Raw genomic sequence first — 121,078 nt, 5'->3', positions numbered from 1 at the left:
GGGCTTCTGCTACGAACGGGATCGGGGCTGTGAGGCTTTTGTGTACAGGAATGGCGTGATCTGAGTTGTGTCTTAACACCTGTGCTGAGATCAGGGAGACTGGTTCGCAGGCTACTAGGACGATTCAGTCGACAATGGGCTGGACCACGGTTAATAGTTGCATGGTGAAAAGTGGCTGTCCTGGGATGCATTCTGAAGGTAAGACCAATGGGCTTGTAGCGAGGTTTGTGTCCGCAAGCTGGCCTATGTTTTCAGGACACATTTGCAACTTGGGATTCGTGTGATAGATTAAAAGCAGATGTGATTCCTGCAGTAAGAGATATCAGATGTCATGTCTGACAATAAAATACAAGAAATACAAAAGTACATTAAGAACATTAGAAGTACAGTCCCCAAACCAGTTAAGAATTTGTACACAAGTAAATCCAGAAATGAACAAATTTGTTTAGTCATCTACTTTTATTTTTCTTTCTTCTTTTTAATACCACACAGGGTTAACGCAACCAGACGTTCCTACATATTTATAGAAGTTGCTCTCCAATGAGTTCCTCTAACTCTAGGTAACAGCTCGCTGAAGTGCACATAACACAATTTTTCACATATTTAGCCTATTATGGCACTGTCAAAGGATGGGAAGAAACACACGTAGGTTTGCTCCCCAATCTGTTGAATAAATGAGTGAAATGCAGAAAAGAGTTAGAGACTCCGAGGGCTGATAAAGCCTTCAAAGGTCGAGCGGGTCTTACGTGATGGCCACTGAGGATGTAGACAAAGGCTGGTCCAGACGAGAACCAGAGCTCGTTAGCAGGCCATTGCCATGTGTGTGTCTTAAGTCTCGTGATGTGAGTTAAAGCATGTGGTGGGTCCAGGAGAATGCTTAAATAAACTTGCAATTGTTCAAGCTATAATATTTCTTTCTGTGACTTACGGTATCTTGAATTAAACAAATCACGAAATCAAGCAAATTATGTTATCACACAATCCACTGAGAGAATCCACAACTATTGATCTGGTTGTTTACTGTCATCTTGTCAAAACTTAATAGCATTTATTTAATAAGGGAATGATGCCTGTAATATCAAAATATTACAATCATCCATTGGTTTGTATCTTTATTTGTTGGGCTTGATTTTCGTGGTAGTGTCTACAGGCTGTTGACTACTCTTAAATGTTAGATGACAATTCCTGTTATGAGGGCAGATTTAAGTAATAGTCCCTTAAAGAATGTCACAAGCTCAGCAGTCATACTTTAAAAGAGAGTGATTCCTAAGTTATTTCAAATTAATTAGCTTGATTTTGGGACACTCCTGCATTCTTTACTGTGCGTTAATGTAATCAATTTCAGATAAAAATAAAATTCACTTTCTAAGAGAAATTTTTTTATGACAGTTTAAAATAACTTAAAATAGCAGAGTATCATAAAGTACAGATTAAGGGTCACAGCTCTTTAGAATAATGGGAAACAGATAATTGGTTTGTAATAAACTTGGCGTTATGTCAACACAGAAGCCACGTATCAGAGCCACCGCTGATGCACGATGCCAGGAACGCAAACAGTGACTAGAGTTCTCGTGCCCCTCTTCATCTTAAGCTCTAGCACGTGGGAAAACCTGCCACACTGCCCCTGCTAACGGTATAAAGAAATTCCTATTACTTAATTTTCCTCTAGAATGTCAAATTCAGGATCTAAAATTTCTTCAAATATGAAAGAGCCAAATGGGAACTAGAAACAGGAGCGTGGGCTTTGAGGTCAGACGGTTCTTCCCTTGGGTTTGACCTGAGAGTCATCTCTCAGGCTCCATGCGTCTATTATGAAAGATGAGACCCAAATGAAGAAGTGGCCTGGGATGTCATTAGAAATCACGCCATCGGTGTGAATGAGCTTCCGGAGGCATGGTTTTTATGGGAAGTGAAAAGAATGAGAGAGAGGTCTCAGCATAGCCAAGGGGACTCAGAGACTGAGAGTGACGGATGGGAGAGAAAGCTGTAACCCGAGGACCTGCATGGCTGACCTGAGAACGTTTTTACAAATGGAGGGTCGGCTAGGTGAAACCTAAAAAGGGAAGGCCAGGAACGAGAACTTGCTGCTGTTTCCACCTTCCAAGCGAAGAGACCAGCTGACTCTCCAGCACCCTCGGCGACGACCACCTCAGGCTGTTGTGATGGCACCGAGGTCATCCAGCCAAACTTTCTGTGTCCTTGTCCTCTAAGCAGCCTTCCAACGACAGCCTGGGTGCTACCTAGACTGTCCTACAGAAACTGGGGTCTGCTTGGCAGACAGAATCCTCATTGTAAATGAATAAAGTGGAATTTTATAAATCAAGACACTAAGATATGCCTTTTTATTACCTAGTCAAAGGGAATAAATTCAAGTGTTGGTAATGATGTTAGATTAGCAATAAAAATTTAAAAAACTTACAATGCGCATATTCTTTGACCTAGTAAATCCCACTTCTAAGACTTAATCCTAAGAAAATAATTGGAAAAGTGGGCAAAGATGAACATACAAGCATACTGAGTTTAGCATTTTTAAATGTTTTGTTTTAATTAAAATTACAAATATTCTAAAAATGTCTAATCTAATTCTGACAAGGGATTGGTGAAATAAATAACAGTTTAGCCACATAATGGTACAATGGACTACTGCTGTCCAGGCCGGATTACGCTGTAGGTAAAACGCACGTGCGCATACCCCTACCTCAGGGGACTAACACAGTGGACTTACTTTTCCCTCATGCGAAGTCCACTGCAGGTCCACAGGATGGCTTGATGTCCCACTTCACTACCAACATGTGCTTCGTGACCTCCATGGAAGAAACAGTTGTGGCTGAGCCTCTCGCCTGCAATTAATTAATGCTTCTGCCCGAAAGTCACTGGCTAGAACAAGTCACATGGCCTGCCCTAACCTCGAAGGGCCAGAGACCGGCAATCCTGGTCCGTGTGCGCGAGGACATGCAGGGCTAAGCACAAATGCAACGTGGAGTTCTATTTTCTGACATGGCAAACCCATCAAGTGGGGAAACAAAGCATGGCCCCATTAAAACTATATCCCTTAAGTGTGTGTTATATATGTATACACGCATTTTAAAAGACACTGGAAACATGGCGTTAAGTTTAACAGCATTTTCCCTGGGTGGCAGGACAGGGGGTTTAAAAAAAATCATCTGGCCTCCTGGAGTCTCATTTTTCGGTGAAATTTCTATGCATACTTATATAATTAAATGTGTTTTCTCTTAAAAAAAAAAAAGAACAATAAAAAGAAAAATCTTTTTATACTTTTTGGTATTGTCTTTTTATTTTCCTTTCCTTTTTATTATAATAAAAAACATTCTTTTGATGATGAGAGAAAACAAAGCTGTATCTTTTTAAAAATAGCCTGGTAAACTGCCATTCTGATTTCTAGATCAACTTATGAGTTAAGCTCAGGAAGCACTTCCCCTAGGTCAGAACCACCCCGTGTTTATTGACAAAACAGCTGCTGAGGTGGAGACAGGACCGGATCACGGTGTACCTTTGCAGTTCGGCGCACTCCCAGAACCTTGGCATCCTGAGCGACCTGACGCCGGGGCTTCACAAACTCCAGAAGAGAAAACACCCACTTTCCTTACATGAAACACTCGTTCCACACTAGCACATTAAGGCAGGTGGTGTGGGGAAGACATGTGCTTTCAAGTCAGACGAACAGACAGACAGGATCTTTCCTCTCGGTTTTCTCGGCTGTAAGTGAGGACCATGATGCCTGGCAGAGGTATTGCTAGGATTGGATAATGTAACATAGGTAGAGCACCCAGCACACAGAGGATGCTAAACACGTGGTGGCTACTATTACTGCCCCGTGTCCAGAGCAAACACAACAAAAGCTAAATTAAGCAACAGAGTAAACAAGCGAGGAACATTTTATTATATGCATATTCTCAAAAACAAAACAAAACAAAACAAAACACAAAAACAGAACCCACATATAGGAGAAAAGGACATATTCTAGCTCTCTGGGAGAGGCAGGGCACCGTATCTTATAGAAACACAATCAGTACTAAGATAAATAAATGTACTAATCAATATTGCCCTGCTTCTCCAGTCAAAAAAGGCTATAGAGAAAAACACTTTACTGTATTCTAATATAAATTTGTTGCACAATTAAACTTCAACTTGCTCAAAGAGTTACTGTATAATAAACTGCAGAAAATAGAGTTGGCATTCAACAATCTGCTCACAATTAACAAGTAAGCAATAGACACTGGAATAAATATAGCATGTATTACTTATTTGTTAAATCTCACATTTATAATGAGCAGATGGTTTACCATTAATAGTAAGTGACTGGTTTCTTACATTTTAAGACACCAGATCCAGTAACAGAAGTAGAAAGCAATTTAAAGAAAAATGATTTTAAAAAATATCTCCTTGGTCTGAGCCAGTATAATGTTTATTACATGTAAGCCGGTTTCAACAGTTTAAAAACGTGGAAGCTAGCAAACTGAATTCTTTAGTGGGAGAGCGGAGTGGCACATCCTAAAGCAATATATCTCGTTTATATCCTCACGCAGCAGGACTGAACTAGGGCATAGCAAATGGAGATGTACAATGAGATAAATGATGTGGCTACTAATGCTACAGGGGTATTTCTATCATTTGTACTAAAAAAGGGCAATTTAAAAACATGTTTAAAAGGAAAGAAATGTCATTTTCTTATCCCATACTTACTAGATCTAAACACAAGGATCTTCTCTAACGTTCTGTACTTTTTAATTCCTATTTGTAAAAATTAGCGTAAATATTCAGGAATGGAAAAACCAGCAACTGTTACTTAAAGAACTATTTTAAATGACCCGTCTGAGAGTAATGCAGTCAAAATAAGGCAATGACTACGGCCTAGCTATACTTTCCTTATGTGCCCAGTCGGTAAAATTGAGAAAATAATTTTTGCCCACTTCTATAAAAAATTATTACCCCCTTTGCTACCTAGTGTGTGACAGAGACAAGACAAGCCTGCCATGTGTGTTTGCAAACAGGTAAATGATAACAGGCTCGGATGGAGCGAAAACTACACCGAAACATTTTCCTTGCCTTTTCCAGACGCCACACTCCCAACAAGTCATTTCCTCCTCGATTTATATTCACTCAACCCCTAGGAGGCACTGCAACAACCTTACAGTCTCTACGGAACCCTGGGGTTTTTCATTAAAAGATTTTTAAAGTAAAAATGTTTGAAGGCTATGGCATATTCTTGGCAGCTGTGATGTTCTGCTCAGTCTATCACAGGGATTAAAAAAAAATTCACATTTTACAGAATAAAGGAAAACAAAACCACAGTTCGGCACTCTTCCATGTGGCAAGGAACTGATCGTATTCTATTTTCCTTTTAGGACTCTGTAAAATCCCCAAGAGAGCACCTTTGTGTGGGCTGAACCAGTAACTGAACTCAAGCTGACATTCGACACTGCCATTTAAGTTACCATTGCTCGATTTTTCTTCCAGACTATGTTAGTAATGCACATTTTCCAAAAAGCACAGAAATTCTTAAAGGAAACATCTTTTTCGGGTGATATGACACAAAAATTATAAGGAGTGACAAAAGCCTTGTCTTATTTCTCAAGGCAAGTCAACTTTTAATGCAGATCATTCTAAAACAGGATGTGACTGACCTCCCCTTCCTTATTATGTGTGTCACTTGGCCATTAAGATATCTTAGTTTCATTGCCTGTAAAACGCTATAGTCCCTCTTGGCTATTGTTAAAAAAACAGATTTAGTCCTTAGTTGTGTCATATCAAATGACCATGTGGTCTTGATATGACCCCAATACAGTAATGCAGTAGTGAGTTTTCATCACTATCCATTATTAAGACTAACAAAAATACTGTTGCTATTTTTAAATTTGTCCTTAAAACAAGTAGGCCTCTCTCCACTCCCTTACACAGTCCTAAAGCAATAGATATATGTACTAGTTGTTAAAAATAATCAAACAAATAAATATTTGAATATTAAAAGTATGTTCTTCACCCCCACCTCTTCTCCATCCTGGTACTAAGTGGCCAAAACCCTTTAAAACACAATGTGTCACAACAGATTGTGCAAGTCATTGTGAAAGTGATTCACCCGTTGGGAATTACTGTGCAGGACCTGGCTAATGATCGCTGCTCTGGGGTACCCACTTCCTTCTGTGAGACAGTAATAATATTAGTTAGCCTATAAGTCAACATAATTTAAAAAGCTTTGGAGTTCCTGTCGGAGGGGTATATTAAACTGCCGCAGTATCACGGGGGCTCATCTTGGACCCAGAAATACAATGTGTTGGTCAGGACGGGGCTGTTCCATGGAACGGACTGGTCATTCCCCGTCGCACTCACGCTGGGAGCTGGGTTTCCCCTTAGTCATTACTAACCTCAACGGGAAGAAGTCAGGCGGCTCGTGTGACTCCTGGGGCAACAGCACCATAAAAACGTTTGTCTTTAGAACACATGTGGGGGGTTAGGAAGAATGTGGGCTGTCTTTGACTACACAGAAATGTCACAAGTCACAGCAACCGTGAGGGTCACCCATGGCAAACTGACCAGCAGAAAAGAAGCAAGTGAAGCGGGCCAGACACTAGGTGCAGGCAATGGCGCTACCTGAAGAGGACAGGTGTCTTTGAGAAGTTTGTCAATAGCTAAGTATAAAGCACAGTCGCATCCTACCAGTACGTAAGGGGAGACCCCTGGGTTCTTAAGTTCCTACTGCACCCCTCGAGAAAGAGAGAACGAGGCGTCCTGCCCCCCATCCCTGCTCCGACGGCAGGGAGCACGCGGAGAGCCAGCGGGTCTCGGGGGAGGCGTCTGTGAACTGCGACCGCTTTAACAAAGTTCTAGGCGTTAACAGTCAACGTTTCATCTCTAAAACTCCCACTAGGATAAGTTTGGAGGACACGTTCGCTCGCTGTCCACGGGAAGTGTCGCTGAAGGAGTTCCGTTCCTCCTGGAACCACTAGAGAGGGTCCTTCTCCACATCAGTCGCTCCACAGGTAGTTCTGCAAATGCCCAAAACACGTCTTTCCGCTTTTTCCTTTTGAAAAATGTTGCTCTGTGCTTAAGTGGCTCCTGCTGGTCCCCGTGACAGGGGCTGTGGCGCCACAGGGAAGGGCTGCCGTGGGGAAGGTGCAGGCCTCGCCAGCGCCCGGATCAGTGTGGAGAGAACCCGGTGGCCAGACTGCAGCCCACCACAGGCGTCATGTCCCAGATCTGCAAGAAACAAGATGCGGGAAGGTGGCACTGGTCACCCGGGCTACGCGGAAGCCAGCCCTGAGACAGACAGCGGGCGACCTGGCCACGGCTCAAAAGAGCCCATTCTCCTCTTTCACTGTGAAACCTCCTCAAAATCACAGTGATCAAACTACAAGTTCACAAAAACATGAAGGAAGATTTTAAGTAGTATCTTGATACTCGAGAGTTACATTATAATGTTTTACTATAAACTGATTTTGTTTTTTTTTAAAAAAGCCCACTAGGTAAGAGCCCATTTTTTTAAATTATGAAATAAATTATGTCAGTTTCACAGCCGAAGAGTGGTACTAAGTACACGACAGTTACTTTTGGTTTCTGTTGTTAGCAGCCCAGGGACTGAACGAAAAAATGTGTGGTCACTTCTTGCAAGGGGGAAGTCCTCTGCACAGGATGCGAGAAGCGTTAACATGCGAACGAGTGACCAGAGCGAGGGGTCAGCTAAGGCCCCACCAGCCGAGGAGCTGGAACCCTGGGCTACATCAGCCAGACAGTGACGGGGGGTGCCAGGTCCTGACGGACAAGGCAAAGGGAAATGCCACGGCGGTGAGCAAGGCCCAGGGGAGGTGAATCATAAGCATGCGGTTTGTTATTCAGAGTTTTCTTTTTTCTTTTTTTTCACTTTTTCTTTTTTTGCAGACAGAAAGGTTTATTAAAGTTAGATGATGCACCAAGTGTTCCTCAGAGTTTTCACCTGGTTATACCATAGGATGCTCATAAAGACGGAAGGCAAGCCTGCCAATCAGAGGGCGAGACTGGACTCGAAATGTCTTACACCCACTACAGCGAGAAGAAGGAGCGATCTACACGGAGATGCTAATTGAGACAGTTAAGCAGGTTACCTTCACAACTCGATCGGTCCCACAGGTCACCATCAGTCCCCTAGCAACGTCCATGGACATGTGGGAAATGTTATGTTTTCCTTCATGAAAGGTTGCTAGAGAAGTTCGACTAACGAAGAGAAAAGAGACGATTTAAAACGCCCGACTGTACCTAGAGCTAAGACATGTTTCTTAGCAGCATATACATGGCTGACCCCTGAACAACACTGGTTTGGATCCAATTTTATGCAAGTTTTTTTCATTAAATATGTGCAGCACTGTATTTTCTCTTCCTTATGACTTTCTTAATGACATTTTTTTCTCTAGCTTACTTAATTTTAAGAATACAGTACCTAATACATATGACATACAAAGTGTGTGCTGACTATGTTATCAGTAAGGCTTCCAGTCAACAGTAGGCTATTAGTAGGTTGTGGGGAAGTCAAATGTTATAGTCGAATTTTTGACTGCACAGAGGCTGGCACCCTTAACCACCCCCCTCCCCCCCGTTCAAGGGTCAGCTATACGTATAGTTAAGTGTCAAAATTTGCTCCCAAAAATGCGGCTATAGTTTTGAAAACTAGCTTTATAATTAAAGGATGAAGAAAGCATGACAAGTTGCAAGACTGTTTTATAAAACTTTTTTTTTTTTTTTTTTTTTTAGTGGAAAGGTCATAAAAACAGGAACCCTTTGCACAGAAGAGGAACTGCACTGCGTGAGACCATGCGGCGTGGGCCAAACATCCACAAGAAGGCTGCAGGCTTCGCCCGAACCCCTCTGGCGTCGGGGGAGCAGCGCTCCCCTGCAGCGCTGGCCCTCGCCCTGCTCCGAAGCCCACAGCCTTAGCCTCCGTCGCCAGCTCACCGACCGACACCAATGGTGCCGATCAGCTTTCCAACTCGGGCCTCTGCCTGGGTTTGCCCATCTACTACTTTCAAAGATGATTCCGAGGGAAGGAAGAGGAAATGATGGTTCTGCTCTGATGGATCTGCCTGAGTCAGGACAGAGTGAGAAGCAGACAGATCTCTCTTATGTACAAATAGCTATTTAAGAACAGATTGCTAGATCTGATTTTGGTGGAAGAAAAAATGTTGGTATCTAGATGTTTTCCCAGTAATTGAATTTCCATGCATATGTGAGCCCGAGTTGGAGCAAGGGATGCTTTTGGAGGGAGCCAGCTCAGCCACTGCACCAGTGTGCACGTGGCCTTGACCCTGCAGAGCACCGAGTGGCATGGGCTCAAGACAGCGCACTTGGCTGCCGGGCTGGTCCAACCGACGTCATCCTTGCAGTGTTTCAGGGAATTTTGTCTTAAGTCATGAAGCTAGGACGGAACCTTTCTTTAGAAGTCATTTATGAAATCGGGAAGAGACGGCAGGACACCCGTGCTGTTTCTCGGGCGCACTCTTCCCATTTCGGGTGCACAGTAAGACAGGGGTGCGCAAACACTCACTCCTCCTCTTTGATGGAGTCGTAACAGGAATCGCACATCCGGACCTGGAACTCGAAGCCCATGACGGGGTAGCTTGAGCGCTTGCTGCTGCACTTCCCACAGACGGCCTGCCCGCATTTCCTGCAGTGATGCTTCCGGACCACGGGAAGGAGGAAAGAGAGGGGGTTAACTTCGCTTTAATGCACATGGTTTCCCTTGCCTTGAATGAGTCACCCCGTTTCAACGCAGCAATGAGCACACAAAAGGTAGACAATTTCAACATTCGTCATGGATTTACAAACAACATCACTTCACTGGTCAAGTACAGCTCTTTGTTGATTCATGTTCTCTATCGTGATGTCACAACAAACATTAAAACCAACTTTAGGTTCAACCAGAAGCCTAAACTAGAGATTTGGGGAAGGAAAAATTTATTCATTCCTATGTCAAAGAAAAATTTTGAAATAAAGTTTTACATGTAACATACCCTCACTAAGAAACAAATATCCATAACCAAATGTTGTACTATTTATTTTAGTCTTTCAAACTGTGACGCTGGAAATAAGGTTCAAGAACATTCCAAAGCAGTCCACTTATTATTACTTATTTTAACATATTCTTTTGCCATTAAAAGTTTAGTGGCCTATTCGTTTCCTCTCTCTCCTATTAACTCATAGGAGAAAAATTCATTTCTTTGTGCTTCCTTTAGAAGTAGGAATGAGTTCGCCCATCAATTACAACCCACTCATTATCAACAGACATGCATCATGAGAACCAGGCTAATGAGAGAATTCAGGTGCTACTTCAGAGCACTAGCTTGAGTGCTAAAATACTCCAGCATCACCTACCAGTCTGTTAGACCTTGTTGGAGAATACCTTTGTAAGTAAAATCAAAGAAAGTTTATCAACATACACAAACTTAAGGCCAATCCTTCCTAGAGGTATAACCCGTAATCAAAGGAATAAAATCAGCATTCTTTTTTACTCACCTGCACAAATTCATATTCAACCTGAGTGAGTGGCTACCTTCAAGGCTGCTATAGAAATATATATATTTTTTGTAGAACTTTAGTATTATGTGAATACCTAGTGATAAGAGCATCTTTGAAATCTACAGGCTATTTGGGACATGTTTCTTTAATTTATAAAATAAAAAATATTCCTGGTGTACTTATATAGTACAATTTATAAATCATCTAAAATTCTTAGTGTCAGAGTATTCCAGGGAGGAATAAATCATTACTTTCTGTCTGTGAAAGCACAGGACTTGTAATTATATGTCCTAATTTATTCTAAGTTTGTGCTTAGCTAGTAGAAACACTTCAATAAGTAACAGTCTTAAACTGAAAGATCTGTATCTATTCACAGACAGACTCTCTGGTCTTCTACACTTCCCAGCTCTCCCAGCGTGGGGCGAGCAACGGAACGGTTAGGTAACAGTCTCCCTGGCCCCAGGGAAGGTCTTGCTGATCATTAGTCACACGATGATAGTTATCAAAAAAAGCAGGAATGAACGGCAGTTGTAAGGAAAAGTGATGCCAAACAAAACGGGAGATTAATTACACCAATAACCACATACGTGATTAACACGGTGTGAGTCACTGCTGGCTACTTACCTGTCGCAAACCCAGTGTCTTCGTGTCCCACATCTGCTTTATGTTCCAGAAAAAAGGCTGCTCGCATTTCTGACACGAATCGCTCTCTAACCACTGAGGAGCCTGGGGGAAGGGGAGGGCAGAGCCAACATCAGTGCACCTGTACACCGACACCCATGTTTCGGGAATTATTCAGCGGTTCTAGACCTAGTTGGGGTTAGCTTTTTTTTTTTTTTTTAATTCCTCCATATATTATTGCCGTTGCCATATTCAGTACTGTTTGTGTTCTGAGTAATCTTTATAATTTTAGTAATGTTTATACTAAACATTACTAAAATGGAGTGGAATTGTTCGAGTTTTAATCAATAGATTAAGAGGTAGTAATTCAATTTTCACTGTGAACTCTTAGAGTTGTCTTTCTTTCTTTTTTATGCTTTAAATCTATATCCAGTTGAGTAAAAGCCTATTCCTTACAGAATCTGGTGAACTACCACTTGGGAACTCTTGTGAGGTTACAACACAACAAGAGAATTCTGGGTGGGCATCGTCGTCTCAGACAGATTTGCCACCGCCTGCCTCCCAGCTCTCCCCAGTGAGGGCCCATGCAACTGGCCCGGAGACCTCATTCTAGCAGTGAACTCTCTGTACTTTAATTCTTTATGCACATTTCTCCTCCCACCATTCACCTATGGGATTCTTCCCCCACCCCCCACCACTAACCTTTGAGTTACTCATTGGTCTTATTCACCTCTATAGCCTGTCACAGAGTAGGTTCTCAATGAATTTTGGTTAAAACAGGGAAGCTGAAGTCTCAAAATTACTTTCTTGAAAACTCAGAAAATATTTCTCTAAACAAAACATTACAAATTGTACTTGATTACGAGATGAACCTGTCAAAAGCCTATTTAACCTCAATCACTTGTTATTGTATACTTATTATATATGGGGAATAAAAATAGTAGAAAATACAAATTTCTGCAAAATTAAACCAAATGAAGATTATAAAGTAATTAATCTTTTCTTGAAATTGAAAGCTAACACTCAAGGAAAATATATCTGATAAGAGGGAACGATAATAGGAGAATCGCAGAGACCGAATTACACTGACCCTTATAAAATATGTGGCGAAGATGGTAAACTTTACAGAGATCCAAAAGGGAACTCTGGTGGTCTAAAGCAGGGGTCGCCATCTGCCGGGCCACAGACCGGGTACCGGTCCATGGCCTGTTAGGAACCAGGCCGCACAGCAGGAGGTGAGCGGCGGGCCAGAGAGCAAAGCTTCATCTGTATTTGCGGCCGCTCCCCAACGCTAGCATCAATGCCTCAGCTCCACCTCAGATCGTCAGGTGTTAGATTCTTGTAGGAGCACCGGTCCCTGGTGCCAAAAAGGTTGGGGACCACTGGATTAAAGGATGAGTGCCCCTCATTCTTTGTTTCCTTTTGCATCAAAACTATTGTCTTTCTTTCTTAGTATTTTAGGTATGTCACTAGAACTAAGTCTCCATATGACAGCCATTACAAAGGTCTCTGTTTTGAGGAGGACACTCACAAATAAAATGAAATGGGCTGACACAGAAGTGAGGTTTCTTTAAATGACTGGGGCAATGTTGGAGATGCGAAGGGAGGACCGCAAGAGAGATGGAGACGTGTGCCCCCGTGAGGAAGAGCACTGTCGCGACGTGGGGTTCTTCCTTACTTCTGTGATCGATGGGGGAGAGAGGGTGGTCTGGGAACACTGCCTGTGAGGACGTCCCTGAGGGACACAGATGACAAGGCAGGTCCTGCTGCTAACAGCATGGGGGTGTTTAATTGCAGGGGGGAGGAAAGCGGGTACCACTGCCTAGTCTTAGGTCTGCGACACATGCCAGCGTAACTGCTACCGTACCACATGTAAGGGGAAAAGTCATGTGGAACAAAAAACAGTGTGAAATGTATTGACGGCAGCAATATTCACGCCTTAGTACACACCTCATAAGGCTGTGAGGACTAAATGAGCTGACACTGTAAAATGTTTGCATAGTGCCTGCTATAGGGGCAGCGTGGTCAGCAAGGGTCAGTGTGCCGAAGGTTTTCCAGGCCTATTCCACTTCATTTTCATCACAATCATAGGAGATACAGAGCAACATCATCCCCATTTTACAGGGAAAGAAACGGCTCGGGGACCGAAGCAACTGTCCAGGGTGCGTTAGTGGACGGAGACCCACGGGTCCAATCAGCGTCTCTACGCTTGTCCACTGCACTCCACGCAGACTCTGTAAAGAGGTCCTAACCATTCCGACATGTGAGAGTCTCTAAACGTGGTCCTGCGGAATGACGACCAATACAACTGTGTCCGCTCTCAGGGAGCGTAATTCCATCTGGGAGTTAGCAGAGAATATTACTTTGCTGAGCTGGAGGGCAGAGGGGCACATGGAAGGAATATGCTTAAAAAACTTGAGACAACAAACTAAAAACCAAAATCAGAAATAAACAGGCTTTTTTTTTGCGGACATTTTAATTAAGAAATACCCATAAGTTTGTTTCTTTTAATAGGATTTAAGTGTTATGCTGAAACTATGATGACTCATCCTGTCATGCGCCTATTCTTTAAGGAGACTTGTGTTTTGTGCGGAGAAGAGCAAAGGAGAACATTAGTCGAGTATTCTCACTGCTTCAATCTTTTCTACATCTAGTTGTATCTGCCTGACCCAGGCAAAGATGATGCAGCAAGAATCCTCCTGCACTGCTAATCTACTTTGCACTAATGTATAAAACACCATCCATTCTGCCATCGACCACCTTAAAATAACATTCTCTTTTTAAGAGGATTCATCCTAATTATCGTTACCTGTTCATTTGGGTTTCGTGCCTACGACCCCACAGAAACTCCTCTACTTATGATCTGGCAGAGAGGTGAGCCTGCTGCCCACCTCCGAGTGTGGTGCCGACAGCCACAGCGGGTTGGACACGCTCCAGTCCCATCTCCAGGGGATGCAGAAACTGGAGGCAAGCATTGCGGGGCTAGAGGATCTGGGGTTCATCCTCTCTGCCCTTGCCTAAGGAAGTCCTACAGATTGTGCAAAACTCTAACTCAGAGTAGTCAAAATCTTATAGATTATAGGCTGCTTACTTTGCACTAATATTCATTCAGCTAATGGGGAAAAAACACTACTAAATATGATGCATCTTTTTGGCGCGAAGTGCTTTCCCACCAACGCTGCCAGCCATCGAGACAGACGAGCTAGTAGAGCAAAATATGTTCTAGGCTGGCACGCATGCGGTTTGAGGTAATCTTCCAAAAATGACTAAAAAGAAGGGAACCGCCCACACAGGAAGCACCTTGAACGACAGAACTGTCTTTTCTTTCCCCTCATGTACAAACACTGCTTCTACTTTCTAACTTTTTTTTTCTAAGAGGACTTACCAAGGATAAGAAGAGTGGATTGAAATCTCAAGTTGTTAAACCCTTGTAAGAGCCACTAACAGCCACTGGGCCCCAAAGGTCCCCTCCCTCCTGAGCTCCCCACTCCCTCAGAGTAAGACTGAAACAAGACAGGCCAAGAGTCCAGAGAGCAGGACGGTCTACTAGCTGTTCTTGATGTATGGAACTATCAGTTGGTAAATACAAAACAAAGTTCAATAACTCTTTCCAGAGAAAATAAGACACATTCTGTACTATTAAGTCACTGTTACATATGTTTAATAACAAATTACTCTAAGGCCTATTAAAAGATTTTAGAAAATTCAAAAACTAATTAACCAGTAACATGTAATCAAGATTTTCTCTATTTGACTTATCTGACAAAGTCACTAAAAAACTAGCAACCAGTAGTTCTCCATATTATGGAGTGCATTTTATTATTTATAGGGTAGTATAGTTCCTTCACCAGATTACGAGCATCTTGCAGCCAAAAATATTTGTGTAGAGAACATGGTAGATGTAAGACTGGACATGAGTAATGTCACTATTTTTTAAAAAGCAGGTTAAACGCCCATTTTTGTGGCGTGCAGGTTGGTTCAGCTGGAGTCAGACTCACGAGCAATCAGAGGCGGCACGGGGCAGACGTGCAGGGGCCCGGGCGACGGCGCGTCCGCTGCAAAGGGGCACCGCGCGCTGCCCTGCGCGTCGAGCTGGCTGTGTGACGCCAGGCGCCCCGGCGCTGCCAGGCGACGCAACACCGACAGGCCGTTTCTGATGTGATTCGCTCAGTTTCCGATCTACGGCCACCGCGCAGGTGTTCAGTAAATGTTTCTGAAGCTAAACACTCAGCGTTTCCTATCTCATACTTTCAGATCTTCTCTGGAATCAGCTCTTTTGCTATCTACGACACAGGCTGTCAATGCCATTTGGAAAAGAGAGATAACACCCATGCGAGCGAAGACGAGAGTGGAAATTCTGACTGGAAATCATCTGACAACATCTATAAAAAGCCTTCGGAGTGTATACACACCCTCGGCCCAAAGGGTCTATTTTCAGAAATTTGTCTGAAATAAATAACTGAATAATCACACGATGACAAGGTCAAGAATGTTCACTACGCTATTATTGAAAATAGGAAAAATAGGCAGATTGTGTGGATGAGTAGAGTGGCTGTCTAAAGGGCGGAAAGGACCTTGGAAGTCATGTCATTCAGCCATTTCACTTTATGGAAGAGGGAACGGAGACTCGGGGGAATTGAGGCACTCGTCTAAACCAGGGCCCACAACTAGTTAGCAGCCCGAATAAGTCAGAGCTCAGATCTCCTGAAAAGAAGACTGCTGACATGGACTCAGCGAAACAGAACTCCGTGGGAAATCGAGGCAGAGAACGGAGACATATTTTTCCAGAAAACGCCAGGCGCCTAGCTACGTCCCGGTGCCGGCCACTGGCGCGCCTCTCAGTTTGCGTACCAGGTGTGCTGTGGGACCACGCGGTGCAGGCCGCTCCCTGGCTGTGCTGGAGCCTGTCCCCACTGTCCCCTCGGTGTACTTCTCCAGGCTGAAAATCAGCCTAAATGCTAACTGCTTGTCACTGTGGAAACGCAAATGAGCAGAGGACCGTTTGTACCGCGGTCGGCGTTACGGCGGCCAGGGCGGAAGGCCAAGCCAGCGCTTGGGGCCGTCTCCTGGCCAGCCTTGCCTCGCTCCTTCTCTTACCTCCTCTCTGCTAACGTCCATGTTCCACACCGCAATCCCACCATCCGACGAACAGGAGACGAGCTGCCTCGTGAGCTGAAGGTAACACAGTGACTGCACCCGGTCACTGCAAGCGACACACACGACAGTCACTTGTCTCAGGGTGGAAGCCAGCAACCGTCTTCATTTAGCCTCAACTCTCTTTCCTGGTTAGAATCGGCCACTGGTATTTTATGGTCTTTGGTATGGCAGTATGGATTCTAGCATAAACTACCTGACAGTCTATAACTTACTGCACAGAATAATAGTTTCTAGGAAGTAAACACTACTTTTAAGTCAGTCATTTAGAGCTGCAGTCCGAGATGAGATGATATTAGAGTTTTCTAGACCAATCGCCATGGTTCCCATTTCAGGTGTACAAGATTCACCTGCCTGTCAGAAACAAGGAACAAAGGAGGCCTAACTACCCCCTCCCCGGCACACAGTCCTAAGAGTGAGTAATTGCACACTACAGAGGCTGCTGGTACACACGCACACTCACGCCCATGCACACTGGCGGGGGGAAGAGATCGGCCCCTCCCTGACGCTCCTCTGGGTGTCCCGTGACGGAGTCTCCTGACCTGCAGGCTTGTGTGGACAGCCCTTCCTTGGCTGCTTTCCAGTCTGATGCTGCTTATGGTGACTGGGGACAGCCTAACCAACAAGGAGGAAAGGCTTCCTTTTTCTTTTGAGACTAAGTGGCAAGAGCCTGAGTATTACAATGTCATAGCTCACAAATACGACTATGTCAAATCACACATTACTTTGCAATGAAACATCTTTGAATTTAAGAAAATGAGTTAGGCATCCAGTCCGAGGTTGGCTCAGTAGCACATTACACGCAATCTTCCGCGGTCAAAGTCCGCACCTGGGGTCCCTGACCCACGTCAGCCTTAAGCAGACGTTTCCATGGTGTGACTCACTGGAAACGCGGACGTGCTCCTTGACTAAGAAGACCCTATGCTTTTTTTCCCCTTTCGCTACAGAACACCAGGCACTCAGGACTAACAGAAAAAGAGTCAAAAGTAGACTCGTCAAATGGCAGTCTCCAAAATACTAACGTCTCCCTTGCCTCGCCCAAACTCAGATTCCTCCCCCCCCCGCCCCCGTGACCAGTCACGCACTGATGGCCCTGGAGCAAGAGTGTGCGGCCTTTCCTTCCGCCGATGTCCCACATGATGATGCTGTTGTCAGAGGCTCCTGAAAAGAGCAGCCGTTGGATGGGGTCCCACCAGAGGCAGGCGATACTACCTGGGGGTGAGAGAGAGACAGGGGCGGGGTGTTAACTATAACCGCACATTGGGACACCCACATTTGACAGCTGAAGACTGAACTGGCACCAGCTGAGTTTCAGTAAAACTGTATCTTTGTTGTACAAAGGCCCATTCAAGGCTTTATCACGAGTCACAGAGAAGACACTGCACATTCATCAACCAGAGTTGCAGGGTTAGGATGTTCAGCTGTACGTCAAACTGAATGCAAAGATGTTTAAAGAAATTTTTCCTTGTTTTGTATCATAAAACTATAAACAGCTATACATGAAGAGTTTCTAAAAGCTTTTGAAGAAGAAAATAGCTGTTAATATTTAATGAGAAAATGCAGTTAAGATTACTTTGGTCACTTTATATAAGATAAAAATCTAGCTTATTCCAGGTCTCTGGGACCTTGCAGGTGGTTTCACCCCAAGATGACTATGTTTAGGAAAATTAAATTGTGTTTCAAAAAAAAAAAAAAAAATTTGTAGGTGCACCACACAATTATGCCAGAGAATTTAGGTAAAAATCCAAACCTTATATTTTGTACTCTATATTGGCTAAACTTATCAAATTTGATACCCTTGGGAAATCTTTCTCTTTACAGATTTCTCTTCCAACAGATCTCTTCATTGTTCCATTGATTGCTGCTTGTCTATAAAAAATTATTAATTAACCTAATAAAATTGAACCAGTCACACAAGCTGGTAATATTTTTGGTGGTAAATAGAAAATGCATGAAGCCATATTCAAAAGCAAACAACAGAACTAGTCTCTCACAGAAACAACAAAAGTGAATAGAAAAGTATTTTGCAAAACTGGCTTCAGGGATAATTTTGCATGAATCCTGGTCTTGTTTAATCCTGTGGCTCATGCACTACAGCTAGAGGCCTCAAGGCAGATAAACACGGTCCTTCTCTAGGAACACGATTCAGTGGTCACCAGGACCAACTGTCCTCAGCACCCAGGAAAAGACGGAAGGACCTGGGTCATGAGACCATTAGTTACAAATGGAAAGTGGTGTCTTCAAGGGCTGTGCTTTCTTGCCGAAATCTATTTTAACTTACTGTTCTTCCTTTTTCTCTTTTTCTCTACAAGGTCCCTGATCTGATAGACTAGATTTCACCTAAACGGTTTATCTAGAAAGCATAGAGAACATTTAACTTGTTAAACTTAAAATGTTGTTTTCATAAAAGTCTATGATTATTTCAACAAATCCCCAATTCTTCAGTCTAAACCAGATGGCCACCAAGTTTCTCATTTGTTACCCAATACACCAGTTGAGTTTTAAAATCCTTCCACAGAGACTCCCCAGCTCAGTGCCCTGAAGAAATAATGAGATGCCACCCGGTCATTCTCTTCCCTCGGTCCCTACCCTGGGAGGCTTCTCAAGCTGAGGCTGAACCGAACCGGACGTTTCTCCTAATCGTATTGATCCACGTGGCCTTGTTCAGCACCCTTGAAACTAACCAATTAAAAAATAATAACATCCTTCTGAAGGCTGTACCATCTACAGGAAAATTTAAAGGCCTTCTGAATATAAATGAAAAAGGTAAACAAATTCGAACGCAATCTAAAAGAGACATTGACAAGACAAACCCCACCCGAATGCCCTAAGTTTTCACTCTGTTTGAATCTAAATCCCCCATCTCGCCAATCGAATTGAAATCTGCCAGATCATAAGGAGCTGACCATTCACGAAACCACAGAGCTGAGAACTACATTTGGATGCCCAAACTAGGTGGAAAACCCGTGGGTGATCACACAGCCTACCTTCATGTCCTTTGAGGGTCGTGATGACGGAACAGGTGTTCTGTTCAAGCTTTAGCAGGGTGATCTGTCCAGAATAATCGCCAACAAAAGCATACTGGGTATCAAAATCATATCTGTGGAGAAGCAGTCAAGGACCTAAATCCATCTTAAATTAGAAAATGTGCACTTTAACCCGTTTCCCGTTTGCCCCAAGCACATTCGCCAGCAATGCTTGTGGCTGCAACGTTTTCCCTGAGATAACGCATGAATTACGGTACTAACCTCACCCCAAAAGTCTGCCATGAAATATCTCGCTTTTATTATTACTTTCGAATCACTCTAGTATATCGATAGTTTTTGGAAACAAATGACATCATTCTATTTACATCATTCTGTTTTAAGTAGTAGTATTTCCATTGACAAAATATGGTCATTCTCGATTGCTGAAAATGTCAAGTCCTAGGAAACGCAGCATTCCTGTGTGTGATGTGACCATTGTTCTGGAACAGTTGTTAGCTGAAGATTCATTTAAATCCGATATATGTACACATTTCTGTTACATTAGGACTAGAGAAAAGTTCTGTTTAGCAGTAACTCCTAGAAGAGTTCTTATATTTTATTTTTACAATGAAAACTAGATTTGTTTCAGTCTCAAAGAGCATGTTTATGTAAAATTAAATTCGCACTGGCAGCAAGCCGTACTTTTTCTAAACAGGAAATGCGTTAAAGAGAATACATGTAAACCTGTGAAACTGTGGAAAGGAAACTCCGAACTAAAAATTATATAATAGATAAATACTGAAGAAAAAATTGTAAGCTGGAGTTACTACAAAAATTAATATTCATTTGTTCGACAAGAATTCACTGAGTACTTCTTACTATCCTAGAACTTGGCAATAAAAAAGATAAAAGCTGATAGAAAAGACATGAGAACAAGTAGTTATAATCAAATAATAATAAAGTGCAAAAAAGTAAAATACTCGATAATGAAAAAGGCAAGAAAAAACAGAACAAAATGATTATTTATGAAATATATCTGGAAATAATATTAAACTGACAGCACATATGGACACGAACCCATCTTTCTTTTGGCCTAGAGGATTTAGCTTGAAGTAAAAAGTATGGTTTACTTTAAATTGCTGTGAAAAGTTTCATTCTAATCATCCAAAAGACCCTTATTTGGGGCAGTAGTAAATTTCAATTTTTAAAAAATATATTAACTATTGCTAACAACTTATTACTTTCTCAGTCACTTTTTAACCAGAGAAATCTGTGGCAAATCATAACAGCATAATCACTATTTTAATTCTAAAACACAGGTCAGAGAGACCACCACAGGCTGGGCCACGGTGACCGATTCTGCGCCATCTTCGCTGATCCCTATGAAAAGCCTAAGACCTAACGGAAACCATTCCTTAGGACGTGATACATCGGAGTATTTTCTCTTGTTTTATTCTACAGCGTATGGTACAATTTAAAAGCTTATTTTATATATCTCATGCTATGCATTCATTTGTAGTAAGCATTGTCATAAAGGCTTTCAATGGAAAAAATTTTTTACTACAGCAGATGCCCACCCAACTCTGAAAGAGAAACCACTGCAGGGCATTTGCCTGTTGCTGACAGCCTTGATCTTGCCATCATTAAGATACGCAGCTACCACAGACAGACTTAAGCAAGGGTGAGCTCTATATGAAACCAATTCTATTTAGCAGTAGAAAGTTTTTAAAGCAGCAATTTCTTAACATTTGGGGGGATGCTGAGGCACCTCTGAGAGTATTATAAGGATTATGACCCTCTCCACACACAAAAAACTAGCAAACTCATTGGAGCCCAGTTATAAACTCCAGGATCATAACCCTTATTATAGTCTCTTGCAGTGTCTGCAAATAATCAATTACTAGAAGATCAACTACTTTTTCTTTTTTTATACAGTCTTTTCTTTCACTCTGAAATATAATGACAGAAGGTTGCATTAATAAGGTTTAGGTTTTCTAAGATTTTGTATTAAAAATGTCATTTAGTAATTATTTTCAATAAACCAATTCTATACCAAGAAAAGTAGATACAGAAATTCTTGGATTTTACGTGAAATATACAGGAACCATTCAGTCTTTGAATCTCAATTAACTATTTACGATCAGATTCAAAACTAACTATATAGGGACAAGGATGCACAGGGCAGGCGAAGGGCCGGCCCTTGGAAGGATACTGTAAACACGAAGCCCAGGACGTGAAGAAGTGCCTCCCGAGCAGGTCCCCGCTCCGGGTGCACATCCAGCTGACACACTTGTCGTGGCCGGTGCTGACCATCCACTCTGTGGCCAAGCTAAAGATAATCGCAGACACCCGGTTCTGATGCGCTGTAGGAACAGAAAGGGAAAGTCTGCGACCTTCAGGAAGAACCGTGACCTTCAGAATCAGGTCCCGTGGGGTAAGAACTGAGGCTGAGTTTCTCAACCTGGGCGGCCTGGAGACACACGGTGTGCACAACCGTATCGTGGAAATGCCTGCCCCTGTGAACAGTTTCAGATAATCCGCCCTACCCCAAATAGGGAACATTACTTTGCTCTAAGAAAACCCTTTGCCACCAATGACTTCCATACAGAAAGTGGTAGTCTCTTCTTAAAACAGCAAATTTTTTATTGTCTATAACTTTAGTGTTTTGACCCTTTAGAAAATACTGGCATTGTAAACAAGTGCAACAGCAATTTTCTGAAATTAAAAAATAGTGTAAGCATTTTGTTTCTGGAATAATTTGTGTGTAACTTTTTATTATTTATAAAGACAAAATATTTGCAAAGTTCTGTATTCCAAAATAATAGCTGACAATGAGGAAAGTATTCTACCTATGACCTAACTTGTGGAATATTTGTGTTTACAGGTCGACTATGAGCCACAATGGGGCAGTGATCTGTCTATATCTGGTACGGGTCCTTGCATGCAAGCTGAGATAAATGCCTGGCCTGATGAATGAAGTCAGAGGCTAGACAGAGAAGCCTCCTTGCTCTCTAAGACCTTGCTCTCAGCTGTACAGGCAGCTTCAGAAAAATTAAGGAATTCTTTCTTATAAATTAACCGTAAGACACTACAACTCCCTGGGAATATGAGCAAATTCATGAACGGACACTCATCTATGATGACAAAGGGTTAACATTAAATAAAGCTTAAATCATTTTTAGCTTGAGAACTATTATGACTATTAAACTGGCAAAACCCCCCACAAAAACTACTATTATAAAGACTCAAAGAGCAGGCACTCTCAACCACTACTCAGAGTTGTAAAATTTATACTATTGTGGGAAGGTGTTTGCAAAATAAATCTAGAGCATTAAAAAACTTTTTAACATTTGACCCAGTTTACTCCACTATTATGAATCTGTCTTAAATAGATGTAGAGTCAGAGTAACAGTCAAGACACACACACATAAACATATATATGAAATGCACATACATACATATATGCACACACACACACACATATACATTATGTCTTAGTGTGTGCTATCAAAAAATGGGAGCAGTACACATGTTCAAAAATAGAAGAATAGAGAAGTCTGATACGTGCACCCAACGAAATAGTATACAAAATTTTAAATGTTAATAAGTGGGAAAAGGATGGTAAGTAACTCCAAAGAGGTAAGAGCCTCTCATATAACCGGGGTAACAAAACTAAAAAGGTAATGTGCAAACCTAATTTGTATGAAAAAATGCGGCGATGTACTAGTTTTGTGTATGCAAGTCTATGTATATATCTGCAAGTGGGTGTGTATTGTAATTACCTGGGTAGGTCTTGATAAAGTTCATTTTATTAAAATCTTCGGAAACGTGAAATTCCTAAAAGTAAGCATATGCAACAAGAAAAACAATTATGGTTTTAAAAATAACAGGAACTTAACTTTCAAAACAAAGTAAAATACAAAAGTTGCTATCACCAGACTCAGGACTCCAGATTAGCTATACAACAACAATAACGTGGGATTGTTTCTTTCATCAGACCTGTCCTCGGGCCACCTTTTCCTTTGGGGACCAGAGAGCATAAAGAAAAACCAGCATTTCTGTCTACTTCTTCCTCCACAAGCGAGCGCTTTGAATTCCCTCTCCTTCTAACTGCAAAGGAGGCATCTTGTTAATTTTCCTGTCTTGGCTACACCAAAAAATTCCTCTTCATATATAGAGCAGAATTAGAAAGACCCATTACAAATGGAGTTCTCAGCTACAGTGAAACATAGGGCATCTCAGTAATGTCAAGGGAGAATCACACACACAAAAAGGAAGAGACCATGGGTTGTTTTCTTTTATACACTTGTATTTTCCAATTTTTTATAGGCTATGTTATACTTTATAACTAGGAAAAATCAAAAGCATAAACTTTTTAATGAAAAAATGAAATTCAACATAAAACCAAGAAGATAAAACTCTGTAAAAAGCACTAATAAAAAATTCTATTGCTCAAAGCTAAATTGATAAGTTCTTAAGGCTCTAGGTAACATGAACATTATAAATTGTTGTCTGCTCAAAACAAAAACAAAAACAAAAACAAAAACCAACCCATAGAAAAATACTGATTTCCTTGTTCTCCATCTTGGTTTTGCAAAGTATGAAAACGTATTAGCATTTTAGAGATACTAATCTTTACTGAGAGGAAGATCGACAGACGAATTGCTAACTGATGATAACTTGGATTTACAGTGCCCCTGTCCACTGAGGAGCCGCAGGAGTTTTCCATGCCATCCTAGAACACAAACCCTTGAACCAGGAGCTTCATGAAGGGTCCCTAGAAAAATAAACGCACAGCCACTGCTGCCACTGGAGAGGCCTGCGCTTTGTGGCTTCTTGTCATTTTTGTGCATACGTGTTACCGTGATATTCCTATAAAATTTACAGAAGAATGAAAAGGAGAATGTTGGCATTTCCTGCTACATAATGTATTTATTTACAGCAGCCCCAAGCGCGTGAACTGCCTGGGCAGAAAGCCTGTCTTGTACTGGCTCTTTGTTTCATGGCCCAGAAAGACATAAACAATAAACACGGAAAATATATAACAAGTAAAGAGATTAAACTTGTACTCAAAAAACTTTCCACGGTGTGAAACCCAGGACTAGATGGTTTCAGCGGTGAACTCTCCCAGGCTGCAAGTCTGAATCTCTTACAACTCAACAATTTAAAAAAAAGAAAGAAAGAAAAACCTTAAGTGGGCAAAGAACTTGAATAGATGTTTCTCCAAAGAAAATATACAAATGACCAATAAGCACATAGGTGCTCAACATAACTAGTCATTAGGGAAAGGCAAGTCAAAACCATAATGAGACGCCGTTTTGTGCCTATGAGGATGGCCCAATAAAAACAAAACACAACAGAAAACACCAAGTGCTGGCAGTGATGCAGAGTCATTGGACCCCTTACGCATCGCTGGTGGGAGCATACGATGGCACGGCCACTTTGGAAAACAGTTTCGCGGCTCCTCAGTAAGTTCAACAGACTTACCGTACGACGTGGCAATTCCGTTGGCAGTTATATATGCCGGATAGAACTAAAAACTTGATTCGCACACAGACTTGCACACAAATGTTCATAACAACATTTTCTAGGAATATCATGGTGATGTGCACGCACGAATACAACCGGAAGCCACGAACTGCGAGCCTCAAATAGCTTCTCCAGTGACGGCAGTGGTTGTGCATTTATTTTTCCAGGGACCCTTCTTGTGGCTCTTGGTTCAAGGGTATAGGTTCTAGGATGGCACATAAAGACTCTTGTAGATCTTCAGTGGAAAGAAACATAATAGACAAAAAGTGGCAACAACCTAAACGTTCATCAACTGGTGAATGAACAAAATATGTTATTTTTACACTAAAAAAAAAAAAGGAATGAAGTACTAATTCAAACTAAAATACAGATGAACTTCAAAACATTAAGAAGTTCAGACATAAAAGTTAATGCCTATCATATAATTCTACTTACATAAAATATCTAAACAGGCAAATCTCTGGCTTAAAAAGATTAATGATTGCCAGGAGCTGGGGAAAGGCGGAATGGGGACTGACTACTAACAGGTTTGGGGTTTCTTTGGGGGAGGGGGCGTGATGAAAAGTTCTGGAATTAGAGAATTAATGGTTGCATAATCTTGGGAATACATTACAAAACCACTGAATTGCATACTTTAAAATGGTGAATTTTATGGTATATGAATTATATCTCACTTAAGAAAAAATATATGTACATATACATAAATGCACAATTCAACCCCCCAAAATACCAATCTATAATAAATTGAAAATGTACATATCTGGTCTTTCATCACAGTTTGAGAAGCACCGCCTTAAAAAGTTATACAAGTTGTTGGCTGAATTACTAGCCTCCGATCTCCATCTCCTTCCCCCTTGTTATACACACACTCTCTCTGTCTCTCTGTCTGTTTCTATCTCTGTCTTTCTCTCTCTATCACGCTCTCCTTGCCCTGGCCTCCTTCCTGGTTCAGAAATGGGGGCTGCTACAGTCTCACATTCACTGCATGGAGACAGCTTGGTGGACTAGCCTGAGCATCCAACCATCAACCAAGACAGCACAGAGTTCCACAGAAATAGTCTAAAATTCAGCACTAAGTTAAATTGGCTCATGTTAAGGTCTAATACCTATACTGAGTTCAACATTTCTTATCCAGATCAGGCACTCACTGGTAACTTTATTTAAATTGTCCAACAGGGATGAACATGGAGGTCAATATAAGCAGTACATTGTCAATATTGAGAACACGTTCTGGAAGCTACCTACCATTACGGCTCCATCATCCTGGCCCACAAACACCCGCCTGCTGTCGTGGTGGTAAGCCATGGCGGAGCAAGGAGCTGCCGAAGACAAAGACCACATTACCGGCAAAGCTAAGCAGCCTGTCACTGTTCAAAGTATGTTATTAAAAAGACCTACATAATTTAGGTTAAAAAGGTGGGGGGGGGGGAGGAATGTTTTATAAAAAAAAAATGATGTGACTTGAAAATGTTATTAAAGTTCTTTCTGTTGTTTTAAGTTCTCATATAAAGTTATTTTTAAAGCTATGGATAAAGTGATCCAGCACAAAGTTTCATCTCATTGAAACTCCTACCTGATTCTGGAAAGGCCTGGGCACCTGTGCTTACAGTGGGTGATTTTCACCCCAAACTCAGCAAGTCATCCTGCCCCTGCCCGTCCTTCTCCATCACAGGTAAAAGAGAAGCTGGGATCTGAGGAAAGAAGGGTTCCCAGCACCAAGATCCCTACTCCAAGCTATGTGCGAGCAAGCTGGGAAAGCCACTCTGGAATTACTTTTTTCCCCCAATGTCCAAAAAAATGTTCCCTTCTCCAATGACACAGACAACCCCGGTTTACAGTAAGTGGAGTTGTGAGGTGCAGACTTGTTTTTTTGTCACAGTGGGTTCTACTTATCCTTCTAGAAAGCTTGGGCCAGAGAATGACTTTCAGAAAGGAGAATCTGCAAATCATCTCCCTCTGCTACAGATGAGAAAGTGATTTAGAAAATGGAACATTTGGAAAACGAATTGTTTGGGTTCAATTCAGCCTAAAGAATTATAATTGACCATGGAAGAACCACAACAAGGAAATGCATGCCAGGAAACAAACAAACTTGAGTTTGCTTTGAAATAAAACGTCTCGAAATAAGTAAAAGAAAAAAATCTTTTTAAATGATTTTTAAAATTTTTTTAAAGGTGTGATTTTATTTCAAGTCAGAAAATCAATATAATTGGGAAAAAAAGTTGATTTTTTAAAGATTTTTTTAAATTAAAATTATTGGAGTGACACTGGTTAATAAGATCTACAATACGTTGTACGTATACTACATTATGTGTTCACCACTCAGTTAAATTTCCTTCTGCCACCAAATATTTGATCCCCTTTACCCCTGTCTTCCTTCCCCCTCCCCGCAAAAAAACATTATACATGAAGTCACCATTTGAAAATTGTTTAAAGTTCTCTCTCTACAATAGGCTGATATTCTCCACCCAAAGAAGAAAATAAACTATAATACTGGATTGTACCCAAATCAAAAACACTGCATGATCAGACCATGGAAAGAGACTGAGATGCATTCAAAGAACTATTTAACTAAAAGGTAAATAATGCAATTGTCTGTATACAAAACAATCAGAATTGACAAGAAGCCAATACACCTTTAACCACTATATCAATGCTGGAGACTAAAGAATGATCGTGTTTAAGAATAATAACCACAAAGATATAAAAATCTTCACACAAACTGTGTAGAATCTGCCCTTTAATAATCTTGCATAAAATTATCTGACAAATCAAATCATGCTTGAATGATTTTGAAGATTCATTGTAATTATTTTTGTTTACTTTTCAGTACTAATCTTAATGCTTTAGGGTTCTCTTCAATTCTTTTTAAGCCTAACTCTCTATCAAACTAACATAAGTATGTCAGATCTCTCTTCTGTGTAAAAGCTACAATGTGCTGAGTAATTTTATGAAGCTAGAGAATTCTTAGTTACAAAAAAAAAAAAAGAAAGAAAGAGTTTCCCTAGTTTATTTGTTTTGTATATAAAGGTGTCCTGTCTTTTTTCCTAGAATGGAAGCTTCTAGTGAGATGAGCTATATAATTAAAAAAAAAAAAAAGTGTGGCTATTCACATAGTTTGATAAACAAACAAAATACAAATTAGTGGCCTTTTAATAAGGCATCACTCTGTCCGAAAGTATATACTTAAACTCTAGTTTTGTAAATAAAGGTTTTGTTTTTTTGTTAGACAGCCAGGCTCTTTCTTTTATGCATTGTTTATGGTTGCTTTCATGATAAAGGGCAGAAAGTTGAACAGTTGCCACAGAGATTGTTTGGCCCACAAAGTCTAAATATTTACTGTCTGGCCCTTTGCAGAAAAAGTTGATGGACCCACCTGACTGCATAGTTTTGAGTCAGAGAGGCATGGATTAGAATTCCAGCCACAAGCAGTAGACTTAACCCCTTGGCCTCAGTTTCCTCATCAAAGAAATGGTGAAAATATTATCTACCTAGCATATCTGTTGTGATGATTTCATATAATATTTCGAAAAAAATGTACAAGGCACATAGTTATAGAAACTAAGAGTTTCCATTTTTCTTCAGCTAAAGCAGATTCGGAAAATTGTTTTTGTTAGGTAAGGTAATGTTATGAAACATTATTGGACTACATATAGCAATCAATACACTAAGGTCTGGCTCTTTGCTCACTCGGTCAGGTCCCAGAAAAAGTTTGAATTGGTGAATGACCACTAAAATATTCTAAATTGGGAAATCTACAGATAGTTTTTGGAACCAACATGGTACTTTTCTTCTCATATTTTGAATTTCATTTTAAAATAAAAGTCATCCTAAAACAGTTATTTCTCATCATTCATTCAGTCATTCATTCATTCAGTTTTCTTCCGGCAACATTTCTGTAGTTTCATCAGTAGACTCTACTCCAGATGAATGCAATAAAGACGCTTCTGCAAGCGACAAGTTGAACTGTATTAAGTACAAACATGAGGGCATCTGCCACCAATAGCAGAGTCACTGTGCCCGTTCCTTCCAGTTTTGACCGGTCTTTCCAGCCACCGCATTCCGGGAGCTACTTCCAAAGGGAATGTTAAACCAAGCTGGCAAGGGGTGGCAACAGAGAGAGCCAAAGCCGCATACCCAAGGCCCAAGTGCCAAGGACGAGTGTCCACTTCTACTGCAAGGGTTTGGTGCCCTGCGATAAAAATCAATTACAAAGCTCTACTAAATATCTGAGGAAAATACAAGCCAAGGAACAACTGAACTAAATGTAGAACAAAATCCATATCCATCTCTCACTCTATCCTAATGAGCATACACTCCAAGGTGAGGACTCAAGGAGATTAAGCTATGGCCAAAATGTGAAGTGTGTGTGTGTGGGGGGGGGGGGGTTGGGAGGAAAAGAGCAATAGCTTTAACAAGACTGTCCACAAAGATGACAAAGCATTCCCCAGAACCGGCATGGGTTGCCCAGGCTTTGCTACTTCCAGCTACCAGACTGATCACCGGGCCACTGGAAGCGAGGAGTTATTAGTCTAAGAGAAGCTTTTTTTTTTTTTTTTGGTCAGGTAAAGGGTGGGCTCAGAGGCCCTACCCACTCCACAACTCCTCCAAAAAAAAGAAAAATCCCAAAGTAATTTCATCAAATGGGCTGCACGAGCACCTTTTTAAAGGTATCGGTCACCTTGCGTTTTAGAGGTCGGTCCTGCATCCACAGCACATGGATGACAGGAGACCCTGCTGCTCGGCACGACGAGTTACGATTAGGTTCTCAAGCAGTCTTCTCATGGGCTCCGTGTTTTAAAGTTTAATAGTAATATTTATACCAGTAGTCTAAAACATCTACTTCATTTTCATTGAGTATCGAGATAGACCAGTCTGCCCAAGTTGTCAGTGGAAAGTAGAACAAATAAAAATTCTGATAAACCACTAATTTTTAAAACTCATTATAGGATCTGAACAGTGCACGTACACTGGAATAAGTGTGCAAATGAGGACGCACTAGCCAAGAAAGGAGGTGCTTGGAAGGAGGACTAAACTCACGACGTGGAACTGGCTGAACGAGCGGCTATGCTGTGTTTGTAACGAACTCCACTGGCTCTTCTTTGGAGAATTTCATAATGGTCTTCAGAAGTAAAACCATCAAGGACGCCCCAAAGCCTTTTCTCTTTTCCGGGGGGGCCTCTGAACACTGGAACCCTTAACTGAGGAAGATCCCTCATTAAGGACCAAACCGCAAGGAAATTAGCAGCTCTGGACGCTTCTGTGCGGCCACTGGGGACAGAAGGATTCTACCCCTACCTGGGCCTACGTGGTATTCAGGCATCCTCCGCGGGGCTGTCTTTTCGAGAAAGATGAAGAAGAGAAGGGAGAGAGAAGGATGGGGATGCTGCTTAGATTCTGCATGAAGGGGTAGAATTTAAATGTAATTTTATGCCACTACAGCTCAAGGCTGTTTTAAAATCTCAATGCAAAAAGCTCCATCTTATACTAGATTTATTTTTAGAACAAATTTAACTATTGAGAAAATTCTCTATTTAGAACGTGTTGTACCTTGGACCAACTCTCTCAACAGCACCCCAAGGTTTGCGAGAAGGGTGGGCAAAAGGCGGGTAATGAGGGTGTTCAGCGGCAGAACCCTGTGTCAGTCAGTCCCAGCTAATACTAGGCACGAAGTCACTACCGACGTAGTGGCAAACCTGAGAAAAGCCAGGGGGTGGGGGCATGCCCTTTTCCTTTTTTCCTTTCAGTTTTGTTCAAGTTGGCTTCCGTTAAACCAGTAGACGCAACTTCCTTTGCAAAAGAAAAGTTTTCCTGCAGTTTGTCACTGCCTGTCAGAGTTGTTAGGCAACTAAGAGACGTGTTTTAAAATCTAATAGCACTTTTTAATCAGGCACCTTGAAATTTAAACCATCAAACACATTAGACATTTTTCTCAAGTCGAATAGTTCAGCTACGTACAGGCCATCGTGTGGTAAATGCTGGGCCAGTACTGGCCACTGTCTCTTTTCAGCCATACTCGGATGGTTCTGCGGAGAAAGAAAAGAAAAAAGGAGTAATTAATTTTATCTTTCCTTTTGTGCTCCTGTAAAACTTGTTTATTTTATTTTCAATATTATTTCCCAACTGACCTTGTAATCGATTAGGCAAATTGGACAAATACAGGTACACATATTCATACTGTATATAGTATATTTATATATAGTACATACACTATAAACATGTATACACACACTTATTACATATAGTTCATATAGTATCACCATATATGCTAAGCTATGCAGTAGCTAGGAATCAGGATTTCAAATCATTTTAACAATATGGAAAATGCTCATTATATAATGACACACGTACAAAGAAAACTCAGAACTATTAACTGCTTTTCTTGGTAAGACAAATTGAGTTTGGTTGCTTGACATGTGAGCCACATGAGCAGCAGCAGACGGAAACGGGCTGCGACCCGGGAGGTGTGCACACACTCGGCGCCCACGCCCCTGCGCATCCAGCAGGACTTTCCGGTCTCCGCGCCCCTGGAGGAAACATTCCCCACAGATCTCTGGGCCTCTCCTTTCATCAGCGCACACACAGGGAGATGACAAAATCTGGTACGCAGGTAAGAAAAGGACAAATCACTGAAACAGCCAAAGTTTAACATTTTGGCTTATCACCTCGGAAGAACGAGAAGGAAGACTGTGCCCTCTTTCTCCTGTTCCCAGAACCGCCTCAAGACCCTGGGCCTCTTCCTCTTCAGAGTCCGGAGGACGCTCGCTGCCCCTCCCCGCGTGGCCCAGCTCTGCCTCTGTGATGCCTCCTAACGAACTTATTGTCCCTTACTGTCAACTGTTACATTCATTCCTGTATTTCTAACAACAATAGAGATTTTGGCATACAGCCAGCACTAAATTAATGTTTACAGCCTTGGACTAAAATATATTAAGACTGAATGTTGACACTACGTTTCCATTCTGATTGAAGTTCAAGACAAGTAAGACTGATCTATGAAGATAGAATCAGACTAGTAATCACTTCTAGGGGACAACAGAATGCAAAGCAAGAGGAGGGAACTTTCTAGAGTAATGGCAAAGGTCTGGGGAGTTGGTTATGTGGGTGTATGCATTTGTCAGAACTTGCCCGACTATACTTAAGGTCTGCAGAGATTACTGTATATGATTAAATTGCAATAAAAGAAAACAAAGACTAGATGTTGACCTTCATTCATCCAAATAAATAAATAAGATGACCCAGCAGTACAGTGGGTGTGATGCTATTCTGCATGAGAACTGGATACAGGCCTTACTGTCAGAGCAGCCACTGTACACAACATGCCCTGTCTTCTGGCCACTGCTTCTGATCGTTAAGAGAAATTTCCCAAGCTGAGCACTCAGAATTTTTCTTCACACCCCACTCTGGATCACAACTGGCTAGGCCAGAAGTGGCATCTGATCCTAGCTGGATAAATCAGTTCCTTCCCTGGGAAACTGGAAACCAGGAGCAAGAGAAAAACAGATCAGTACATCTCCAGTAGTTGAAATGGTTGTTTCTGGTCACATGTATTACAGTTACGAATGGAGAATATTCTATATCAAAAAAAGAGAAAGAATGAAGTAACTAATGGAGAAGCCGAAATGAGCTGAATGCTTCATGACAGCTGCTCATGATGCTGAGCTATTTGCCGAGACTTGGGTTCTGTGAGGCAGACACCCCAGCATCCTTTCCATAAACGCCCTCGGCGGCTTAAGCCAGCCTGCGTTCTCTCTGTTGTTGGTAATGAGAAGGAATTAATTAATATATTATGTCTTCATGAGACACCAAGAGGAATCCCAAACACAGCCTATGCTTTCAAACACCATAACTGCTTAAGCTCCCACATGGCAAGGTTCACAAGGCAAGAAATCAGACAGACTTTTTTTTTGTTTTTTGAGGTGTCTGTATAGTCACAGGTCGTTCTAGAAAGCAGTAGTTCAAATCCAAAATTAAAAGAGAGGAAGATCAGACTATAAAGCGTATATAACCAGATCTATGATTTTTACAGTTTGTAATCTGACATCTTAAATCAAAATGTAAAACTCTTTGAGATAATGTGTAAACACTATTATTATTTGTGGGTTCTTGGTTACTGTTCCTAATTATTTGGCTTTCTACTCTCGTAAACCTCAGAAGTTACAACTTTTCATGATTCGGCTCTTTCTAGTTTGAAACTATTTAATCAAGTTGTAAAAAATATTTAATGGCATGGGGAAATGTTCACAATATGACGTTAAGTAAAAGCCCTATAGAAGACTGATAAGTGCAGTATAATATCAACTTCATTTTAAAATACAATCTGATCAAACTACCAATTTATAGGAAACGCAGAGGAACACAATAAACATCACCACGGTGCATTCAGCAAAAATCGAGTTTGCAAGAAAGTCTACAGACAAATGACCCAGTTTTTTCTACAAATAAATTTGCAAGGGGTAAAAAAAATACAGATGGAGGACCAGCCTATGATTAAAGAGGTTCAAGAGACATATCAATGCATATTTATTTGGACGCTGATTCAAACTGTTGAATACACATATATGATTATGAAACAATTGAAAATATGAACAAAAAGTATGAACACTGACTAGATATTTAATGACATTAAAAATGCTGTTCATGTACTTAGGTGTGATAATGGTGTTGCAAGTTTTTGTTGTTTTTTTTTTTAGGAAGAAGCAACAATTCCTAAATGAGATGCTGGCCCTTGTTCTCTGTTCTCAGCATACTGACCAGGAGGGTCCAGCCCTTGTCACTAACATCACAGTGCAGCCTCCTCTCAGGTGACCTGGTGGGCTCTTCCCTCTGGTCCACTTGGGGCGCCTCAACCACCAGCTACATCTCCCCAGGAGCCAGGCATCCCCACTGCTCCTGTACGCAGAGCCCATCAGTGGTTGGTTGTCTCAGATCAGGGAGTCGACTGATGCACTTAGTGCCTGAGACCCGCCCCCAACCCAGACCCTGCATCCCAGTGAGCTGTGATCCTCAAGTGGCCCGAATACAGCAAACTCTGGGTACGCCTGAAGACCTCCTCCCTGGCCACCCTACCAAGGGCATTTCTTTCCAGGTACGATGCAGGATGAGTACCGTTTTCAGCATGACTCCCAGATCTTATAATGCTGATCCTGAGGCCTGAACTACTAACAGGATATTGCATTTTATTGATTATATTCTATGTTACTTAACACAGAATGCTTATGGATACATTTTGTAGCTTATGTTCATCATAAGAGATAAAGTCAAAGGAGGTTTAATAGGTGAAAGGCCAGCTCCCCAGCATTAAATGGGCTTAAGGATTCTACTCCATGTCCAGAGAGAGTAGCAAAGGCCAGGACATCATGCAGTGCCTTGTCAAGTTCACTGGCCTTCATTCACACATGGGATCACAAAGGGGTTAAATCTGCTAGCTACCTGTTAGTTTTTTGTTGCTGTGGTTTTTAAGATTCTAAAGAAAAGAATGCTGATATATTTTAAAACCCTTCAAATCAACCCCAAAAGTTGTGGGTTATGAATGTGCAGGTAGCTCAGTGGAGGACTCAGTGGCACATGCTCTTTCCTATGTCCTCTTGAAAGACAAGCAAATTCGGATAGCAGAGAAGTCCGCTGCGAGTGGGAAACTATAGGCTTGTCTCTTCCAATCAATCACCTAATCTGAAAAGTAAAATTTTAATTTTATGCAGCATCAGAATAACATTTAAACTAGCCCGGGGTCAAAATGGAACCTGCCTAGACCCTAGCACTTTTGAGGGACAATATTATTTCCTTCGGGGGACAAACATCAGTCCTATGACTTGGTCTGTACATGGCTGACACACTAGGAAGTTAGCAAGACTTACATGATCTTGTGCGGTGTTTCATTCGAAACGTGTTTACCACATCCAGGCTGAGAGAAGATCATCCTCTCTGTTTGGGAATCAAGTTCCAAATGAGGCACCTGACCTGGAGAGTCAGCTCTACCTCTCACACCTTCTCCCTGGGATGCCCTTCCTTCTCTTTTTCAAGACATATTCTTTCCCTTCCTTAGACAATGCATTAAAATCTACATCCAAGATTAAATCAAAACAACGTTAAGTTTGACTCCTAATACTCCAGCACTCCCAAGAACTGAACAAAGCTGTATAATTTCTATTAAGTAATAGAGGAATTTGTTTTGTATTGTCTTAATATATCATTTAACACATGGTTATAAAAACAGGCTTACGCTGTGCTGCTTATTAAAAAGTCAACAAATTCCACAGACCTAAAAAATTACTATTCAGTAAATTGGAAGCAAAATCTACTATTCAGTAAGTTGAAAGCAACACAATAATAGAGGTTAGTAATATTTACAGGAGCAAACTATTAAAAATTCCAGGATGATATTAATAAACCATTCAAGCACTACAGTGTCAAGATCAGATGATTTTATTTTCACAAAATACACAATATTTTCTGCCTAGATGAATATCTAATCTGTTCTCTCCACTATGATACAAACACTTAACTTTTCCTTTAATATTGTGACAACTTTACACCCACTCACCAAAACTCATTTTATGTTTTTCTTGCTGTTTATTTTACTCATTTTTCTAGTTGATGAAAAATTTTTTTTTCTGATAATTCAAGACCATATCAAACTGAAAAAAGTCTTCTCTTAAAAATCTTAGAACCATGTTAATTCTTTGCCAAGCTCTATTTTTAAGTTATTTAAAAACAATAGTCTGATATTTTTCCAAAAGGTACTTAGAAAGGAAATGTGTCATTTCTTTCAGAGCCTACATAAATGTTTTTCAAACTTCCCTACACTACTGAAATCCTTGTGAAGAGCTCTACCATCTTTGGCCTTCTAGTTAGAGAAGCACAGACTCACATATGTCTACAATATTTTCCATGGATACACAAAAAAAACGTATCTCTATGTAAAACAGTAACGTGATACATACATAACTATGAACTTGTCTACTAATGTTTGGTGTGGTAGATGACTCATTTATTTTTGAGATAAGTGAAATGTCAAAGTTGGATCGTAGTTCTATATTTTAATATTTCAGATTGAAACATTTGTACTGCTGTGCAGGGATAAGCAAAGGAGTAGCTGAAAACAATAATAAAGTGCTATTTTGCGGGTTCTCGTAATTTTTTGTCAGCATTGTAAATTAGAACTAACTCTCTGGCAAGAATTTTGTTTCATATAGTGAGAAACACATTTCCCACCTAATAATAATAATAATGATAATAATAATAATTACAACAATAACAATGATAAATTAATTTAGAAATGCCAGGCTTAGCAAGTGATTCTTAAGAAATTATCAAATAAGAAAAAAAGGAATTACACATTAAACAAAGTTCACATGAACATTATTCAAAGGAGTAAAAATTGGGAAAATGTTAAATGATGAAAGAGGTTAATGCCATACAAATTCAATAGCTTATATAGTCATTAAAAATAATGATGAAGACTGTGGAGCTATGAAAAAAGTTTTGAAATGCTAAGTTTTTTTTAAAGCATAATATAAAATGATGTAACTAAGTTCCATAACTACGCTGAGTCAGTCTGGGCAGGGAAGGTGTGGAGGCTGACTGGGCCAGGTAGGAGAAAAGGTAACCTATGTGAGAGGCAGGCAATGACTTTGGCTCCTTGTAGGAGCCCCCAGAAAAAAGACTTGGAGCTAAGCTGAGAAGTGGAGAAGAGAAGGCTCTCTGACCACCACCCAGTAAGCATTTACAACAAGCCAACAATTAAACACCTCCTCATAAGCCAGCTGAAGCCATCCTCCACGAGCTTGTAGCCAGCTAACCCCCAAACATGTGAAAAAGACCAGCTAAGACCAGCAGGGCTGACCCACCAATGAGTGAGCCTGGCTGTGACCAAGACTGTCCAGGTGACTCACAGGCTCATGAATATTTGATAATGCTTGCTGTTTTAAGCCACTGAATTTTGAGGTGGTTTGTTACATAGTAATAGCTAACTGATACAGTGTTATCTGTTACAAATAGTACACCTTTAAGAATACTTATGAATCTGAACTTAAAAAATTAAAAATTGCCTTTGGCATTTACTGAGGATTTCAAAGGATTTCATTTGCCAAGGATTTCAAAGTACTTAGCAAACAAATAACTCCACTTAAATTTTAATTGAAATACAAGATCCTCACTTGCGCAGATGCTAACCTGAATGCAAAAAAAAAAAAAAACTGAAGAAATAACTGAAAAAGTATAAATGAATTATTACTCAAACATTGTTCAAGATTTTTCATCCTGCATACCAAGAATAATAATTCTGTATATTCTCTTACTTTACTACAGTAGATAGATGAAAAGCAGACTAAAACCCACAGTTCTGATTTAAAATGCAGTATTTATTCCAGGAAGACTGATCTTTGATCTGCTCAGAGATATGTCTGATGATCAGAATAGGCAGAGAGGCTCCTTTTAATTTCCTATAGCCCCTTTGTTAAACTCCCTCAAAGAGCTGATTATAAGGAAGTTAAAAATATACTTTAGGGAATCACCCAATTTATAAAGCCTCATCTACTTAAGCTACAACACAGTAGGAACAAAGAGAGATTCAAAGCAAGCACTTTCTTCTGAAAAGCACTGGCTTTTCATCCAGAAGGCATCTGTGGGGGTCGCGATCTCATTTTTAAATCTGTAACTCCATGAGAACCTGCATTTGGGTTCAGTTCATGTTCTCTTCCAGTATAATCGCCTTGACAATCATGCCTGCACTTGGACAGATAGATTCTGATAGCACGCAAGTGTTTCTGCAAAATCACGAGGCCAAATTCTACCCCTCTGGACACATCAGCATCCCTAAAACGAGCTTTCTTTAAAAATGTCTCAAAAAAACACCCTAATCCTCCCCAAACAGCTAAATTAAAGCAATTTAACTATCTCTAAATTGTATACTGATATATAAGGATTATTCAATTAATCAAATAAAAAGAGAATACAGAGAATGGCGTACATTACAAATTAAACCCCAAGGCCAGCTTTCTTTTAAACTGTGAGCAAATAGTTCAAGTTTGAGGAAATCTGATTTTCCGGTCACTCTTAGGGCTGCTGATACTACTTCGTATCTTGGTAAATCTCCAAATATTTTTTCCTACTCTGACACCCCTGAGGGGCTACAGACAAATAAAGGTGTAATTCTGGTCGCCTGGATGGTTTCTATGACATTGAGATGTTAGCCTGAAATGAAGAGGAACAGACAGGGTCATCAGTGCAAACTTTTTTAAAAAAATTATTGAACGTTATCAAACAAATAGCAATTTCCTTGCAGCCAAGTCTCCTGAACTCTGCCCTCTGAGTTCCTGCTGCAGAAAGAAGTCTTTCTGCTTTGGTAACGAAGGGGGAAAACATGAGATTTTCATGGAATTAACTAAACTGAAAGGCAGAGCGAAGCCAGACTTTTTTATAGAGTATCAGATCAGCTGAAAAAAATTAAAATTTCCAACCCCTTCTACAGAATATGGAGGAATGCAGGACAGCCTCAAGGGTCCGTGACAATGCTGACGCTCAGACTGCTGATTGTGTCACAAGGAGATTTTTTTTATCCCTGGAGGAAGGCCACTTTTGTGGCATCTGTGCCAGAACCTAAAGGAATGTGCCTCTTCTGAGGCCAGACGGCTGCTCGTCCACCTGCAGATGTTTCCTTTTTGCTCAAAGAACCATCCCTGCTCTCTTCTCACTCGGCAACAAAATGATTTTCTGTGGTCTCTGTGCCACTGACACGGGTGAAACCACCACCCTTCTGAAGAAGAGCAGGAGTCATCTGGACAGGATGGAGTTAATGCAGGATTTATGCAACACTCACTGTTTCTTAATTAGCTAAAAAAAAAAAAAAAAAAAGGTTCGAACTCTATCCATAGCTTGGAAATCCTGAAACACAAGGTTAAACTAAACTCAAAGAGGCAGTTTGGCACAGTAAGGAAGAGTAGCCTGTTTTGTTTTTTTTTAAACTTCCACGTCCAATGCTTCCTTACTCCTACAGGATTATTTATCGATTGACTGAAATTAATCTTAACATTTGAGAGACCACTGAACGTCGCCTTTCCTTCTGGAAATATGGAATTTTGGCAAGTGCTACAGATCTGATCCCTCACGAGCTTCCTGGGAGACCACCTCACACGTGGGCAGAACTCAGTGCGGGAGGAAGGACCCACGTCCTGTGTGACTCTACAGGGCGAGGACTCTGGGAAGGTCGGGAGTGGTCTCCTCTAGACTGCACGGGTTTTGCTTTTTGTCCTTTTGCTGTAATAAGTCATGACAGTGAGGACGACCATACAGTGGCAGTCCTAGTGAATCAACGAGTTTGGGCGGGGGGGGGGGGGGTCTTGGAGCCCCCTAACACAGCAGGGCAAAGATTTTATAATGGAACACTAATGACTGACGTGACTTGTGAGTGAACAAATATGGAAATGATAAAAAGGCATGACTCAAAGACAGGTCTAAGAACTTAGGTCTCTAGGTAGCCCAGACAGGGCAATTTTTATTTTATTTGCACACATATACACATACGCATACACATACACAAAGACATACACAGATACACCCAGTAAACAGAGACATCTTTAGCTTTTGATGGGACTGAAGTAATTACATGGAAAATAAAAGAAAATGAAAATAATAATAGCCAAAACACCAGTGCTTTCTCTGTGCTGGGTGCTGTGCTATGTGCTTTACATATATTAATTCATGCATTACTCATAAAACCCTATGAGCTAGGTGCTATTATTATCTCCATTTTGCAAATGAGAAAACTATGATACGGAGAGAATAAGTAACCTGCCTGATGTCACATGGCTAGGATTCAAACTGGGATTCTGGGTCCAGAATCTGTTTTTAACTATGCTATTATGCTATAAAAGGAAAAAGGTTGTAACAACAGAGAAATAAAGGCTCCTACCCGGCCGCCTGCCTTCTCGCTTCTTCACTGTATAACACAAATTACGAGTCTACTTTTAGGCACTGCATGACAACAAAATAAAGCAGTGAGCACCCTGGTTTTCTGGATATTGACTTCCAGCTATGCCAGGTTTCCTAAGCATAACACTTACAAAAAAAGATCAAGTTGCTTATTTAAGATTGTTTCCATATGAACAGTTAGTAGATATACAACTTTCCTCTCAAACTCTTATTATGTTTAGAAATGTCTTAAGGAGAAACAAATATATTAAGGTATAACAACTACAAAAAAGATGATGCTACCAAAATGGTTTTAAAGTTGGCTTTCTGTAATCTTTATTGTTTGCCAGCCTAAGTAAAACATCGTAAGATATTTTAAAACACACAAGATGTCTCTGTTTGACTTAGGCCAGATAAAATTGAGTTTCTCGCAGAAATCAATCTTGGCTCTGAAGCAATAGTATAAACACTCTCATCTCCAAACTCTATTTTCCGAAAATGAAGACAGTAGGGCTACGGCCTTAACTTATTTATAAGGCTTTCTAACGAAGTTTTTACCTTTTAAAAGTTCTATCCTTCAACCAACTGACGTGTAAATTTTTGGTGCACTCCACCAGAAAGAAGCTCAAAAGGCAAACGTGTCTAGGGAATCGGTTCCTGCTCCGTCACCACATTTCAGTTCTATTCTGAAAGCAGAGTCTCATTTTCTGTTTCCCCATTGGGAAAACGACAGCTACAGTTCAAATTCTTCAACTTGCTATTTAGGTTATTTTATTTTTACAGTTTCCTGGCTAGAAGAGATAGTCATACTTTATTGACTCAAGAATTTTTTTTAAACTTGACAAATTCATCATTCTTACACTTGCATGCTTAAATACTCTAGTTCTAAAGTGCAGGCAACTTAAAACTAAAGTTAAAAATACTGATTTAGGTTTAGTGGGAGCACGAAGTTTAAGCGAAGGAGCTTAGGGCATTTATTAGTCCACAGGATAGAAATGAACGCATACAAAAGGTCAGCGCCCCACTGTTACCCTGTCAGGGCACAGAAACCCTAGGCTCCCTGCCAAACTGTGACCAGTGACTCCAGGTGTGATGGAATTAAACTCAACAGTCCCCACTGGTTTAATACATTTGGGGGCATTATTTGTATTTAGCTCTGTCATATATAGTTTGGTTTTACTGGGAAGCAGGTGGGTACAGGCAAACAACTCCAGGTAAATATATCCCAGAAGCTGACAAAACAAGTGGACAAAGTGTAAACAGTTGTGTCTCCTAGTGGGTCTACGCAAGCGCAGAGACCAATCGCTCGCCTTTTTTGTAGAGCAGTGGTTCACAAAGTGTGGTCCCAGGACCAGCAGCATTGGCATCAACATCTGTGAACTTGGCAGAAGTGCAAACTCTCAGGGCCCACCCCAGACATACTGAATTAGCACCTCTGGGGTGGGGACCAACCATCTGCGTGTTAACAAGACTTCCATGTGATTCTGACGCTTGCTCAAGTTTAAGAAGCACTTTTAGAGAGAAACAAGTGCACTGGTCCAGACCAGGGTTTCTCGGCCTTGGCATTATTGACATTTGGAGCTGGAGAATTCTTTTATGAGGGACTGTGTGTGCATTGAAAAATGTTGAGTGGCATCCCTGGCTTCCACCCATTAAGTGCTAGTAGTATCTTCTTCCAGGAGCGACAACCAGAATGTCTCCAGATATTGCCAAATATCCCCTGGGGGACAAAATCCTGGCTGAGAAACACTGGCCTAGAGTTTAGAAAAATGGACACTAAAGTCAGGATGACCCTCACATTTGTCACTTTTCCTCTCACAATGCTTTCAGCTAGTTCTCACTGCTTTTAGTTTATAAATGAATCAACTTCAGCTGGACTCTACTTTAAAGGTTAAAAGTTACTTTTCTTAGCCTTAGAGAAGTTGTAAAGGGGAAAGCCAATTTTTTTTAGCCCTGAAAACCAGTATAAAGAAAGTAGTATACATGATTCATAGCAAAAAGTGAATCCTAATATTTTACACTTACTGCCAGGGTAGTCGATCACTGACTGATACTGCCCAGGCTCGGTTTCTCCAAGTGTGCGGAAAAACTGGCTGCGTGGCAGGAAAAACTAAAGCCTCAGAGCCAGACCTGGGATCAAATCTGTCCTATTAGTTACTATGGACAGTTACTTCAATGGTGTTGGAGCCTCTGATTTCTAAACTGTCAAATGCCCACTGTAATAGGATGCGCATACTACACATTCCGTAACACTCCCAGCGAGACCTGGGACAGCACCTGCAATTGAATGCCTTGCTATTTCTGCAGAAAAACAAATATTCACATTGCATGGAATAAACAAAAATTATAAATAGTCTCACCTACTCAGGTCAAGTTTTAGCACCAACGAGTCTTCAGGCCCATTTTCCAAAAACAAACAAAAAACACTTTTGACTTTTAGAATGTATTGAATTTTGAAACTGCTGTTAAGGGGACGTACTATGCTCACCTAACGGGGAGATGCAGGACTGGATGCAGTAACATACATAAGGTCCAATCCAGTACTGACGCGGAGAAAGGACTTTTAAAAGGTTAGCTAGCTATTGTTATTTCCAAAATACAAATTAAATTTTGATCATGTCACTTGTTTGCTTTGAACTATGATGGTTCCTCACTGCCTACAAAATAAAGTCCAAATTCCCAAGAGTGGCTCACAAAAAAGGCCCTTCCAAAACTGGGCCTTCCAGCTCTCATTACTCTCTCCTGCCATGGCCACCATATATGCCTTTGCTTTGGTCCCCTAGAAATAACTGGCTCTTTATTCCCTCCTGTTTTTCCCTCCGGCTGGAACGTGGATGCACATCCTCCTTCCTTCGCAGGGATGTCTCCTCTATCCAATGGCATCTTCTCTAGGAGGCTTTCTTTGAACCCTGGCCCAAGGCCACTTGGTGTCTTCCCAGCAACCTGGAAGCAGACAGCCCTGGGCTATCTCTTCACTATACCGTCTAGCCCTTTGGAAGAAGTGATTTCGGAGTCAGGTGTCTTTCCAGACCATAAGTTTAGCAATAAATGCTTGTTTGATGAATAAAGGTGGTTGGTGTTCTATTTCCTTAACATGTTGGTTCTGTCAGGTCCTCAGGGGCCATAAAAATCACTGAATCAGAAGTTATATGAGGGCAGGTACTATGGCTTTTGTTCTCTATCTCAGGGTCCTGATACTCAACGAGCACAGTATTTATAAATATCTGAATGAGTAAATAATGAATGATTGAACAGTATGACACACACTTATGACAGTGTAAAAACAAACCACCACGATCAACAACCAGAAAAGCCCCACAGCCATATGCTTTCATTAAATCTCATAAAATGCCAAAAAGGATGTCTTACCTTCAACGAAGTTCCATGGGTCTGAAACGTAATTTAAAAACCCAAGGTGCCAACCCTCACCTGGTCCAGTCATCTGCTAGGGCCTTGCTGTGCCCGAGTAAAAAAAGAAGCAGATCTAAGGCTCCCCTAGGACACTTTAGTCCCAGAGCAGCTAAGTAATCACATTCCACAAAATATTTATCAGCACTGCTCCTGGAGAGTAATCTCAAATAGTCAGCGATTTACCCCACATGCATGAGTCATGAATACAATATTCTTCTGGATAAATACAAAACACTTTTATAAAGTGTTGTCCACATCTATGTTCATATCATGCAGACATCATTATTCTGAACTTCGCCTTTTTTTTGCATTCCCTTCTTCTCCCTGCGGGCCCCTATCTCTCCCACTCCCTTCCTGCTTACACACACCAAATCACTCCTTACCTCATTTGAGGCCAGAGAATCATAAACTAGCAGGGAGAGGCCACTACCCGCTCACAAAAACCTCACTTGGAAGCAAAGTACAGAGGTCAAACAGGCACTGCGGGCTTCAGGTTTTCTTTTTCCATTCAGGACAGGCTCTCAAAGTTACTTATTTCCAAAGATATGATTATGAAAGGCTGGATGGACACTATGCCTTCAGCTTTAAGAGAATATCAGGACCTTCCACATTCCAGAAAGGCTTTCAACTTTTGGAATATCACCATTTAAGACCGCTCATTGTACCGAGGAAACAGTTTCACTCAATAAACATCCTTCATTTCCTCCGAACTCCCACGCTAAAGCACTAAGCTTTTAAACGTTTACGGTTTTAAAAACGCTAAAATTTTAAGCAAATATCTCCGCAATCAATCACACAGTCCTGAGAACACCAGATTGCTGGAGTGGAGAGTGCTGGGTTGCCCTTCTGGCTTCTCCAGTTTCTCTGCAACTCTTGGATAAGAAAAGAAAATCCGATCAGGTCAGCGTTTCCCAAAGTACAATGGGCATTCAGTGCAAGACCTTAGTACAAGAGATGACTTTAGATGCACACAGATTAACATGTTTTAGCTATCAGTTTAATTCTTCATGGCAAGTGATACTGGTTTTCCATTAACGGCGGAAATATAAAATGTCCTCTTAAATATAAGCATCTAAGACTTAAACAAAAAAGTCGCTTTTATTAAAAAAAAAAAAAAACTAGTAAATAAGAGTTTAGGTGGTTCTAGTAGCTATGGAAAAATAAATGGTCTAGAGACCTTGGTGTTGCGCAAGAGAGGTAGGTGTACAGCCCAGAGAGCGAAAGCCCTGGAGGTTTGCTGTAAGGGGAGGGGGGCATGTAACTGGCCGCCCGTCCTCCTGGCTCCCAGAGATGGCTTAGAACTGACCAGGGAGAGCCAAGAAACCCCCGGAGGTCGGGACGCCTCCAGCTCTAGGCGATATCCCACAAAAGAGAGGCCTCGGCGGGGGTCCGGCTGGAAGAGGCGGGGGCGGGGCTGGTGGGGCGCGGCGGGAAAGCGAGTCAGGCTGGAGGGGCGCATAGGCACCGCGGTCCCAGACTGGAAGGACGCGGGGTAGCCGGGGATGGGGCGCTCCCCGGCTGGCGGGGTGCCGGGGGTCAGGGGCCCAGGACTGGAGGGGCGTGGCAGAGACCGGGATCCCGGATGGGGAGAGAGAGAGGCGGGGGTCGAGACTGGAGGACTTGCGGGTGGAAACTGGGGGGCCCAGCGGAGAGAGGGGCGCGCCCCGGGGGCCGTGGACGCCCCCACGCGGAGAGGGAGTGGGCCGCGGACCCTGCCGCCCTCACGGCCCGTCGCGGGCTGGAGGGCTGGCAGCCCCTGTCGCGCCCCGGCCCGCGCTCGAGCCGCCGGCCCCACCTGTCCTCGCTGGCTGTGATCACGCCGTCTTCCTTGGGGATGAGCAGCGCGGTCGTGACGGCGTCCTGGTGCCCCTCGATCTTGCTCAGCAGCACCGGGCGGCTGCTCTGCGGCCTGGAGTGGATCTCGGCCGCCATGTTCGCGCGGCGGCGGCGGCCTCCCGGGCGGGCGGCCCATCAGCTGACGGCGGGGCGGGCGGGGACGCGCCGGTTTCGCCTGGGCTCCCGGGGCCGCGTGGGACCTGCGCCGCCGTAAACTCCCGAGTACTGCCGCCGCCCGTATTGCCTGGGGAAGCCGCGCAGCTAAATTTACGTGGACGGGAGAAAGCCACAGAGAAGGGGGGGAAGTTATGAAGGTCGAAAAGTCGCTTACCCAAGAATAGATTTAGCAGTTGGGGAAGACGAATTGTACCCCCAGCCAGAGCCTTCAGAAAATAATGATACTACGTTGTATTCATTCTAAGAAGACATTATTTGGAAGACGTCTCCATTTCACAGCTGTTAATGTGAAAAAATATAGTACAATTTAGAATCTTTAAAAGACACTACGTGACACTCATTGAGTGTTGACTACATACCAGACATACCAATTGCTTTATATGGATTATCTTTTCTAATACTGATAACCTTAAGAGATGGAGAGATAAGTGATCTTGTATTCTTATTTTCTAGATAAGAAAAATAAACTGCAGCGACATTAAATAACTTCCTTAAAGCAACAGAGCTATGAGAAAGAGGAAAGTCGCCTTTGACTTCCAGGAGCTGGCTTGCTGCTATCGGCCCGGTTTCCGTGTTGCCAGGAGCCGGCTGCTGGCTCTCAACTCATTCCTTTGAAAAGTAAACAGCAGACAAGGCGACTTCATAAGCATATCTAAACAGAGCCAGAACATGAACATTGTCCAAACCACAAAAATGACCATTATTCCCCTGTTCTGGCTAATATGAGTGACTCTTGTTTCCTTACCAATTATAGCGTTAGCCTCGGTCTAGTCTTCCAGCGTCTAGACAAGGCATCCAATCATAAATTGTCCCCACTTTTGAACACCATCCAGCCCAGAGGGAGGCCCTTCTTCCTTAAACACTCCGCTAAATCACCTAACACAAACCTAAATCCTACAAGTCCCTTCTGTCACCAGCTTTCCCTAGTTCCCATAATATGCTTTTCCCCTCCAATAACCGATTAATTCCACTTGTTCAACTACAAGTGTGTTCCTGGTGGCTTTTAGCTGGAGAACATCAACAGCTATAAGTTAAAGAGCCAGGATTGGGACCCAGGATGTCACTAACTCCCGAGACCTCCACTCTCCAAACTACCCCCCCCCACAAACGTTCTATATTATTCTGACTCCTGAGATGCAGAATTGCACTAGAACTGTGCTGCCCACATGTCTCTCCATCACTTGAAATGTGGCTAGTCCTAACTGAGATTTGCCATGAGTGACAAATTCACACCAAATTTTAAAGACTTAGTACAGAACAAAAAGAATGTAAGATATTTCATTAATAATTTTATAATGATTACACTGAAATAATAAATTTTAGATACATCGAGTTAAATAAGATATTATTAAAATTAATATTACCTGTTTCTTCTTATATTTTAATACAGCTTATTCATTTTAAATTACATATGTGGCTCACGTAGCGTTTCTATTGGACAATACTGTACTAGTACTTTCTTACGATGAATACTATTCATTCATTATTCATCTATTCAACAAGTGTGTATTGTACACCTACTATGCGCCACACACTGACAAGATAAATAAGATGTGGTTCTTGCAAGGCTTGTTCAGTATAATGGCTAGACAGGTTATTGAACTGTTTTTTTTTTTTTTCAAACAGCAAATATTTATTGAGTGCCTTTGGGAGCCTGGCACCATTCTAAATGCTGCTGTGCTTAAGCAAGACAAAATCACTCTATCATTACCTCTTCTATTCCAGTGAAAGAACCAGATAACAAACAAAATAAAGAACTAAATTACATAGTATATTAAAAAATGTTAAACGCTGTGGAAAAAATAAAGCTGGAAAGGGCGATAGGGACTTAGGAGGTGTTGAAGTTTTATGTAGGATAGTGTGATAGATCTGAGATACACTACACAGATCCACCTTCATGGAAGGAGGGCGGTCAGCAGTCTCTAGCTTTCAACCTCTTTCAGAATCTACCTCAGCTGCAGAGAACCACAGTGGCTCAGCCATACCCTTCACTGGGCAACCTGAATTCAGTCACTGGATGAAACAGGAATGTAAAGGCCTGGCCATTTCAGCCTGATCAAGGACACACTCATGGGGCAATACTTGCTCCAGATCTCTCTCCTGGGTTCGATGAGGCTTCGTGAGGCCTGCACTGCAGCCAACTTCATCTGCCTAGTCTTGTTACATCTTCCTTCCTTCCTAGCTATTGATTCCTAATAAATACCATGTGTGCCAACCTCTGTGTCACCATCTGCTTCTGGAGAATGCAACCTGAGACAGGTGGCCAGGGAAGATGTCATGGAAAAGGTGACATTTGAACCAAGGAGAGGAGGGAGTAAGCTATGTAAAATATGAGTGGAGTGCTGTCTTAGAAAAGTGAACAGCAAGTGCGAAGGCCCTGAGGTGAGAGTATCCCTGGGGGTTTCTTGTAATGGCAAGGCAACTAGGGTGGCTGGAGCAGAGTGAAGACTACAGAGAGAAATGAGAACAGGAGGGTCACCAGACAGACTATGTTGAACATCGAGGCCATGGTAAGGACGTGAATTATTACTTTGAGATAGAAAGCCTTTGGAGGCTTAATCTGCCTTCAATTTTAAAAGGTGAGGGTGTCAGTCAGGAGGGTAATGAAATTGTTGAGCTAAGTAGTAACATGCTCAGGTCTATGTTTCAGGGAGGTGAGTGTAGGCGAACAGTGTCCAGTTAAGGGAGAAAGGAATAAGACCTATTTGGAGGCTGATTACAATAACCTGAGAGAGAGAGATAAGGCCAGCCATCAGGCAGCTGCTGTGGAAATAAATTGAAAAAGGACTTGGCAACTGGATGAAAGATGTTTGTGGAAACAGGAACAATTGAAGACCTAGGAGCCCAATGTGGGTGATTGCAGGGGACACTGATGTCCTTAACAAGTAGAGAGACCACAGAGAGGTGCTCCTTTGAGGGATTAGATGTTCAGCAGGCAACTCAAAATTGGGAATTCAGACAAGTCTTCCTTTGTAAATTAATATTAGATTTTTTAAAAAGTTATATTAACCTTATGGTAGGAAAGCAATATGATATTGCTAAAGAGTGGGAGATTTAAAAAAAATGATTTATAATTCCATTATTCTCGTTTTGATGTATTTTTCCCGTCTTTTTTTTTTATGCTTTAAAAAATGTTTGTACTGTTAGATTGTTTTTAATTAAAAACTTTAATTTTGGATGTCAGTATTTCTTATTCCAGGGCTCCTGAAAGAAAGGCTTTTGGAGACGTGCCTGGTAAATATTTGCTCATAAATAGTGGCTGCATCTATGGTCAAACTAAAACTAAACTGTAAGTGGACAAGTATTTTCTTGAGAACTAGTATTTTTTTTAAACTGAACATGAAACACTTTTTTTCTGATTTAATGAGAAAGAAAGAAACAAGAGAGCAACTGACAGGGTGAAGCAACTTGTTTCACAAACTTCTGGATTCAAACGTCCTTCACCATGCCACATTAACCGAGAACAATCCCTAGGTTTGGCAAGAACCAGCGTTCGCGCACGCGCAGTAAAACCCAACCGCAGCCGCCCCGCCCCCTGCGTGCTGGCCCCGCCCCCTACGTGCTGGCCCCGCCCCGGCCTCGCTCAGCTCCCTGGTTCCGGGGGAACTGTGTTATCGCGACACTGTTCCGACTTTTTTCCTTCCGCCGTCCATTGCTTTCTCCCCTGCAATGGCATCTGGGCTGGTGAGGCTGCTGCTGCCGCGGGGGCCTCGCTGCCTCCTGGCACCGGCCGTCCTCACTTCCGCTCCGCCGGTTCGGGGAGTGAAGAAGGGATTCCGCGCCGCCTTCCGCTTCCAGAAGGAGTTAGAGCGGTGGCGCCTGCTCCGGTCCCCGCCGCCGCCGGTGCGCCGGTAGGGGCCGCCTCGGGGAGGGGTCGTGGTGGCTTGACCCCAGGGCCGCCTCCCTCGTAGCGTCGGGCCCGCGGCGTCGGGTAGAGTAGCTTGTGACTGATGCGCTCCTGGTTTGAGCCTAGGACGTTTGCGATATAGACGCCACGTGACGTGGGCTGGTAGACTGAGGGTTATAGCGCGGTCAGCCCCGACGCTCCCGAACTCCCACTTAGAATCCTGTCAACCGAGAGCTTTGAAAAATGAGGCTGGCTGGAGGGTCACCTTTATGTGGGCGTGGGTCTTGTAGCCCGTTTTGTAATGCCTGAGAATTCGTTGGGTACTGAGAAGGAAGAAAGCACTTCACAGCCTTGTGATTTAGAGGAAGAAAAAAAATAAGTGTATACAGCCACAAATCCGCTGTCCAGAGTTAAAGGGAAACAGTTCAGCTTTAGACTTTTGCCCTAAACTTGTTTCAGTAGTAGAAGGAAGGTCTGGCCAGAAAGAGATGAAGATCTTTATAGATCCAAATGAAATCTTACTATACATGAGGTTTTGCGTTGTCAGCACGTTCAAACCTGTAGAGAATTTTTATGAGTTTGAGCCAAACTGATGACAGGTGCTGGAAAGCAAAAATCTCAGCTGATTGAGACAACACTTCAGAGAATGGCAGTTTATAGCTTATTTTATGCATTAGAATAAAAGGAGGAGACTTAAAAAGAGGATTCTATGAAATCCATTGGTAGATTAAGGAGGTGAGAAAAAGCAAAGGGGCGGGGAATCTCTAGGATTGGATAAAAAGTCAAATGGAGAGATATACTTTTACATTACTGGGTACAGGATAGTTAATGAACATTTTCAGCACATAGAGATGGTATGCAGGCTACTATATAACAATGAGGGTTCTGTGGTCACATGCTCAGATGCCCTGATTGTACCCTTAGGGTCTGGAAAAGATTACTCTGACATTTCAAGAGTTTGTGATCTTAGATGCAAATAGGCAGTAGACAGCTTCCCTTAAGGTAAAGTTTGACTTTTGTCAAGGAAGTTACAGGCCTAGGATATGACTACCCTCCATGACTTGCTTTTAGGAATTTTTCTGTTCAGACCATCCTATGCAGTTACTTTCTGTCTCTGAGTTTGTACGGCTGACCTCCCCTGAGCTTGTCAGGGTTAGCATATGGCCCATTTTCATCCACAGCATTTTTTATCTCTTTAATGTGTTTTTGACATGTGGTCATGGCAGCACAAATAGCTGTACTTCGCTCTTGTATAGCCCCTTTTATGGGTATTTGAGTTCCATATTATTGTTTTTATAGTGTAACAATGAATAACTTTGAAGTTATTACTCCTTTGGAGATTTAGTATGAAATTTTGATAGCTACTTTAATATTGCCCTCAAAAAAAAGTTAATTCATTGTATACACCTACAATGGTAGGACTATACATGTTCATATTTTTATACTTGTTTTTAAGCAAAGAGTAATAAGTTCTTTCCCTAATAAGTAAAGTAGGATTTCTTCCTAATTCATGTTTCTTTGTTTCTTTGATTATTATGAGGATGGTCATCTTAGGCTTTTATAGTTGGAAGAAACTATGGATTATATAGATTGTATACATCTTATGATTTATGACCTAGATAGACCTTTGTACTTTTCTGCCCTTTTTTTAACTTAAGTTTTATTTTGAATTTATTGTCCTTAAAAAAAAAAGACTTTGTAGTAGTTCTTGGAAATGATTATATACTTTTAACCAATTTATAATCTTGATGCTGGACTATTTAATTGCTAATTTAAATGGATGTTTTCAAAACTTAAGAAATTGTAGGATAAATACAATGTATTTGTTTATAGCTTGAAGCTTTCAAATTATAAATCGTATTTCACATTAGGTATTTAAGTGTAGTTCCATTGTTAGAGCAAAAATAAGGAAACTAAAAGTTAGGATAATGGGTTAGTCTCTGATGTTGAAGAACCACTTCAGCGTGGCAGTTCAAAAGGAAAATTAATTCAACAATAAATCTAGCAAAGAAAGGTAATCCGACTTGAATTTTAGCTTAGAAAATCAAAGCCTGGCATTAAAATTAAACTTAATCTTTTTTTAGTTCATTTATATAATTAATTAAATTGCCTTGCAATGAAAAATTTTTGCGTCATAGTAATGATGCAGGACTGGGTGAACCCTGCGCCAATGGGACCTCAAAGTGCTGCACTCAGAAAGAGAGAGGATCCCTCACTGGGCATAAGAAAGAATTCAAGTGCAAGCTAGAGTTAGAGACAAAAGGACAGTTTATTACAGAAGGAATGACAGACACAGTCTTCTCTCAGAGACAGAGAATGAAGAAACCTCAAGTGTTCAAGGAATTCAGTTTATATGTGACTCTTAGTGTCTATGAGTTACAATTGAAAGACTGTTACCCTGTTTTATGGGATGAGTATGCATGGTTAAAGACACGTTAGTGATCTCAGCCTGAGTTCTATAGGTTCTCCATGGTCTGGCAGCACATTGCAGGCTTGGAATACAGCTTGGGTTAATATTTAGTCCATTTTTGTAGTTTTCATGCCTCTTCTTTATACCTGCAACATCTCATTCTCTTTATAACCTCTTACTGTCTTCTTTTTTTTACATTTTCAGTTCAGAGAAGCCCAACTGGGATTACCATGCTGAAATACAAGCATTTGGACATCGGTTACAGGAAAACTTTTCCTTAGAGCTTCTCAAAACTGCATTTGTTAATAGCTGCTATATTAAAAGTGAGGAAGCCAAACGCCAAAAACTTGGAATAGAGAAAGAAGCTGTTCTTCTTAACCTTAAAGATAACCAGGAACTCTCCGACCAAGGGTCATCTTTTTCACAAGCGTGCCTCACACGGTTTCTTGAGGACGCGTACCCAGACTTGCCCACCGAAGGCATTCAAAGTCTTGTTGACTTTCTCTCTGGTGAGGAAGTCGTGTGTCATGTGGCTAGAAACTTGGCTGTGGAGCAGTTAGCGCTGAGTGCAGAGTTTCCAGTCCCCCCGGCTGTATTACAGCGGACTTTCTTCGCGGTAATCGGAGCCCTGCTGCAGAGCAGCGGACCTCAGAGGACTGCACTTTTCATCAGGGTAGGTCACTAACGGCAAGTACTGGGACATGCTTGAGGTGCACAGAAGGAAACATTTCTTGTAGTGACTTATTTCTGTGCTATATAACTTTTGAAGGTTATATGTGAAACTTCCTTGCTACCCAAACCAAGAAAGACCTAAAGCTTTTTTATGGTAGTATCTTAATATTCATCATCACAGATAAATATTACATGCTGGATTGTGAGTTTGTTAGGACTACAGCCATGTCTTTAGCTTTAACCTCCTTAGGTACATGGATAGTGCCCTTCATAGTAGATGCTCAGTGGACGTTTAGTGAATGAATGAGAACAGAGGACACCACTGGAGGAACTAGTGTGTGTAGGGACCTTGGTGCGTCTTGATTCAGACATTCGAATGTTGGGTCCTTTAAACCAGCATCCCTTGCTGGTGGAATCTATTTATTTAGTTTTGTTAATAAATTTGATCATTTTTATAGACAGTGATGTCTGTATTAACCAATACTTGGACATTGTTCACAGATAAAACCTATCTTCTTCCCCAACAAGGGCCTATAATAATTTGGTGCTTGTCTGCCTTTGGGAGGCAGGTATGTTAACTGACCCCTCTGGAGTGGGAACTCAGGGAAGGAGAAGGGAAAAGAGCAGATTTTTACTTAATGACTCTGCACTGGCATAGTGCTCTGACCCTGGTCGATGTCAAAAACACACTAGTGGGCATTGTGTCCCTTGCTGGAACCTTCCAGCCATGTTCCTTGACATGGGTGTTGGCTGCTCCTTCCTTTCTCAGCTTCTGGTTTCCTGGAAGGATTTCTTTAAAAATGACATCCCTTCTGTGAGTTCCACATCAGGTCATAAGGATTTTTACACCCTTGACATCAGTTGCAGGCTTCTGCCCTAGTGCAGGCAGCTTCTGCCAGCCTATGGCCCTCAAGCCAGGAGTGTGTGTTAGCCGCCAGCTGACTGTGCATCCCTCACCCCAGACGCAGAGGCCACTGCACCCTGCAGCCCAGGGGTTGGGGATCCCTGTCATAAGGCATCTCTGTCTCTGAAATTAAAAGATTCAAAAGCTGAAATAGAGGGCTGATGCTCGAGGAAGTGAAATTGACTCTACTTCTTGAACTAAGGGATCTTTTTAAATTTCCGCCCTCCTGTCTCATTTACTTATCCTGTTACATACCGTGTTTGTTAACATGAGTTAAATGTAGTGTATTGTGAAAATCAATGTTCCCATATTTTCTATACAACATAATTTTTTATTGCCAAAAAGAATTCTCTTCTTTGAATATTCATAATTTGTTCTTCAGTTTTCTTAATCTTATTAAATGAAAGTATTATCAAGTCATAAACATTTTTAAAAGGCAGTTAATGCGAAATTATTTAAATGATTTTTTTAAATCATTAACAGACAAAGAAGTACTGATAAGAATGTATTTCTCAATTATAAGATAGATTTCACTTTCAACCACTATTTTCATAATAAAATTTAGATTGAAAAAAATTACATGGGAATGAAAAAGAATATACATTTTTTTTTATTTCTCATTGTTTTTAATTTCTGTTAAAAGTATTCTTATTTTATTTATGCTAATTTAAATGTATAAATTGTCTTTTTTTTATATGCAGGACTTCTTAATTACCCAAATGACCGGAAAAGATCTCTTTGAGATTTGGAAGATAGCAAATCCCATGGGTCTCCTGGTGGAAGAACTGAAGAAAAGGAATATCTCGGCTCCGGAATCTAGGCTCACCAGGCAGTCTGGGAGCACCACAGCTTTGGCTGTGTATTTCGTTGGCTTATACTGGTTAGTAAAACTTTCATCTTAACTTCATAGTGTTGATTGGAAGCCTTAAAAACTGACTTTTTATGATTCCTTAAGATAACCTCTACTTGGCTTAAAAGATTTCTAAAAATCTCATTTCCGTGACGATCTGTTTACTACCTCCCTTCCTGCTGGTCATTCTTAAGGGAAGGTAAATAATCTATGATTTGCTAATAGTAGCTTTTGATAAGCAAACTATGAACTATAGAATTTCATGGACCTTTCTGTAGAAAAATGAAAGTTTTGACTCCTAAGTTTTACAGATATAACCCTAATCCACAGTTGTAACAGCTTTAGCCGAGCCTAGAACTGGAACAGGATGAGTTTAGTTGTCCAGCAAAATGTATAAATCAACTTATACTCAGAGCTTTTGTATTTTTCTTAATAAACATTTGACCTGCCTCAGATTGATTTCAGGTGGATTGAAGTGTTAAATGTAAACAGTGACTATTTAAGATAACTAAGAATTTAGGTAAATATTTTTCTACTCTTTAAATAAAATTTTATAGGTATTAAAGCAATGGAAGACATCACAAAGGAGAAATGGATAGTGTTGTAAAGTTTCATCTTTAGTTTGAATTAGTGCAAAGCAAAACAATACTCTTGCTTATCTGATTGGCAAACCTTACACGCACCCGTTATCAGCAGTTCATACACTATTGCTGGTAGAAAGAAAAATGGTACAACATTCTGTTACTTCTGCTGGATATTAGTGCCAAAATGAGATTTTCAAGGCAAAACTGATTGTGGACTGCATTTTCTGATGCACCGTGTAAGTCTGGACTACTGTTGGTTTTTCTTTTCCTAGTGATAAAAAGTTGATCGCAGAAGGACCTGGGGAGACAGTACTGGTTGCAGAAGAAGAAGCTGCTCGAGTGGCACTCAGGAAACTCTACGGACTCGCTGAGAACAGGCGGCCCTGGGACTACTCCAAGCCCAAAGAGAATTTACAGTCAGAGAAGACCGTTGCTGCCAGCTAGCCAGCCGAAGGTGTAGGAACCTGAAATTCATCAGCATAGCACTGAGACAGGTGTCAAAGATGTTCAAAGCTGGACATTTTTCAAATTGTGGATAAGTATATCTTATTCTTAAAATTAAACAAGTATTCATCAGGTCACGTGTTTTGTTTTCTTTAATCACTTCTATTTTGTCAAAAAATATTTTTTGATGTTTTCCCAATATTTTTTTCCTAGAGTCCTTGATTTTATTATTGTGTATGACTTGTACAATGTTATTTCCTTCTACTTTGAGGTATCATAATTTGAAGATATATTTTATATTTATATTTTACTGTAATACCAGTAAAAAAGTTACTTTCTCTAATTGTTTCATTGTAGTTTAATTTGATATACCCAGGTTGGTGAACTTTGCTTCTCTAATACAATTTTAGCTAAAATAGTAATGTTATATAACTTAACTTTTAGAAGTACAAGGTACAAATTCTAACAGTCAGGTATTTACATGATCTTTAGATTACTTCTAGGTTTAAAATTCTGATTAGTAGCTACATAGTTATTCAATTTTTATAAAACAAGTAAGTGGCAGAACAGGTACATTTTATGCTTTTAAAGGAAAACATAAAAATAAAAAAAGCAGCTAAAATGTTGATGCTGATGCTAACAGAAGAGTAAAGTGTGTATTTGTCACTTTAATATTCCACAACCATAATCGCAGTCACTGTAGCAAGCACTGTTCTTAGTTACTGTAACACACTTAATTCAGTAGAGAGCACATCTCGAGAGCGTGTCCTGGTTCTTTAACCCTTTGTGTTCAATTCAGTAATTCTCCAGCTGCAAATTCCCTTTGATTTATTTCTTTTTAACTTTTCAGCGACAGTAATAATTTTTAGCTTCAGTCTGCCAGTAGTCGATTCCAGGAATTAACACAAAGAGCAGGAATTGGGAGCTTAGAATAGGAAAGGTAATATGTTGACACTGACAGCACTTGCCACACAGTCTTTTTATAAAGGAAGATGAAAGACCTTTGGAACTCCTTTCCTGAGACTGGTTAGGAAAGTGGAACTTACATGTTAGAGGTTTACAGCCATCAGAGCTAACGCAGAGACTGTTTGTGGAGTGGAAGTTTTGAGAATTACATAGTTGTTTGAATTGGTAGGTTAAATGCAAGTGAGGTCACTTTTCTTCTGAGAGAGTTAACTCCAATTCCTGACGCAGAGGACCTAACACAGTAGTAGAATGCCAAATTATGTGTGTCATTCACAACAAGTAAACGTGATTTGATAAGCGTCTCATTGACACCAGAGGAGAAAAGAGATTACAGAAGGTTTCTGGGAAGCAAAAGACGGTAAGTGTCCTCCAACCTCTTACTCATCCGGCATATGGAAAATGTCAGATTCTAGCTAGAGTATTTGAATTTTATTTTAGGTGAACAGTTTTTTAAAGGTTTTTAGAGAATTTAGTTGCAAAGTCAGTAATCTCCACCCCCAGTGGTATTACTGATAATGTGGCCCCAAATTTCTCCTGCTTAGGGTGGTCAGCAGGACCTTAACCTGAGGAAACTCCTCAGCCTTAAAGCTCCTAAACTTTGAGTGCTTTTAGATGTGCATATGGAACAGATCCAGCTCCAGTTCGTAAACACAGCTTTGCAAGTAAAGAGATCCAAATCCCTTATGAAGAATGTGCTTTCAACACATTTCTAAGTAAAGTCATCGAACCTAAAAGTTGCACTTTTTAAGAGCGCCCATGAAAATAGGATGGGCTGGGATGCAGAAAACAAATTAACATACTTCGGCGATTCTATATGAATAGTTTGAAACTTGGAACCAACCTGGACAGCTATTTAATCTGCTCTGTGAGAAGAAATCCTACATAAGTTTGATGTGTGGGCAAGAGGAACACAAAGGTTTCGAGGATGTTGTCACAAGGGGTGTGTAACCAAGAGCATTCAGTGATCATTTGGAGGGATGGCTTTTCGACTAAGGTCTAATTCATGTTAAGAAGACAGTCGTTAACGACTGTAGAAGTAGGTATGTGAAAGGATGTAAAAATTCTGTACTTGAATTGGCACCAGAGAAAGACATTAGTCATTTACTTTGAAATTCTGACGCCTTTCTCACCTTTTCCCACTCTCCAGTTCCCAAAGCCCAAAATATAATGGCACTAAAAAAAAGTTCTTAGCCCCAAATTTAAGATTGATGGCTACAGACTCAATTAAATAAGGCTTGTTCTTTTTAGTAAATATTATGGTTTTATTATATGTGTATATAAAATAGGGGCTATTATTCTCAAAGTGTTTTTTGTGGTCGTGAGAAAGCGGACTATTAAACTTCCAAGTTAAGAACGGAATAGGGGCTGTTCATTGTGTTCAGAATGTTTGTTATAGACTTTGGCCACAAGGTGGTGTCCTAGTCCCAGTTCAGAGTTAAATAGCGTGCAAAGTGCCTCTGGGAGACACTGCGTTTTTTCCCTATGCAGAAAAGATTATGTATGAACAGGGCATGTGATTGCGGTGAAGCATGACTTTTCTAGGCCCTCTACAGCTCTAGCATCCTATGACTATGTCTGCAGAAACCAGCTCACCTGTCTTCCCTCAGCATGTAAGGTTGAGAATTTCCCGTATGAACAAGTCACTTCCGGTGCCAAGGTCTGGATGTTTGAGCTCTTTTATCTTTACTGGAAAGAGTGAAAATAGTAGGGCTTCCACAGATAAAACTTTTAAAAGATTTTTATGCTACTTCCCACTTATCTTCATCTTTTGATGATGGAAGAAAATGCACTGCAGAGGCCAGGGAATCTTAGTGTCTGTTGACAGTTTGTAAAACCAGATGTGGATATTCTCATGAGGGCAGGGGCGGGGAGGATCAGCTTACAACCTCCCCCGGCTGAGGAGTGCCCATCTAAAACGCCCAGCTGGCATCACGCTGCCCACGTCTGCGTCCTTACGCCCATTTCATTTTCCTCTCAGCTGCCCTCTGCGGTCTCCCCAAACCTCAGTTTGTAAAGGCCATGAGAATGTTTGGAAGCCACGGTTCTCTCTGTAGAATACCAAGAGGGATTGCCAGATTGAGTCCCATCTTGCGAACTAAGAATTTTTCCAGGAGGACATTCATGCAATCAAAAATCATAATCACAAGCATTCACGCTCCTGGAAAACAGTTGTTTGGTACTAGTGCTGTCTGTGTTTCACTAACACTCTCTCGCTCTTGTTCCTGGGTCCGGTTGCCTGTTAATTAATGATCACTAACAGAAGACTGAGAGTTTTAAGAAAAATTTCTGAGGGAAAGACAATCGAGAAAATTAAAGACATTACCTCAGTCCCTTTTTGAGAAAGAGCTCCATTATTTGATTATTTTCAGAATACCTTCCGACTTCATCTGTTGCTCATAAAACTTGCAAAGTGAACTAATAGGTTTGTTCTAGTGAGTTTTATAGAAGAGACGAGTAATGTCATGGACAGCTAGAGAAGGAGGTTTCTAGTCCGAGGATATGATTCCCTGATTTTCTGATGATGCTTCCTCTACGTAACTTATGGATTTCAGTGTCTCTACAGCGAGACAGCATGTCAGTAAAGGCCAGGAGAAAATTAGCAGTAGACAATACAGTTAAAAAAAAAAAATACAAGCAACAATCAGCAGACTGTCCTTAGATTAACTAACCTGACAATGATGTCTATAGGGCTTCTGACAGCACGCCGCTAGGTCTCGCTTCTTGGTCCTGGGATTTTCTTGCCTAGGAAGAAAAACCACAAAGCCTGTCACCCTTCTCTTTTACCTCTGGTAGCTGGGATTATAAACTTCAAATGGGGGAGACATAGCACTAAGAAATTGAGATTTTCACTTCCATTGTATTAGCTTATTCAATCATCTGCAGACACTGACAGTGTACCTGGTATCATATCCAAGCTCTCTCATCTAGCAAATTTCTCCCTTAAATCACAGCGTATGCATCCTTTGTTCTTCAAGATGTGGGAGAGGGCCAACGAACGGGGCAGTTTGGAGAATCGCTAAAGAAATGGGGCTTGGGAGCCAGTGGTATTTTTTACTGTTTGGCCACTCGAAGTTGGCTCCTGATAACACAGAGTCTTCCGGCATTCCTGGGAAGCTGAGGACATAGAAGTCACCCCCAGCTTACCCAGTGCTCGCCTCTCCCCCTAGTGGTCACCACCGATCAGTCCTTGGAAAGGGGCGTTTGCTATCCTGCTGGTTCAGAGCAAATCCCTGCCCTTCCCACTTCAATTTCTTAGACCCCTTAATGTGGAACTCAAGTGTCATTCAGTTTTTTATTTTCAGAAAAAAGGGTTACTGGTACAAAAGCAACTTCCTGGTGTCTTTTCGTAAAGTTCTTTTACGAATGGCATTTTTCTCAGGTCATCTGTCATCATCTCCCTTTAGGACAAGGACTCAAAGACCATAGAGCTTTCAACTCATTTGGGTCAATGTCTACTCTTTTTTTTCAATTGTGTCTTAGGCAGAATTGAAAGTCCTCATCTTATTGAGTGTCAAGAGTGACCTCACTGGTTGTTGGCCTCAGCTTTTCACAGGTCTACCATTTTGTTACTTTAGGTAAACAGCAGCCTGTCTCCTGTCCAAACTCAATGTGGCATTCTAACCTATATGATAAATTGCTCAAATATCTCCCTAGGAAATAAAGATTCTGACGCCCATTTCCAACACGTGCCCTTCCCCCCACAGCGCACACCACCAATTCTTGGATACCAACTGGGTGTCCTACAATTCGACTCAATTCTGATGCTTTTGCCCTAGCGATGGCATCAAATTCCATAGGTTAAGAGCTCAGGCCCACAAGATCACCCTCTACTTAGGCTGCCAATCACAAGCCCAGGTTATCTATCATCTATGCTTCTCATCAACTGGCTCTCAATCAGAGCTTCCCGTGAACTTGTCCTTGGGTTCGATTAACTTGTTAGAGCAGCTCACAGACCTTAGAGAAATATTTTACTTACTAGACTTCTGGTTTATTATAAAAGGATATAATTCAGGAACAGACAGATGGAAGAGATATGTAGGGTGAGGTATGGGGTTAGGGCACAGAGCGTCCACGCTCTCTCTCTGGTGTGCCAGCCACTGTCCCAGCACCTCCATGAGCTCACCAACCCGGAAACCCTCTGACCCCATCCTGTGGGGGGTTTTATGGAGACTTCAGTACGTGGGCAAAACTGATAACTCAACGGCTATTGGCGATCAATTCAACCTTCAGCGCCATTCATGATCCCTTCTCCCCGCTGGGTCAGGGCTGTTGGACTGAATGTTCCCGCTCTCCAATCATATGGTTGGTTCTAGCAACCAGCCCCATCCTTTGGAGCTTTCCAAAAGTCAACTCATTAACATAACAGAAGACACCTCTGTAGCTCTCAGCACTTAGGACGTTCCAAGGGTTTTAGGAGCTCTGTGCCAGAAGACGAAATACATATTTCATATTATAAATCACAATATCACAGCAAAAACATGACCTTTTACCACAGGTCTATAATTTTTTTCTGGCAATCTCCATATCTTAAGTCTATTCCAGCTTTCCTCAAGCAGTTTCCATAAATTTTATTATTTTGAAGATGAGGCCAACAGACTCATTGACTTACAAGTGCCAAAAGATAAATGTTGAATTATAAAAAAGAATAATCTGAGAGGAAAATTTACCTCCAGTCCAGATTATAAACAGGTTTTAAGAGTCGGTCAGGGTCAGAATCTGGGTATTGACTGGGGAAGAGCTGGAAAAAAAAAGTAAACCAGGAGGATCAAGTGAGAGACTATGTAGTCTGGGAACCTTAAAATTATGATCTTTCCATGACATATTTCCAACTTCTGTATACCATTAATTTGAAACGTTACTATGTAATACACTGAAGAGGCATTCAGAAATGGGAACAGGTACCTCACAATGTAATGTGCCCAGTAAAATGTGACCAATTTCTATTATTGGGGAGCTGCCTATCTGTATCATATAACGGGGCCACTCTTTTAGGCAGATGCTTCTGGTCCTTTCTGGAATGAGCAGTGCTGGTGTCAGGAGCCCAGGAGCTAGGCTTGGCCCTGCAGCCACTTTTCGGTCCTCTCTCTTGGACCAATGCCCACTGGATCCTGCTTCCCTCACTTGTAAACACACCCCCAACCATTAGATACCTTGATGTGCTAGAATTCTCTCTCCCAAGATTACTTAGGGTAAGGATACATTCATTTCTGTACCCCTAGTACTTGGTGCAAAGGAGGTATTTGAATGAATGAATAAATGGAGTGTGTAACTCTCTGATTAATGCGAACACTATTCCTATTTTAAACTATCCAAAGTAATGTAACTAAATGGGATTGGAAAACTGGAAAACCAGTAAACCTGACTCTAAAAAGCATTAATAACTATACTTGCATGTTTGCTAGAGTACAAGTGGTCTGAGATAACCCTTCAAAATAATTTTTTGGTATTTACTCTTAAGTGAGGGAAACAACAGCCCTTCCTCCCCTTTCTCATGGTTAACCAAAGTATCCATACTCAGATAGTTGCAGACAGCAAAGCTCAACCCACCTGACAAAAAAGGAATTACAAATGGCAAATTGGTGGAGTGTTAAAGGTGAGGTTTTAATGTATAAAGAGTGATGAGTACAGTTCATGGGTGAAAAAAAATGTTTTTAAGTTTGGAAAAGAAATATTTTAAACCATTCTGATATAGAAAGATTACCAAAATCTTTACGACATTAGGGGGAAAAAAAAACAGGCAAACAAAAAATTAGCACATTAGAATTACAAAGTTCTCCAAAAAAACAAAGGACAAAAAAAAAAAAAAAAAAAAAAAGACTTGTCGTTTCAAAAAAATAAATGCTCTCGTTTATTAACATCAATGACACATCTACCATTCACTTAGATTTCCAAACTATAGTGGTCCCCAGCCTTTCTTTCTGAGCTGGCTACGAAATCTCCGCTTTTGATGAGACTACTCGCCCTCACTTGAGTGAACGGCAGCTGAGATTCCAGGTGGGTTTATGGAGATAGTTATTCGTCGGAAGTGATCTACAAAGTGAGAAGTGGTGAAGCAGGGAACAGTGTTTGGTTTCCAGGATTAGACAAAAAGGGTAGAGAAAGCCAGGGTTTCGGGTTTTCTGCTGATTGCCTGAATGCAAAGGTTTATTAGAAGAAGCTGAACTCTTTTCCAAAGGCTTCATTTCTTTTGTTATATTTTCAAACAGGAGAGAAATAGATTTTTTCTTTTCTTTTACTACTCATAATACTTTATTTTTTACTTTGTACAAAATACAAAAATGCAAATCCAAAGAGTACAGACCAGTAGTGACAGGCACACTGCACAACAGCAAACCTTGTCTAGCAAGACATTAGTTTTTTAAACTTTATTTTAGTGAATACATGCATTATATAAAACAACGACAACAAGAACAACAAAAACACACAAGAAGACTAGAGATTTTTCTATTTCTACCCCCAAAATAATGCTTACTATCAAGACTTTGGATGAGACAACAACAACAAAAAGAATTAAAAAGGCCAATAATATTTTTTTCATAAAAAAGTAAAAGCTACCATAAAATGTCTTTCCCCACCCCCATCGCACTGATTCAATTTCTTCTGAAAAGCCACACATATAAACGAAACAAAACAAACATCCTGACTTGGACAGTAAATACTCAGTAGTTTAAAGAATCTTTTAGACATCTGGGAGCCTTTCTACTCAGTACTCAGTACAATGTTCCAGCCATCCAGCCCTTTTTTGCCCCCTTTAACAAACATGTCCCAGAATAGAAATGCTTGCATCATCGAGTCTCTGTTCCTAAGAACTAATTTTGAAAAAGAAAGTAATGTGCAAAAATATTTAACAGAACTATGAAAGATGTAGGCAGAGTCTCCCCTTCATAGCAAAGTTGGCTTGGTGCTTTGCTTCCGCATACTCTTCAGGGTTTGTTTATCTGCCCCATGAATAAGAAGGCACCTACGGAGTTAAAAGAAAACAATGCATAACTGTTAAGGACAGTCTTTAAAATAAGATGGAAGGCATATTTAAGGGATGGTCCCTGGGCTCAGTTTAAGCTATTACTCCCAAGGAGTGCTGTGCAATAGGACTTTCTGCAATGATGAAAATGGTTTACACCTTTGTGGTCCAAGATGGTGGCCACTGGTCACTAGTGAGCCCTTGAAATAGAGCAAGTGTGACTAGGAAACTAAATTTTTAATTGTATTTCATTTAAATTAATTAAAAACTAAAGTGAAATAGCCACATGTGGCTACAGGATCCCACAGTGGGCCGTTCGGTTTGGAAGAACACTAATTATGATGTCAAAGATGCAACGAGACAAAAGGATAAAGAACTAGCTCATATTATCGATTAAAAAAAAAAGTAAAAGCTAAAATCTATTAGTTTCTACTCTGTTTCAACATGATACCGCCTTCTCCACAAAGATAATCTTATTTATTCTTCAAAACCGTATGAAGGGGCAGAAATGACTATTATCCTTCAAGTTAAAACTGAAGGACAGAGCCACGTTTGAACCTATGACTCAAAGCCAAGGTCAACTGAGCTGACAGTTCTCAGGTCGTAGCCATAGTGGGCTTACAAAGGTTGAGCACATCTAGCTTCTTGCAAAATTTAACTACTGCAATTGTAAAACACACACACACACACACACACACACACACACACACACACACACCAAAAGTGCCCCAGACGGCTGCAGAGCTCTCTGTATGTTAAAAATAAAATAAATCAGAACAAACCAAAATCTTGTCCTTGTTTAAAAGATTCCATCACACTCAGTAAACACGGCCTGATTTTCCTCTCTTTTCAAGGTGAGTGGTTATATTATTTGAGGCATTTGTGATCGTTGCCACGTGGGGAACAGACTGAAAGTAGCACTGTTGGATTTACCTATAACAACACACCTTTCTGAATTCTCACAGTCTGTGAACAATGGGAGAGGAGAATTGCTTACCTGTAGGATTATGTCGGATGAAAAATAGAAAAGGTCTGTCCACTATAAACCAGGGAGGTGACGACCTTGCAATTAGAATTGCTGCTATGGAAAAAAACAGAGAAACACATTGTACATCTAGCCCGAGGCCGGCAAGGCAGCTGGGCCCAATGGATCCTCGATGCTGGTTTGCGAGGACACACTTGATTCCTGTCCCACAGGCTGGCCATGTTACAACAGGCCCAAATGTCCCCATTTACTGGACGCCCACCGTGGGCCAGGCTCTTTATCTTTATCATTTCATTTATTCCACACAAGCACCATCTTCTTTAATCAAAGTATTTACTCCGCATAAGGCTTCCATGAGGCTTAAATGACCAAACATATTACAGCCTTTAGAACAGTGTTTGCCACTTAACACCCAATGTGTGTTCACGCTATCGGCTGTTTTTTTTAATCGTACCATCTGCCTTCCTGACGAAGGCCCTGGTCCTCTCAGCCTATCCAAATCCCTTCCATACGCCAAGGCCCAGCTCCGCTCTCAACCGGTTTCCTTTGCGCTGGGAAACACGTCACTCATGCGGGACCTGCTATGTTGTGGATCAGCTCATCTGGTGCAGACTTTGGCCTTACGAAGCAAACTTCTTCAGGCTCATGGTCTTACACGTGCCTACTCTGCCATGCTTACCAAGAGTGGCTCCAATCTAATATGCCTGTGACAAGGCCTTGCAGGAGGGTAGTGCCAGGCGTAACTGCCCTACGCTTGCTAACAGGGCCCGGTCCTCTGGTTCAAACCCCAGAAAGCATTAACGACTTGGGTTTGGGGTTACAAAAGAAACATCTGCAGCTATGCTGGGGTGAACCACTCATCCCAAGGCTATTAAAAACAGCTCAGTGGGTAGCAGGTGTCATGAACTAAATAGCATCCATTCAAAATTTGTATATGGAAGCCCTAATCCCCAGTGTGGCTGTACTTGGAGACAGGGCCTTTAAGGAGGTATTTATTTAAATGAGGCCATGAAGATGGAGCCCTGACCCAATAGTACTGGTGTCCTTACAAGAAGAGAGGGAGACCCCAGGGATGTGACACACAGGGAAAGAACACAGTGAGACGGTGGCCATCTACAAGCCAAGGTGAGAAGACTCAGGAGAAACCAACCCCGCCAACACCTTGATCTTGGACTTCCAGCCTCCAGAACCGTGAGAAGTAAATCCCTGTTGCTTAAGCCACCCAGTCTCTGAAACTTGTTACGGCAGCTCTTGCAGGCTCCAATAGCAGGGCTGGCTTCATAGGCGCGTGACCTGGGCGGGGACACAGGGCCCCCCACACTCACAAGGACCCTGCACTTGGTTTAGTGCTCTGCCACTGCTGTCTCGAAATTCTTAGTAAGGTTTGAACAAGGGGCTCCGCATTTTTATTTTGCTTAGGGCCCTGCAAATCATGTAGCCAGTGTTGACAGTTTAGTATACTAGTTACCAAAAGTGGTCTGGGACTTTGGCAAAATTTAGATGTCATTTATAATCACCTAGAAAAGACAAAAGGCATCTTGAAAATTCCAAGCCCTCTTATTCTAGGTCTTTGTTTTAAATGCTATTCTAAGGGAATAAAAATTGAACTGTTATTTTAGAAAGGTAATAAATTGTCTATTGTGGGTATAAATGGTACCTTTTAATAACCAGAGATATCTGACCCAGTTACAAATGTAGCTAAGATATTCACTTTATGAGCTGCAAAGCTTGGTCTTATTTATTCAGCCAACCTCATATGGATAATTATGGGGTAAAAAAAAATAAAAACAAAAACAACTTAAGATGGTTCTATTTTCTCCTTCATTATATAAGCCATCAAGGAGAAAGCAGATGTGGATGTTCTAATTATCAAGAAAGGCTGCAAAACAGTCCTGCTGTAATTCAACAGTTGAGTGCTAATTCTTCACTTCGCCCTGGATAAACCTGACTATTTTCCTATTTGTAGTTGCTATTACTTTAATTTCAATCTGAAGATTGGACTTTTTTTTTTTTTTTTTTTTTTTTTTGCCAATAACAAGGTTCAGCAAATGACTGTGCATAGGCCAAGTCTACGGGTCAGATCCTGCTTTAATAAAAACACAACCACACCCATTTCTTGTATCATCTGTGCTGTTTCCTCACTACAATGGCAGAATTGGAGACCCTACAGCCCACAGAGCGGAACCTACATACTGTTTAGCTGTTTACAGAAAGTTTGTCGACCCTCATCCCAGGGGAACTTCTCTCATCGAAGTGCTTTCTCTAAGGAAACAGACTCTGAGCTTCATGGACACAGGTCCTTAACCTGTCTAAATGCACCACAGTCTCCCGATGGTCAACCTACAGTGCCCGGGTGGAGGCTGATGTGTGAACCAGAGACGCCTGGTTCCCACGCCAGGTCCAGCCACCTCCCTCGCCCCCACCACGTGCCCCGGCTTACCTGTGACTGCTGAAGCCCTGGTTCCATCTTCACTGACTTCGATTTTTGCTTTTTGAAAGATTTGAGAAACATGAAGATTTTCTGACCCTGTTTCCAGAAAATAAGACAAAAACAGCGTATGTTTGATATGCAGGCTCGCTGTTTAACCTCAGCCATGGCAAATTCCAGTTCTTAAAAGGTGTAAGACACGATTTCTTACAGTCCCAGTGATTAAAGGAGTGAGGATGACTGTCACCTGCGGTGTATTTGTCTCTGCTGAGTGAACTGTGACATCACGTCATGGGGGCCAGCCCCAGACCCCAGAGATGTTAGTGTTTCTGGAAATTCAACTCTGATCACTAAGGATTTTACGAAAAAAATTAAAAGAGAGGGGCTTGAAAAAAGGAAGCCCGTTTTTCCAGAAGCGGCAAGCCAACATTATTTTTCATGTACAAGATGTCAGATCCAGGAAGGATTTCAGATGGCATTTACAGATGGGGAAACTGAGGCCCAGGGTGTTGAAAAAAAAAAAAACTCTGCCCTCAGATCACATGGCTAGTCAGTGGCTGAGTAACTGCTGGCTTCTCATACTAAAGCCACTCATCTTGTGGGCATAGTAGTGAGAGAAGAGAACCCAATATAAGAGTCTGGACTGTGCGGCGGGCCACACTCAAATGAGAACGGCAGGTAGGGCTGTTCTAACCCTCGTGTGCAATTCCTCCTCGCGAATTCACGCACCTTCTCAGCACGTCTTTCCCATTCCAGCAGCGCCCGCTGGGCGCAGCTTTCAGGGGCAATGCGAACGGAAGTTCATGTCGGCCTTGACTGGACGTTAAGTGCGGATGCAAAGGGAAAAAGTGGTTTTTGCGTCATTGGGTTTAAGGCGTCCGCACTGATGCTCGGCGGTAATGTGATTGACCGATGGTGAGTGAGAGGCTCTATGGCAGGGCCCAAGTCACCTCCAAGGTTAAATGGAACTTCTCGGGACGACTTCGAGCACTTGGTCTCCCCTCTGAACACCTGTGAGCTTCCCGGGGACACTACGTAGGACACTATGTAGGATAACCCTGAAGGGGAAATTCAAGTAAAAACGGTGCTTCTCAAACGTCACTGGGCTGAGGAACATGGTAAAGTGAAGATTCTGATTCAGCAGGTCTGGGTCAGACCCAAGACCGTGCATTTTAAAGAAGCTCCCACGTGACGAGAATGCCACTGGGTAGGCATGAGCGTTCGGTTAACAGGGCTGAGGGCATCGGGACATCCATGGAGCTGCCCTTTCAACCGGGGGAGTAGAGTTTATGCCCAGGACAGGCATGTAGGTGTTCATTACTAACCGAGGTTGGTAATGAATGAATTCTTCCTCAAGGGGAAAAGTACGAAGTGGAGGACAAATAATGTATAAGCCACGACTTTTTTTTTTTTTTTTTGAAAGGAGGCTGTTATGCTCCAAATTAAAAAGACAAAGGACTGACCATTCAAATATAAATCCCAAAACAAGGTACCTATATTGGCAGGTGAAGGAAAATCATACCAGCTATGTCCTGGATGTTTTGGCAAAAAAAAAAAAAAAATTCAAATCAGATTCCTTTGAAGTTATAGTATCCCAGATTAATGCCGAAACACTTATTTAGATATACCACGTGCTCCCCAATCTTGATTTTGCAAACACAGGAAAAAAGTTTGCGTTAAAAAAAAAACAAACTAATATCTAATTGAAAGCCAAATTTTTAGGTAATAGAGACAATATACAAAATACTTCCTTAACTGTGTAGAGTCGCTCGGGCTTCACATCAAACATACATGTGAAATGCAGGGACGGCTGACTTACGATGATTTAAATGACTAAGGGTCAATGGCATCACTGGGTAACAGATCGCATTAAACTGTGGAGAGTTTTAAGGCAACACACTCCTAATTTTGACCTTTACTTTCTGAATAAATCAGAGACTCAGTTTATAACACAGTCTTCACAAATTGAAGGATAAGTTTTAAACTGAACGTACTTGAGATTTTTGCAAAATTTGCCTTTAATGGATCGAACATGTCGACGATGCCAAGAGCTTTCAGTGGCTCCTTCAGGTCTGTTTGGGTTACGGCTGTGAACCTGGCATGAAAGCAGAAAATAGACGGAAACAATCATTAGACTATACGTGATACAAAAAGATATAATCGATGCCAGTGGAAAAACGTTTATCGACAGATTTTTTTTTAAGGACGCTCTGAACAGCAGTCTAAATTGTATTGTAAATTTTAATCCCTAAATTTAAATACCAGGTTAAGTACGGAAAAACTCATCTCTCGAACGCTTAGCTGGGGAAATAAGCAGCACATATAGAAACGGCCAGCAGGGCTGTTCTCACCCTCATGTGCAACAGGCTCCCTATTTCGGTACTCAGGAGCATCTTCTCTTACGCCGACAGGGAGAAGCAGGGTGTTGACAAGCGTCTCGCACTCTGCAGTATCTATAGTTCTCCCCCATGTCCAACCAAAGAGCCATCGTCTTGGATGCTGTAAGAACTACCATCTTACTGGGATTGGGGATGGTCAAAAGACAAGAGATACATCCCTGCTAGTTCATGTTGGGATCCTAAAAGCATTTAACTATTAAAATGAGAACAAGCCTTAGGAACGGGTGTCATGGGATGAGATCTGGGTACAGTATGGGTTTCTTGGATATTTGTAGGCTATCTGGCATTACAGCCAGTTGTATGTCATCTATTAAACCTATCAACGTAAAACATTTTACCAGATTTTATTGCATCCTATGGGAGGGCAGCAGGAGTAGGTGAGCAGACTCTCATCATAGATGGGCTATAAAGGTAATTTACCATCCTAATTGTATGTACAATGTCACTATCTTGTTCGTTTATATCAAGCATTGCCTGTGTGAAGACTTATAACAAAAAATAACCTTGGGAGGATTACTAGTACTTATTATCAGTGTACTCTGATTTCTTAACTCAGTGGCTGGAAATTAAAAACGATTAGAACTGGAAGGTACTGCCACCACCACGGAAACCTGGGTGGTTAAAAGCCCTAGGGACTGGCAGAACGCTAATGTTAAAAAGCTCATACAAAGGAGACATCATTACGTCTTTCACAGATTTAGGCAAAGCATTCTCCGACCTTTTAGAAATTTAGGATTCAAACAGAATTTGGGATTACTTTTCCCTTGGATTCAAGTCATAAGAGCTCAAATTCTACCTATATTATATGTTCAGAGTATAACAGAAGAAAAAAAAAAAAACTTGCCTGGAATGTAAGAATTCTGCCTGGGTGGTTTCAAAATATTTTCCTACCACCTAGATTTTGGACCGTGGTCTTTAGCAACTTCTAACTAAGATGCAGGTAACCAAAATGAAACTCCTTATCAAGACACATGGCACACTACTAAACTTTAGTGCATTTTCATCACACCAATATGATATGCACGTTTTCCAGTCTTTTGAACAGAATGAGATACGCTCAAAGCTTTGCAGTGGCATGTGAGCTTGTGGTTTTGCGAAGGCTCAAAGGCCAGGCTGCTTTCTCTCCTTCTCCATTGTCATTATTTTGCCCTATTAGAGGCACCGGGCGGGGGGCAGGGGGGGGGCGAAGGGGCAGGTACAAACTTTAAAAAAAACACAGCCTTGTATTCCCACCATGCTGATTTCTGCAAAATAAAATGGGCTTCGTGATGTGCCGTATTTCAGCCTTGTGTGGTCTGGTAATGGACACGATCCCTCTCTCAAGGACTGAGCACTCCTCCTGCTGTTTTCTCTTTTAGGGAAAGGAGTTACTTACTTGGGCAGGATGACCTGCACCCGCTTGGGCACCATCATGCTCTTCCAGCTGTCGATGGTCTTGGTGCTGATGTGAGGGATGATGGCCGAGAGTGGCGTGGAGCTCTCGCTCGGCAGCGCAATCAGCATGCTGATGCTATCCCCGTGGTAGGGTAATTCAATGAAGTTGTACCATAAGCCGCTGGGGGTGCTTGTCGACCCTAAAGAAATGAGAGGCAGGTTCAGTGTATCCTTGATGACTTCCAGACGTGGCATGAGTGGCTGCCGATCACCAGGGTAGCTTCAGAGGGAAGAGAGCAACTCAGTTTGAGAACCTCTGTTTTCCAAAAAATAGCTTCCTTAGAAGGACAAAAATAAGGACAATTACTTTTTCCTTCCTTGGTAAAGAATTCCCTTTCTTCAGTCTAGACACGTCTTAACAGAATGCCTTTGGGCGGCACTAACATTACATTAATTCTGTTGAGTAGAATTTAACCAGATCATAAGGCCTCTTAGAATACGGTGCTTTGCAAGAAGCTGACCCTCACCATATGAACAAAGGAATGAACTTGAGCTTCCCTTAGAATGATTCTTTTGGCTGAGCCTACGTGTTGGACTTGTTGAAGAGAATGGAGAGGGGGCCCACTCTGTGCCAGGCTCATACCAACTACCCCTCGAACACACTGAGGATCTACAATTTTGCACACGGTTGATATAAGCAGTCTATTTGACTGCTGGGGAGGCCACGTTAGAGAAATGAAGTAACCCGCCAGGAAACACGTGGCTAAGACGTGGAACACTGGGACTCAGACTCAGTATGTCTAATGCCAAAGTCAGTCTCCCTCTTTCACTACTGTGACTCCCTACTCATTCTTCATCCATTCCAATAACTATCAATAGGGCTCTCAGATACTTGCGCTTACTAATAAAAACCCAAGAATGATTTAAACCAGCATTTGTCGAAATGTCATCCAGGGAACATACGACCCGTAAGATGCTCAGTAGACAAAAAGGATTCCAAGTCCCAGTAAGTTTAGGATGCACTGGACCCTTGACTTGATTCTTCTGGCAGTCTGATAATGTATGTCAGTATTATAAAGGTTCTGAGATATTCTGAAGAACACTGTTGAACTCTAGTTACCCTCGGGTGTTCCAAACTAATTTGATCTTAGAACCCTTTTAGCCCACGTAAAATATTGAAAACTTTTAGCCACTGAGGAGCACACTTGAGCATCGCTGATTAGTGTGGATGAACGTGTTGTTATGGAGGACGCTGGGGAGAAGCCCAGCTCGTGGGTGCAGGGTCCAGAGAGGCTACTAACTCCCTGGGAAAGGACTCTTCCACACGGCATGCCCTAGGAACCCATGAAACCTTCACATTGGGCATGCAATGAGAGAGTTATCAAAACTAATGAGTGAGTGGAAAAACCAGCATTTCTAGATTTATGGTAGATTTCTGGAAAGTTTTATTAAACAGTTCAAACTTCTTAAGAAGAACTCAGTGACCTTGGTAAAGCTACCTAACCTCTGTGCACAGAGTATGGAGGAGGGAGCTGCCAGGGGTATTAAGTGTGTAGGGTTTTTGTGATGATTAAATGAGAAAAAATGTGTAAGGTACTTAGCCAGACCTGGCCCATGGTGAGTGCCCACTGACGCTGGCCCCTTCTTCTGCCTTCTCTAAATGACCTAGAAGGACACCAAACTTAAGGAAGGAGGAACAGAGAAATCAAGTTTCTCTCATGATGTTCACTTGTCTTTTCTTTGGGGACAACCTTTGCTAATCACCGCACTTGAGACGGGGGACATCAATAAGCCAGGTCTCCATAGATGAGGGTTGGGAGGAAGGGACGGAGGAAGAGAGAGGGAGAGAGACAGCCAACTCTGTCAAATAACACTTTTAGCTATCAAATGTGTTTTAAAAAAAAAATAGTGAAGCAATTAGAATGCATGTCACTACAGGATGACATTGCCGATTCTCCTGAAGGGAGACACATGTGGGCAATCCGTGGAGCATTTAGGATACTCTGTTCTCATCTTGCTTCAGGGCTGTGTGGAACCGGTGGCCCAGCCTCAGCTCAGGGTGCTCAGGAACTGTCACTCTAGCCTGGGTTCTTTCTAGGGGCTACCGACAATTTAAACATAGGATCCTTTGTCTTTACTTTTACCTTGCATGATATAACGGTCTCAACAGACACTGAAACGTCAGTGGCAAGGTGAGAAAAAAAGGCACTTCCTAATAAGCCCTTTAATCCTCAAAGAAGACATTAGGTCTCTAGTCAGGCAGAGCTAATTTTTAGAAACTGTGAAATTTGGAAAGCAGTTCATAAATGATTACTCCAGGGCATGGAATTAGGACCTGGAGGCATTTGTTAAATACCTCTAGAAATATTTAATGTTCTGATAAGGATGCGGGGCATGAATAACAAAACCGAGGAGCTGGGGTGTGTTGGGGTGGGGGCCAGCTTCTACTTCCATCAGTTAATCCAGCCTCGACTGGATACATCATTAATTAATCAATAATATGAATAACTGTTAGCCATTTGGCATCCAGGCACTCACGTCTGCCTGACGATTCACTTCTCCTTGGCCCCACGTCTGCCTCTGATCAAAGGCACTGATACAAACGTCAGCTAGGGCGCAGCAGAACATACCCCTCACACGCTCATCTTTATTTGGTGGCTTGAGGGGCCAGGAGACAAAGTAACACCTTTCCTCTCCTTCCAACACTAAGGTGCTGCGTTCGCAGCCTCGTTTGATAGAGGACAGGCGCTGGGGTGAAAGACACAAGATCTGGACCTACGAGAGCTGGATTCAAATCCTGACCCGGACACAGGCTGGCTCTGGGACTTGGGCAAATTCCTTAACTCCGGGTCTTCGTTTATCTATCTGTTTCACTAGGTTTAGAGTACCTGTCTTACAGAGTTGGTGTGAAAATTAAATGAGAAAACATATGCTCAGTGCTTACTTAGCACAGCGGCCGCACATAGCGAAAGCTCTCATCTACTGACGTCAGCAGCTTTGCGAAACTTCACCTCTTGGGTGTTAAGTCGCTGCTCCAAAGACAGTCAACCCAGCAGGAGAAACCACACGGACTACAGTGGAGCACAGCCCCCAGGGCAGGATGAAAGAAAAGGGAACTTGGGAACCTGGTGTCAGAGCAGGGGGCCCTCACCGACCCCCATCTCTTCCTTTGAAAATGTCCTGCTCCAGGCCCTCCGTTCTTTATCCTCTGGGAAGTAGACTGACTGTTCTTTAAAGAGGTTAATTTCTGGAATATATAATAACGTGAACAAAAGCAGGCTGGTTCAGTCTAAAAAGAATAATAAAAGATTTAAAAAGGGGAAAAGCAGTCTTTTCTCTTAGATGAATGGGGATCAACAAAACCTTTAATGAGGAATCATTAGGCAGAGAATCAAGTATTAAAAAATACAGAGAAGACTTAGAACTTTCTGTAAGTGGCATTTTGGGGATGATCCAGTTTTTCTGGAAAGCTCTCTAAAGCATTCTGATTCCTATTTGAAGGCCTACAAGGGAGGAAGTAGTAACTAGGCTGAAATGTTAAGAACTCTTCTAGGCCTATAAAATCAGAATATTTTAAATATTTAATATCGGGAAAGCCTTAAAGCCGAAAGTCTCTCTGATGCCCTTTTACCACGAGTAGCTTTATGGACTTCCTGAGTTCTTAAGGAACTGTTCGGGCTATACTTCTGTAATACTGAAATATATAGTTGGAAAAAAGATGACAACAAATAGATCCACTGCCTGTAGCCTGTGCTCGGGCTGGAGCGCCAAGAGAATGTGGGGAGAGTTGATGCCGAAGGAGGTGTGGCTTAAGCTTTAAGCACCTGGGTGAGTAGGGATGCCACCTCCTGAGCTAAGGAAAACTGGGCAAAGAACTAGGTGGGAGAGGGCAATGACACATATATTGATGGAACCAGGACCTAAGAGACAATCAAGTGAATAAGTAATACGGTTAGGTAGGTATAAGCTGGAAGTTCAGAGTGGATTCTAGAAATATACTGATACATTGTCTGTTTTCACGTACACATTCGGAATTCTTTGTGGTCTTTTTAAAAATAAAATAAAATAATCCCTCTAGGTCTTCACACATAACCATAAAAACAAACAAACAAACAAATCTGTAATAACTTCGACTCAGCCATTCCTATGTAAGGAAATTACCGTTAGAAGTTCTGACACACGGATCTAAAGGTTTATGTAGGAGAATTCTCACCCAAGTGCTATTTGTTATGGGAAACAAGTAAATGGCCACCCATAAGCTATTATGGTACATTTTTACCACGGAATATTATGCAGTTGATAAAAGGATCAAGCAGATTCACATGAATTGACATAAAAAGTTTTCCGAGATACACTATATAGTGAGTAGAGCAGATTACAGAATAGAAATTAAGGTGTAATCCTATGTATACAAAAGTCTTATAGACTTACTTTATATATCCATACAAATGGTCTCAAAAGATACACCTAGCACTTAATAGGGGTTTTTATGCTGGGGAATGGGCGGTAGGGAAACGTTTACTTTCTGCCTTATATACTGTTCTATTTGAGCATTTTGCAGTGAGCAAGACATACACTTCTACCAAAAAAAAAGATTTGAAGGCTTTTTTTTTTTTTAATAGAAAAGTTTCTCTCCTCAAAGTGCTTATATACTTTATTGCACTTAAGTCAAGAAGTGTGTCCTACCCATTTTGATTGTTGCTAAGTGGATCTCCTCAGAGATCTTGGTGACATCGTGGGGCACTGTAATGTTTTGGCAAAGTGACCAAGAATAGCAAGGCTGGGCGAAGCCTCGGCAACGCTTGGCAGGTGGCGCCGGAAGCTGCATGTGTGGCTCTGGGCAGGGCGGCCTGGCTCGCCTCAGCTAGGACTGCCCACTGCGGAGCGCTGGCCGGCCACACTGGCCGGCCAGTGATGAGACGGGGGAAAATGGGTGCCGGGCTAAGCGGGGTGTCGTCATGAAAACGAACGCCTGCTTGGGGCCGTCACGGACAGCTGTGGTTTCTTCGCAGCCGCGACAAGACAAACCTGCCCCGCATTTCCGTAAGAAGCGGCTTTGTTGGCCAACGTGGGAAACCAGGGCACCTGTGACACCCTGTATTCTGATGCATGGCCCACGAGGAAACCTGGGTTCCGATTCCAGGTCGCTCAGGAAAAACCCGAGGACAGGCATAGAACGGAGAGCTGGGAGGAGGGTGACCACGCGCTGCTCCCCGCGTTTACCTGTGAGGGATGAGAATGGCGGAGAGATGCGGACGATCGTGCTCTGTGCCGGATTCAGCCCAGATTAGTCAGAGTCCGACAGGAAATGGGTCATGTAAGCAGAGGTTAATGAAGGCACTACTTACAAATCATGAGTGGAGCACAGAGAAACCATTAAAGATAGAACCCTGGGCTACAAACACTGGGGCACCACTACCAGCCTTCAGGCTGGGAGGGGCGAGGGAGGAGGAGGTGACCCCGAGAGAAAGACCTGCTGGCAGCCCCTGATGGCAGGAGCTAAGACCTTGGTGGAGAGATGCAGTGGCCTTAGTGACTGCAGGGAGAAGGCTGGGAAGCCAGTGCCCGAGCCCTCTTTCCTCCCTAACCCCTGTCTACTGCTGAGTCACCTCGCTAGCCAACCCAACAGGAAGGCCCAGGACAAGGGAGCCCACCGATGCAGCCTCCTGGGGGCTCAGAACAGGGTGGAGAAGGGACAGCGCGAATCAGGGAGGACATCCAGCATACAGCAGTTATGTAGAACGTGAACCTTTAACAGGAGTGGACTTGTATGTTACTCTCTGTAAAATGCACACGTATATTCTCAGACAAATCAGTTCTTAATCATATAGATGCCTGGGAGATGCAACTTCCTCTCTGGGAATATCCTACATACTCAATTAAAGTGTATTATAGTCATTCCTGTAAACACCAACATTTAATTTTTCATGGGAATGTCTACAGAATCCTTGCATTTTAATCTTTGACTACTGACGTATTTGCTATTTTTCAGCAATAGAAACAGAGAGTGAATGAGGTCCCTTCGCTTTTTATTTTAGTAGAATGCAGAATGTGTATAAAGATTGACCTCAGATAAAATTTACTTTGGATCTGAGCTGGTGGCCATGCTGGAGTTTCGATTTAGTCTTTCTGGGTAACTTAACCTGAGAGTGATTTGGGGGCAAAAAAGAGCCTTTTATTATTTATTTTCAGTTGCTTTGTACGATACCTTTCCACACAACTTTTAAATAAATATTATCTTTTTAAAAAAATTTACTGAGTCAATGACAAGTGATGAATGACAAGCGAGAAGGAGAAGTGACTTTGTTTTTTGTGTCCCTCACACGAGTCATTCCCTAATTTAAAGAATCAGGCTGATGTGATGTGAGCTGTACGTAAAGCTAATATATACTGAACATGCAAAGGAAATACTTGGGGCCCCTATGTCCAGGTATAGGTTGAAGACATCAAGGCTAACTTACGAAGGAAAAGGAAGACCACTTAAATTGGACCGTTAGTGCTTCCGTGAAACCAGACTTAAAAGGTAATCACCAGACTTAGTTACCTATGCCGTGGAAATGACGGCAGAGATGCGTCATTTTTTTTTCTTTATTGTAAACATGATCCATATCATTAAAAATTTCGAATTCAGATAAAGAAAAACAATCATTCGATATGCTACCACTGTTAGCATTTAACATGTCTCTACAGGCGAAGGAATCTGTAGAAAGTATTTTATATCAGTGAGAGGAATCTGCATCTGCTGTTCTCTAACTTGTTTTTTGAAATCGACCATATTTATATTACCTTTCTACTTATATAAATTAAAGTCTAACTCTCACGTGTGTTAGCTATCTGTCTGTAACCTGCTTCTTATTTATTTGCTAGTGTGTGATTAACTTTAGTCTCAGCGCCCCAGAGGGTGGCTGCGGGGGGCAATGACTCCAGGGAGTCCTCCGGACCACGGCTCCTGGCCACCAGCAGAGCTCAGGGACACCACTTCCCCCAGCGCCAGCCACAACTGAGCTTTGTTGATCTTCCTAACTTCTGCAAATCTGATAAGTGGAAGAGAAACCTAATTTTTACTTTTATTTCTAATTTGGTAATGGAAGAATACTAATGATGAATTGATAATATTTTTATCTGTTTAGTGCCCATTGATGCTTATTTGTGAATTGCCCTTTCATCTTTATATTCCAACCTAAAAGCTTATGCGTGTTACCTACTGATATGTATTCTTTGTAAATAGATTTGCCATGAGCTTTTGAAAGAACCCTTCCCTCCCCTTCTTGGATGATTTTTAAAAACATAAACAGGCGGATTTGCTCCTGAGCTAAGAAAAGGCACATGGGCCTTTCCGCAGCTGGCATGCTCTGAAGCCGAACCTCGCCAGGTATGAACTCACCACTCTGAAACAAGGAGAGCTGGGCCAGCATCGGCACTTGATAGGACTTCCCGTCGGCTGCCACAAATGTCCGTTTCTTCGTGTTCTCGGGCCGAAATCGAGATTTCCACAGACCCTTAAAATACAGGGCGTTAACCAGGACCATCTTGGTCAGCGCACTGTTGATAAGGTCCGGGGACAGCAGGTTGTCGATCATACCTGTGAAGGCACAGAACGGACAGGGAGGAGACTCAGGGCTGGCCGTCCACCGGAGGGTGCTGTTTGACCGTGCAGAATGAAAAAAATCGACGGAATTCTTAGAAGACTTTAAAAAGAAATTTTGTGCGATATCCTTTTGTACTTTCTAATTTCTTTTCCTCACTAAAAATTAAGGCCGCAAACAAGTTAAAGATCAGAGACTGGGAAAAGCCTTCAGAAACTTTTATGTTTAGGGATTACCAAACTTTGGATCAAGAAATTCTTTTATAGCTATTCCCTATCAGCCCCATGCTTTAGAAAATTTTACTCATTCAAATAAACTATACTTAATTAACTTCCCTATTTCTGCTAATAACTGATACACATGACTGCCAGTGAGGGATTTTGCTCAGCATGAGATAAGCAATTCTTGTGTCCTTTTAACCACTTAGCTGACTTATCCCAGTCCAAATAAACAAACACTTCAGGCTATGCAACACTATCAAAGACAAATGCTTCATTTCTCTCAAGATTTTAGAAATAGTGGACATTAGTTTGTGGCCCATGGTTATCACCAGGCCTCGGAACTAAAGAGTTGAAGTTAAACTTGGCGTCTAGATTTACGGGTCAGGGATCAAGCTAGGTGCTAAAATTACAGAGATGAAAAGAAATGAGGTCTGTCCTGGAATTCCTAATTTTGAATGAAATTACTCTTCTCAAGAGGTCAGGATGGTCCACCTTGTCTGTGTCATGAGTGAAGGAAGGAGCGACCCCAACAGTTCCAGGATGCTCCCGTGAAGTCACAAAGATGTTCCAAAGTGCTACCTGTGCTTGACACTCTGGTTGTTCACTTAGGTTCCTTTTGCGCCATGTTTGAAGGTTCAGGGGTGTGTGTGTGTGTGTATGTGTGTACACATACATGTGCACATGTACACATAACAGGCATCACTAATATTCAAAGCTTTTAAAAATCAGTTCAATGTCATCTTTAGACCAAACATGTTAAAAAAAGAAAAAGTAATATAAATGCAAGTTCTATGTTAAACGGTGATAGTAAAACCAATAGTTTCTGAAGGAGCAAGAATGTTTAATTCAGCAGAAAGAGTTTTAAGTCTTTTTAAATGAAGCTCGAGAAGATTCTGGTGTAAAGTGAACAAATGTTTAAACAAAACATGGTAAAGAAGCAGAGCACTCAGTAAGACAGTTCCATGACTGCTCATTGCTTCCGCCAGGGGGCACCAACGCCTCCTTACCGTGGGAATGGAAGAAAAATACATAAGCCGTAAATAAACAGCCATGGATCAATAATACAACGCCGGCCTCTGCGAACAGACTTCCCCGTGGGGAGGAAATCAGAACTCTGTGCTCCAGGGAGAGCAAGCTCCTTAGAGTTGGCTCCTCAATAATGAACGTTTCTTGCCTTTGCTAGGGACACTGCCCCGTCCAACCCCCACCTGCCTCGGGGAGGTAGTTCAGCGGTCCCCTCTCCCGGTCCCCTCTCCTCACCCTCCTACCGATACCCAGGCACCTTCCACAAAGCCGGCCGCTCAGGACCCGCATCACACCGCGGGATTTTATTCCAGACAAATTTAAGACGTCTCGCTCCCCCAAATGAACCATGAATCGCACAAGAACGGGGGCCCGCCATTCATTTTTTAAGTCATGCTTAGCTCTACATTCGGCATACAGTCAGTGCTTGCTAAGTGTCCGAAGACAAACATCTCTTCAGTCCTTTTTTGCTGAGATACATAAAACCTCTGATTGCCACTGGTAGGACTAAGATACTGTAATGCGGCATGAAAGAATAAAAATAAAGGAGAGAAAAGTAAGAAATGCATAGTTTAGAGGCAAGGAGGCATGTGCGGGACCTGCCATCAACAAATGCCACAAACGTGCATCCATCATCCATCCACAGTCACCATTCAACCCTCCCGGCCTCCTCAGATGCCTACCTCTTAGGCGTCAGGTACTCTTTTAGATAAGAAACAACAAAAATGTACCCCACCCTCAAAGAAGTATGGATTCGAGAGGTAGAGGCTGCCATGAAGACTTGGACAAGCACAAAGCTGCAGTTGCAGTTAAGTTCCTTGAAGTAGAAGTACTCAGGGATGTGAGGGCAAGTGAGAGGGGACTCCGATCTGGTCAGCAAGGTCAGGGATGGACGGCTCCCTAAAAAAGTGCTACTTGAGCTAATGGCTATAAAAACAGCTCACATGTGAACATCTGCTAGGTGCCAGGCACTGTGCCAAATGCTTTATGTGTATTATTTTTATCTCTGTTAATGACCTTAATGTTGTTACAACCCTTCCAGGAGGTTTCGATCGCTATTACATTTCCATTTCACAGACAAGGATGCTGAGGATCAGGGAGTTAAGTAACTTGCCTAAGGTTACAGTCAGGAAATGGCAGACTGTGGTTCAGACTCAGAACTTAGGCTTTTAACAGTCATGCTATTCGACAGTGTGAAAGTGAACGGACGTTCTCAAGGGGAAAGAAGGGAGGTGTTCTGGGTACAGCAGGCGGCACGTGTGGGGGTATGTGACAGGACAGAGGATGAGGCCACAGAGAGGGGCGGGGCAGCCCCGCTGGGCCATCTCCGCGCCCCTCCACGTGGGAAGGGGCCTCTGTATCGGTTCTTCCACTCCCTGCCAGGGCAGAGGCCACCATCTCCCCAGGGACGGACTCCACAGTCGTCTGCTCATGGACTGATCAGCCTCCTGGGTCCTGTAGGCAGGCACTTCTCAGGGGGACAGTTCACCCTGAGGGAGTAGCCTGGAAATTTGTGGGAGCATTCCTGATTGAACGGGCAGTGGCCAGAGATGCGACATGTCCTGTAACCTTCAAAGCAGTCGCAATGAAGAACTGTCCTTTCCCTGCATAACTTCCAAACACCACGCCTGATATTATTCACATCAGTGAGAAATCTCCTTATTAGGATCTGAGCCCCGAATCTCACTCTTTTTCATGCAAACACATGCACCTTTTGGGGGGATTACTTGAAACGTACATTGAATTTGCTAGGAATGTGACTACTACGCGAATCGAGTGGAGATCATATTTGTTTTATTTGGAAAGTTACCAAGGGTCTGTGGGGTTGGTAGGCACTGTCTGAGTCTCAGCCCTTCCCCTCCCCAGAGGTGCAGCAAGCGATTGAGATGATGCGCATTCAAGTGCTTTGAAACCTGTCAAGTGGTATTCTAATGTGATTTAATGTTCCCATTACACAGTACAGGGAAGGCTGGGAGGGCGCAGTGACATGCCAATCAAACGGCCACTTAGCTTCCGAGTGTCCTCAGCATCCTACCACTGCTCTGAGGCCCCCAGACTCAGGAAAACCACGAAACCCTTCACGTTTGCTGGTCTCCTGACGGTTTCATGGTTACAGGGAGGGACTCCGGACCGCACCGTCCAGGGTCCTGTTGAGCAAAGGTGCCACAAATTCCCCACGGCCAGCCTGGTTCTCCTACACCCTCCAGAGCATTCCTTGTGCATCTCTCTCTTCACTGGTCCCTCGAATGGGTCTCAAACAGTCCCGCGTTAAGTGTGGGGATGGGTGGTAGAGGCGGGTCGTGGGAGAATTTGTTTTAACACAGGACGTCAGCATCCCCTCCCTCGGGGATTCTGATGCAGTAGGCTGGGGTCCAGTGATCTCCCTTCTAAGCATACGCCCCAGGTAATTCTCATGCAAGTGCATCGGGAACCTTGCTTCGAGAAACATGACCTGAAAAGCCAGAATTTCCCCAAGTTTTGTCTTTGAGCTTCTTCTCCCTAGTGAGTCTCTTTTGCTTGCATTCCTGTGACCTTAACTCTCCCTTCTGTGAAAAATGGTTGGGTCTGTGGGGGTTGGAAGGTACTGTCTACAACGCTGGACTTAACTCGTTTCTGTTAATCTGGACCTACCTCTCCTTCCCGGGTGTTTTCACTTGGACCTGCGGTTTACAAATTAACAGGTTTAAAACTGTTAGACACTGATGTTAGACTTTTTCTCAGTGGCAGGAGAGAACAAACACACGTAAACAAGTATCATTACACTACGTGGAAACTGCTAGAATGAAGAGGCACAGGAGAGGCATAATCATATGCCAATCAACCCGAGAGGAGGCACCCACTTCCCAAGATGGCAGAAGCAAGAGGCCGGGAAGGTGAGCAGAGAGATCATTCTTGAATCTTAAAGGCTGAGAAGGACATTCCAGGCAAAGGAGACAGCGGATGCGAAAGCAGGAACGAGCGAGGAGTAAAACTTGCAAAACGGACAAAGGCCCGTGGGCAAGGACTCTGGGGATGAGACGCGGTGAGGAGAGAAGGGAGTCTGCGGGGCTGTAGTCTGCTCTGCCGCCCATGCCACAGGGAGAGAAACCCACAGGGACACGAAGGGAAGGAAGGCAGACCGAGCCGTGGGGCCTGCTAAGAAAGAACGGGCAGCTCAGGGGCTTGGGTGCTGGCCCTTCCCAACGGAAGCGTCATTGGATTGCACACTCATATTCGAATCCTTGAGTCTAATTCACGCGTTCATTTGCAAAAGTGTAAAATCGCACAAAACGTGGCCCGAGGAGCTGCGACCACTCACCCCTGGTCTCGTTTTTAGCCCACGCATTGATGGAGTCACAGGCGGAGGCCGGAGACTCAAAGCTGACATTCCAGACCTTGCACTGGAACACATCCTTGTTTCTCGCGACGAAAGGCGCTTCGAGTTTAGAGCTCTTCTCCACAAACATGGCGTTGGCCATGGTCACGACGTCTTTATTCTTCTTGGAGACGATGGCCTTGTTGATCCTCTTTAACATTTTACCGAGTCCTAAAGGAGAAACGAGAAAATTCAGCGGTATTCCCAAAACGTTTCAGAAAAGTTATGTTTCAAAGTTATCTACTATATTATGGCAAAGAAAAACAGTACAAACAAGATAAACATGAGTAATGAGAGACTACGTTTTTTTTTCTTTTTTTTTTTTTTTGCTTTCTCAGTGGCCTCGTATTGAGAAAGAGGGAAGAGGATAACGTAAAGTACGACTAACAGGTCTTAAAATCAGTTGCGCTTCTAGCCTATTTGAGGCGTTCTCTGCCCCTCCCCACGTGGACCTCATTCTCCTGGAGCATCTTCTTGGCACCAGGTCATCGGGGAGATTGGCAAGCTCCCCAGTTACGTAGATTTAAGGGTGGGGGGTGAGGTAAATGGAAGGAATCTCCCCAACCTGTTCTCTTTTTTGCTTAACCATCTTGAGTGCTATTTCCTTTCCTGCCAAAGATTTAACAACATGATTCCCTTTCTCTATTTTGGAAGAAAAATGAATAAAATAAGCATTCGAAAGACTGTCAGAAGTTGCCATGTGCCGCCATCCAAGAACAATGTGATTCTTACTTGGTACAAAGCTCACAAAGTACAGGGATTAATTTTATGGCAATGTAAGCTTTCTTTTCCACGAGCCGTTCATACATGCTCCGTTTAGTTTTAGAGTATGGACAAGAGGAAAATAAGTTATGAGGATGAAGTGTGTTTCTACAGAGAACTTGTATTACAGATCCTTCTTAATCGCTTGGGGTCTTTTCAAAATGGCACTGTCTGAAAACACCCTGCAGAGTGATGGCTTTCTGGGGGGCCGACTTGTCACTCTGAGTCTCTTCTTCGGATCCTTTAAGCAAGGGCAGGGTAAAGCCTCCCATGCCCCACACAGAGGTGACCCTCGGGCCTTTGTCGGGCCTCTCGTGAGTCTGCCCTACACTGTTCTGTGAGCAGGCCCGGCAGGAGGAGGTGAGCCCATTCTATAAGGAAGGGGGCAGCAAACTCCAAAGGCCAAGTCCCAGGTCAGTCCCTTTCAGCCACTCGGCCTCCTCCATATGCCCCAGAAGAACAGGACAAACCTTTCCTCTCTGTCCCTGCAAACTGTCTCCCACCACCGTTGACGTGAGCGTCACTACTGATCCAGAGCTGGGGCCTGAACAATCGCTCAGGCTCCCTTGGATGAATGTCACATGCCAACTGAAGTCACAGCCTATGGCACAACTGTTAGCGATTTGGGAGCAAGAAAGGGTGGGGAGGGGGGTGGCCAACAGGGCGATATCATCGAAACTTTGGACATCCTGCTTAAAATGAAGGTGGCTCAGCGTTAACACAAACGACAAAAATCCAACTGCCATTCTGGAACTGCACTGGCTGATTGGGCCTGGAAGACACTAGGAAAGGCTGTGAATTCTGGCGGCGATTCACTGCAACGTTACAGGTCACCAGGAGTTTTCTGAACTCCCATGCCAGAGGCAGGACAGCGTGTTCTACGTATGGGGACTTTTCCTGATTCTGACGGGTGAATTAACCGCAAACTCACGCAAAACTTCCAAGCCGCGTCACCAGCAGTCAGAGCAGGGCGGTGAGGCATTGGGTGTTGGCGGCTCTGGAGGCCACGCCGAGAGCCCGGAGCACATAACTCCCCATGCGTCTCGCCTTCCTCACCCGGCTGGAGGTATCGGCGCAGTCGGGGAGCCCCAGAACGCCAGGACCCGGCAGAAGGGACAGCCCTTGGGCGGGAAAGATCCCTCATTTCCGCATAAAGTTAGGGAGACCTCGATGCGAAAAAGGGGCTGGCTCGAGGTCACAAGGCCCTGGAGGGCTCCGAAGCTCGCCCTGCTCCCTCGCACCCTGCAGCGTGGAAGAGCAGGGGGCGGGTGACTCCGGGCGAGAAAGCGGGAGCCACGGCGACGTGACTCTGCCGGGACACGCAAGATCCTAGGTTAGGTTTTAATAAGCGACTAAAATCAGGGGTTTCTTTTTAAAAACAAAACAAAACAAAACAAAAACTAAGCTTTTTCCTTTGGGCTCTACTTAAAAAAAAAATAATGTATGGCCTTTTATTTTGAAATAATTATAGGTTCGCAGGAACTTGCAGAACAGTACATAGGGTGCCGCATGTGTCTGTCCCTGTTTCTCCCAGTGGTGATCGCGTGTGTGACTACAGCACAGCACCGCGGCCGGGAAACTGCCACTGGTACAGTTGGTTTCATTCAGATCGCACTTGATTAATGTGTGCGCGTGTGCGCGTGCGCATACGTGTGCGTGGAGCTCTACGCAACCGTACCCCCCACGCAGATTCGCGTGTCGCCCCCACGGTCAGGACGGAGCACAGCGCCATCCCCGCAGGGCTCCCTCGTGGTGCCCTCCCCGGCCTCCACCACCCTCGCCCCCCAGTTTACAGTGTTAAAAGCGTATTCACGACCGTAATGCATATTAGCCCTGTACACCATGCGGGGGGGGGGGGGGGGGCAGACGGACAGTTTTCTTTTCGGAGATGAGAAAACTGGGGCGCTGAGAGGTCAAGTGATGGACCTAAAGCTCCAAAGGCCAGAATCCAGTTCTCGTAACTTCCGTTACGACAACACCCGTCGTTTAGAGGAGAACGGCCTGAACCCCAGATGGCACCAGAGAACCCCCAGGTGGCTCTTTCTCCTCGAGGCTGTAAGCGGAGACCCAGCGGGGATCCCTCCTGGCGCAGGACCCGGTGCGCCCCCCGCACGCCCCCCGCACGCCCCCCGCACGCCCCCGCAGCCGGGGCCCAGCGCGCACCGTTCACGTTGTACTTCATCATCATGGCGAGCTGCAGCTTCGTTCTGCCGCTGGCTCCCAGCTGCAGCATCCCCAAGGCGGACGCGATGCCGTGGGGGGAGACGATGATGTTGTCCCGAGGCTGCGACTTGACGATCTGATTGAAAACCTGGATTCCTATGTCAGAGCCCAGCTCCTCCAGAGGCCGAGGGTTGAACTGCAAGCAGGCGGAGGGCAAAGCCACGGTGGCCAGGAGGAAGCAGGGGATGTGCCAAGTCATGGTTCCTTCCGGCATGGCCAGCCTGAAAAATCAGACGAGACAGAGAACACTGACACTCCGCCTCAACGGACACTTTTTTGGGAAGGGGGACGACTCTGTACCCGGCACGGTATGACTTATGGCGCTCAGCAGAAATGAATGCCTTCTCAATCTGTTTAAGCTAGAACAGTGTAGACGCGATCGGTGTTGACTGTATATTGTCAGGGGGATGTGGGGGGCGGAACCGAACCTCCACTTGGTAGCTCCAAACTGTGTGCCGGACACTATCCTAATTGTTATTCAATTCTCATCAATAACACCACCGTCCATTCAATGAAGCCAACACTGCCTGAGTCCCTACCGTGTAGAGTATGTGCTGTAAAAAAGATGGCCAAGTCCCCTGCTGCCGTGGTGTTCCCAACCTAGAGGGGACAGAAAAGAAACCAGGAAGCAAGAAAGCAACCTCAGAGAGGGGTCAGGGCCAGGCCACCCAAGTGCAGTGATGGCAGCGAAGGACGGGCTGGGACGGAGCCACCTCTGTGCCGGAAGCGCTCACGGTAGGACCTGAGTGAGGAGACAGATCCCGCCAGGCGCTGAGCGGGGCGGTGGGCCCGCCCGACCGAGGGATGGCAAGGCAGGGGCCCCGACGTGGGAATAAACGTGGTGTGTTCGAGGTCGGGGTGGCCGTGAAGTAAGGGCCCGGGAGAATGAAGAGGGAGGAGAGGCCGCATCCCGAAGTCGCCCGTGGAGCCTGGAATGGCTCTTGGGTTTCACTCTGAGGGAGAAACCACTCAGGTTGCTATGATTACCTTACAACTGCATACTTACTGTACACTCGATTTTTTAACATGAACATATTTTCTTAAAGAATTGTTAATTAAAATAAAGTGACACCCTTAATCTACAATACAGCAGAAAATTGGTAAATTCGACAACTGTGAGGATGGCACTGTTTACACTGATATTCTCCATTATGGTGATTTTCCTTTTTTTTTTTTTTTTAAAATGTGCTTCCTTCCTTGATTACTGCTTACCCAGCTCTCTTTGGCTGTGGCAAATAAGAGGGAGGCATTTACATGTGTTTTTAGGAAAAGTGCGTTGATTCGGTAAGAACCTAAAAATGGCAGCTGGTAAGACAAAAGCAGAATTCGTGACGTGGCTAATTTGGTGCCTCCCTCACAGACCCAACGAAGCTTCGGCGGAGCCTAAGCTCCCTGGGAACCAATTCACTCTCCTGTCAGGTGCGTTCCAGGTAGGAGGCGGGGCGTGTCTGCAGAGAACGGGAAAGAGGGGAGCCTCTTAGGAGATGGTGGGCTCCCAGACAAAGAAAGGGCACTGGATCAGCACCAGGCAAAACCAGGCGTGTTCGCCCCTTCCTTTCTAGACGCTTGTCTTACGTCCACCTCCAGGTCATAGCAGATGTTCAATAAATAGCAGGGCTCATATGCTTTCTATTTTGGTTAATCGTTTTTATTGCCGCGGAATCATGTTTATAGAGTGTCACTAGGAAAGTGTACCAAGTCCCGAGCCGCCCTTGTGAGCACCAAGCACTTTCCAAAAAGAGTGAAATTCACTGGGGTCGGAAGAGGAGTGTCAGCCAAAGGGGTCCCCACCCGTGAAACCCACACAGGGCCACAAGGGGAACCACAAAGGCCATCGTTCGAGGTGGTGTCGCAATTTTCTTACACGTTGTGGAAAAAGCACATTTAAAAACATTTAGACCCTTCGGGGTTTCTCCAACGCTTCATAGTAAAATAATTGTGTAAACGCAGCCTGTCTATATTCAAAACATGTAAGTGACCTACATACGCTCCTGCTTGGGGCTTTCCTATGGCCAGCGTGGCCTGTTTGGACTTTGGCACCTAGGACTGGCTCCAATACCACGACAGTCCCCTGAGTCTCTTTCAGCTTGTTGGACACTGAAGATCTTCCAAATTCTGATTTTGGAGGCTTTCCTCAGCTCATCTAAAAATTAGACATAGTGGCTACTCTCCCTCTTTTTTTTTTCCCCTCTTGGAGATAAATTTCCTCTTTAAAATGAAATACACCACATAGTATTCATAAATATAAAATAATTTGTATGATCTTTGTCACCAATGGTCAGATCCAGTGACTGGCACCAACTTCATCAGTCTACACTGCTGACTCTTACCTTACAGACTGTTCTGGTGTCTTACCTTCAGCATGCAACAATCTATACTCCCAAGCCCCAGGATTAGCAAATATTTGGATAAATATTTGAATCTGCATGTTCGTAAAAGACGTCACATTGGTTTTCCTTCTGCTAGCTCAGAGCCGATTCACCGAAATGGTATATATTGATGCAGAAGGTTGCAAAACAGGTAGGAATTGAACAGCGCCTATGTCTGAGTCGGCAAAGATCATCTCCCAAATAAACGGCCATCTTATTTAGCAGAATTGTGCTTGGTTGTGCATTTTACTAAAAGAACAGTTTCATTATGAAGTGGTGGAAGGCTGCCATGGGTGTTTTCCTTAGTTTCTCGGATTTGGGGATTTTTTTGAACGATGCGGTTTCATAGCGGTGCATTGGGACAGTGTCAAGCTGTGCAGAGCTTGGAATTAGAGCTTTTTTTGGATTGATGTTCTGGGCGTAACTTCTTCTTGGCCTCAGTCTCCTAAGCCAAATGCTCACTCATCTAAACTCACCTGGTTTCTGTACATGTCTTAGACTAAGCTTTCACTTCTTTCCAAAGTTTTATAGCCAGGAGAAGGGGGCTGATCCATACATTACTTCAGGCTTATAAAATTCCTCTACTGACACACATTCATGTCCAAATACACAATCTTTTACATAAAATAACTGTAGACGTTATCAGGCTTTGAAACGCTAACTCTGTAGGACAGGCAGATTCTCATTATGGGAAGAACACTGTAACCTCCTGTTTATTTTGAAGAGAAACTGCACTTTAAACTTTCAAATAAGAGAGAAAGAATAAAAATGTTGCCCAAATGTATTGCAGAGCATCGATATGGAAGATTATGAATCTGTTTAAATGTCTCCATTTCTTAAATCATCTTTTTATAACAGTAAAAAAAAAAAAAGTTCTAGTTTAAACCATCGACGAAGGGAGACCATAAACCTATAAATAAAGCCATCATCACTGGGTTATCCTTCCAAGTGTGAGTTTCTCTTTCGCCACCTACTTCTAGTTTCCATCACTCCAAATTTTTCTTTCTCGGCGTGGGGAATGTTTTTGAAGTAATTGGGTACTGCTTTGAGCTTAAAGGAAGTTTCAGTGTGGGGAATCACTGGCTGGTAGTTTTGCAGATGCCAGCCTCGGAGGGCATCCCTGTGTTTATAAACGTACCACTCGTTCACGGCAGACAGAGAAACACAGTCTCTACAGACCCTATGACATCAAGCATCGCTTCTACACAGATGATCAGCGCTGTAGCTCAAATCCTCAGCTGGGTCTCAGTGCCATACTTTCAACTGTTCGCTGCGTATTCTCACCTGATTGCTCAGAACACCATCCTGGCCTGAAAAAAATACCCCATCAATGGGCTATGGAGGGACCTCAGTCTGTGAAATCCACCAGCTTTTTTGTTAAAGGGTGGTTTTTCCTGGTGCTAGTTCTTGGTCTTGCCCACGCCCACCTTTGCTTCTCTCCCTTGCCTTCTCTACCTACTAAACACCGGTGCGTCTCCCAACCCCTTCCACAGCTTGTGGGAAGCTTCTCCTGAAGTTCCAGAGAGAGCCAGTCACCCCTTTTTCTGGATTCCCCTAGCACTTCCTATTTACACCTGTCACTTTGTTTTTCAAGTAAGTTTCCCCCTCCCAACTAACTAGACAGGAAGCTCACAGAAAGCAGGGCCATAAGACTTTAGCAGTTCAGTGCCCAAAGGGTCTTATTTAGGGCCCCACCATTGGTAGATATTAAATCAGAGGTTGACCCATGGGACTCATTCAGCTGCTCAAGTTGTTAAGTTTGGAATACAAGGGGTTCTAAAAATACTTAAGGGATTAAAAATTAGAAGATGTCACATATGATCTAGAGTTAATCTCAGAAAAAAAATGAAAATGAATGGAGTTCTGGTAACACGGAGCTCTTATTCCCACTGCAAATATCCTGCGTAGCAACCAGCCTTAGGGGCTGGGCCATGCTTTCCTGTATGCCACAGCTCCCTCTGCTCCGGTTTCCATCACTCAAGCAACCTCTCTAGGCTGTGGCCAGACCAGACCCCTGCACCAAACGAATCCAATCCATTAAACAAGGGGAGACTAGTAGAGCTGGTCACCCCAAGATCCTTAGTCTCAACCCAATAAATTATTTCTTTTTACGAAGTAAAATAAAATGACATAGTTTATATGTAACACGTACTCTAATGATAAATAATATATCTGTCAGCTCTAGTATAACAAATAAGATGTATATAAACATTTTGGTGAGAAAAAGACTCTTCTGGCTCTAATTCTTAGCCAGAAGAGTCACATCTGTTTTAGGGGGATACAGGAGTTTCTAATAAATGCAAAGTATTCTATCCCTTAAAAAAACGTTTAAAGTAATACATGTCATAAAATGTGCATCTATGTATATAGTTAAGTCTTTATGTTGTAAAAGATTTCAAATATGTGCAAAAATAAAATAAACCTCCAGTACCCAACATCCAGATAAAATAACGATCAGTTCATGGCTTATTTCATTTCTTTTAAAATCAAAGATGGTTTTGAAGCAAGTTCTGGCCATCATATAATTTAGAATATTTTCAACGCATACTCTAAACCTAATGAATATATATATTCCACATATACATATATGTCTTTATAAATGCAATATCATTCCATTCAAAAGTTAATAATTCTTTTATATGTTAAATATCTAGTTGATATTCAAATTTCTGGTTCTTTTACATATTTTTTAAATAATTTGAATCAGGATTTAAATAAGCTCCAAACATTGCAACTGGTTGATAGGTCTCTTGTATTTTAAGAAACTCTTCCCCTGGTTGCTTTATTTTTAACTTTTTCTTGGAACTTTTTTTTTTGTTGAAGAAACCAGGTTATTTGTCCTGTCGAGTTTCCCACAGTCTAGATTTTGCTAATTGCATTCATGGGATGCTGCCTTCTGTACTTTCTGCAAATCGGTAGACCTGGAGCAGGGGTCTGCAGCTCCTGGGCCAGATCTGGCGACACTTTCTGTTTCGTCTGTGGCTGCATTCAAGCTCCTACGGCCAACTGAGCAGAGCTACCCAGTTGTGACGGAGACTGTGGGCCAGCAAAGCCAGAAACATTTGCTACTTGGCTCTTTGCAGGAAGTTTGTCGCCTCTGTTCTAGGGGCTGGTCAGATTTGAATTTCTTTTTCTTTCTTTTCTTTCTTTCTTTTCTTTTCTTTTTGCAAGAATATCTTATGGAGACATTGTACCTGGTGCTGGAAGCAGCAGACCATGGCCATTTGTCTTTTTTTGTGACGTTAGTAGCTACTTCTGATCATTGCTTCAGTGCATTGTTTATTAGGGGTGCTATTGTAATTCTGACTTTCCTTCTTCATTAGTTGAAATACTTCTATAAAAAAGAAATTTTCCATAACCAACTATTTGGTTATCCTGAGGTTTAGTTTGTATAGCAAAGGCATGGTAAATGCTTAATTCATTCCCTATATTGTCCTCACAATAAGAAGTTGGTTACCCAATATTCTTAGACTTGACCAGAGGGTTTTTTTGGTTGGTTTGTTTTCTGAGTATAATTATGAACACATGTTTTCCAACAAATTTTAAAGGTCTTGATCCACTGAAATTTCATTATCCTTGTTGATGTTCAAAATGAGCCTCTCCAGGTTGGCTCCTGAACCTTTCATATGACCTATATCCTCAAAAGCATTCTTGTCTTCCAGGCTGACAAGATGTTCCGGGCTCATTTTGCACACTTCCTGTCCTAGGTCAAATTAGCCACTTCACTAAGGGCGCTGGTTCCTTTTAGTGGGAGACAGTATTTAGAGACCACCATAGGAGTATGCTCACCTCATAAACTCTAACTCTGAGAAGACTGGGCATTGCCAATGTGGAAAGTCCAAAATGCATTTACATCACTCTCTGGATGATATCCGAATATTGAAATTCAAGTTATGAAAGACTGTTTACCCATGAGTCAGTTTGCCCCCCCATGGCCAGATAGCCCAGGGGCTCACACTGGATGATAAAAATATGGGGGAGCGAGCTGGGAAGTAAAGTTGGTCTGGAATAATCAAAATGGATCACTCTCACGTGAAGGCAGTGAGTCTTATACTAAGAGTGGGATCTTAACAATGCAAGTGCCTGGAATGAACAAATGGTACACAGCATGACAAGGAGAGTCCCGCAATTTATCTTGGGGGGAAGGTAATGACAACCAGCCCTGGGCCTCCCTTTAATGAAAGCTGTCATTTTCTCAAGCACTGGGAAATGCTGATATCCTTCTGGTCTCTGTGTTTCTAAGATCCTCATTCTCAGTACCTAGAGCCCCTCATTATTCTGCCTCTGGACTAACCATTTCCTCTAGAGGGGCTGGCTATAGGAAGTAGGGAAAAACAGCACATCAGATTATATTAGAATCATGACATCTCCCAACAGTTTTTTTGGGACAGTTTTTCTTGCCCCAAAAATAAACGTGAAAGAAAAGTATTAGGCTGCCAAACTGAGACTTCTAACTGGCCTTAAGTAGGACTGAACTGCCCAGCATTCAAGCCAAATGTTTCTCACCATTACTTTACCAAACAACAAAGGTCTAACTCTTAGGGATGTTTGGCAAGAGACATTCTAGAAATCTTCAAGGACTGGCCTGCAGAGATTAAGGCCAGATCTGCAAAGTGACAGTAGTTATTAATGCACAAACAATTGGGGTTGACGGTCCTGTAATGGCGAGAGGGCTCTGGTCTCTCAAATCTCTACAAACATCACTGAAATACGTCCACCCAAACTCATCTTCATTTTCCAAATATCGACCACATTCTCTTAAGGCAGAAAGTTAGACAAATAAGCAAAACTGAAGTGCATTTTGATACCCTGGGAAGTGTATAGAGTGTTATCAGAATGAGTCGGCATCTTTAAAAGTTCAGAGAAGACACAGGAAACGCTAACTGATCAAAGTGACAGAGGCTTGGTGGTTTTAAATGTTATCTTTCAGGTTACTGGGGAGAGGCTTAGAGACGTCTTTGAATTCCTTCTTAAATTTTTATCAGACCTCAAAGTGTACACTTGATCTATGATGCTAATTAATTTAGCCAAAAAAAAAAAAAAAAAAGAACCTAAAAAGACTCAGGAAAGAAATGCTCAGCTACTGAAACGTATGGCAACAATGTCTAAAAGGTGTCCTCAGTGAAGAGCCACATATTTTATTAAACAGTCTAACTGACATCCAAATGCCTTTCATCCACGCAGCATTCATTCTTAAATCACTTTTGGGGGGACGGGGGAAGGCTATGAAGAAGAAGTGAACTGAGGCTTTGTTAGTTGTCTGTCTTTTAAAATAATGGCTTATGAGACATTTATTCCACTTTCTTCTAAGTGTCAGGGGAAATTCATCTCAGGTTCAAATCCTAGTTCTACTCTCCACTAACCGAGAGATGAGGGCAGGTCAGAATCTTTATCAACCTTGCCTGTGTCTTATTAGAAATCAAATTTCAAGGGTGGTGTTGGGAACTCCATAAGCTCAAACAGACAGACAGTAGCTAGCATGGTACCTGGCTCAGAGTAGGCGCTCAGTAAATGTTGGCTCCCTAATCCTTTGTCTTCCTCAGTGCTCTAGACCTGAAATAGTCCCTGATTTTTATGTCCACAGTTATTTAGGAAGTCTCAAGGATCAAGCTAAGAAAGTGAGTCAAATACAACTTTCCACCTTGATGAAGATCCGTCTGTGTCTTTATAGCTTCCTTGGACTATTTAAGACATAGAATATGACAATGCTGGTGTGTTTCAAGGTCTCAGTAAGAGAAATGGAGGGGTTGGATCATGGTGGGGGTGGCGGTGGGTGAGCATGTTCCAAAAACCCTTTAATGGGGCTGAGATATGTTTTTCAGTCTGCTGACTTAGTTTTATTTATGGCGTCAAGTCCTATAGACTTTTTTACTGACAAATCTTTAAGATGCAACAGTTCAAATGGGTGATTTCCAAATCGGTAGCCAAGAGACAACTGAAAACAGTGTAGTGATAGTGACTGGTGGGTCTCAAGCTTTAAAACAATGTAGTACCTTTTTTAGGCATAAAAAAGTATTACAAATGCTTCATGACTAATTATATTTTTAGTACTTGTGAAAACATGATAAAAACTACCGTGGATTCATAAACACTTTAATTAAATGCAAATTATTTTTATTTATAACGGCACCTGGGTACTTTCAAAAAGTCATATTTTGAAATATTACTTATTTGGTCTATACTGAAAGCTGAACCACGAATGTGACTTTTCTGACCCCCCGAGAATAACTATGATGTTGTTGACAGGTTCTCAATTCACAGGTGACAAATCAATGTTCTTTAGATTGTTGCGAGCAAAAAATGAGCAGTAAGTGTTAGAAGTGTAAACTGATAAAAATCTTTCTGAAAGGCAAGTTTTGGTGTGCATCATCTTTCATAAAGCGTATACCTATTGGAACAATAACACCCCTTCTATCCATCAATCCTAAGATGATAATCAAAAAGATTTAGGTCTAAGAATGTTCGCTGTGGAGTTACTTACAGTAGCAATAGCAATGATCATTGCGACCTAAAGTTCCAGGGGAGAGGACGCTGTGGGTGACCTTTCACCAGCTTTGTGCCCCTCTCTTCTGGCTTCTCTGTGCCTTGTTGCTAACAGTTGGCACCCATGGCCAGTGGGAGCTGGAATCCTTTTTCTTAGCAGGCTTGAAAGGGTTTGGGGTTGTCGCACACCATTCCTTTTCCCTGGAGGCCTAAGGCCACTGACTGACTACCGGTCTGGCAGTATAAAAAGCCAGCTCCTTTGCCTCGCGGTGGAATACCTAAAGGTGTTCCGGAGTTCCCCAGGGTTAGGCTGAGTGGTACCGCCCCCCCTTGACTGGCCACGCCCCCTTGACTGGCCACGCCTCCTTCGAATCTCCACTTCCCTCGCTCCCTTACGGTTCCACCTGGGGCCACTTCCTCAATGACTCATTTGCACGTTATCCTTGCTTCAGGGATGGGAGTCTGGGAGACCATGACCTACGCATCCAACAGCACAGGTCAGTTCGCAACATCCATCCCACACAAAGAAACGATCCTTGGAGAAATTCAAAGACATAGTAATATATTCCAGAAATCTCTTAATCAAAAAAAAAAAAAGAAAACTACGTATGGTATATTCAACTATGTAAAACCATACAAAGCACAGAGAAAAAGACTAGAAAGATGGATATCAAGATATTACCTATATAATTATTTCTGATGGTAATATGATTTGGTTTATTATTCTATATACTGCTCTGTGGTTTTCAAGATTTCTAAAATGAACACATCACTTAAAACAAGCATCTTTTTTTTTTTCTGTTTGTAAAAACACAGCAACTGGAACTCAGATCCACTGAAATGTGTAGTAAGGAGGAGCAGGAAAGGCCACATAGCACAAGAACAGTGGTCCAAGCACAGAATCAGAAAAACTCTAATAAAAAACGGCAGTTACTGGAAAAAAAGAGTTAAGAAATAAAGTAGCGAGGTCCCTTTATATACAACCCCATTATAACGCATACACCATTTACACGGAGATTTTTTAGTAAGTGGCGGCTCTATTTTGATGAACATAACTTGATCCACTAATGTGGCTAAATCTACACATTAGATATTTAACAGCAGGGATTACGGTTTGTTGCGTTTTTTTTTTATGCCCGGCATTTAGCATCGTACCTGCTGTAGAGCAGGAATTCGATCATGTTTATGAAATAAATTGTAGTCCAATGAAAATTACCTGATCCCATTGCTATTTTAGGTAGCAGTAGCCACTGTTATCCTTAACTTGAAAAGAAATCCAATTTTCGTAAAATGTGTACAATACATTCTGAAGGACTCAGGAATAACAGTCATCATTTATTGACCGTCTGCTATGTGCCAGACCCTGTATCTGGAGCTTTATATGTTCAACACTTAGCTGAACCCTCAATTTAAAAAGAAGGCATTAGTATCTATCTGTATGTTACAGATGATGAGAACGGAGGTCCAGAAAAATGAAATAACCTGTTCAGATCATACGGATCGTACAAGGTGAAGAGATGTGTGAAAACCGCCACTATTAGCCAATGTATCACGCCGCCTCTGACGACGGAGTTTAAAGAGTCAACTGAGAAAAAAGTGAAGAAACACTGCTTTCTTTCTACCTCTCTGTCCTGAGCTTAAATCATCACATTCTCGGAGTAAACAAGTGACCACAGCTTTACAAGGCACAAGACTTGAACAGAATGTTTGTTGCTGGAGCGCAGTGGTTTTCTACTTGGAGGGGGGCCCCACTGCCCCCCAGGGGATACTTGGCAATGTCTGGAGACATTCTGGTTGTCATACCTGGGAAGGGGAGCTACCAACGCCCACCGGGTCGAGGTCAGGGTTGCTGCTCAACACCCTGTTGCACAAGACAGCTCCTCACCGCGAGGAATCACGTGGCCCGAAACCTTAGTGCCAAGGATGAGGAACCCTGCTGGCGCCCAGGAAGGCACACACTCCCGCTCTCCCCGAGGCTATCGCCCCATGATGCCACCGACTTTCCTTAATTTAGAACCAAGGCTTCAGTCTGAAGTCTTACACTGTTTCTCATCGAAGCAAAGACCACACCGACACCGATTGTCACCATGGCTCTCCTTGTAATTTTCAAACCAAGGCTCTGTATGTGGAAGAAGAAGGAGTCCGGCAGACTCATCACTTCTGTGTATTCCAGAAGGGAAGGTCTGCCTTGCCGGTAATGAGGGCTTTGGGCTGTCAGCTCACCTTATTCCATCAGGCTCGTCTACAGCCTGTTGAAAAGAAGAGCTGCAGCTGGAGGTGGGGTGCCTGTGTCACACCGAGCTTCCTGCAGGAGCATCAGGGAGGGTGTCGACACCAGGCCTTCTCCCCAGGCAGCTGCCCTCGCAGGAGGAAGAGGAGCCCAGCTTCCTGATGTTGGGGTCCTCCAGGCACCCCTGACATCCTTCCCTTAGGGCAGCAGCAGTGAACTGAGACTGATACAGCCGGTCATTACCACCTGTCAGCCTGTCCCTCACCCCCAGTCTCTTACCCCACCCCACCTGGATCTATCATTCCGGCTCAGGAACTAGAACTGCCAGGTACAGAGAGAAAAACCTAAAACACTCACATATACCCTAAACCAGTCTTAGGGCCACTGTGCTGACTCCCTTGGAGCTTTCTAAACCATTCATTTCCAGTTACGTGCTTGGTTAAGCAAAACGGAGCCCAAACCTCTACTTTCCTCCCTCCCCTCAGGAAAAGGGAGCAGGGCCCAGCCAGAGAGGGAGGGACGCTCGGCAGGTAGATGCTGAACTGGGTCTCCAACACCACCCTGTGCCAAATTACCCGAAATATGCCACCTGCAGGAGGTCCCATTCTCCCTGCTGGGATGCCCCCTTTTTCTCAGAAGGCGATTTCAGAGCTGGTGGGAGGCCTCTGAGCCCGGTGAATGATGGCGGTACTTCCTCTAGGCTATGAGGGCCCTGCTTTGGCAGTTAAGAGAGGATGTGGGCTTTAATCAGGCAGGAACTCCAGACTCACACATCCTCACAGACATCGGCCAGAGGGAAGGGCCCGGACACCCATATTCAACTGTGTAGAGAGGGCTTCTAGTTTCCTAGGACTCAAAGTCACAGCTAAACCCACTTGGTTTTTGGTTTTGTTTTTGTTTTTTTGAAATCAGGGCGGCATTTCCAAGGTTTCCATGGAAAGAAATGTTAGATGGCAGGTACGGTTTGTCCATGTATCTATTTCACAAATTTTAATGGAGTACCCGATGACATGCATGGTGCTGAGGTGACAAGGACAAAAATGGACTCGGCGCCCACTCTCCTGGAGCTGACAGTCTAGAGCCTCGGTTCTCAACCTGGTAGTTCTGTCCCTCAGGGACCCTTCGGCAGAATCTGGAGACGTTTTGTTGTCACGACTGGGTGTGGTGGGGAGGGCGCCACTGCCTGGTGGGCAGAGACCGGGGAGGCTGCCCCACGGCCTCTGAGGCTCAGGAGAACACTGCCCAACAAGGCACGGTCTGCTCCAAAACGTCAATGGGGCAGAGGACGCATTCTGAGGAAGGGCCGCATAGGTGGACGCTGGAGACTGAGCTGGACAGAACTGGACAAAGGGGGAAAGGGACAGGGGGGCAGGGAGGAGTGTCACAGACACACGATCTCAAATGTGAAAAGGCCTGGTGGTGTTAGGGGGGACCATGGATAGTCCTGGAAATCACGATAATGGAGCTATCCTTCTTTTAACACCATCCTAGCCTTACAGTCTTTGCTAGACAAGGCTTACCTGACAAACAGCTCACGGGACCCACGCCACTGTCCTCCTCAACCATCACGTGCTGTACTGTAGGAGGGGCAGCCATGGACACTGTTCTTCCTTAGCCCTGATACTAAAAGCATGGCCCAAAAGAGGAAAAGCCAAACCTCTTCAAAACTGAAAATACTTGCTCTACAAAAGACTCTGTAAAGATGATGAACATACAAGGCACAGACTAGGAGAAAGTATGTACATGCCACATGTCTGACAAAGGACTAGTCTCTGGAAAACATGAAGAACTCTTATAATGCAACAGTAAAAATCATCATCATCATCATCATCCAATCAGAAAACGAGCAAAAGACATGGACTGGCACATCATTGAAGAAGATACAGAGATGGCAAATAAGCCCATGAAGAGATGTTCAATATCATTTGCCATCAGGGAAGTGCAAATTAAAACCACAATGGGCTATCACTATATACCCATCAGAATGACAAAAAGAAAAACTATTGATAACGCCGAATGCTGGAGAAGATGTAGAGAAACTGGACAACCCACGGATTGCTTGTGGGAATAGAAAATGGTACAGCCACTCTGGAAAATCTGGCAGTTTCTTACAAAACTTAACATGCATTTAACCATACGATCCAGCAATCCTGGAAATTTATGTCAGAGAAATGAAAATTCATCTTCACACAAAAACCTGTTAACTAATGTTCCTAGCGACTTATTTGTAAGTCCTTCAAACCAGATGTCCTTCGAAAGGTGAAAAGCTAAACAAACTATGGCCCATCCACACCACGGGGTGTTATCCAGCAATAAAAGGTTATCAACTACTGACACACACGGTCACTTGAATGGATCACAAGGGAAGGATGCTAAGTGAAAAGAAGTCAATTCCAAAAGCTTACATACTGTGCGATTCCATTTATAAAATACTCTTTAAATGACAAAAGTATAGAGATGGAGAACATATTACTTGCCAGGAGTCAAGGAAGATGAGAGAGGAAGGTTGGTGTGATTGTAAAAGGGTGACGCGAGGGGTCCTGGTGAGGAAACTGTTCTGTATCTTGACTGTGGTGGTGGTCACACAAATCCACGCATGATAAAACGGCACAGAAGTACACGCGTGCATGCACACACACACACGCGCGCGCATACACACACACCAATGAGTACGTGTAAAACCTGACATCTGAAAGAGGTGAATGGAGTGTACCAGCATCAATTTCCTAGTTGTGGCATTTATTATGCGCTATAGTTATGCAAGATGCAGCCTTTGGGGGAACTAGGTGAAGGGTATATGGATCTCTCTCTACTTTTTAGGACTCAACGACTCCCTCAGAATAAAAAGTAAAAAACACAAGAACCCCTCAATTTAAAAATTTTAGTCAGCAAACAAATGCACTTTAAGACAGATATTTGTATTATTTACCTGAATTCTGTCCCCAATCCTTCAAGCAATTGGTATATTCTAATAAATACACCAAAAGTGTTTTCGCATAATCTGTGAGTGTCAATTCCTAGACTTCTCAGCCTCCGCAGGCTCCTGAGACTAACCATCCAAGTTCAAAGCCCAGTTCCACTACCAATGAACCATACGACTTTGACCAAATACGAAACTTCCGTGTGCCTCGGTTTCTCCATCCGTACAATGGGTATAACAGGAGGCCCTGTGTTATGGGCTGTTGTAAGAATAAAAATGGGTTTCACATGCCAGGTTTCTCGGTCAGCTGCCGAATGCACCAAGGGCTCAACCGAAGCGGGCGTTTACCACCATCATCATGGACGGTCAAGGGTCTCTCTCCTCAGCCTCTTACGGTCTATTCGCCAACTCCTCTTAGCGTTTCCCTCAACCGCAAAATGCCCCCAAATCCCAATTTCTTAAAAATCAAAAGGAATTCTAAACGCTGCCTTTTCTATTGACTCGTGGTCTTTTGTCAATCGTGGGCTGTTTTCTTCATGCCTTTGCTGTAGGAGGGATTAAAGGTTCTAGTAGGTGACTTTATTAGAGTTCTACCTCTGGGCACAAGTCCTCGGGGTAGGTGACCTCGTCCTGCCGGTGGGGGCAGCAGCCGGGCCATGCGCAGCCGCCACAAATGGCCCTGGCGATGGGGTCAGGAAATGACTGACGGTCCCTGGGTGACTTAGAGAACGTGCATCAGGCTCTGCTGACTTTTCCTGGGTCCTTTCCAAGACTGGCAGGCTCATGAATAAGGAAAAGCGTTTCCTACAAGCTGAAACTGAAGTAGGGAGTGATCAGACCGAAACAATTTTAAGAACGTTTCAGTGTAGCAAAGCCAGACAAGTCCCGTCTCAGAGGCTGAGAGACTCGATGGCAGAAGTCTGGATCGTAAGCCGCATCTCGTCCCTGCCTCATTTGCTTCGATGGAGGAAATATCTAATACAGAAAATGCTTGATGATTGCCAAAGGAAACCATTTAGAAAAACACTCTGAGATACACTGGGAAGTTTATTGTAATGAAAACTGAAGAGAAGAGGCAATTCAGGAGAAATACCTTAAATTTTAGAAAGCAGCCTCTAACTAGACCCAGCATTTCTTAAAAAAAAAAAAAAAAGTGTAGGAAGATACATTAGTCCCCTTATTCGTTTTCATAGAAATTCTAGGAAAAAGTCTTCCTCATCCCTAAATTTGCCGTTTTCCAGAATCTATCTCTCAGTAAGTAGACTGCCCGATCCCGCCAAGAATCTAAGTAGAATGTCTGCCAAGTCGTCCTTCATCCTTTCTCTGACCCCATGAGAACCACCGACAAGCTCTATCGTCCTTCCTCTGAGACTTCCTGCACGGTCTACTCTCTCCACTGCCTTCGCCCTCAGTCCAGCCACCAACATTCCTGGAAGAGGACAGTAGTCTCCTTACCCAACTCACTGTCTGCACTGCCCCAGGGACCCTGCCAACAGGCTGACAAGGACCCTCACTACCAAGCTCTACATCAAACCCTCCAATGGCTTCCCTAAGCTCTTTCAGGTTGGTCCACCTGGCCTGGAGTCAGCTTCCTTTTAGGCATACACACTGTTCCCGGTAATTCGAAGAAACTTCCAGGCTCTTTGGGCCCCAGGCCTCCGTGCTCATGTCCCTTCTGACCGAAACGTTTGCCGTCTACCTTCCCTTTGTGCCTGTGGCTGGGGCAGGGACCTTGTCTGTCCTGTTTACCCCTCTGCCCCAGAGTCCTACATGCCATACGAGACACCAAGACGTTCTCTGTATAATCAAGGCATTGATGAAGAAGGCGGGCCTCCAACCATCGATTTAATTCACTTTGTGTACTAACGTCGATTACAGAAGCCACCATCTTGTAAGAAGGTTGTGATCTAAAGTATTTGGGGAAGTCATTCTTTTTTAAAGAGATTCCAGAGCAAGGTTTCACGGCGTTGGCACTGACATTTGGGCTGGATAACTCTGTGCTGTGGAGGCTACCCTGCGTCTTGGAGGAGGTTTACTGGTAATCCTCTGCCCACCAGATGCCGGTGGCACCCCCACCCAGTTGTGACCACTAAATGTCTGGGGACATTAACAAATGTGCCTGGGGGAGAGAGGGAGGATCGTCCCTTGTTGAGAACCACTGATCCAAAAAAAAAAAAAAATTAAAAATTGATGGTTAGGACTTTAATTCTGCCCACAACCCATATTTTGTCCGATTCACATGAATAAAGGCGCCTCTTAATACGGCGTCACCTAACCACCACTTAAAACGTCATTTCAGTGGGAGCGTGGATTCTACACCTTGAGGCGCCATGCTTATGAACTGCCATGCAGGCAGTGGTTGGTCCATCCTGAGACTCAACTGAGCTGTCTGCATCAGCATGTGAAACAGGTGGCAAAGAATGGGGTGAAAGAAAAAGTCAGAGAAGAGTTGGGGGAAGGATGGGGTTCCTTCGTATCTGACCTGACCTTTCCTCTGTGTCTGGTGCACGAAAACTGAGGACGCCTTAGCGCCTTGAGTCCCTCCTGAGAGCATCATCCCACAGAATCCTCAGGCAGCCTGAGGATTCGTTCTTTCTTTCCACGGTGCGGCAAAACCCAGGAACGAAATGTGAAGGCTCAAATCTCAATACAGCTCTCACCCCATCTACCGCCCACCTCTTGGACGAATGTAATGCCACTGAGCTCGGAGTACCTCTTCAGGAATGCAAAATGACTTCCTCACTTTACCTGCCACACGGCAACAATATTTTCAATTCTTGGTTAAACTGCGAATGCCCCATGAGTCATTTAAATAAATCTCACATGTATGAAATAGTCAATTGTGTTCTCACAGAAATTCCCAGCTGTAAAAATAGAGCCACACGGAACAGATTTTTTTTTTCCTGCAGCTAATTGAAAATACTGCATCTATAATGCATGATTTAAAGCACCCAGGAGGAATTTCAATTTGTGTTTCCTATCTTAAAGTGTACAATCGAATGCTGTCTTAAAGTGTTCCACACATTTAAGTCAATATTGCTTGCCTGGAGCCCCAACCACTCCTAAATTTTCACACTATGAATTGATGACCTGAGGTTTTTAACGCTCCGAGTGACTTTTAAAACAATGGCTTTAATATAATAGGGCTGTGTTTCCTGAGAAAACAAACACTCTTAGACCTGACTGATTCAAACCTCTGGGGTTCAAAGAAAATCTCCAGAATAGCAGCAAGATGCCTGCCAGGAAGAAGGGACCACATATAACATCCTTCACTCGGGAGGAGCTCGAGCAGTGATCTCTTAAATGTCCACTGCATTGCCCTGAGGTTAGAAAGGATCCCTCAACATTCTCGATGGCTGATCAGATGGGAGTTGGCAGAGTCTGTGGCAATGAAGAAAGGGCTGTCAGAGTAACAGGTACCACAGAAGGCGTGCCCAGACCTTTGTGGTCTGGGAACAGGGGAGTTACAAGATTCACGATCGTCTTCCATTTCTAATAGAGCTTTAGAGCTTGCAGAGTGCTCGTTGCTTTCCTGGTTAACAAAACAGCTCCCGAGGTCCAGCGCCGCAGCCCAAGCACAATGGCAGGCATTATATGGTAACGAACTGGAGAAATGATGCCTGAAAGTAGAGTCTTACAATGGCAGGCCTTGTCAAGATGAAGGGAGAGCATGGGCTCACCTGAAGAGCAGCAGACTAACAGAGGACAGGAGCACTCAAAGGACTAAGAAACAGGTAGAACGTGGTGGGTAGGATAAAAGTTCCGGGCAAACGGGAAAGGTGTCAATTTCCCTTTACTTTATACACAACAGCATTAAATTGGATCGTTAGTGTCTCATCCAGCAAATTAGCTGCGTGAGGTGAAAATCAGAAAAGCAGCCATGACTTATCTTACCAGCCAAGTCACGAGAGTGACCAGCAATAGTGGCAACCGACAAACGATAACCAAACGGGCGAATAATGAAAAGCATCGGACTTTACAGTCAAATGGCACAGCTGGCACTCAATGAATATTTATCGAAGGAATAAAAGTATTACTCACAATTTAGTCTGATTCCTTAGATAAACAAACCTTTAACCTTTAGCTTGTGTTCTACGCATTCGGAAACCGAATTAGAAAGGATGTTTCAATAACCTGTCACCAAGGACCAATGCCTTATATTGTCTGTAACGAGGACAGAGCTATCCCCCACATTGGGGGGTGAAGGCACCTACTATGTGGGACTCTGTTGATAATACGTAGCCTCCCTGCTCCGACTGGCGTAGGGGCTACAGAGAACTAATCCACGTTGAGTTCTGACTTTAGCCGTCATTCATCTACCTTACTTGCTTTCATGTGCTTATCAGTTAACCTTCCCATTAACGAGTGGGCTTCCCAGGATCTCATTCATTTGGGGACTAAGCTAATTGGCTAAGGGACCATCTTTTCACTCTTCCATCTCTCACGAGTCTGGCTACTGTTAGTCTCCGACTTGCAACCACCCTTGGGGTCCCGACAAAATCTACCTTTTCTTCTTCGCTTCATGCCGTGGATTCCTCTAACTGATGCCACCCCAAGGGAGCCCACCGAAGCAGTCAGCTTCTCGGACATGACACAAACAAAATGCGGAGCCGGCTGGTGACCCACTTTATGGATTTTCTTTTCCCTTTGGCGCCACGGAGCATTGTTTACGATCTTGCTTTCCCAGGGCTGATGAGGAGAAGGCAAGAAAGCGCTGAGCTTGTGTGACAGAACCTGAGGAGGAAGAAGGTTGAGGAAGAGCCTGACGTAGCTCGATCGGCATCCTAAAGCACCTACGTCCCCCCGGAGGTTCCTTATTGATGTTCAGGAATGAATGGTTCCGGCAAATAAACGACAGGCAACATCTTTCCTACCCTCCCCGCGAAGAGATTCCTACTGAGGTCACATCGTCTCCCTGAATCTCACGGGAGCCCTCTGGAACACAGTTGAGATAACAGATGCGGAGAGAATGAGTCATCCGCCCACGTAGTGGCACCGCAGGAAAGAGGCGAGAGATCCTTGCGTGTGTCACAACTGCCGGACGGCCACTGCCAGAGGCTTCCCCCAGCGCGAGGGCAGAGACGCTCCTGCCACGTGCACCTCCCTGTCCAAGCCCCCGGGTCTTGCTCGCTCCGTCGGTCAGAGCTCAGGATTGGCGCTGACCCCGCGCAGGAGCTGTCGCTTCTCTTTTCACCGTTGCCATCCTATCTGACGACCTTCTCCCAGCTTTTCTTCCAGTATAGAGTCTGTCTTTGATTAAGTTCTAATTGCCATCTGTGCTTCAATATATGGTATTTCCCAAATAAAACGACCTTCCCCTTTTCGCAGTGAGAAGATCTCCAACAACCCCACCCTCCTCCCACCCAAGATTTTGTCAACCTGACTAAATAAACTTTACGACAATTATGTAAAATCACATGTGATTTAGAAATAGTACTGTTCTTTCCATTTTCACCTTCCGTGAAGCGATTTTTTTCAGAGTTTTCCCCAAACCACTTCTACATGGCTGTCATCACGTTTTGGGTTGTCTAACAATTTTCTCGAGCATGTTATCTCCTATTCATCCAAGTTGCCTACAATATAGCACTTCTCAAATCTACGTGTGACACTCACTGAAAAAATCCATCCTACACCACGAGAAGCCCGTCCTAGAGCATGAGGGCGGTTGCTCTACCAAAAATAAGGTCATGGTCCTCACAGCATATTACTGACCATACTACTCTTTAAAGTGAGTATGGTCACTTGATAAAATTTCATTTGATGCACAGTGGCTACGTCCTCGGCAAACCCATTTCCTCCCCTCCCTAAACACAGAGCTGACTGCATTTCCCAGCTTCTACTGTAGCTAGGAAGTGACCGACCATAAGACTAAAACGTAGCCAGTGAAATGGGAGTAGAAGTGATGTAAGCCAAGCTCAGGCCTGGCCCATCAACACCTGCCATGTGCAATCCTCCAAGGTCTTTCTGCTTCCACCAGCTTATCACTGGTAAGTGCCGTGCGCCTGGAAACGGCCCGTGAAATAAAGTGGAGCCACCAGAGGAAAAGGGATTGATTGGTTCACTGAATCATCAGGTTTCAAAGTGACGCGCCCATCTGGGGCTGTATGCAAGCGGAAAATAACCTCCCGTCAGATTTGAGCCGTGGCACATGTTTGGGATTATTCGTTACAGCAACTACCGCTACCTTAACCCATACAACAGTCACCGTTTGGCAATTGTGAAGTCATGAAGTCATGCATAATTACCGAATCTATATTCAATTTCCGCGCCTTTTTCAAAAAATCTTTTTTTTTTTTTTTTTATCACGCAACCTCTAATATGTGTTCCCCACCTATTTTCAACCAGACTCACAAGTCTCGTCCATCCAGTGTTCTGGTAAACTCGGATAATAAACCAATCAAGACCTTTGTAAAATGGAAGATTTTGTAAGGACACTAATATAGGGCAACTCCCTCTTTCCCTGAGGGAGAATTTTGGGAACATTTTTTCACTTCTTATTCATGTATACAGTTTTTAAACTAGGATTCTCTCTTTTCACATAGGAAATTCTACATTTTAGTGCCTTTTAATGACTCATTAAGACGTCGCTCAGGCACCATCTCGGCCTGCATGTCTGACCCAAAAGAGAGCAGGCCTTACGGCCATTTCATACCCTCCAATGTCTTACAGTCTCGTGTCTAATCAAAGTCAAAGCTACATGCGAGCAACGCTTCCCGCCTTTCCCAAGGTGGCCACTAAAACTTTCATCATCTGTTTTTAGGGGTTCTAATCTCTCTCCTGGGAAGGAGCTATCTCCTTGTGTGTAGCCATAGGGAGCACGTGAGAGACTGAACGACTGACCCAGTATTATCGACACCAGTCAGTAAATAACTATTCTACAAAACTTAGGGCAAAAAAGGGTTTTGTGGAGAAGAACGTGAAAGGAAACGATATAAGCACTGCGTTACCCACGAGCGTTATCTGGACCGTCGTGCCCACGAGCGACGCACCCACGCTGCACACTGTGCACAGACTTGCCTCTTGCACACGCGACCGTTAGTAGTGACGGACATTCCGGGAAGGACTACGCGTAAATGGGTGTAGTTTTAGGAGCGCTGAGCCTCCGGGATGCCTGGAAAGTGGGCGTTCCGGCCCTCACGTCACGCGGGAGAAAGTCAAGACCCAGAGGCCGTCCATCACTCATGTGGCCTTGGGCCGCAAGGACGCAAGGTGGCAACGTCTAAAGCGCTCTCATGGCCCACGGCTCGCGCTGGCCCCCGGGACTGCTCAGTCGTCCAGGTCACACACTGTCCCCCGGGAGTCCTTGCCCAGCATGAGGGAGGGGAGGGGACAGTCAGGCAGCTTCTCGAGGAGTCAGTGTACACCAACGACGCCAGTCGGACCCCCGAGCACCTTGTTCGTAGCACTCACGTTGGCAGCGGGCAGTTGACCAGAGGAGTACTGAGAGTCAGGGCGACAGTTCTGCTCCAGCGCAGGAATAACTGATCACCATGATGGTAATAAAAGCAAGCCGATTCTGAGGCACTACCACTGCGTTCAGAACCTCCGCAGACAATGCCCCGCTAGCTGCCTCCCCCGCTACAGTGTGCCACTCTTCTGGACTGTCTGGAACCGTAACGGCACCACGGACATGCCCTTTCTACCTAAAGAGGTAAGGTCGCGAAGGTCAATCTGTTTTGTGGATACTTCTGTGTCCCTCAGAGCACCTGCTACAGAGTAAGTGCTCGAAGACTAGCTCTTAAACCAAATGCCACCCAGATACAACGGAACCACCATCCTCTACTCTCTGAAGTCCTGGTGGGCCAGATTCATCCAGAGTAAGTGCTGGGGGATCTCTCTGCTCTCTGGGAATAACCCTCTTTGAGATTCCGGGAGTGGACAACCTAGGGGAATAGGGACATGAATCACCCAAGGGGCTCTAAGAAACAGTCGGTAATTGTTCCCAAGTCAGCGAGGTAGTCTAGGTGATGGCAGTTCTGTGACCAAATTATACCCAGTCCTGGCATCTGGAGAGGCGACAAGTGACAGGAGCGGAGCCGTGATCTCTCAATCTGCCACCGCCCTGACCTTGCCAAGTGACCCAGGTCACTGTACTCCCTATTTCCTGTCTGTGAAACGGTAATGGTCCTGTCTTTCTGTGCGAGTAGGTAACACCTTCATGTCCATTTCCTGGCTTTGGATTGGAGCACAGAAAGGGAAGTGTTTTGCGGCCACAAAACCACGGATCATAGAGCCGGGGTTTGCGCCCCGGTTTGTTTGACTCCCAGATCCAGCTTTTGTGCACCGATGTTCCAACTTCTCATCCGCGGGCCCCCCATCACTGCTCTGCCACCACTGTTTAGTCTCAGAATCAAAAATCTCCGCCACCGAGACAGAGACCTGGAATGAGTATCTCATGGAAGGGGGAACCGCAGCCGGGTGCTCCAGACACCTAATCTCAGTTTTCTCACCTGTAAATTAGGACTAATCTCCACCTTACTAGGGCCGTTAGGATTCAACAAGATTATAGACAGAGTCTGCTCAACAGTACTTGACACACTGATGATCCATGATCTTTCATTTCCTTCTGCCCTTTTGAGCAGCTGTGGAATAATAATAAGATAGACCAAGACATCCTTGAAGGTTCTTCGCAAGGCAGATAGGACACACACATTAAATAAAATACAAGATGGAGAATAAGACCAAAACATAATTTTGCTGTCGTACATGTAAAAAATATACCTACCTGCTCAAAGAACTTTTCAGCTAATAAGTCATACACACGCATAGGAACAACCGTGGTGTAAGGACTTGCTGAATTAATTCACATTAGTATGATTAGCACTTTGATATTCATAATTTACCACCTTGCTGCACAAGAATAGGTTTGCTATGAATACTTCAGCATCTCTGACCAATCCTACGAATTGCTATTTCAATTAACATGCCATTAAGAAATGAACGCATAAGATAATACGAGTCTATCAGTAAATTAATTTCAGAGAGAAAACCCACATCTTCAGAAAGAAATCTCTCTTTATAGTTAAGTCATTCACACAGAATCTCCCTGGCATCTCTCATCCCATGGTCCAAGCAACAATTCAGGTGTGGGCATCCACTGAGTGCTGTATAAAATCCCAAATGAATATTTGCCAGTAAAATTCTAAAACGTCATGTTAATGGCAGCAGAGAATACATTTCCTATCCAGGAGTGTTGGCTGAGGTTAATCCAACATTCACAGAACTCTTCTGTATATTGAGGGAATCAAATCATAATTAAACAACCACGTGTTTTAAATACATTCAGCATGTGTTTAAGATGCTTATTTCTGGGTACCTGGACATCAATGGATACAGTGAGAACGACTCTTTCACAGTCTGAAAAACAATAACCAAAGGAGAAGATGCCATACTCGCAAAGACTGAAATGTTAAACCAAACAGATTGTTTCCTACTCCATAGACATTTACTCTTTCTTCCTAACTCACATAAGAAAGAAAAAGCGCCTAGCCTGACATGTGCCCCTAGCAAGACCTCCTGGTAACCCTGCTGTTTACATTTCCTCATACAGCTGGAGTAAGAGGGAGTCTGTTTCACGCATGGGCCATCCTTTGCTCCACAGCCAGTCCTGGAAGAGCTGGAAGCCTGCGGGAAGGACGGACGACCGGCTGCTCACCGGGAGCACTGCCAACTGAGAGGGTTACAGGAAAGGGGTCTGGACGCGAAGCATGCCAACACACAGAGAAAGTCACTCATTCGCCAAGGGCAAAGACACAGTGAAAACGAGTCCTGGAGGAGTTAAAAGTTCACCTCGACTACTGTGAACGCCGCCACCACCTCGTGCCCTGGAAGTCAGCTCCATTCTAGCTAGCCCTGTGCTCAGCACCTATAGTAGACTCTCCACTTCACCCTCACAAGACTTAAGACATGGTTACCTTAATATCCAACTCACAAGTGAAAAAAATTCAGGCTTGGAAAAGTTTAGCAAATTGTCTATGGTCTCCTGGCCCCCAGATAGTAAGTGATAGAATCTAGAATCAGACCAAAGCACACTGGCCTCCAAACCTCCTGTCCTCCTAATCACTACAGTATACTAAGGAAGGGAGGCGAAGGGGGGTGAGGAGAACATGTACTATTTAGATGTGACAAATTTTGAAATAAAGGTAGCTATTAAAAAAAAAAGAACTATAAAAACTATAAAAAAGAAAAGTGAAATCTTAATATTCTAGGCTAAGTCTCCATACATTTGAGTTCGGTTAAGCATCTTTTCTTGTCACACCTTTGGTCATGTTGAGTTTTATCCAGCTCACTCTAAGTTATTCCCTTGAACTCTGGGTAAATGAACTCTACCTTTTCAATCAAAAGGTCAGTACTTATTTTTGAGTTTGAGACTCAGAAAAAGAAAGTGTCTAAGGAACAGACCGGGGGAGAAGGGGTCAAAGGCATAAAAACATTCAAACATAACAAAAATATTAGCCTCTTTCCATCTCATGTGATTTGGCTGTGTAACTGAAGGATATCATATAGTAAAATGAGAAGATGGTCTTTTGAAAGGAGGCATATTATTTGACAGGAATTTCTTCTTGAGAAGTTATGCATTTATAACGATGGGACATAAATCCTTGAAAATTTATGGTATTAGCTCACAGTTCACACACATTTACAGACCTGGGTTCAGGCTCTAGCACTGACACACATGTATGAACGTGGCTGTATGTATGACTGTGGACACTTCGGCTGCTTTATACTCGTCTTTCCCAACTTTACAAGTGAGAATGACATTAGTTTCTGTCCCACAGGAAGGCCTAAGGCTGGAGGAGATAAGACACGGCTTCTGTCTACTGAAAAGAAATACTAATGGCAGTTGGGGTAACTTGCCTGTCCAGCAATGCTCCCTCCCTTCCTGACCACAGGCTTGAACATGTGACTCAGACTCTGACCAATCATAATATCCCGTTCTGCTGACCACAGTCATTGGGCCAGGGAAAGGCACATGACCCAAACTGAGCCAATCGGAGTACTTCCCTAGGATTTTTTCCAGGTGGAACTGGCAGGGAGCCCCTTTTCCCCCTTTGATCATAAGGCTACAGGAAGGTAAGCTTGAATCTCCCTATAGTCATGGTCCTTGAATAACTACGACTTTCAGAGACAAGTAACCTCGAGAAAGAAAAGAGAACCCCAAGGCCTTGAGTCTCTAGTTCTAGTCATCTCCAGGGCCAGAGGCATCTCCACCATGCCTCAGGGCCACAATGTAAGCCAACAGTTCCCCCATCGCATGCCATGTTTTTGTGTTAGTTATTTTGATTTGGATTTTTGTACTTGTAACCAAAAGAAAATGCAGTAGTTAATAGCTCATATAATCTAAACAGCAATCAACCCTCAAAAATAATTTCTTCCTAAGTGGATTCCTTGTTTTAAAAGTGAAAAAAAAAAAATCGGTGAAGAAAATACTGCCATTATTTACATAACATTTTCTTAAAAGAAAAAAAGAAAAATCTATTTTCATTTACAATCAGCTTACTCATTTTGAGTGGACTTAGTATTTGCTGTTAAACCAACCTCTCACATACCCACAGCCACTTTCGAGATTTGGTTCATAAAAATCTAGACTAAAAACAAGTGGTTATTTTTTCTATAGCTATATTAGTTGACGATAAATGAAGAGGAAAGCGCTGATGCTATTTTTGGTATGTTCTTAAGAGAAATTCCCCAGGTGACCAGCGTTCTCACTGTGGGGGGATGGGAGAAAATACAAAAATAAAGTATGTTTACCAAGACCTGCGGTCACTACAAGAAATACTTTCTGCCTTTTCAAAGGATTTTTTCCCCCCGTACACTAAACTCTTTTCCACATTATCCTTCTCCCAAGAATTAACGGATAGACATAGAAAGGCACAGTGGATTTCAATTCTGGAATTACCTTCTGAAGCAAAGGGCGAAGTCTGAGGTCAAACTGGAACAAGAGCATGGGGTGTTCCTGATCTAACCTTGAATGAGGGCACATCCACCTCAACCTCTGAAGGAATTCAAGGATGAAATAGGGGACGTGTTTGTCAAAATGCACGAATGGAATTACACACAGAGAATTACTTGGGCTCGGTGGCCATCCACAAGCACAAGAAGCCCCAGAAGGAACGCCAACGTCTCTGGACTGGGCTTACGTCCAGACCTGGAAATCTAACATTGAAATAAGGGGAGAATCATTGACTGTGTAAATAGGCTTGGCCTGTTGAGGGAAAGGTGGCATTTCTCAAAAGAGAATGAAAATCATACTAACCTTTCAGTGTTCTTAGACAAACTGTGAACTTACAGGTGACAGATAACTTAAAAATGTGGTTCATTGCATTTGACGCCATTCCACACGTAAGGGTACCTTTTTTTAAAACCCGACATTGATATTTCGGATCAGACAGGTAATCTATTCATGAGGAAAGGTAGTTTTGGAAAGGAGAGATGGTACATTTATGGAGATAATGACTTACAAAGAAGAACCAAGTATATGGGACACAATTTATTTAATCTTTTTATAAATCCCTCCCAACGGGGAATATAAACCTAATCTCCGTGTTGGCTTTCAATGCTATTTCTGAGCACTGAAGAGCCAAGCTGAATGGTTTCATAGGTTTAAAAGAAAAGGAGAGAGAGAAGAATTCATCTACACAAACATAAAACAATATATTTTTTAAAATTTTCCTCTAGACCTGATATGAGAAAGCCGGATCAGAAAGGTAAATAAGTCAACAAGTTACAGATTTGTTTTTAATAAGGCACGTTTGGGAATCGTGATTTCAACAAACCCACTGTACAGACAAGGAAATCAAGTTCTCGATAGTCAACTGCACAAATCATTGCAAGCACAGCCCAGACCTTCTCCCAACCCAGGCTCCTTTTCCCCAAACTTGGCTGAAGACATTAGCCAAAACCTACCATGGCAAAAAAAAAAAAAAAAAAAGTCAGCAAGAGGGCATGCATTGCCATCACTCAGATGGTTAATGGAAATAACCCAGAAAGCATTCTCCCACCTTGTACAAACCATGAAATGCAGAGCACAGCTCAGCCCAGGGACCTCAAAGAAGACAGAACCAAGCCAGAAAGGTTCAGACGAGGATAACCAACGTGAGCACAGGCACAGAGCACTTCTGTGTTAGACTTCTGCTTTCTCCTTCTGCTTCTTCCTAAGTAATGTGCCACCTCAGAAGACATGGTTGGCCAAATATATATACTTTTTTTAATATGAAGATACATGAAATGCATACGTACTAGAACCAGGGGTGGCATGCTGGGGAGCGAAGTCCCCTGGAAACAAGTATTTTTTTTTTTAAGAAAATGCTCGGTAAACATAAAAAAAAAAAATAGGGATACGGTTTCGTTCAGACAGACATTATTAACTGCCTTGGGTCATGCGCCATTGCTGGCGCAAATGAAACGAAAACCCAGGCGTGTCTGCGCGACACGTAAGAACCTGGCGGGGAAAGCATGTAGCGGTAACACAGTGACGGCCATCAGAGGCGTCCACGGGGCCGGGTGGATGTACGTGCGCACGCGCCGCACATGTGCCCCGGAGGGCTGGGGACAGTGATTTTCAAGGAAGGACTTTTTGGAATAAGCGATGCTGGGGTCTGATTCTTGAAGAAGAGGGAAGTCACGCAGACGATGAATGCATGCAGAAAACGGAGAAGAGGAATTCCAGGCAGAGGTTCAGCAGGAGGGAAGGCAAGGAGGAGCGGGGCCGCGCCGCCGCCGTGCGGGGAGCCTGCCGGTTTCGCAAGGAAAGGAAGTGTGGGGGCAGGGCGGTGGGAAGAGGTGGAAGAAAGCTTAGACGCGCCGTCAGGTCACTGCAGATGGCCAGCAGCCTGGGGAGTCGCTGAGGAAGACAGCAGAGCACCGTGGAATGTGGAATGTTCCCTGGCTGCGCGATGATGAGTTCTGGGCCAGGACTGTCCACGGGCAGCCCAGTGCCTTTGGGAACACACTGTCTGGCTCTGAGCACCGTGTGTTAAATGGGGGCCTGCCACGTTTCAAGGGCCGAGGGCTCGTGGGGCAGCCTACTGTACCTCCCAACGTACAGCCTCCTCTCTGCTGCGTGGGACGTTTCTTCTCAGGGAGGTTGTAAGGATGCGGGAAAGTGGGGAGGTCTACGGACGTGGTCTGAAAATGGCAGAGACTGCATCTCGACACAGGTGAGATTCACCTGTGAACCCTCAGCATCAGATTCACCTACTAACCGCCCTCCTTACAGAAGTTCAAAAGCATTTGCAGAAACTTGGGTACGACACTATATAAAGACAAGAGAGAGCTCACCTTTCGGTCCGAGATCCCTAACCTGTGACACAACACAACCACTCCTTCAGGGTCAGAGTTTGTCCCAAAGGCAAGAGGGAGGCACTGGGCTTCTATCAGGAGGGACACAAGCAGATTTGGATTTGAGGGGCAGGAGGAGAGTCTCCCAGCAATAACGTGGACGATGGCTGAAAGGGGTCCAAACCGAGGTGCAAGAAAAGGGTACGAACCGCGGCCTCCTGCCTGGGGGTGAGCCATTGGGGAATCCCAGGCATCACGGAATCCTAGCCGACGGTCTCCCAGCCTACCGTCGCTCGCTCAGAGCCCACGGGAGCCAGGAAGCTACCGTGCATGAGGACCACGGACCCAGGGGGAGCCAGAAAGCAAGCAACCTCCAGCGTAGCTGGGTACTGGGGAGCCCGTGCCAGCGAAATGCTGTCACATGGGAACGCAGGCCTCATGTTCCAGAGAAGCTATAAATCCAAGTGACATCTTAATGTTTCTAAATATAACTCGATTTTTGTGTACTTTGTCCAGGCCAACAACACATCTGCCAGCTGGAAATGACACACTGGCCATCATCTCGCCAGCTCTGGACTCTAAAGCATGGCAGGGCCAGTGCGACTCCGGCAGAGGTTTCCAGGATTTCGCAGCGCGGAGCAACAATAGGACTTGGCAACCGTCTGGATGTGGGCAGTGCCGCAAGAGCCTGGCATTACCGTGGGGTTCCAGCTTTAGCACTTGGTGAATGGTAGCGCCACCACACACACAACAAAGGGGGGGGGGACAAATTTTGGCTAAGCGTGAAACAAGTATGGGGTGGACGATGAGAAATAAAACCACTTACTGTGGGGTTTTTGCCTAAAGGGCACAGATAAGCCCACCAGACTGTAGGTAATCAGCTGGAGAGACCAATCTGGGACTCACGTGGTACTTGGTGATAGTTGGAGTGGTGGGCACATTGGCACCCAGAGACTCTACTGAGCAGAAGAGGTATAAGGACAGAGCCCCAGGCCACCCCAGGAGGCTGTGGAGATGCCAGGGAGGCAGAAGGAAAAGCAGGAGGGAAGGAAATAAGTACCAGAAAGAAAGGAAGGGTCCACATCCGGTGCTGCAGAGGCCTGGAGCACATCCGCAGGGTCACCGTTCAGGAACTGTGGGGTCTCGTACTTTGGGGAGACTCTGGCCAGCTCGCAGAGAGCTCAGAAGGACGGGAAGACGGGGAAGGGTTAACTCACTGAAGAAGCCTGAGGAAGCATTAAGTCATTTAAGAAGCCCAGAGGGATACAGTGGACACAGTGGTTGCTGGAGATGAGGTGGGGATGGCAAGATAAGGGGGGCGGGGGGGGGGGGGTGACGGGGCTTTAAAAATGCTCTTAAGAAAGAAAAGAGTTCACAGAGAGATGTTAGGCACTGCCACAGGGAGGCCTCCTCTCCGACCTTCTCCGAGTCCCTCGCCCCCAACTTGATTTTCCTCCTACTCTTCTACCCGACTCATGTTTTCTCGTCATACATTTTATCATAGCATAATCAGGTTTGCTTTCGGTCTGCTTCCTCCCACAAAAGCAACTGTTCCAAGAGAGCAGGGACCTGCTGTATTTACCATACATTAGGGTCTGGACACAGTAGATGCTGAAGGAGATTTCTCGGATGGCTGGATACATTCAGGAGAGTCTGTAGGAGGGGGGTGGCGTGGGACATAGAGAGATTTTGATCCAGTGGCCCCTCCTTACTGTGCAGAGCGGGCCATGAAGTCACCTGCCAAACGGGGGGGGGGGGGGGAAGAGATCTCTTGTGTTGAAGAAGAGTCGCAGTGGGAATACCAGTCTGCAACCTGGAAGGAAGGAGCTTGTGGTTCGGAGACCCTGAAATGCTAAAGCTTCTTATTTCAACAGTTGAGCATTTCTGGCCGAGGGCAAGACTTAGATGTCAAGACTCCGTAGCCAGAGTGGGTAGAGGACCCTGGATTTGAGATGGGCGAGGATGGAAAGCATCCCCCTCGCGGACGCTGGGACTAGAGAGGAAAGCCCAGGAGCCGAAGTCTGCCATGCCCTGGAGAACGACCTCATGGAGGTACAGCCGAGACCTAGCTAAGGCACCATCTCGTTCCCAAACTCTGCCACCTCAAACAATCCCCTGTGTCTGGAACTGAAAATTGGTGTCCTTTTCAGACTGACTCATTTTTGTTCTTTTAAAATTACACTAATGTGTGAAGTTCGTGAAGGTAGAAATTTTCTGTATTCGTTTTTTTTTTTTTAAAGAATAAAGGACAAATGACACCTCGATGACCTTCGATAATTGCCCTGCACTGTATGATAGTTTCAAACATTGTTTTAATAAAGAATCAAACTTATGGGTTAAAAGAAACCTTAGATTATTTAGGCTAGCACCTTCATTTGCATAGCTGAAGAATTTCTGCCAAAATAACGCAAACAGCACGTAATTACTGATTTAGGCATGCAAGTAGTGTTGAAAGTATCTTTGATTTCAGAAGTGCACTTTAGATAGACAAATTAGTAATGCTTACATTTCTTCCAGTTATCTGTTTTCAACTTTCGATATAAAAATCTCCAAAGTACGAAATGATCACGTAAATTGTTCCTGAACAGTACAGAGAAGCAAACTGCCTCCTGGCTTGAAAGAGGAAGTCAAACCTTCAAACACCTTTTTATGTAGATGCCAAATATGAAAAGGTTCTCTGCAGAGTAGTCAAAGCAAGACACAGCGGCATCTGAGATTTCTCAGGAGAGACACACATGAAGATTATTTTTCATTCATTAAAACACGAAAACCGTCAATAGCATCTTCCCTAATACCTGAAGGTAAAGTGCTGTCTTATGTAATAGGAGCCTTCCGTCCTCACTCAGTTTGTAGGCAAAATACCCAATTATGCCCAGAATTGGAGTACTTTCACTTTACCTGTAGTCACTCATCAGCACTGCAATTTCCATTCCTACAGAAGATGAAAATAGCAAAGACCTGCTGCATACAGTTAAATCGGTTTCCAGAGGCCAATTTAAGGGCTCTCACCCAAACCACCGGGCGCTCCCACCCTGCCCAGGCACCGGGAACAAGTAAGAGTCCGTCTTTCCCTGTAGGGCGGCGTACACGCAAAATACTGGGTAGAGGACGGCCGCGAGTACCTGGGTACCCTCAGGTTCGGGGCCAAGGGCGCCAGCTAGGTCGGACCGGCGGAAGCCACGCGGGCCCCAGGATCGCAGCTGCGGGCACACCTGGACGCCCCGGCCCCTCCTCGCCCTGCCCGGGTCCCACCCGCGTTCCCGGGCACGGGAGCCGGGCGCGCACGCAGCCTCGGCCGCCGCAGCCCGAAAGCGGCTGAGAAAGTTCCTGCGCCCCGACGCCGGCGCCCCCGGGCCCCGCTCGCCCCGCAGCCCCCCGCCCAGGCGCGAGGTGGCGGCGGGGCGCGGGCGGCGCGCGGAGCGACCGTCCCCCGCGCAGGGGCAGCGCCCGCCGCGCCCCTCCCGCGCCCGGGCGCCCGGGGCGCGCAGCCGGTACTCACCGCGCCTCGCTTCGGATCCCCCGCGGGCAGCCGCGGGGCGCAGCGCGGCCCGAGCCGAGCCGGGCGGCGGCGGGGCGCGGAGTCGCGGGCGGGAGCGCGGCGGCGGCGGCGGCGGCGGCGGCGGCGGCTGGGAGGGTCGCAGAGGCGCGAGACGGCGGCGCCCGCAGACTCCGCGCAGCCCGAGCAGCCCGTCCACCCACGAGAGCTCGGCGGCGGCGGCGGCGGCGACAGGGGCTTTATCGGCGCCCGCGCGGCCCCCGCCCCTTCCCGCCGCCCCCGCCCCCGGCCCGCCCCGCCCCGCCTTCCCGCCGCCTCCTTTGTGTGCCAGCGGCGGCCGCGTCCCCGCGCCCGCACGCCGGGGCGCCCCCACCCCGGCCGCCTCCTCGCCGGCGCTGCCCCTGAGCGGTCCCCGTCGCGGGGCTGCGCCCGGAAAGCGACGGGAGACGCGCCGACCCCGAGGTGCGGCGCCGGCCCGGGCGGAGCTGCACGTGGGTCGCCGGGATCGAGTGCGGGTGGGGGGAGGAGGGACCCCGGGGCTCGCGGCGCGTGTCTGGAGCGCCGGGCGAGTCGTCTTGGCTGTCCCCTGGGAGAACCAGAGGCGCGCCCTGGGACAGTGCCCGCCCGTCCGGGTGATGGAGATGACGGCGATAGCGCGCGGCCGGGGAGGGGCAGCTCACCCTTGGAGGTGCTTCGCAGGGCGCCCCAGAGCCTGCTCCTCCGGCCACCGCGACAGAGGAACGGCAGCTGGTCGCCGTAGGCAGGAGGCAGACAAGGGAATCCTGTAAACTGGAGTCCTGGCTGCGGTGACAGAATGAGGTACCCGCAGAGTGCTCGGAATGCAGCCCTTCGCCGCCGGGAGCTACCGCCGATGGGACCCGAGTTTGTGCGCAGCCGGCAGGCGCAGACCCGTGGGGCCAGCGGCAAAGTACCGTCCGGCCCTTAGCCCTACGACCCAGCTCGCCCGTGGTCAGTCCTCCTTTGCGTCGGCTTAGGTTCGTGGAAATCCAACTTAATGCCATAATTTATGTTGCCTTTAGACAGTGCAGAGCCCTCACCAGCAGGCTCAGGGCCCCAGCTGTGAGACAGAAATGTGGGAAATTGAAGGCACAGCCTTGAATTAAGGTTGCATCCACTGATTAGAGCGACTTGCAACCTACAACAGGCGTGTAGGCGACCATGCTAGACCGTGTGTGAGTGCGTTGGGGTGAGAAAGTCGCTGTTAAGTGTAAAATCTGGGCTAGCCTAAGGGAATTTACAGCCTCTCTCAGAGGGAAGCAAGCTAGGAGAGGTTTGGCCCTAAAATAAAAAGGAAACAGTACACGCACGCACACATGCACACACACCCCGTTTCATTAATTACAGTCATGCCTAATGTTCATATCCAATTACAGAGCAGGATTTCAATCATTTTTCCTTGTTTCCCATTCTCGAAATGACCCCCATCCCCACCCCTGCCATGATCGCCTCATGCTGCCTCCTTATACTTCCCATCATAACTCAAATGTCACCTACGCTAGGAAGCCTTCCCTGACAACTTGAACTGAAGTCATTCTTTCCCTTCTTCAATCTATTACTTTCTTCATAGCCCTAATCATGGTTAGATTTTTTTTTCCCAGTTCTTTGGCTAGTTTTCTTCCACCCTTCCTCATGAGACTATATGCTCCCAGAAGGCGGGGAAGAGAAACCAGTTCAACATGGTTTACGACTTACCCTGTCCCTAGTGCCTAGAGCCAATACCGCAGATATAATAGTTACTCAATAAATCAGTGTTGACTGGTTGGTGAACAAGTGCCTAGTGGCCATTGATATGATAAGTACTGCTCTGGGGACAGTGTTAAGGCATGGTCTAGTCAGGAGGGCGAGCTGGATTTGGGAAGAATGAGGTGGGCTGGGGGAGGCTGGAGGAGAAAAAGCCCAGAGTTGGTATGAGCTGGTGTGTTTGAGAAGCTGGGAGTAGCCTCTTCCAGATGAAGGAAGTCATTCAGGGGACTAGTGGAGAAACAAACTGTACCCAGGAAGTGTGGGTGAAGACAGGGTATGAAAGCCTGCCTCATTCCCCTCGTCCATTTCTCTCAATCACTTGTTTTAATTGAAAAAAAAAAAAAATTGAGAAAATTGTAAGTTCACATGCAAGAAATAACACAAAGAAATAACACGGAGAGGTCTCTTGAAAACTTTGCCCAGCTTTCCCCAATTGTAATATTTTGAAAAACTATTACATAATATCGCCATCAGGGTATTAACACTGATACATTGGTTTATTTCACAAACACTTTGGTTAATTTACTTATTTGCAGTTTTAAGTTTGTAGTAAAGTTACTCTGAAGTTAAAGTTACTATAAGTTTATGAAAGAAATGCACAAATATTATTTTAAAGGGTTTTAGTCTCTTGTTTTAATGGAACCAACGTTTTTCAGGTGGAAAATGTTTTATTTTTCCAACTAGAGCATAATTAGCGTCTAGGTTCTTCATCTATAAAAGATGGCCAGACGTCTTTGGACTCACCTCTCTCTGTTTACACTTCAGTGATTGCCATTCACTTCCCTGTTCCGCCCAGTACCTTCGAAGGAACATTTTGAGCAATACTGTGCATGACTTGTCAATTCTGAAATCAGACAGGATGCAGTGTTAACTAATATGCCAAACTAAGCCCAACCACTAATGTGCCTTTCGCTCTCCTTGGACATCGGATGGGACTGCCAATGAGCGTCTCCCACAGGGAAGTGACTCAAGACAAAGACCCATTCTACCAGCGGTATATGCCGGGAATACCAACTATGCTTGTTACAGAATGTGCGTGGCTAGTGTTGGCCGGTCTTTCCGATGCCAGCAAGAGGATGCAGAAGTAACCTCTCAAGCTTTCCATGACATTCAAGTGACCAGGCACTCCGACCTCCATCATTAGGGACCTTCCCCACAGAAGCTGTGTTCCTGTCTCAGCTGGCGCACAGGAGCAATAGTTCTGCTAGCGTTCGACCCTCTTTGAAATCTGTTCCTCATAGATGCCTGTTTTCAATCACTATTTCCCTCGCATCCCTACCTTGGTCTTGTTCGAGAAATCCAAATCATTAAATGCTCCTACCTGCCTCTTTCTTTGCACCTTTATATTCATAGCAGAATTTCATTTTGTCCTTCAGTTGTGTGGCATGCCTTAATCCTCTGAAAGAGCTTCAAACTGTTTATTCCTTAAAAAAGTAAAAAAAAGTGACCTGGAGTTTAGCCAGCTCCGGCCAGTCTCTGAGGTTGGCTTTGTGTCCATAAGCCGCAGTTGGGAGAAACGCAAGAAATGCCCAAACAGAATAAAACAAATGATCTATTTAGTTTCGTTTCCTCTCTTGGAAGAGGTCCAGTCTCGAGTGCTTTGGAAGAAGATGAAAATCCCCCTGCCCCACCGCCCGCAGTTTCCCTATACACCTCAATAGTATGACCTTGTATTTAAGTAAAAACAGTCCTTAGCTTCCAGTGGGTGATGGTGTTTTTGTCTGGAAGAGTGATGCTATGATAATAAGATAATAACCTATCTAACCTTCACTGAAAACACATTACCCCACAAGACTACTTGTTACACAACATTTTAGATGCAAATACTGTTATGTAAGATCGTTTCAGCGAGGGAAAGAAGACTTGTAAAAACACTTCACTTACACAATTCGTTTCTGGGACGTTTGCATTGTTATTTTTTTTATTTTTTTTATTTTTAGCTTATAAAAGGCATTTGTCTTTTTATTTCCCTTTTGGCTTTCAAATAAATCCAATTTCCTCTTTCTGAAAATTCTGAAACATTAGACCAGAGCACCGATTCACACTTCTTCATTTTCGTCACTACTCTTCACCAAGGTCTTCAGGGAAAAGCGATTACTTAGTGCGGGCCTGAGTATTATTTTCTACTTATATTTGGCCAAATAGGATGGAAAACCCTAGGCGCTGAGGATCTTCGTAATAGTGACCCCTTCAAACAGCAACCTGGCTCTTCTCCCGTTTCCCCCCAAATCGTAGATGCTGCCCCCTTGTGTCCATATGTGTCTCTAACCTATCTTCTTACCTGCATCACTGCGTCTCCTCCATCTCTCCATCCCTCCACCCCTCCCCCGTCCCTCTCGAAGTGTCCTTGCCAGTACCTTCCAACGCCAGCCTCAGTAGTTTTTTCATCATTCCTTGGCAGCCTTGATCTCTGCACAGCATTTAACCCTGGTGTTCTG

At 43.7% G+C, this 121,078-nt stretch overlaps 3 protein-coding genes across 5 annotated transcripts; 1 reads left to right on the top strand and 2 right to left on the bottom strand.

Annotated features, from left to right (window-relative positions):
* Positions 1 to 3,877: 3,877 nt before the first annotated feature.
* Positions 3,878 to 45,103, bottom strand: WDFY1 (WD repeat and FYVE domain containing 1). The gene is made up of 12 exons (XM_036237986.1): positions 44,887 to 45,103; positions 30,729 to 30,796; positions 26,016 to 26,089; positions 23,024 to 23,078; positions 21,454 to 21,604; positions 19,263 to 19,375; positions 17,361 to 17,487; positions 16,219 to 16,324; positions 11,125 to 11,226; positions 9,530 to 9,660; positions 8,097 to 8,205; positions 3,878 to 7,215 (listed from the first exon to the last, which is right to left on the bottom strand). Exons 1-12 carry the CDS (start codon positions 45,021 to 45,023, stop codon positions 7,156 to 7,158), a joined length of 1,233 nt encoding a protein of 410 aa, XP_036093879.1. The 5' UTR covers positions 45,024 to 45,103; the 3' UTR covers positions 3,878 to 7,155.
* Positions 45,104 to 48,735: 3,632 nt separating this feature from the next.
* MRPL44 (mitochondrial ribosomal protein L44) lies at positions 48,736 to 54,952 on the top strand. The gene is made up of 4 exons (XM_016122898.2): positions 48,736 to 48,955; positions 51,566 to 52,034; positions 53,639 to 53,817; positions 54,644 to 54,952. Exons 1-4 carry the CDS (start codon positions 48,774 to 48,776, stop codon positions 54,813 to 54,815), a joined length of 1,002 nt encoding a protein of 333 aa, XP_015978384.1. The 5' UTR covers positions 48,736 to 48,773; the 3' UTR covers positions 54,816 to 54,952.
* A 7,047-nt stretch (positions 54,953 to 61,999) lies between these two features.
* SERPINE2 (serpin family E member 2) lies at positions 62,000 to 117,576 on the bottom strand. Of its 3 annotated transcripts, none has more exons than XM_036236988.1 (9): positions 117,557 to 117,576; positions 85,039 to 85,319; positions 82,057 to 82,284; positions 77,313 to 77,510; positions 69,930 to 70,128; positions 68,150 to 68,250; positions 66,168 to 66,254; positions 63,740 to 63,823; positions 62,000 to 62,742 (listed from the first exon to the last, which is right to left on the bottom strand). In XM_036236988.1, exons 2-9 carry the CDS (start codon positions 85,310 to 85,312, stop codon positions 62,705 to 62,707), a joined length of 1,209 nt encoding a protein of 402 aa, XP_036092881.1. In that variant the 5' UTR covers positions 85,313 to 85,319; positions 117,557 to 117,576; the 3' UTR covers positions 62,000 to 62,704. The 3 variants fall into 3 exon arrangements, with proteins under 3 accessions (XP_036092881.1, XP_036092880.1, XP_036092882.1); XM_036236987.1 differs by lacking the exon at positions 117,557 to 117,576 and adding an exon at positions 116,880 to 117,017; XM_036236989.1 differs by lacking the exon at positions 117,557 to 117,576 and adding an exon at positions 116,880 to 117,017 and having other exon boundaries at positions 63,740 to 63,820.
* Between the last annotated feature and the right edge of the window lie 3,502 nt (positions 117,577 to 121,078).

Source organism: Rousettus aegyptiacus, unplaced genomic scaffold, assembly GCF_014176215.1.
Source record: "Rousettus aegyptiacus isolate mRouAeg1 unplaced genomic scaffold, mRouAeg1.p scaffold_m13_p_2, whole genome shotgun sequence".
NCBI lineage: Eukaryota > Metazoa > Chordata > Mammalia > Chiroptera > Pteropodidae > Rousettus > Rousettus aegyptiacus.
The sequence above is the reverse complement of the archived record's forward strand: the minus strand, read 5'-3'. Positions and strand labels throughout refer to the sequence as shown.

Excerpts from the sequence above, each read along its gene's own strand:
- WDFY1 (XM_036237986.1), bottom strand. The coding sequence starts at position 45,023 with ATGGCGGCCGAGATCCACTCCAGGCCGCAGAGCAGCCGCCCGGTGCTG. Across the intron at positions 11,227-16,218 it reads TGGACGTTAGCAGAGAGGAG|GCTCCTCAGTGGTTAGAGAG; the intron begins GTAAGAGAAGGA and ends CCCTTCCCCCAG. Across the intron at positions 9,661-11,124 it reads AGACACTGGGTTTGCGACAG|CATCACTGCAGGAAATGCGG; the intron begins GTAAGTAGCCAG and ends GTGGTCCGGAAG.
- MRPL44 (XM_016122898.2), top strand. The coding sequence starts at position 48,774 with ATGGCATCTGGGCTGGTGAGGCTGCTGCTGCCGCGGGGGCCTCGCTGC. Across the intron at positions 48,956-51,565 it reads CCGCCGCCGCCGGTGCGCCG|TTCAGAGAAGCCCAACTGGG; the intron begins GTAGGGGCCGCC and ends TTACATTTTCAG. Across the intron at positions 53,818-54,643 it reads TATTTCGTTGGCTTATACTG|TGATAAAAAGTTGATCGCAG; the intron begins GTTAGTAAAACT and ends TTCTTTTCCTAG.
- SERPINE2 (XM_036236988.1), bottom strand. The coding sequence starts at position 85,312 with ATGCCGGAAGGAACCATGACTTGGCACATCCCCTGCTTCCTCCTGGCC. Across the intron at positions 68,251-69,929 it reads GTGCAGGTCATCCTGCCCAA|GTTCACAGCCGTAACCCAAA; the intron begins GTAAGTAACTCC and ends CTTTCATGCCAG. Across the intron at positions 63,824-66,167 it reads CAGGGCTTCAGCAGTCACAG|CAGCAATTCTAATTGCAAGG; the intron begins GTAAGCCGGGGC and ends TTTTTTCCATAG.